Genomic DNA, 121,896 nt, shown 5'->3' with positions numbered 1-121,896 from the left:
TCAACTATGACAGACAAAATGAGGAAAAAAAATCCAGAAAATCACATTGTAGGATTTGTAATGAATTTACAGTGCTGTGGAAAATAACTCCAAATGTACAGTGCTGTGACAAATAACTCCAAATGTACAGTGCTGTGACTAATAACTCCAAATGTACAGTGCTGTGACTAATAACTCCAAATGTACAGTGCTGTGACTAATAACTCCAAATGTACAGTGCTGTGACTAATAACTCCAAATGTACAGTGCTGTGACTAATAACTCCAAATGTACAGTGCTGTGACTAATAACTCCAAATGTACAGTGCAGTGCTGTGACTAATAACTCCAAATGTAGAATGCTGTGACTAATAACTCCAAATGTACAGTGCTGTGACTAATAACTCCAAATGTACAGTGCTGTGAAAAAGTATTTGCCCCCTTTCAAGTGTTCTCTACTTTTGCATATTTTTTTATACTGAATGTTATCAGGTCTTCAAACAAAACCTCATATTAGATAAAGGGAACAAATGAAAAAATAATACAACAATTACATACTTATTTAATTTATTTCATAAACAAAGTCCCTGTGTGAAAAGGTAATTGCCCCCTTCACTCAATAACTGGTTGTGCCGTAGTTGCTGATCAGTCTCCCACGTCATTGTGGAGGAATTTTGGCCCACTCTTCCAGGCAGAACTGCTTTAACTCAGCGACGTTTGTGGGTTTTCAAGCACGAACTGCTCGTTTCAAGTCGTGCCACAACATGTCAATTGGGATTAGGTCTGGACTTTGACTAGGCCATTCCAAAACTTCAAATGAACACATTTTTTGTTGTTGTTGCCATTTTCATGTAGACTTGATTGTGTGTTTTGGATCATTGTCTTGCTGCATGACCCAGCTGCGATTCAGCTTCAGCTCACAGACGGATGGCCTGACATTCTTCTGTAGAATTATCTGATACAGAGCAGAATTCATGGTTCCTTCTATTAAGGCAAGTCGTCCAGGTCTTGAGACAGCAAAGCATCCCCAAACCATCACACTGCCACCACCATGCTTGACCATTGGTATAAGGTTCTTACTGTGGATGCAGTGTTTGTTTTCTGCCAGGCATAATGGGACCCATGTCGTCCAAAAAGTTATACTTTAGACTCATCTGTCCATAGAACATTCTTTCAAGAGTCTTGATGATAATCCAGGTGCTTCCAGGTCCTTTTTGGAAAACTTGAGTCAACTTTTTGGACGAGATGGGTCCCACTATGTCTGGTGAAAACCAAACACTGCATTCCACAGTAAGAACCTTAAACCAACGGTCAAGCATGGTGGTGGTAGTGTTATGGCGGGAAATTACTTTTTCACACAGGGGAATTGTGTGTTGCATATCTTTGTTAATTAAATAAACAAAATAAGTATATAATTTTTGTTTATTTGTAAACTCAGGTTACTTTTATCTAATATTAGGTTTTGGTTGAAGATTTGATAACATTCAGCATCAAAAATATGCAAAAATAGAGTCATCAGAACGGGGGCTAATAATTTTTCACGACACTGTAAATTATTGATGGGCCTAATAGGAAAGAAGTCATTTAATGGTAAAAAAAAACATGTATTAGGCTGATTGTCAAACAAATCACTTCAAAAAGTAGCCTACTCCAAAATAATTCCAATATCCAAACTGATGAATTGAAAGAGACATCTGTTACAAAAGTGTAATGACATTCAGCGATTTTCATTAGGCCTACTACAGCGGTGTGTATTTATATGTGTCAAGGGAAGCCATGCTTTCCCCAACAATGTGAACAATAATAATAAATGAAACCATTTTAAATAATGTTTCATTTTCCTTCAATTCGCAAGTGGCTGAATCTATCTCAGCGGAGAAAGCATACAGTATGAGAGAGCGAATATTTAGAGACCCCCTCCCCAAGTGGCTGAATCTATCTCAGCGGAGAAAGCATACAGTATGAGAGAGTGAAACAGCGCCCCTCTGGCTCAGCATGTGTAACATTTCATACTTTTTTTTGGACAGACCCCATCAGATACATGAGCTACGGAGGAGAGCTGTTTCGCTCGATAGGATGCATTCTCCGGTGAGATTGATGCATCTTGCTGTCCGCACGCGTTCTGGTCAAATTATCAATATTTAGAGACCCCCTCCCCCCAAGTTGGACTTTTGTTGCCTTTAGATGAGCTCATGTCTCTTTCAGGGGAGATTAACGACCCCTGGCTTACCCCATAATTCAGACACCCCTCTCCACAACATTTGATCTATTTCATAGCCAACATACAGTATCTGTTCATAGGTTTTTGGCACTTTGGTTCCTCGACTGGGATGCAATGCTTCCATCTAGAGGTGTACTACTGAACACAATGTAATGATGAGACTACCATCTTGTGTACATCACTACACAATAACACAGAGTCTTTTTTTATAGACCTTTCGCAGGCTGCACCACAGGTGAGTAGAGAATAATGATTAGTGTAGAGTTACAGATTGCAGACTACTGCAGTTTTTACATACTGGAGTCCAATCAAATCTGTGAAGAAGCATCAAGACCAGAATATAATTTTATTTCTTCATTTCAAACTATTACAAGGGTCTCAAAATGAGTACACACATTTATTTCAAATGTTGACACTTCAAACAGAACAATTAAGACACAAAAAATGGGCATGAATTGAGAATCAATCAAGAGCTTCATCAGGAAAGTTACATTTATTATTAACAGATAAGACGTATCCTTTCACGAAACAATAAAACGTAAAACAATTAAAAAGGTGCATCCTCCGGACTCTTTTTACAGGTTTTGGTCATCCGACACAAATTTAGGTTCATACAAATTCTTCCATGTGAAGCAACCCAAGTGCTTTCTTGAAAACAAAAGACCTGGGAATTAAATCAAATTTCTCAATATTTATTTTAAGACGAATAAGGCATAAAATCATTGTCACTCGCTGTGAATGTCACTGTGAGAATGTATTTATCTATAGATTATACATCTCCGAAGAAATACTCTCAGTAGAAATCCATCAGGATTAACTTCAAAACAATTTGCCATGTTCAAATACCATATTAACTTTCCATTTCAGATTGTCTTCAATTGCACTTTCATACAGGCCTTTTCCTACCCTTCCTTGTCCTGGTCTTATAGTGCTCTGTAGACACGGAAGCATTATACTACCACTAAACTTACTTTGGCTCATGTAGACTTGTGTCAAGCCACCGCCATTGCAGCTTCTAAGAAAGAATAGGCAAATGAGTGATGTAACTAACAATTGTTAATATTAAATAAACATTTTTGGAGGAAGGCTTTTTTCTTTTTCTACAAAAGTTGTGTGAAATTCATTCTATAATTTTATCACTGGATAACTTAATTATGCAACAGAAGTGTAATACATCTATTCTAAAATATATTATTTGCACAATGTTAGCCCATACGCAAAACAAAGGACACTGTACCCATATTCTCTCTCAAGGGCCATATAATCTTTGTCATACATGTACTGTAGCTTCATTCTCAAACTGCGAACCAAAATACTGCCCAGTGTAAAAAAATATACTATATTTATTTTGTCCCTTCAAACAAGACAAAACTGCACTGTTTTGTTTCTTGATGATGAAAAACCACATAAAAGCACATGCAGGTAGGATTAATAAAACTTGTGAAAAGCAGAGCACCATAATGATTCTGTGGAGCTTGAGAAATACTGAATGTCTAACAGTGTCCGTGTCCCTCCTTTGTTGTTGTCATTGGCTCGCTAAATAAGCATCACTAACACCTGTTTTCATTTATTGATTGACCATCTGTCTGAGTGTATTGTCATGTAACCAGGTTACATGACTTGAGCTTCAGTGTCCACATTCCCTTCACTGTCATGCTGTTTTCCTCCTGTCCACAAGGTGGCTCTAGTAAGACACAGGGAAATCTTGTTCCAGTCTTCCTCCAGCCTCCTTCAAGAAACCAGCAATGCCACATCATGATTCTTAAAACCAGCTGTCAGTCAGTCAACATGAGGCACATGATTTTAGACCAAAACACAGAGGAGCAGTCAATACAAGTATTTCTGCTGGCCATATAAACTGTCGTCTTCACAGTGCTTGCACTTCTTCAAGTAACGGCAGGTGTCTTAGGTGTCTTTTGTTGTGCCCTTTTTGGCACAAAGGGGAGGATATATTGGAGCGTTTTTCATCTATAGTGGGTCATCACTGTTCATAACAGAAGATCTCTGTTTTGTGGTTGTTGTTCCCCTCACTGTCTCTGACTGTCATACTGTCATGCCCTCCTCCCGTAGTCTAGATTCCTGTGTGATTCCCCTCATGTCTTTTTGGCAATGGACCGCTGGGGTTTCTGCTTACGCAAGTGTGCCTCGATCTCGTGTCGGAAGAAGAGCATGCCCAGCTGGCCGTGTGAGGCTTCGTTCATGGCCTTGGACTGCATGCACATCCTGTACTGCTCCGGGGGCAGCTCGTCAGCACAGCGCTTCTCGTGCCATAGGTGGAAGAGGCCCCGCGATGGGGACCGGACCACCAGGAGGTTGCTGTGCAGGTACTTCCTGTAGAGGTGAACATCCTCACCACCCCAACCTTTGATGTCCACGTCAAAACCACCTGGAAGGAGGGACAACATGAACTCATAAACTCACTTTAATCAAGCTGCTGAATAGCCACCACTAGTCAGCTACCTGCTCCCCCCTCCCCCTGCTACTTCCCCGTGGACATTCTTTCTCCAGATGCCCCCTCCATTCTACTCCCCCTATTGACATTCCGCCCCCCTCCAACGGACTTTACTCTGCCCCCACCCCAACGACATTCATCACTGTTGCAGTTGTAAATATTTACATTGGAACTTATTTTTTGTTGTTTATTTCACTCAATGATCATTCTCCCACAACCCCTCAACAGTCTTTACTCTGCTTCCACCACAACGGAAATGTATCTACAGTTGTTATTATTATATTAGGGCTATTTCTATTGTTGTTTACCATTTTCATTGTTTTATTGCACTTAGTCCTGCATGTTGGAGCCCTTTAGCCTAAGAATTTCACTGTACCCTGCAATCACGCCTACAACCCTGTACATGGGAGCATTAAACACCCTGAATCTATATACACTGAGTCTACAAAATATTAAGGACACCTTCCCCCCCCCCCCCCCCCCCACAGAACAGCCTTAATTCGTCGGGGCGTGGACCCTACCATACTTCATTCAAGGGAACTTCAAACTCTTGTCTTGCCCATTCATCATCCGAATGGCACACACACACACACTCCATGTCTCCGTCGTCTCAAGGCTTTAAAAACCCTTCTTTAACCTGTCTCCTCCACTTCATCTACGCTGATGTGACTTCAACAAGTGACTTCCATCAGGGATCACAGCCTTCACCTGGATTCACCTGGTCTGTCTATGTCATGGAAAGAGCAGGTGTTCTTAATGTTTTGTACACAAAGTGTATTATGTTCTACCAGTTATTTCTACATGCATAATGCATGGAGTCTGATGATATGACAGCAATGGAGTGATGAAATATTGCAATAGAACCTCAGGACATGCCCCAACGTGACTTTCAGAGGAAGTAAGACGCTGACGTCAGTTCTTTCCAACCAACTGGACTACATCCTCTTCATACCCTAGGTGACACGGGTAATCATGTTTTGCTTATTGATGCACGAGTGCGGATTTCTCCCCCCACCTCTCTCTCTTTCTCTCTTTTTAAGATGACTGCAGACTGCTCAGTGCTGAGGGGCTAAACAATGAACCGAACCAGGAAGCTGGGAAATTGTGTATTTGTCTGTGCACCAGGGCCTAAAAATATCCCCTCTGTTTGAAGTCACCCCGTCTTTTCTCTTCACCTCACTGTGAGAAGCACATTGTTTATTTTTATTTTCCTCTCTCTCACTCTCTGCCTCTCTCTCCCTTTCTCTACCTCCCTTCATCTCTCTCTTCTTTGGGTGAAAATCTCACCACAGATAAATTCATTATTCATCACCATTCGCATCACATCACATCTAAATCTCAAATCACTCGCCCTAGAGTTGCATGGAGTATTTGATGTATTATAGGGTCACACTGTAGTGCGATGTGTCTCTCTCCTGAGAGTTTAAGGTCAGACAGATGCTGTACCTCTGTCTCCCTCCACAGTAATATTAAATGTTCTGCCAGTGGCAAATGTAATTACAATGACAAAACAGTCAAATCTCTGTCTATCTCTGTGTGTGTGTGTGTGTATTTCTGGCCTAGACACGTGTGCCCTACGAGCCCTGGTCAAAAGTCGTGCACCATATACGGAATAGGGTGTCATTTGGGACGCAGACACTGTCCAGAAACGACCCTGATTTACAACATAGTTTATAGCCTGTGACTTCATCGAATGGCCTCGACTGGAAAAATGCATTGAGGCAAAACCGGTCCTGAGAGCCAATAATAATAACGCAGATGGTTTGGATATGACAATTTACCAGCGATGAGCACGGTAACATGATATTTACCTATGTTGATGAAATCTGATCTGTACTGGCACGTCATTCCGAAGCCAAAGTCTCTCCATAATCCGGTGTCCTTTTTAATCACCTATTAAAAATAGCAACAACAACAAAAAGGTAAATCTTTAAGGTAAGAAAATGTTGCACATATTTCTGAGGACATCTGCGAAAGCAGATTTCTTACCAGCTGCTGTTCAACTGGCGGGATGTGGTCATGATTGCCATAGATCAGGGTTGGGTTATACTGGCTGAACAGAACAGGATAGAAGACCTTCTTACCTGAGGAAGAAATAAATACATGAAAATGTAACCAAACAAATCTAAGTTTTCCAAAGTATTAATTACCAATGGTTAATACAAAACAACATCTCAACAGTTATTTCATTCAAATCTCAGCTTTGTTAGAAAAGCAAAAGGCCCAGCGGCCCACGCCGAACATAGCACTGATGTGGATTTGTTCCAATGTACTGTAGTACCAGGTTGAGCATTGAGACGGCAGGTGTTCAGGAAGTCGGCGGTAAAGTAGATGTCGACGTCACAGAAGAAGAGGAGGACGTTTCCTCCCTTCCACGCCCTGGCGCCCACATCCAGGCCACGCCCCCTGGAGAACTCCTCATTCAGCTGGAGCAGGGAGAAGTTCTTAAAGTTGATCTCCCTGCAGAGAGAGAAGAAGAATACTTTATTGTCCTTTATACACAAATGTCCAACAGAAATGTGTCTTCTGCTTTAACCCAACCTCTCCGAAAGAAACTCAAATGCAAACAGGTTGAGGTTGGAGGTTGGAGCAGAGAGAGAGAGAGAGATAGAGAGAGGGGTGAGGGGAAGAGAGAATTTGACAGAATTGGAGATGAAATCGGAGTTGATTCAGAGACAGAACCCAACGGATACTAGACAGAGGGAGACAGTGTGGCAAAAGAAATGGACCAAAAATGAATTAGCATCATTGGTTTAAAGTTAATTTAGTAGAGGGAGTGGGACAGGCTTAATTCATCCGTGTCTAATGGGTCTTATGAGCGCAGAGGGTCCAACTGAGTCCGAATACAGACACTGCATACAATATACACAGCTCTGTCTTTGTACTGTACCATTAAACTACAACACACACACACACACACACACACACACACACACACACACACACACACACACACACACACACACACACACACACACACACACACACACACACACACACACACACACACACACACACACTACCCCCGTATGCTGTAGCAAACCTAATTTCCCCTTTGACAACAGCAGAACTAATAAGATCAGGTCTGTAAAGTGGCTACATGATGGCTGGGTCCCAAATGGCACCTACAGTGTATGCCCTACGTAGTTAATGTGCTATTTACTCTGTCAACGTGACAAATGTGTTTTGTGACATCACCGCCTCCTTTAGGCATTATTATCATCCACCCACGGTAAACAACCACTGATTGATGTGCCGTTATCAGTGTGGGATTAGGCCCTTGTGGATAGAGTGGCACGTTGTGGGCTCAACTCAAATACAAGCCTGCTACCGTACAGAGACAGAGAGACAGAGAGACAGACAGAGACAGAGAGACAGACAGAGACAGAGAGACAGACAGACAGACAGACAGGGGACTGCTATGGGAGTTCAAAGACGCACGCACGCACACACACACATACACAGCAGGATCCATGGGGATAAATTCTACATCCATTCCTAACCTTGGGCCTTTTGCACTAGGGGGAAATAGCAAGAAAGCATTGCAATTAATTGTTTGAGATGTGAACACTATAAAGTTGTTAATACATTATTAATGAACGCTCTCACATGATCACATATTCATGCCCAAAATGGTTCATAAATTCATCTTTCCAGTTAAAAAGAGAACATAATTACATTCTGTGACATAAATGATGATGTACTGTGGTGTATTTTATTCACAAGTCTGGTAGCAGAAGATAACCGGATAATATTTCCAGGGACAACCCATAGATTCAACTGTAGCCCACCAGCAGACCAAAGAACATGAGGAACATAATCCGTTTTTTATTATTGAGTTATTATTCAAATATAGTATTGAAACTTGACACATGAGCCTTTTATTACGGGGTTCATAGTCCACTATAGCACTGTGTGATAGTTCTGAATGGTGGCTATAAGATGACAATGTTTGCAGCCTGATCTCTAGCTTTGCACTGCAGGGTTAGACGTTACTCCAAGGTAGTTATACGGCGGGAGGCGACGTGACAGTTGTAGTACAGATGCCGTATCTTAATTTGATCATAATGGAAATGCAAACTTGTAGTGTATTGAAGGTTTAAAAATGCTTCAAATTTCCACTTAAAAATATGAGACTGGATTCGATGTATTGGGATACCCATTAGCCGACGCCAATGGCGACATCTAGTCTTACTTGGGTCCGACAGTTTGTCATAATGAATTTGCACTAATGAAAAATGTATCAACCCCTACAACAACAAAAAATGAACATTCATTATAATCCACATAATAATTCACATTTCCTGTAGCTGCTGGATTATTTTCCTGCTGTGAGAAACTGGGTCAAATCAAGATACGGCATCTGTAGTTCAGCCTGACACTATAGCCTGTAGGCTATTCCCAGTACGGAGTCCTTCTCCCCGTCTCTTATCATCTCTCTATCAGCATCTAGCCAAACTGAACCAGAGGGAAGGGCTCCTTCTCTCCTCCCTGGGGGCTCTGGAATAGATCAACTGTGTATTTGATTTCAGATTAATCTGTATGGAGACCGACTTATGTCTGCTGTCAGAAAGAAAACAGATTTAGGACTAGTGTACATGAGCTTAATCCTGCGTAGACACACACAGATACACCCACGTTTTGGCTGGTGTGATCAAAACCGATACCAGCCAATAGGTGGGTGTGTGGCCAGAACAGAAACCCCCCCCCCATGTTGGTTGGTGTGCCCAGGCATACGGACAGACAGACAGAAACACAGACACCCACAGATACACCCACAAACGCAAAAATGCACACATGCATGCCTACCACATACACATACTAAAACTCATACTAGTGCAGAATGTATGCTTGTAAATGTTGCCACTAGAATTCCCAGCCAGCTGTTGTTTATTGAAGGTGCACAAAATCTTTTAAGTCTCCAGAAATTCTTAGGACATTAAAACATTGTTTGCCAAGCCCCGTGGGAGTTTTTTCCCGCATTTGATAAATACCTTTTAAACCACACATTATATTTAAAAAAACATTAAATATGTATGTGGGCCAGAGTAATTAAAAGCAGGCAAACATGATTTAATTCAAATCACTTTAGTAGGAGTTGGATTAGTTTAGGATTCAGGCTGCTTGTTGGAGTGTTTTCACTGTGATTCAAGCAGCACCAAGCCTCAGGCCAAAACACACTTTGGATATTTCCTTTTGTGATCCTGGTTTGGTATGTCCGTCTGGTGCTGGCCTGGGAACCCCCCCCCCCCCACCCCTCTCCCTCTACATCCTTCTATCCATTTTCCAGCCATCCTCAGTACTGCCATGTCAAACAAGCACAGGAAGGAGCTCCTGTCTGTCTGTCTGCCCTGTCCCGTCTTCTGTCTCCAGGGAGAGGAAATCTTCAACTAGGAGTTCAAGACCCCTCTCTGTCTACTGTTAACACCCTGAGGAGTCTCACTTCCTGCGTGTGTGCGTGTGTGTGTGTGCGTATGTATGTCTGAGGGAGAGCACTCACCGCCCATTTGTCTGACAGCCGGGGCCTCTAGTGTTTTGGAGGACCCTGGAGAGTTAGGAGTCAGTAAAATGTTTTGAAGAAACATCATCAGCACTGGTCATTAAAAATGTAGACGTGTGTAGACGCAGGCCTCAGGCAGGGCCCCATTAAGCAGGGCTGAAGTGGTTTTTAAGTGTGTGTGTCTGTGTGTGTGTGTGTGTGTGAGAAAGACAGAGCATAATGAGAGGCAGATTTAAATGTACTTTACGTGGATAAACATCTACATCAGCTTCCAGTTTCCTGAAAAGCCAAAATATTGCGTCATCCATATGAAATCCTACACTACCCTGTGATGAAGTTTTTTGTTGTTGAAAGGACGCAGTGCTTTGTCTGTCTCCCTGAGGAGCTGGTCCCTCTGTGGAGATGTAGGAATGGTGCATTAGCATTTACTGTGCGCCGTTAGCTGTTGGGCTGGTGTTTATGCTCTGAGGACATCTGTGGTTCACAGGCGCTCAGCTATCACCCTGGGCTCAAAACGCTCTCCTCTTCTGCTCTCTTCTCTTCTCTGCCGTGTCTTTTCTTCGATGCATCTCCTCTCCTCTCCTCGCTCCCTCATGGACACTCATTTATTCATGTCTATGGATTCCCCCCCCTCTTCAAACAGCTCGGTGTGTCTCTGTCCATCTCAAACCGGAGTGACGGACAGTTAGTGGTGGAAGCGTGTTCGACATGATAATCGTGTCTCGTTGTCTGGTGCAGCTCACTAACATAGAGCATAAGGAATTCAAGCTGCTCTGTCGCTCTACTCTGATGATGTGATTTAACTGACTTGGATACAGAGCTTGCCCCTATGATTATGAACACAAATCGGCTTTGATTTAGTCAGGGCAGCAGCAGCAGCAGCAAATGATCCACCCGGTGCCTGCTGTTGGAAACCGACATTGACATCACACAAATCAATAACCATTCAGACCAATTCAGCAGAGAGAAAAAAGGAACAGGGAGAGATTGGAGTTTGGATGTTGTTATCTTTCCCTCTAGGAGATCAGTGCTCGATTACAGTGCCTGATCCAGAGTCCGATGAAGTGTTACGTAACCATGGCGATTGACAACAGAGAGCTGTTTATAAGGTGACAAGAGGACAGACCGTGATTTGCACAGTAGATATGTTTGGCATCATGTGAGCTCCATCCTGAACTGTAGCAGACCGGGTTTCAAATAGTGTTACTCTGAAAGAGCTTGATTGAGTCTGCCTGGGGAGGGCAAGCTCAGAAAACACAGCTAAATCATTCGAAAGTACACAATTACTATTTGAAACCAGGTCTGATGTGAGCTCAATCGTGGGACTGTTATGGTTGCGAAGATACCCGCTATCAGAGCAATTGTGATACAAAAAGCCTAGCAAGAACGAGGGACTGTAGTGCTCAGTTGCCTGTGAACTAGGTGAGCGAGACTGTGCAGATAGCAGGTGTCAACATACGTCTTGTTACACGCAGGTGGTGTCTATCTGGGAACAAAGCAAACACATCCTCCAAGGACCAACACAGCTCTTTCCCTTTGCACAGTGAGACAACACACTAGCAGCGGAGGTCACTGTCTCAGAGACACAAGGACACCGTCTTGCCTTTCCCCCTTTAACTATTTACTCCGTCACAGGCCATTCGCAGAGACATGAGAGCGGTTGAGAATGAGATATCTTTGAGCGAAAGACCTTGGCTCTCATCAGATTTCTCTTTCCAGACAATACTGTCTGCCTCGTTGTCATTGAGAGCAAGAAAGCGAGAGAATGAGAGAGAGAGAGAGAGAGAGAGAGAGAAAGAAAGCTGTAGTGTGACATCTGAAACCGGCTCAAAGCCTAGCATGAGGTGTGCAACTCTTTCTCTCCTTCTTTCTCTTTCTACCCCTGCAAACCATCCGGCCATTGGTGGGCACAGCGTCTCCATGGCAACCTACCAGATAATCAGCACATTACCAGAGTACCACGTGAACTCATTTCACCCACAAGGCGATCTCAAATTGACCCTGGACCTGTAATTGTATCTGCGGGCAATACACTAATTTCACTGCGACCGCTGTCATCCCTGATCCCAGGCCTGTAATATCCGACACTGGCAGAGGTCACTGAGTGCCTCTGGGTGGCCACACTCCTACATTATTCATCAGACGGGGCTGAGGTTTCTGAGTTGCTAAAAAAGAGAGACAGGGAGTGTGTGTGTGTGTGTGTGTTTGGGGGGGGGTTGTACAGTGGGGTCCATAATTATAGGCACCCTAGCAAAAAATACAGTATAAAATAAATTATACAAACACTGAGCTATATTGTATGCTCACATATTTTAAAGTATATTATTTGATATTAATACAATTGTTCAGGGAAAGACATTTTGTTTAATACAAAACATCTGAAAAAGATAGGTTTCAACATGTTGGACACCCCTGTTTTCAATACTCTAGCACTGTCCCCTTACCAAGAACCATTACAAATGAGCCAAAAACCTGGCTGCCTTTCCCAGGAAGCCTCCCGCACATGCTCATCTGTGCATGTGGTTACTAGTCCAACGCTCTAACCACTAGGCTACCCTGCCGCACATGCTCATCTGTGCATGTGGTTACTAGTCCAACTCTCTAACCACTAGGCTACCCTGCCGCACATGCTCATCTGTGCATGTGGTTACTAGTCCAACGCTCTAACCACTAGGCTACCCTGCCGCACATGCTCATCTGTGCATGTGGTTACTAGTCCAACGCTCTAACCACTAGGCTACCCTGCCGCACATGCTCATCTGTGCATGTGGTTACTAGTCCAACGCTCTAACCACTAGGCTACCCTGCCGCACATGCTCATCTGTGCATGTGGTTACTAGTCCAACTCTCTAACCACTAGGCTACCCTGCCGCACATGCTCATCTGTGCATGTGGTTACTAGTCCAACGCTCTAACCACTAGGCTACCCTGCCGCACATGCTCATCTGTGCATGTGGTTACTAGTCCAACGCTCTAACCACTAGGCTACCCTGCCGCACATGCTCATCTGTGCATGTGGTTACTAGTCCAACGCTCTAACCACTAGGCTACCCTGCCGCACATGCTCATCTGTGCATGTGCGAGCACGTGTGGGTGTGTGATTGTGTGGGTGTGTGTTTCCACCCACCTAGACGTGTTCTCCAGAGTGCTCCGGACTTCATTCATCTGGTCCTTCCCAAAATACACCACTGTGAGGTGGACACGCCCATCCTGCCGCACACACACCTCTCTGCAACAAACACAAACACACACACAAACACATTAAGACACAATGAATCAAACAGAGCAGGGGACTTACTATACACAACCCAAGTACAGAGAGGGCCATGGGGCAGGTAGCCTAGGTTGTAATCATTTGTTTTGCTTTCAGGAGACGTTCGCTGCGTTTGAAGCTTTCCTGGCACAACGGAACCGATGGAATCATCGCCAAGGTCCAAACCCTGCACATTTGCACTGAGAACGTGTTTGAAAGAAAAAGCATTTTGTATCAGTAGAAGAGGTCAGTTAAAAATGGGGTTACAGCGAGATCAGAGAGTACCCTCAAGGGTAGGCGCATACCAGAGGAGGCTGGTGGGAGGAGCTATAGGAGGACGGGCTCATTGTAATGGCTGGAATGGAATCAATGGAACTGTATCAAACACACTGCACTTATGGGAAACCACATTTTTGACTCCGTTCCATGGATTCCAATTCCAGCCATTACAATGAGCCCGTCCTCCTATAGCTCCTCCCAACAGCCTCCACTGGTGCATACGGTATATGCACAGGCTACATACAGTATGTTACGTTTTTATATAGGAGTCACACAACGAGGACCTGGCACCAGACAGAAGCCTAGAGCGATCGATCTCCAGCACTAGTGCGACATTCTAGAACTCTAGCAAGCAGACATTCTGATGGAGACACGCCAAATGTATATGCTGTGCTCAGTAAATGAGTCACATGGCTTCTGAAAGACTGTCAGTTCGACCTCACATTCCTCTTCTCTCCACGTGAATGCGCACACACACACACACGCGCGCACACACACACCACCTCCCTTAAATATGGATGAGACCAAAGCATTTGCTCAGCGACTCAGGGAACCTTTGTACAGCATGAACAGCACCACTATATCACAGGTTCCCTCTGAGTCCAGGGGGCAGTTTAACGTGCTGGGTTTAAGACTGCTACTAAGCAGGATTTGCCAGAATAAAAAAAACACCCCCAAAGCCTTGATAAGCAGCTGTGCAGGAGTGTAACAAATTACAGGAATGAAAAGGTCTCTAACAGACAGACATGCCGTGGCTATCAGAGTACAAACAGAACCGTTACCTCCTATACTCTGAATCCTTAATGCCGCGACAAACTAGGAATGTCAAGCATGGATAACTACTGCATATTCTGTTTCTTGTTCCCTTTAACTCGGTTATTGCCTAACATTATGTACCACAACAACCCGGGGAAAGGGGCAAAAGGCCCAATAACACGCATGTGTCTCTCACCTGAAGTTGTGCATGAAGTGTCTGAACTTGTCGGCCCTCTGGGAGAGGGGCACTATGATGTTGATGGGGACGTTAGCCGTGTCCACCCTCTCGTTCTTCACCTTCATCAGGGGCCCAAAGGGACGGAACAGAACCAGCTTCCTGAACTCACGGCTCTGGTCCCCTTTGAAGGTGAGCTCATACAGAGTGCCTTTGTCCTTCTCCGTCCGAGCGATACCTGGGGAAGGGAGAAGAGTGAGCTTACCCATACACGTACACACACCAGGGCTGTCAAATGCAGACAGACACACGCACGCACACACACACACACACACTGCTGAACTACAGTTCAGTTCATTTGATTATTTGTTGTTATAATGTTGATGGCTATCCAGTAGTGCATTGTGGATAATTTGCCTGGGTTTTGTCAACTGGTGAATATTTTCTCCACTTTGCTGCCTGAATCTGAAAGTGTTTTGAAAAGAGAAGGATAGTCCTTGGCTGTGTGGCCATGGGAGAGAGAGACAAACCCAGAGAGACAGGGATAGACAGACAGGGCATTTCAAGCTCAGGGAGAGAGAGAGATACAGGACAGGGAGAGAGGGACAGACAGGGCATTTAAGTGAGAGAGAGTGCAACAGACCAGGCATTTCAGACCTTGGGAGAGAGTGACAGACAGGGTATTTCATTTTTAAGACCAGGGAGAGAGAAATGGCATTTTAAGCCCAGGGAGAGAAAGAAAGGGCATTTTAAGCCCAGGGAGAGAGAGAAAGGGCATTTTAAGCCCAGGGAGAGAGAGAAAGGGCATTTTAAGCCCAGGGAGAGAGAGAAATGGCATTTTAAGCCCAGGGAGAGAGAGAAAGGGCATTTTAAGCCCAGGGAGAGAGAGAAAGGGCATTTTAAGCCCAGGGAGAGAGAGAAAGGGCATTTTAAGCCCAGGGAGAGAGAGAACGGGCATTTTAAGCCCAGGGAGAGAGAGAAATGGCATTTTAAGCCCAGGGAGAGAGAGAAAGGGCATTTTAAGCCCAGGGAGAGAGAGAAAGGGCATTTTAAGACCAGGGAGAGAGAAAGGGCATTTTAAGCCCAGGGAGAGAGAGAAAGGGCATTTTAAGCCCAGGGAGAGAGAGAAAGGGCATTTTAAGACCAGGGAGAGAGAGAAAGGGCATTTTAAGACCAGGGAGAGAGAGAAAGGGCATTTTAAGCCCAGGGAGAGAGAGAAAGGGCATTTTAAGCCCAGGGAGAGAGAAAGGGCATTTTAAGACCAGGGAGAGAGAGAAAGACAAACAGGGCAATTCAGGCCCACGGAATGAGAAAGGGACAGACAGGCAGGCAGGCATATAGACAGACAGACAGAGACACACACAGAGAGAAAGAAATAGTACCTGACCACTGTGACTGACCCAAAATGAAGGAAATCCTTGACTATGTACAGCTGCCGAAGGCAGACCTGGCTCTCAGGAGAAGAAAGGCTATGTGCACACTGCCCACAAAATGAGGTGGAAACTGAGCTGCACTTCTTAACCTCCTGCCAAATGTTTGACCATATTAGAGACACATATTTCCTCAGATTACACAGACCCACAAAGAATTCGAAAACAAATCCAATTTCGATAAGCTCCCATGCCTATTGGGTGAAGTACCACAGTGTTTCATCACAGCAGCACGATTTGTGACCTATTGCCACAAGAAAAGGGCAACCAGTGAAGAACAAACACTATTGTAAATACGACCTATATTTTTGTTTATTTATTTTCCCATTTGTACTTGAACTATTTGCACATCATTAAAACACTTCTGTTAGGTTCTAAATAACAGGGTAAAATGTGAAGGACAACTATGAAAAGCTGTTTTTTTAAAACCTGTCTCCTTTGCTGAGTCTCCTCCTTACACATCTGGACAGCCAATACATCTCGGTTGCTTGGCAGGACGTTAGAACATGCCTCACTTTCTCACTTCATCTGACCTGACCTCGGCCCAAATTCCTCACTCCTCCCCCAACTGACGGCTGTCCTCTTGACTTGTACCAGACTGAGGCCCTTCTCCTTTCCATAGGATACCTGATGTCTAACAATAACATGTTCTGCATTCTCCGCTCTCCCTCCCTTCAACATTTCAAGTTTAAAAGTCAGAACCCATCAGTACATAGACATAATATCACATTTTAAATGTCTTTATTCTTTTGGAACTTTTGTGAGTGTAATGTTAAATTTTTATAGTATATTTGTCACACCCTGACCATAGTTTGCTTTGTATGTTTCTATGTTTTGGTTGGTCAGGGTGTGATCTGAGTGGGCTTTCTATGTTGGATGTCTTGTTTGTCTATTTCTATGTCTGGCCTGATATGGTTCTCAATCAGAGGCAGGTGTTAGTCATTGTCTCTGATTGGGAACCATATTTAGGTAGCCTGGGTTTCACTGTGTGTTTGTGGGTGATTGTTCCTGTCTTTGTGTTTGCACCAGATGGGACTGTTTTAGGTTTTCGCACATTTGTTGTTTTTGTTAGTTATCTCATGTGTAGTGTCTTTATAAATTAAAGAACATGAATAACCACCACGCTGCATTTTGGTCCGCCTCTACTTCACCTAAAGAAAACAGTTACAATATTTCACTTTTGTTTAGTATCTATTTCACTTGCTTTGGTAATGTAAACATGTTTCCCATGCCAATAAAGCCCCTTAAACTGACATTGAATTAGAATTGAGAGGGAGAGAGGAGGGGGGGGGTGAACAAAAGATTAGAATTGGGCTACCTCTCTAAAAGCAGCCATTATCATTCACATTTCCTCTTGCTGCATGATTATTTTCCTGCTGTAGTAAACTGGCTCAAATTAAGATCCTACACCTGTACCACTCCATTTCCACCCAAACCCTCTCTTTTGCTTTCATTTTTTTTCTAGTTTGTCTCTCCCTCTCGTTTCCTTCGCTCTCTCTCCCCTTCTAGTCTGTCCCTCTTATTCCTTGTTGTCTCGTTGTGCCACTCTCATACTTTCTGTGCGACAGCTGAGCAAGAGAGAGAGACTGAAACTGAGAGAGAGACAGGGCATTATGACAGGGCATTTTATGCCCTGAGAGAGATGGGCATTTCAGGCCAATGTAAAGATCCCCGGCCTCTCCTCTCTGCTCCTAGGTGGACTTGGCTGGGGCCCTGGGCCATCTGCCACTATGACAGCTGAAGGAGACTGGTCATGCATAGAGATCCTACTCACACTGGATTTACATCGCCTCACAGTAGTTAACACCCAGACATATCACTCAACAACAATACCGTTTACTCAGTCCCCCCTTCACAGCTGTGCACTGTCTGTCAAAACCTCTTGTTCCAAAGATGACATGACTGGACTGGACAAAAACACAGCAAGAGTGTGAGGTTCGTCATCACGAAAGCAAAACTCTGTCCCGAAATAATTATTTGAATTTCTCTACAGAAAATGCATGTACTTTACTCCCATTTCAACACATTCTACTTTCGATTACTTCAAGAATAAAAATGGGATATGTTAAGTCACGCAACAATGCAGTAGAATCTAGCACAGTATCAAAATCCTCATACTGCAGGCTACTGTATTCTCCCGATTAGAAAACACAGGAAGCTGCAAAAGCCGAGCGGGAATAGCTTGTGATCCCCAGTCCGATAGTGGCAAGACTAACTTCCTGTGATAAGAGCCATCTTCTCTTAACTCTGGGGACAGGGTGGGCTGTGGCTCCTCAGCCCAGACTCCATGTACCACATAAACATGTTTTTCACATTCACACAGCATACAGGATAGGATATTCATTTGATCACCCTGTTGCAGGATAACATTACTGCAAAAAAAATTATCAACCCCTATGAAAATGTCCATTAACTGTAATCCACAGGCAGCCCAATTCTGATATTTTTTCCACTCATTTTGACCAATCACATCAGCTCGTTTAGGGGCTGCAGGTAGCCTAGTGGGTAGCGCGTAAGGGCTAGTAAGCGAAAGGTTGCTGGATCAAATCTCTGAGATGTCATTCCGCCCCTGAACAAGGCAGTTAACCCACTGTTCCCCAGTAGGCAATCATTGTAAATAAGAATTTGTTCTTAACTGACTTGCCTAGTTAAATAAAATAAAATAAAAATTCACATCAGATCTTTTTCAGAGCTGATTTGATTGGTCTAAAGACCAATTAGTGAACAAAAGATTAGAATTGGGCTACCTCTCTAAAAGCAGCCATAATCATTCACATTTCCTCTTGCTGCATGATTATTTTCCTGCTGTAGTAAACTGGCTCAAATTAAGATCCTACACCTGTACCACTCCATTTCCACCCAAACCCTCTCTTGTGCTTTCATTTTTTTCCCCGAGTTTGTCTCTCCCTCTCGTTTCCTTCGCTCTCTCTCCCGTTCTACTCTGTCCCTCTTATTCCTTGTTGTCTCGTTGCACCACTCTCATACTTTCTGTGCGACAGCTGAGCAAACCCACCCGGGGCAGCTCCTGTAAAACACCATTCAGTATTTAGTAGTAGCCAATGGGTGGTGTTCAGTATTTGTGTTCAGTCGCGGCTTGCTAACTGAGAATTGGCAGGGCTCTTAATGCTCCCTTTGTAATCGTCAGCATCTCAACAAGCTTCAAGTTGTCCGGATGAATGAAAAGGTACTTGTCCACTGGTACAACTCATTTAAAAGGACGGGCAAGGAGAACTTCATTGCTAATATAAAGACAGTTCATTAAGTAGCCTACACGGCCACTTTCATTTTTGTTGTTGAACAATGGTTGTTGTTTGCTACTTGCTACACAGCCACGTCCAACTACAGAGTACTCTTTGGATTACTCAGGAACAAATTGGCTAACTACAGGGTCAAAAAACACATTTAAAAGAGTTTATTTCCAAAACGCTACCAATGTTTCACGTGTTTCTTCACCAGAAATGACTGCTTACGGATACCTTCATGTGTGTAAAATATTGCTGTTCTGTGTATTAAAAATGTGATATTTTCTTTTCAAAACGCTAGATATCCATCGTTGAGCTGGATTAGAATGTTCGTATACTCTACGTATATTCGACTGTGATCTGTGGTTGTCTCCATTACCTATCTTAATATGAATGCACTAACTGTAAGTCACTCTGGATAAGAGAATCTGCTAAATGACGGAAATGTCAAATATAAACGTTTTACATACAGATCTCATATTACTGTATTGAGTCATTTTATTTTTTTAATATTGATGTTACAAATGTATCATTTTTCTACATTGTAGAATAATAGTGAAATCCATTTTTATTGGTCACATACACATGTACGTGTAGTGAAATGCTTGTGCTTCTAGTTCCGACCATGCAGTAATATATAACAAGTAATATAACAAATTACAACAAATTCACAACTACTACCTTATACACACAAATGTAAAGGGATTAATAAGAATATGCACGTATAAATATATGGATGAGCGATGGCCGAACGGCATAGGCAAGTTGCAGTAGATGGTATGGAACAGTACATACAGTTGAAGTCGGAGGTTTACATACACCTTAGCCAAATACATTTAAACTCAGTGTTTCACAATTCCTGACATTTAATCCTAGTAAAAAGTCCTTGTCTTCGGTCAGTCAGTCACCACTTTACTTTAAGAATGTGAAATGTCATTAAAAAAAGCAGAGAATTATTTATTTCAGCTTGTATTTCTTTCATCACATTCCCAGTGGGTATGAAGTTTACATATACTAATTGAGTGTTTGGTAGCATTGCCCTTAAATTGTTTATCTTGGGTCAAACGTTTTGGGTAGCCTTCCACAAGATTCCCACAATAAGTTGGGTGAATTTGGCCCATTCCTCCTGACAGAGCTGGTGTAACTGAGTCAGGCTTGTAGGCTTCCTTGCATGTACATGCTTTTTCAGTTCCGCCCACAAATGTTCTATAGGATTGAGGTCAGGGCTTTGTGATAGCCAGTCCAATACCTTGACTTTGTTGTCCTTAAGCCATTTTGCCACAACTTTGGAAGTATGCTTGGGGTCATTGTCCATTTGGAAGACACATTTGCGACCAAGCTTTAACTTCCTGACTGATGTCTTGAGATGTTGCTTTAATATATGCACATAATTTGTCTTCCTCATGACGCCATCTATTTTGTTAAGTGCATCAGTCCCTCCTGCAGCTAAGCACCTCCACAACATGATGCTGCCACCCCCGTGCTTCACTGTTGGGATGGTGTTCTTCGGCTTGCAAGCATCCCCCTTTTTCCTCCAATCATAACGATAGTCATTATGGCCAAACAGTCATATTTTTGTTTCATCAGACCAGAGGACATTTCTCCAAAGAGTACGATCTTTGTCCCGATGTGCAGTTTTTTATGGCGGCTTTGGAGCAGTGGCATCTTCCTTGCTGAGCAGCCTTTCAGATTATGTCGATATAGAACTTGTTTTTACTGTGGATATAGATATTTTTGTACCTGTGTCCTCCAGCATCTTCACAGGGTCCTTAGCTCTTGTTCTGGGCTTAATTTGCACTTTTCACACCAAAGTACATTCATCTCTAGGAGACAGAATGCGTCTCCTTCCTGAGTGGTATGACGGCTGCGTGGTCCCATGGTGTTTATACTTGCGTACTATTGTTTGTACAGATGAACTAGGTATCTTCAAGCATTTGGAAATTGCTCCCAAGGATGAACCAGACTTGCGGAGGTCTACAATTTCCTTTCTGAGGTCTTTGCTGATTTCTTTTGATTTGCCCATGATGTCAAGCAAAGACGCACTGAGTTTGAAGGTATACAAACACCTATACAACCACCTATACAACCACCTATACCATCACCTATACAACCACCTATACAACCACCTATACAACCACCTATACAACCACCTATACCACCACCTATACCATCACCTATACCATCACCTATACAACCACCTATACAACCACCTATACAACCACCTATACAACCACCTATACAACCACCTATACAACCACCTATACAACCACCTATACCATCACCTATACAACCACCTATACAAACCCCTATACAACCACCTATACAAACACCTATACAAACCCCTATACAAACACCTATACAAACACCTATACAAACACCTATACAAACCCCTATACAAACACCTATACAACAATAAAACAACACTGACATAAAACAATCTCTGACAAAGACATGAGGGGAAACAGAGGGTTAAATACACAACAGGTAATGAATGGGATTGACACCAGGTGTGTGGGAAGACAAGACAAAACCAATGGAAAATGAAAAATGGATCAATGATGGCTAGAAGACCGGTGACGTCGACCGCCGAGCACCGCCCGAACAAGAAGAGGCAACGACTTCAGTAGAAGTCGTGACAACATTGTTAAAGTGCCGTTATTTAAAGTGTCTAGTGATACCTTTATTACAGTAAGTCCATTTATTAAAGTGGCCAGATAGTTGAGTCTGTATGTTGGCAGCCACTTTATGTTAGTGATGGCTGTTTAACAGTCTGCTGGCCTTTGAGATAGAAGCTGTTTTTCAGTCTCTCGGTCCCAGCTTTGATGCACCTGTACTGACCTCACCTTCTGGATGATAGCGGGGTGAACAGGCAGTGGCTCGGGTGGTTGTTGTCCTTGATGATCTTTATGGCCTTCCTGTGTATTCGGGTGCTGTAGGTGTTCTGGAGGGCAGGTAGTTTGCCCCCTGTGAAGCGTTGTGCAGACCAAACTACCCTCTGGTAGTGTACCAGCTGTGTACTAGCCGTTGAGGGCGGTGCAGTTGCCGTACCAGGCTGTGATACAGCCGACAGAATGCTCTCGATTGTGCATCTGTAAAAGTTTGTGAATGTTTTAGGTGACAAGCCAAATTTCTTCAGCCTCCTGAGGTTGAAGAGGCTCTGTTACGCCTTCTTCACCACACTGTCTGTATGGGTGGATAATTTCAGTTTGTCCGTGATGTGTACGCCAAGGAACTTTCCACCTTCTCCACTACTGTCCCGTCGATGTGGATGGGGGAGGGGGTGTCTCCCTCTGCTGTGTCCTGAAGTTCACGATAATCTCCTTTGTTTTATTGACGTTGAGTGAGAGATTATTTTCCTGACACCACACTCCGAAGGCCCTTCCTGTAGGCCGTCTCATCGTTGTTGGTAAACAAGCTGTAGTGTCATCTGCAAACTTGATGATTGAGTTGGAAGTGTGCATGGCCTCGCAGACACGGTGAACAGGGAGTACAGGAGAGGGCTGAGAATGCACCCTTGTGGGGCCCCAGTGTTGAGAATCAGCGGGGAGATGTTGTTTCCTACCTTCACCACCTGGGGGCAGCCCGTCAGAAAGTCCAAGACCCAGTTGCACAGTACTATGGTGTTAAATGCTGAGTAGTAGTCAATGAACAGCATTCTTACATAGGTATTCCTCTTGTCCAGATGGGTTAGGGCAGTGTGCAGTGTGGTTGCGATTGCGTCGTCTGTGGACCTATTGGGGCGGTAAGGAAATTGGAGTGGGTCTAGGCTATCAGGTAGGATGGAGGTGATATGATCCTTGACAAGTCTCTCAAAGCACTTCATGATGACAGAAGTGAGTGCAACGGGGTTATAGTCATTTAGTTCAGTTACCATAGCTTTCCTGTGAACAGGAACAATGGTGGCCATCTTGAAGCATGTGGTAAGAACAGACTGGGATAGGGATTGAATGTGTCCATAAACACACCGGCCAGCTGGTCTGCGCATGCTCTGAGGACGCGGCTAGGGTTGCCGTCTGGGCCGGCAGCCTTGGGAGGGTTAACATGTTTAAATGTTTTACTCACGTCAGTCACGGAGAAGGAGAGCCCACAGGTTTTGGTAGCGAGCTGTGTCAATGGCCCTGTATTGTCCTCAAAGCGAGCAAAGAAGTTGTTTAGCTTGTCTGGGAGCAAGATGTCAATGTCCACGACGGGGCTAGTGTTCTTTTTGTAATCTGTGATTGACTATAGACCCTGCCACATACGTCTTGTGTTTGAGCGGTTTGATTCCCAATGGAATAACACATTAGGAATCATGTAGTAACCAAAAAATATATTTTTGATTTTAGATTCTTCAAAGTAGCCACCCTTTGCCTTGATGACAGCTTTGCACTCTTAGCATTTTCTCAACCAGCTTCACCTGGAATGCTTTACCAACAGTCTTGAAGGAGTTCCACATATGCTGATCACTTGTTGGCTGCTTATCCTTCACTCTGTGGACCAACTCATCCCAAACCATTTCAATTGGGTTGAGGTCGGGTGATTGTGGCTAAATCAGATTGTCATCTGATTTAGCACTCCATCACTCTCCTTCTTGGTCAAATAGACCTTACACAGCCTGGAGGTGTGTTGGGTCATTGTCATGTTGAAAAACAAATGATAGTGGGACTAAGTGCAAACCAGATGGGATGGTGTATCGCTGCAGAATGCTGTGGTAGCCATGCTGGGTAAGTGTACCTTGAATTCTAAATAAATCACTGACAGTGTCACCAGCAAAGCACCCCCACACCATCACACCTCCTCCTCCATGCTTCACGGTGGGAACTACACATGTGGAGATCACCCATTCACCTACTCTGCCTCTCACAAAGACACGGTGGTTGGAACAAAAATCTGAAATTTGGACTCATCAGACCAAAGGACAGATTTCCACCGGTCTAATGTCCATTGCTTGTGTTTCTTGGCCCAAGCAAGTCTCTTCTTATTGGTGTCTTTTAATAGTGGTTTCTTTGCAGCAATTAGACTATGAAGACCTGGTTCACGCAGTCTCCTCTGAACAGTAGATTTTGAGATGTGTCTGTTATTTGAACTCTGTGAAGTATTTATTTGGGCTGCAATTTCTGACATGCAGTTAACTCTAATGAACTCTTCAGCAGATGTAACTCTGGTTCTTCCTTTCCTGTGGCGGTCCTCATGAGAGCCAGTTTCCTCATTGCGCTTGATGGTTTTTGCAACTGCTCTTGAAGAAAGTTCTTGCTTATTTGAGCTGTTCTTGCCATAATATGAACTTGGTCTTTTACCAAATAGGGCTATCTTCTGTATACCACCCTGTCACAACACAACTGATTGGCTCAAACGGATTAAGAAGGAAAGAAATTCCACAAATTAACTTTTAACCAGACACACTTGTTAATTGAAGATAATTCCAGGTGAATAACTCATGAAGCTGGTTGAGAGAATGCGAAGAGTGTGCAAAGCTGTCATCAAGGCAAAGGGTGGCTACTTTGAAGAATCTAAAAAACATTTTGATTTGTTTAACACCTTTTTGGTAACTACAATGATTCCATATGTGTTATTTCATAGTTTTGATGTCTTCACTATTATTCTATATCACCTTTTGGAAAGAAACTCTTAATTCCTTATGAGTATGTTTTCAGAGCCGATACCTGAACAAGTACTTCAAGGGAGAGATAGAGGTACATAAACAATTATGTGTTTTCAGTATATTTTTGGTATGTTGACACACACAGACAGACACAGATAGACACCACACGCAAAGGCAGGCACTCACACACACACACACTTTCCCTCTCCCAGGTACACGTAGGAATTAGTCAGACATGGCCCCAGTAAAGATGTTGACCTTTCAGAGGAAGTGGCCCCACCCTCTGAGCTTGTAGAGATGCTACAAACTGAATGGAAAGCAGCTGCACTCATTTCCTACTCCAAATCATGCTAGACTAGCTGGATATCCTGGCTGTGGCTCTTCAGCATCTCTATTATGGCTACCACACAGCAAAGCAAGACAACAACGGAAAAAAACATACACAGTATGTTTATAATTATCGCTGTATACATATGGCTCCGGTATGGAGCTTAGTGACTCACCTTCTATGAAGTCTGATGGGGAGTAGACCTTGGTGGTCCGGCCCTTGTCTGCTCCGTCTCGGGGTGTGTTGAGGCTCCGCAGGGCTGTCTCCAGCGCTTCACTCAGCTCATCCCTCCGGTCCTTCCTCACGGGCTTCTCCTCAGGGTGCCTGGTCAGGCCCATCTCCAGCTGGTACACCCTCTGCAGGGTGAAGCTCTCAAAGGGTACCACGGCATACTCATTGGGTAGTCTGGTCCCCTGGTGGACCTCCGCCCGGCCCAGCTGACTGCGAAGGAACTCCTGGAGATCCGTGTGGCTCCTGTCAGCCCCAGGCCCCTGGCCCCCCTCCCCGAGGGCACCTCCTCCTGGGGACTGTCCGCCCTGGCCTCTCCCTGCCGCCCGTTCCATTGTGTCTTGAACTCCTTTGAGCTGCTCACTACGCTCCTGCAGTGCTTCTTTTAACTGGGCGATCTGCTTCTTCAGACTCGCCATGGTTAGCTTGTGCTGCTCCTCGCGTTCCGCTAGCATGGCCTGGTAGTCCTCCCGCCCCGGGGGTCTGATCTGACCCGCCCCTATGCCCCCTGCTGCCCCTACCCCCAGCCCGGGGCGTGGCAGGGCGTGGCTCACCAGGTTGTCCTCGGAGTGGGGGCTGCAGGTCATGACGTAGAGGAGGGACAGAGAGCAGCACACTAGGACCAATAGCACGCCCACACGGGACACCCAGGCCAGCAGACCCCTCCGCAGCATCCCGCTATCACCAAGAGGATCCAGGGATACACACACACACACACCTTACCCTCCAGCAGTCTCACCGCCCACTAAAATTTGATTGTCTTTGTGATTGATATTAATGTCTGACTAACCAAAGAAGATCCGCCTGAATGATCATTTGGGCCATTATAAGGGACATCTCAACATTGCTCATACCATCCTTATGTTTGCGGTCAAGGGTGAGGCCCATTGGTCACGTCCCCTTCTCCTTCCCCCCTGGCTGGTGCCCAGTAAGGTTTGACGAGGTCCAGAACCTGACTATTTCTATTTCCGATCCGGTCATTGGTAACAGACGCCATTCACCAGTGACTCACATCACATATGGTCCCACTACTTTCTCTGTGCACCCTGCTCTTTCCTTCCTGTCTGATGCTGCTGTTGCATTACAGGCCACTGAGAGAATGTCTGTCTGGGATTCGTTGTTTATTCCACTGGACTCATGTTGAGGGGTGATGACACATGACTAGTCTTCCTGGACCTGATTGAGTAAACTGCATAGAGTGAGAACACAAACCACATCCCTTAAAAGAAAGTGAATGAACATTTTTGGTTGTTCGCAGTTTCTTCATGATGTATATATCTTCCATGAGTTGCCTTCTAGAGAGAGAGAGAGAGAGAGAGAGAGAGAGATAGCAGGAGAGAGAGAGAGAGATAGCAGGAGAGAGAGCGAGATAGCAGGAGAGAGAGCGATAGCAGGAGAGAGAGCGAGAGATAGCAGGAGAGAGAGAGCGAGAGTTAAAACTCAGTTGGTATGAAAGCGCCGTTAAGGTTCATGAGTATATGATGCAATCACTATCATTAACATCTCATAGTCATCAGAATCAATTTCTTCAAATCTCCTTCATCTAGACATATGCCTTGGTATATACGATTGCTTGGCTCTCTGAAAATGAAGAGCTTCACTTTGTGGTAAAAGCTCTCGATATGCTACAGTATAAAACTGTGACATTGTATTTTCAGCGATACATTAAAAACCAATCATAAACCTGGGAGGGCTAGAGGTCTGCATGAGGTCTAATGTCTATTGCATGAGGATGTAGGGAAGGAAAACAGTTTCAATATCTAACTCAAGATTATAAAACATGGCACTCAATTTGAAATGTTCATATACTTTGATGTGACCTGAAAGCATTCTACCTAGCGACACAGCCAAGCCAATGCCAGGCATCTTGCAATCCCTCTAACAATGTTGCCAGTGATGACAGTGTGGCACTATGTGGGCTGTTCTAAAAGCATTAGGGACTGTAGATGTATGTGGGCACTTCTGCCTGCCTGTCCTCTCACTGTGGAACAACTGGATCAGTAGAAGACAAGCACAAGCACAAAACGGCCATTTACACACCCACACAAACGCTCTCTCTTTATCTCGGTCTCTCTGTCTTTCTCTCTCGTCCACAAGAAAATGCCCGTAATCACATGAAGGAAGACTGTATGGACAGAGATAGAAAAAGAATGCTTGCATGTTAGGCCTATGTTTCCAAGCCTGTGGTGCACGTCTTGTGCAGGTTTATTTGTGTGTGCTGTGCAAAATGGAAGCGCGGGTCCACGTGTGTTTGTGAGTGTAGTTACTGTGTAGTTAGTGTGTCTGTACGCGTATCTCCCTGTTGACTCACCACACAATGATCTATTTTATACTGTACCAGTCAAAGGTAGAAACACTCATTCAAGGGTTTTTCTTTATTTTACTATTTAAATTCATTAAAAATCCTACTATGTGATTTTCTGGATTTTATTTCTTCTCATTTTGTCTGTCATAGTTGAACTGTACATATGATGAAAATTACAGGCCTCTCTCATATTTCTAAGTGGGAGAACTTGCACAATTGGTGGCTGACTAAATACTTTTTAGCCCCACTGTATATGGAATCATGTAGTAACCAAAAAAAGTGTAAAAAAAAAATATCTTTGCACACTCTTGGCATTCTCTCAACCAGCTTCACATATGCTGAGCACTTGTTGGCTGCGGTCCAACTCATCCCAAACCATCTCAATTGGGTTGAGGTCGGGTGATTGTGGAGGCCAGGTCATCTGATGCACTCCATCCCTCTCCTTCTTGGTCAAACAGCCCTTACACAGCCTGGAGGTGTGTTGGGTCATTGTCATGTTGAAAAACAAATGATAGTGGGACTAAGTGCAAACCAGATGGGATGGCAGAATGCTGTGGTAGCCATGCTGGTTAAGTGTGCCTTGAATTCTAAATAAATCACAGACAGTGTCACCAGCAAAGCAACCCCACACCATCACACCTCCTCCTCCATGCTTCACGGTGGGAACCACACATGCGGAGATCACCCGTTCACCTACTCTGCATCTCTCAAAGACACGGCGGTTCATGCAAAATCTCTAATCTGGACTTATCAGATTAAAGGACAGATTTCCACCGGTCTAATGTCCATTGCTTGTGTTTTTTTGGCCCAAACAAGTCTCTTCTTCTTATTGGTGTCCTTTGGTAGTGGTTTCTTTGCAGCCATTCGACCATGAAGGCCTGATTCACGCAGTGTCCTCTGAACAGTTGATGTGGAGATGTGTCTGTTACTTGAACTGCTACTTGAAAAAATTGGGGCTGCAATCTGGAGGTGCAGTTAATGAACGTATCCTCTACAGCAGAGGTAACTCTGGGTTTTCCTTTCCTGTGGTGGTCCCCGTGAGAGCCATATAAAATATATTTTGATTTGTTTAACACTTTTTTGGTTACTACATGATTCCATATCTGTTATTTCATAGTTTTGATGTCTTCACTATCATTCTACAATGTAGAAAATAGTCCAAATAAAGAAAAACCCTTGAATGAGTAGGTGGGCCCAAACTTTTGACCGGTAGTGTAGGCTCAATGCAGCCTGCTACTAATGAAAGGCCCAGTTATGTCAGAAAAACACAATGTGGGGGAGCCTGAATGATAGTAATGAACTTTCACCTGCCTGGCTACGTTATAAACTGCAAAGGAGACGAGAGGATGTGACGTTAAGACTATTGAGATGTAGCCTACTCTATGAGTCCATATAGGCTGTAATTACCAGGCATCCTTCTAGCAGCAGAGATTCCCACCCCACAGAGCCAGGGACTGGGTGTTGGGAGGAGAGACTGAATGAATGGTGACTCACAGCCAAACCGCTGACTCTCACTGACTCTCAATGGATAGATCCACTGGTTGTCATTTAACTCCCCAAGGGAATGGACTCATACCACAATATATAACCTCTAAATCATATTACGGGATGACGTGCTCTTCCCTAACATTCATAATTAAATTATGATTTATTATTAAATTACAGCATCCTTATACTGATTCTATCGACATTTAGCACAATGTAACCCTCGTGTGAAACTTGAATAAGATCAGTACGAAAAACATCTAAAGAACGCCTAACATCTACTTCTGGGACCTGGGGTAATTTGTCAACTGAGCTAACCTACAAGACTGAAGTAAAACAAACTGCCATTGTACTGCAGTCAGGAAATGATGTTCCCTCCTCATTTTGGCACGTCTCATCTCAGCAGTGGCCACTGTCCAATCAGAGAGAAGTAACTGTGGTGAGACAGTTTACATGAGTTTACTCACCTCTGATTTGTGCTGCTGTGCATAAATAGTTACATACCACAGTGGGTTCTGTCTTACAGTTACTGCTGTTACTTCTGTTCATGTTTGTGGCTTTCTTCATGAGAGTGATTGGTTTGTTCCTTTGGAGCAGTAAAGCCAGATTCATGTTTATGCAGAATCTTTAATTACACAGTGGCTAAATCCGAGTCATTATATGATCATTACGCAAACAGTGTTTATAAATATTTATAAACGCTTGTATACAAATGTAGAACATGCAGAAGTGCGGTGACCGGAAATAACATTTCCTGATCTGACTGAGCTATGATAAATGGTGTATTTTTCCTCTCGGGGGGACTTGCAATCACTCTGAGAGACAGAAACAGATAGACAGACAGACAGACAGAGGAAAAACTGATTGATAGAGAGCGAGCGAGGGAAAAGAGGGAACGACAGAAAAGAGAGCGAGGTGAGGTGGCGAGTCGGGCGGGCGAAGGTCAGATCAGACTGTCTCTGTGAAGTGTGAAGTATTTGAGGTATGATTCTGTGGCAGTCTCCAAATGTATAAACAGTAGTTCAATGTGTGACTGTGTGTGTGTGACTGTGTGTGTGTGTGTGTGTGTGTGTGTGTGTGTGTGTGTGTGTGTGTGTGTGTGTGTGTGTGTACCCACGTGCGTTAATAAACACATGAAGCTAGAATGTACAAAAATTCACCATAGTGATAATTTCAACAAGGTGCATTCGTTACATTACATCCCCGTAAGGCATAAGCAGTGGGCGGTCTGCAATCACTAAAAACAAGAAAATGAACCACAGAAACACACCACAAGGCTTCTGACCCTATTAAAAATACTCTGTGATCTCTGTATTTCTTATTTTATTTTCCCTTAGGCTTTTTTTTGACATAGGCTTTTTACAGCGAATCGGTCTGAACTGGTCGTGGTTAAAGGAGGATGTTCTACTGTGACATACAGGAAAAGCTCCAGGTGGGGCTGCCCGGGCCGCGCCACCTGGTTTCATGGTTTCACTGCCTTACCATAACCCCATCATCAGGTCCATCCCTGAAAGAAAGGAGGAGAGCACGCAAAACCAGTCCCAGATGTCATTGGAGAGGAGTTCGGGGTGCACGTTCCGGACCAAGTTTGTGGGAAACCTGCTTTAGAGAGAAGGGGAAAAAATGGAGGACAGGGTTTAGAGGAAGAAAGAGAGAGGGGAGAGAAAGAGAGCTAGAGGTAGAGTGATCTATAGAGAGAGGAAGAGAGGGAGGATTAGAGGTAGAGAAGGGGCTTTTTGATGTCCCTCTGGCCCTCAGGTGATTCTCCTTCCCCTTGATTAGGCTTACTGGTAGCTGGTTTCCTCAGTGCCAGACCCAAGCCGTATCCTCGCCTACCCTACCCACCATCTGGCCCACTCAGCTCTTAAAAAACCCCCATCTGTTCTGCTACACACTAAACACATCTCTCAGTTACACACTTCTTCACCTCTCTATCGGTGTACAGGACACACAAAAGCACACATTGACATACAACGAAGTCACAAAGTATTTCAAATGGTAGGCCTATACCCTATACTTAGTAAACACAAAGAGAACATTATACCTGGGTATTGAAACATTCGCTGTGTACTTTCACATGTACTTTCTTCCAGATGCTCACAACTTCTCTCAACTAGGCTACGTCTTTATAGGTACTACAAATAGTGCAATTAGTTCTGCGTGTACATTGCTGTGAAAAAGTAGGTTCCCTTTATTTAATATTAGGTTTTGCTTGAAGATCTGATAACATTCAGTATCATAAAATATGCAAAAGTAGAGAAAATTAGAAAGTGGTCAAATACTTTTCCACGGCAGCGTAAGTACTAATCTATATTTGCCTAAAGCAATGGTACTTCAACCGTAAACACTATAACATTGCCTTTCATAAAACAATGCACAGATGAGGAAAATTAGAGGGCGCATCCTTAGTGCATCACCATAAAAAGTCACAATGTTTTTAATACCGCACAAAATCCATCCCTATAATTACAACTCTTTAAATAATGTGTGAGAAGGGATCGCTGGGCTGGATTTCTGTGTCTCTGGGCTTCAAACCCCACATCCTGCTGTCTTTTGGTTAAACTAGTGTCTTAAAAAGGTATTTACTTCCTTCCTATGTCCTTCAACCAGACAACTATTTTTTGTTTATTAGTGGGTTCTTAGCGTAGCGAGATCATGTGGTTCCTCTAGTCCCCTCAAACTCAACTCGAGGCCTCAAAGCCAGTGCCACCGCGTTTTTTCATTGTTCCCCTCTAATCAGGGACTGATTTAGACCTGGGACCACAGGTGAGTGTTAATTAATGATCAGGTAGAACAGACCGGCTCCGGACCTCGTAGGGTCAGAGTTGAATACCCCTGCCCTAGTCTATATGAACAATTTCCTATCCCATCGTCACAGACACTCAGAGGGGCTGGAGGGTGGGGAGGTGCTTGTGACAGCCTATAGTTTTCAGTGATAATATACGTGTACTGAATGTGTGTGTTCTGCCCTCAGTGCCTTGGCACTCACCACCCATGTCCAATGATTTGCCTGAAAACACATGAGCTCATCCAGCATGACCATCTAGCCTCAGGTCACATCTTATCTGCACAGATGGCATGGCTGTATGACACTCAAAGACATGCACGCAAGATCACACACGCGCGCAACACTGCCATGCACTCCCACACACTTCTTTCCCCTCTGCTTTCCAGCTGTCCGTGAAATACACGATGGACCGGATTTCTGGCAAATTAAAGCGCAGATTCCAGCGACCTTTTCCAAGAAAACGGTGTAATACGTTGGCCAGCGATGCCAGCCTCCATTCACTGATCTTGGAATAGGATCAGTGAATGGAGCCAGTGTGGATACATGTGCACTTGACTGGTAGCCAAGACTACTGGTTACATAACACAAGGAGAGGTGGAGTTAGTGTATGTGGCCAGGGCTGGTGTGTGTGTGTGTGTGTGTGTGTGTGTGTGTGTGTGTGTGTGTGTGTGTGTGGAGCTGGGTCGATGAGGGCGACAAGTTTATTAGGTACACCCATCTAGTTGGACCCCCCTTTGCCTCCAGAACAGCCTGATTTCTACGGGACATGAAAATGTTGCTCAATTGGTGGCAAGGGACCGAACGTGTGTCAGGAAAACATTCCCCACACTGTTACTCCACCGTCACCAGCCTGTACCGTTGACACCAGGCAAGAGGGAGCCATGGACTCATGCTGATTTATGCCAAATCCTGACTCTGTCATCAGCATGACGCAACAGGAACCAGGATGATGCAACAGGAACATTCGAACCAGGCATTGTTTTTCCACTCCTCATATTGTCCAGTGTTGGTGATCACTGGAGACGCTCCTTGTTGTTTTTAGCTGATTGGAGTTGAACCCGGTGTGGTCGCCTGCTGCAATAGCCCATCCGTGACAATGACCAACGAGTTGTGCGTTTCTGAGATGCCGTTCTGCACGCTCCTCTTGTACTGCACCGCTATTTGCCTATTTGGCCCGTTAGCATTGAAAGATTCTTGCCATTCTCCTTCGACCTTTCAGTAGCAAGCTGTTTTCGCCCACAGGACTGCCGCTGACTTTGATTGTCGCACCATCTCAGTAAACCCTAGACACGGTTGTGTGGGAAACGCCCAGGAGGCCGGCCGTTTCTGAGATACTGGAACCACGCTCAAAGTCGCTTAGATTACTCATTTTGCCCAGTCTAACATTCCATCGAACAGTAACTGAATTCCTCGATGCCTGCCTGCCCGCTTTATATAGCAAGCCATGGCTACATGACTTGCTGTCTGTAGGAGTGAATTATATTCTTGAACAGCGTGGTGTACCTAATAAACTGGCGATTGAGTGTATATCAGTGGACTGTACTTCAGAGATGGACTCTACTTCAGAGATGGACTGTACTTCAGAGATGGACTGTACTTCAGAGATGGACTGTACTTCAGAGAGAGGATGACTGACACCTGATCTGTGTAACATGAGCTAAACGTCACATCAGCACCACCAGCAGGCCAGTAGAGGACAAACTAGTGAATATTTCACACAGTAACAACAGAACATCTCTAACAGATGGACATTGGACTCACATACAGATGCAGACATATAATGTATTGTTGTATTAAGCATCTCACTAAGGTAAATCATACCCTCCTAAACAGAAAGTTAAGTGGACAACATACACTACATGGCTCGTTGAACATCTCATTCCAAAATCATGGGCATTAATATAGAGTTGGTCCCCCCTTTGCTACTACAACAGCCTCCACACTTCTGGGAAGGCTTTCCACTAGATGTTGGAACATTGCTGCGGGGACTTGCTTCCATTCAGCCACAAGAACATTAGCGAGGTCGGGCATTGATGTTGGGTGATTAGGCTTGGCTCGCAGTCAGAGTTCCAATTCATTCCAAAAGTGTTCGAATGGGTTGAGGTCAGGGCTCTGTGCAGGCCAGTCGAGTTCTTCCAGACCAATCTCGACAAACCATTTCTGTATGGACTTCACTTTGTGCACGGGGGGGGGGGCATTGCCCTGCTGAAACAGGAAAGGGCCTTCCCCAAACTGTGACACAAGGTTGGAAGCATAGAATTGTCTAGAATGTCATTGTATGCTGTAGCTTTAAGATTTTACCTTCACTCGAATTAAGGAGCCTAGCCCGAACAATGAAAAACAGCCCAAGACCATTATTCCTCCTCCGCCAAAACTTTACAGTTGCCACCGTGCATTCTCCTGGCATCCGCCAAACCCAGATTCGTCCGTTGGCTGCCAGATGGTGAAGCGTGATTCATCACTCCAGAGAACACATTTCCACTGCTCCAGAGTCCAATGGTGATGAGCTTTACGCTATTCCAGCTGACACAGCCAGGAGTGGTGGGTGTGGAGTCAAGCGCAGAGAGCAGAGGATAATGGGGGAAACCAAACTTTATTACGGTATCCAAAAGTAACGCCAAAACCAACAGGCGAAAACAAATATGTCCAACCCAAAGCTGAGCTCCAAACAGTCAGTGAACATAACACGCAAGCAACCTAGACTAACAGAGAACAAGCCCGCACAAAAGCAAACTCAAACAAGAAACGGGTGCAACCAATAAGACATAACAAACAGAAAAGGGGATCGGTGGAAGCTAGTAGACCAGCGACGACGACCGCCGAGCGCCTCCTGAACAGGCAGGGGGGCCACCTTTGGTGGAAGCTAGTAGACCAGCGACGACGACCGCCGAGCGCCTCCTGAACAGGCAGGGGGGCCACCTTTGGTGGAAGCTAGTAGACCAGCGACGACGACCGCCGAGCGCCTCCCGAACAGGCAGGGGGGCCACCTTTGGTGGAAGCTAGTAGACCAGCGACGACGACCGCCGAGAGCCTCCCGAACAGGCAGGGGGGCCACCTTTGGTGGAAGCTAGTAGACCAGCGACGACGACCGCCGAGCGCCTCCTGAACAGGCAGGGGGGCCACCTTTGGTGGAAGCTAGTAGACCAGCGACGACGACCGCCGAGCGCCTCCCGAACAGGCAGGGGGGCCACCTTTGGTGGAAGCTAGTAGACCAGCGACGACGACCGCCGAGAGCCGCCCGAACAGGCAGGGGGGCCACCTTTGGTGGAAGCTAGTAGACCAGCGACGACGACCGCCGAGAGCCGCCCGAACAGGCAGGGGGGCCACCTTTGGTGGAAGCTAGTAGACCAGCGACGACGACCGCCGAGCGCCTCCCGAACAGGCAGGGGGGCCACCTTTGGTGGAAGCTAGTAGACCAGCGACGACGACCGTCGAGCGCCTCCCGAACAGGCAGGGGGGCCACCTTTGGTGGAAGCTAGTAGACCAGCGACGACGACCGCCGAGCGCCTCCCGAACAGGCAGGGGGGCCACCTTTGGTGGAAGTCGTGACACTTGGCATTGCGCATGGGGATCTTAGGCTTGTGTGCGGCTAATCGGCCATGGAAAACCAATTCACGAAGCTCCCGATGAACAGTTTTGTGCTGACGTCCAGAGGCTTCACAATAACAGCAGTTGACCAGGGCTGCTATAGCAGGGCAGAAATCTGTCAAACTGACTTGTTGGAATGGTAACATCCGATGACGGTGCCACATTGAAAGTTGAAAGTGACTGAGGTCTTCAGTACGGACCATTTCACTGCCCATGTCTGTCTATGGAGATTGCATGGCTGTATGCTCGATTTTATACACCTGTCAGCAACAGGTTTGGCTAAAATAGCCAAATCCACAATTATTAAGGGGTGTCCATATACTTTTAGTGTATGTTTGGCAAGTGACTACTAGTCATTTCACTGCTACAGCGTGGGGTCTGACACAACTAAGGAAAATAGAATGGGGCTGATTTTTGACTGCCAGTGCTCATAGTTAAAATATTTGACTAAATCAAATCATAAAAAACTAATGTCAATCAATCCCAGTTGGGTTTTTCATGGTTTAGAAAACAACAGGATTTTTTATGGACAAATATTTTAGCAGTGAGGGATTTAACCCCAACTTTCCTGACTAAAATCAAGAGGTTGAATTGTAAGAGAGCAGAATTGCGGCTATAGGAGATCTGATGTTGTGACGTGGTTAATCTATGGTGAAACAACCCAAATACTGACACTTTAGTCTCTCACGACTTTAATATTTTACTGCTAATCTCCCCAATTGTCATCAGAATTTAGCATGACAAGAGGCGGGTGGGCTGGCTGGATGAGTGTGTATGTACAGTGCCTGTCATGTTACAGCCATATTCTAAAATTATAATTTCTCCCTCAACAATCTACACACAATACCCCATAAAGACAAAGGAAAATCTGTTTTTTAGAAATGCTTGTAAATTTATTAAAAATAAAAAACTGAAATACCTTATTTAGATAAGTATTCAGACCATTTGAAATTGAGCTCAGACGTATCCTGTTCCCATTGATCATCCTTGAGATGTTTCTACAACTTGATTGGAGTCCACCTGTGATTGGACATGATTTGGAAAGGCACACACCTGTCTATATAAGGTCCCACAGTTGACAGTGCATGTCAGAGCAAAAACCAAGCCATGAGGTCGAAGGAATTGTGTGTAGAGCTCAGAAACAAGATTGTGTCAGGGCACAGATTTTGGGAAGGGTACCAAAACATTTATGCAGCATTGAAGGTCCCCAAGAACACAGTGGCCTCCAACATTGTTAAATAGAAGAAGTTTGGAATCACCAAGACTCTTCCTAGAGCTGGCCGCCTGGCCAAACTGAGAAATCGTGGGATAAGGGCCTTGGTCAGGAAAGTGACCAAGAACCTGATGGTCACTCTCAAAGAGCTGCAGAGTTCCTCTGAGGAGATGGGAGAACCTTCCAGAAGGACAACCATCTCTGCAGCACCTCACCAATTAGGCCTTTATGGTAGAGCGGCCAGGCAGAAGCAACTTCTCAGTAAAAGGCACACGACAACCCGCTTGAAGTTTGCTAAAAAGGTACCTAAAGGAGTCTCAGACCATGAGAAACAAGATTCTCTGGTCTGATGAAACCAAGATTGAACTCTTTGGCCTGAATGCCAAGCGTCATGTCTGGAAGAAACCTGGCATCATCCCTACAGTGAAGCATGGTGGTGGCAGCATCATACTGTGGGGATGTTTTTCAGTGGCAGGGACTGGGAGAATAGTCAGGATTGAGGGAAAGATGAACGGAGCAAAGTACAGAGAGATCCTTGATGAAAACCTGCACCAGAGCGGATCTCAGACTGGGGCAAAGGTTCACCTTCCAACAGGACAACGACCCTAAGCACACAGCCAAGACAACGCAGGAGTGGCTTTGGGACAAGTCTCTGAATGTCCTTGAGTGGCCCAGCCAGAGCCTGGACTTAAATATCTCTGGAGAGACCTGAAAATAGCTATGCAGCGACGCTCCCCATCCAACCTGACAAAGTTTGAGAGGATCTGCAGAGAAGAATGGGAGAAACTCTCCAAATACAGGCATGCCAAGCTTCTAGCGTCATACCCAAGAAGACTCAAGGCTGTAATCACTGCCAAAGGTGCATCAACAAAGTACTGAGTAAAAGGTCTGAACACTTATGTAAATGTGATTTTAAAAAAGTTTTTATACATTTGTCAAATTTTAAAACCCTTTTTCCGCTCTGTCATTATGGGGTATTGTGTGTAGAGGATGAGAAAACGAACACAAAAATCTATTTTAGAATGAGGCTGTAACGTAATCTAATGTGGAAATAGTGAAGGGGTCTGAATACTTTCCGAATGCACTGAATGTGTGTGGGTGCATGACTGCGCACAAAACTAATTGAAATCATGACCTCTCCCTGTTCAGTTATTGATTTACACTTCATCACTCTCTCCCCATATGTGTGTGGTGTGTGTGTGTGTGTGTGTGTGTGTGTGTGTGTGTGTGTGTGTGTGTGTGTGTGTGTGTGTGTGTGTGTGTGAGAGAGAGAGAGAGAGAGGGAGAGAGAGAGAACGGGATGGAGAAAGAGAGAACTAATAGGTAACCTGTGGTACCATTGACCGTTTCTAGTCACACACGAAAAGGTAGGAGCGTTGCAACATAATGCCTCTAATTCAGAGTGCCCGTCTGTCTGTCTCTCCCACTGAAGAGAATGTGTCATTATGATGTCTATTAACATGAGAGAACCACCGCTCCTCTTCACTAAACCCCTTCCATTCTATCCCCAATAGCTTACTGCTGAAGAAGTGAGAGTAGGATACTGTCTCATCTCATTCCAACACTACCCTCTTTCATCTCATTAGACACAATCCCATTTCCACTCCAGGCTATCCATATTCTATTAGTCCATTCTCTTCTCAATATTATCTTGCCCTCCCATCGTTTAAAAAAAACATCCCACTATCCTGTCCCAATGAATAAGGCACCATTATTCAAGTCTCCTCTCTTTACACACACACACACACACACACACACACACACACACGCCAAATAATTTTACAAATTGAAATGGCTGAACTGACTAGTTAAAATCGAAACAATTTCCTCACCAAATCTCACACTCAAGTAAAGAGACTCTAAACGTCCTAATGTGAACAGTTAATTGTGTGTACATGGCAACATGTGCTCACATCAACCGCAACTCTCAAACAATAGCCAACCAATGGCAAAGTGTACCCTACTTACCCACAGCATCGCAATCTCACGCTTTAGACAGACAATATTTAACAATAATCCTTGTAATCTCTACGTACCTTTCAATTTCATTCATCCATTTCTCTTAATCGCAGCGGAGGGGTTCGCTGAAGCGCACGGTGCGGTACCCAAACCTGGACCGGTCTTCGAGCTCCTGAGTCCGTGAACACGAGCCTAAAGAGTGTGTGTATGTGTGTGTGTGTGTGTGTGTATGTATGTATACTCTGACAGGAACAGGATCCGCGAGTCCGCCCCGGTGATTCCTCCGCCTCTCCTCTCCAACTCACATAATGGATGTGTTGTTACCTGATTCAGCATGCCATTAGCATAAGAAACACTACTGGCTTTCATACCAGCCTGGTCTCATAGACTAGACTTAACATAGTAAACATAAATCCGGTACACTAAAATTAGCGTGATAAAGTAAGTTTGGTATGGTAACATAAAACAGATTGTTAGAGCAAATGCTAAAGTAGGTTAGTTGGTCCGAGTGGATGGGTAGGCATACAACCTGAATGTCTAGCAACCCAAAGGTTGTGGGTTCAAATGTCATCGCAGACAACTTTAGCATTTTAACAAATTAGCAACTTTTCAACTACTTAGTACTTTTTCTCTATTTTGTATGTTAGCTAACCCTTCCCCTATTGTACGTTTTGCAAATTCGTGACATATAATATGAATTGTAACATATCATGGAACAGCCCAGCCTCACATCCAATTCGCTCATATATGTACAAAATGTATTTCAGCAGATTTTGTGCGTTTTTGGGCATTTTTGTGTGGTTCAATTCGTTCGAAAATACACAAATTAATGTGCTACTTAATTTGTGCGAAAAGACACGAATTTAACCAGTAGGCACACAAGCCTTTGCAACAACCATATACACGACTATACCTTACCCTAACCTTAACCATTCTACTAACTATACCTAACCCTAACCTTAACCCTAACCTTAACCATTCTACTAACTATACCTAACCCTAACTCCAACTGGACCTAACCCTAACCCCTACCCTACGGACAGACGACTCTTTAACCCAACCAATGGGTCAAACTACAAGTGGGCAACCATGGGGCCCACAACTTTGGCCGGCCGCGCCCGGACCCCTCCAGCCTACGCGCATATGTGTGGAGTGCACCCCCTCCCTTCCCCCCTCCGGTTTCCACGTGTCAGAGATGGAAGTGGATCAACCGACTCAAAACTAGAAACCAAACTCCTAGGTTGCACTATGCTTTCCACATCCGTTGACAAGCGGACCTAGACATCATGACCACACCACTCGTTATGGACACATGGCAACCAACCGAGGACCAAACCTGCATAAGGTGCGCAACTCAAGGGATTTTGCCTGATCCTACATCGAGTTTAAGAACAAAAATTAAATATAAACTATCGCGTCTATATGGTTGTTGAAAAGGCTTGTGTGTAGCCTACTGGTTAAATTTGTGTCTTTTCTCACGAATTAAGCCAGAAAAACGCACAAAAACGCACAAAATTTGCTGAAATGCACAAATTGATTGTGAGACTGTGTTGCATGGAAATGGGTGAAAGACATCCACAAATTAAAACATAGGCCAACCACACAAAACGTAACATATCATACTAAATTGAGTATATCGGATATACTTACAGAATAATACGAAATTCTATGAGACCAGGTTGTTCATACACAGACCAGCATGAAAGTAGTCTTATTTGATTGAATCTCTAAATGCATTAGACATGTGGATCTGGATTTGTCTATGCACAATTTGAGTTGCGTAACTTGTGCTGTATTTTATTTGGTCTGGCCCTGAAATAGACATGACAATCCCATGTGAAGAAATCGGGGAGATGAGAGTTGAGATACGCCCCTGACACACAAGCATGCTATAAAGCGCTCCACACTCGATTCTGTCCTTTGATCTAGTATGAACAAGTAAAACTGTGGTGGTGAAATATCAAACGTAGGCCAACTGTTCTTGGCTAACATGCATGTGGAAATAAATCAAGATCAATTTGATGGATAAAAGCCTAATACTTTTTGCTCCCAACATCAGGTCCATTATTTTCGGTAATATGAGTCTCTTGTCAGTTAAGGAAAGGATGTACTGAGGTCCTCCTGTTGCAACTCTGTTCTGTTGACAATGTGGTTTAGAAGAAGAGCTGAGCAGCGGTATGAAAACCACATCCGGTGCTACAAAATAGTGGTTTATTCATCAGGGCTGCACTCACGACTCACACAATCCCACTGGCTGTGTCTCGAAGCACACTGAGAACCGGTCTCAGAGCAGTGGATGCGGTCAGACAGTTCATTTGGATATTTGGGAAGTCTGACTCAAGCAAATCAAATCAAATGTTATTGGTCACATACACATAATTTAGCAGATGTTATTGTGGGTGTAGCGAAATGCTTGTGTTCCTAGATCCAATAGTGCAGTAGTATATAAAATGATTCACAACAATACACACAAATCTAAAAGTAAAATAATGAAATTAAGAAATATATAATATTAGATTGAGCAATGTCGGAGTGACACTGGCTAAAATACAGTAAAATAGAATACAGTATATACATATGAGATGAGTAAAGCAGTAAGTCTATGTATATAGGGCAGCAGCCGGTGCAGGGTTGCGTAACAGTGTGGAAGCTGGGTGGAAGCCGGCTAGCGGTGGCTATTTAACAGTCGGATGGCCTTGAGATAGAAGCTGTTTTTCAGTCTCTCGGTCCCAGCTTTGATGCATCTGTACTGACCTCGCCTTCTGGATGATAGCGTGGTGAACAGGCTGTGGCTCGGGTGGTTGATGTCCATGATGATCTTTTTGGCCTTCCTGTGACATTGGGGCTGTAGGTGTCATGGAGGGCAGGTAGTTTGTCCCCGGTGATGCGTTGGGCAGACTGCACCACCCTTTGGAGAACCCTGCAGTTGCGGGCGGTGCAGTTGCCATACCAGGTGGTGATCCAGCCCGATAGGATGCTCTCAATTGTGCATATATAAAAATCTGTGAGGCTTTTGGGGGCAAGCCAAATTTCTTCAGCCTCCTGAGGTTGAAGAGGCGCTGTCACGCATTCTTCACCACACTGTCTGTGTGGGTGGAACATTTCAGATCGTCAGTGATATGTATGCCGAGGAACTTGAAGCTTTCCACTTTCTTCACTGCGGTCCCGTCAATGTGGATAGGTGCGTGCTCCCTCTGCTGTTTCCTGAAGTTCACGATCAGCTCCTTTGTTTTGTTGATGTTGAGTTAGAGGTTATTTTCGTGGCACCACTCTCCCAGGGTCCTCACCTCCTCCCTGTAGGCTGTCTCGTCATTTTTGGTAATCAGGCCTACTTATGTTGTGTCATCTGCAAACGTCATGATTGAGTTGAAGGTATGCGTGGCCACGCAGTCATGGGTGAACAGGTAGTACAGGAGGGGGCTGAGCACGCACCCTTAGGGGCCCGTGTTGAGGATCAGCGAAATGGAGGTGTTTTTTCTTACTTTCACCACCTGGGGGCGGCCCGCCAGAAAGTCCAGGACCCAGTTTCAGAGGGCCGCGTTCAGGAGGAGCTTAGAGGGTACTATGGTGTTGAATGTTGAGCTATAGTCAATGAAGAGCATACTTACATAGATTCCTCTGGTCCAGATGGGATCGGGCAATGGACAATGTGACTGCGATTACGTTGTCTGTGGATCTATTGGGGGGGGGGGGGGGGGGGGTCTAGGGTGTCAAGTTAGAGGTGATATGATCCTTAACTAGCCTCTCATTGTCAGTAAGAATTTGTTCTTAACTGACTTGCCTACTTAAGTAAAGGTTAAATAAAACACATTAAGAAGCAAAAGAAAGCCTCTCAAACCACTTCATGATGACAGAAGTGAGTGCTACAGGGCAATAGCCATTTAGCTCAGTTACCTTTGCTTTCTTGGGTACAGGAATAATGGTTGACATCTTGAAGCAAGTGGGGACAGCAGACTGGGACAGAGAGAGATTGAATACGTCCGTAAACACTCCAGCCAGCCGGTCTGCGCATACTCTGCATTCAAGCAGTGTAAACTGGTCAAACAGCCGAAGGGGTTTTAGTTTGATCTCTGGGCAAAGTGATATATTATGGTCCCATCAAGAAGAGCTAACCAATATCGTATATTGTCAGTTTTGTCTAGCATCGGAGGGACTCTTTGCCTCATACCTGGTAAGACTATAGCTTCGCGGAAGCCTACATGAGCAAACTATGGCCTCTGCCGAGAGGTCTTGACCTATATGGCACAGGTTTGAGCTAGCCCCGTAATCATACGCTCACTAGTTCAAGCCTCTTTAATGACTAAATTGGCGGCAGCTCGCTACAATTACATAGAGCAGCTGTCAGACCGGTGAACAAGGTTGAAAGGTCGCTCTGATCACCTGTTGCCCACCTTGACAAATGAACAAAACTTTCATCAAAGCCCAAATAGACATTTTCATGGTCAAGACGATGACCTAAAGGCACTTCAGTTGAGTAAGGACGGCACGTTTCTTCCACAGATCAACATAATTCCCCATTATTACATTAGAAGACCGAATGGCCCACTAAGCACTATATAGGCAGTATTTCAGTCAGACCATAATGTAATCGGAGGGGAGGAGCTTACTTAGCAAGGGCTAAAGCCTCATTTACTTCAAAGAGTCAAATTCAGCTTAACATTTGGTCAAATCCCCTTCAAACTATAGTTTCCCCTGTTTGACATACTGCAATAGAAACTCTCTTAAAATGTTATTTTAAAAGGGCATTGTTTCCAATAAATGTTCTCCCAAAATAAGGTTGAAAAACATACAACCTAGGAGGCAATGAGAGGTAGTGCTGCTTCAAACAATCTATAGCTAAGGATGTACTCTCATAGGTGAGTCTATGGTGACATCTTGAGGTTATTAAGTGAACTTGCCATAAAATCCCTGAAATAAAGTGCAAAGATATTAGCATTACCCTGTTTGTTTACAGTCATCAAGAGGACATTTTTCAATTCACGTACATCAACATGATTTGTCATGATAGAATCTCTGGAGCCTGCTTTGCATGATTACAAGAAGGCCCTTAGGCAACCTTAAAAACAATCAAATCTACAGAGACTGGGATGTGTGCTGAGTGACTAGACTATCATAATCAAAGTTGAGGAGCTTGCCAATTAACAAGTAAAACAAAATGATGCTTAAATGCAAAGAGGTGCAAAGGCAATGAGGAGTGACACTCAGGTGTATTAGCCAAGGTGGAAATACTATCCTATGGGCTTTCCTAGAAGCATACTAATGGCACACTGGGGAATGATAGTGACATGAATGTTCCATGCATAACACAACAACACAAGTCTCCACAGTCAACAATAACTACACTGTAAACAGACAGCAAAGGATTTAATTATTGTGCATTTTAAGTCATATAAAACAAAATATAAAAATAGCCGAACACCTCAAAATATGTATTCTGAAAATATAAGCCACTCATGTCTGTTAATTGTTTCTATTGTAAACTGGTATTATAAAAGCCTATTTAAGAAAAAAAAGCCCTATTTTGTTGTAGTGCAGAAGTTTAGTATTGCCACTATTGTTCAAAAATAATTGTTTTTATAAGTCAGAAGAAGGAAGGTGCTCTAGAATGTATAACTATGTACTCTAGAATGTCTATAAAGCTTTAAAGTTCTGGAACACTTCGGCCACCTCCAACCAGCTCCTGAAGCAGGCTAGTCCCTGGTCCCGGATCTGTTTCCTTCCCTTGTCTGTGATCACGTCTCCATTCTCCTTCACAATCACCAGCTTAGGGACCGCTGTGATATTGAATCTCTTCTTTAAATCACTGGAGGGCAAGTGGAAGAGCACAGGGCATAATCATGACTTTATAACTCTATGGATTATACCATACAAAATACAGGTCCCAATCTAGCAGAGGAATACAGTAGGCTAGCCTTGCTGAGCTCCAATCACTTGTCTCATCAGGCAGGTAGAGACATTGCCCTATTTTTAAACCTAATCCCTCCAAAGGGTGACCCATAAACCTCTTACAAAGCCTGTTGCTTACAATCGCTGTACTATGGCTAGACAGTGGAGGTTTGTATATAGGCCTAAAAACCAGTTCAACCATGGTTATCAATACTATCCCTTTCCAATAACTCGAATGGGAATAGGCTACATGAAAGATGAGACAGTCATAATAATTTACTGTTTGTATTGATCCGTCCAAGGCAGGGCCAGCCAATCTCCGTGCATGTCATGATAATACTCCACCATATCATCACTCGACTTGTCAGAAGATATGAAAACGATTTCTAGCTGTGCAGGTGGTTCGCTCTCCTCGACAAGTTCCGTGTAAAAATCGCATAGAATAGGGGTGAAATCTCGACAAGGCGGGCACCATCCGGCAGAAAAATATATTCCCACTACTTTATTCCTGAGAGCTTCTTCTGGGTCTATAAGATCCCCTTCTTTATTGAGGAGAGTTTTCCCAACAAATACCTCCACCATGGTCGGGTCAGTGAACACGCGCAACAGTAACGAACTAGGCAACTGTAGCCAAAACCAGTTCAGGACGGTCACCGTTGCAGCTTTAATCGCCGTGAACCGTTACTTTGAAGCACGACGCTTAATCACTCGTCCAAGTACAACACGGGCATAGTTTTCAGTGTTCAATCACTATTTGAATCACTTTACTCCCTGTTATAACCTGGTCATAACAAACTGTACTCACTGCTGTGTGGCGCATGCTGATGTTGGTTGGCTTAAAAAAAACAACAGTCAATTTGATTGACATCTCGTGAGGCCAATCAGTGTCCTCCGCCCTCTACAGAACTATTTAAAGGTACAATCTGTAATATTAACACAATACAAATAGCCTCATGATTATTACAGACTATCAAGTCTGCCTAGAGTATGACGGTAGTAAACTTCTTTAAAATAAATAACGTCTGTCATCCCTAAAAGGAGAGAAACCACGAAGAGAGAGACCAACATACAACTTCACATAAAGTTTTAATTTGTTCAAATGTTATATGGATACTTACATAATAATTATATATAAAAGTATATGTTTTTAAATGTGTGTATACCTCTACATTCAAATAAAATTAACTATCTACATTCTTCAGAACAATAAAAGATGATGCGGTCAATAGAAGCCAAGTAGACAACAACGAACATGAAGAATCAACTATACATTACATGTATCTGCAACCATCCAATTGCACTGTATTTTACAAAGTTATTAAAGAGCAACATCATCCAAAAGGGCCATTTAAATCATATCGTTTTTATTTTTTTTAAACACAATTAAGTGTAACTGAGAGATGAAAACCCTAATTATATATATTGAACAAAAATATAACGCAACATGTAAAGTGTTGATCCCATGTTTCATGAGCTGAAATAAAAGATCCCAGAAATGTTCTATACGCACAAAAAAGCGTATTCCTATAAAATTGTGTGCACAAATTTGTTTACATCCCTGTTACTGAGCATTTCTCATTTGCCAAGTTAATCCATCCACCTGACAGGTGTGGCATTTCAAGAAGCTGATTAAACAGAATTATCATTACACAGGTGCACCTTGTGCTGGGGACAATAAAAGTCCACTCTAAAATGTGCAGTTTTGTCACACAACACAATGCCACAAATGTCTCAAGTTTAAGGTGGCGTGCAATTGGTAAGCTAACTGCAGGTATGTCCACCAGAGCTGCTGCCAGAAAATGTAATGTCCATTGCTCTACCACTGTCTTTTTAGAAAATTTGGCAGTATATTCAACCTGCCTCACAACCGCAGACTATGTGTAACCACACCAGCCCAGGACCTCCACATCAGGCTTGTTCTTGTCGGATCGTCTGAGGAGTATTTCTGTCTCTAAAAAAAGTCCCTTTGTGGGGGAAAAAAAATCTGATTGGCTGGGCCCTGGCTCCCCAGTTGGTGGGCCTATGCCCTCCCATGGCTGTGCCCCTACCCAGTCATGTGAAATCCATAGATTAGGGCCTAATGAATGTATTCATATTGACTGGTTTCCTTACATGAACAGTAACTCAGTAAAAGCTTTTAAATTGTTGCATGTTGCGTTTATATTTTTTGTTCAGTGTATTCACTACATGCCAGAAAGTATGTGGACACCTGCTCATCGAACATCTCATTCAAAAATCATGGGCATTAATATGAAGTTGGTCCTATAACAGCCTCCACTCTTCTGGGAAGGCTTTCCACTAGACGTTGCATTGCTGTAGGGACTTGCTTCCATTCAGCCACAAGAACATTAGTGCGGTCGTAGTCGGCGTTCCAATTCATCCCAAAGGTGTTCATTAGGGTTGAGGTCAGGGCTCTGTGCAGGCCAGTCAAGTTCTTCCACACGGATCTCGACAAACCATTTCTGTATGAACCTCGCTTTGTGCACGGGGGCATTGCCATGCTGGTACAGGAAAGGGCCTTCCCCAAACTGTTGCCACAAAGTTGGAAGCACAGCATCATCTACAATGTCATTGAATGCTGTACCATTAAGATGTCCCTTTACTGGAACTAATGGGCCTAGCCCAAACCATGACCATTATTCCCCATCCACCAAACTTTACAGTTGGCACTATGCATTCGGGCAGGTTGCGTTGCCAGGTTGCCAGGTTTCTCCGTCAGACTGCCAGATGGTGAAGAGTGATTAGTTTCTACAGAGAATGCGTTTCCACTGAGACCAATGGCGGCAAGCTTTACACCACTCCAGCCAACGCTTGGCATTGCGCATGGTTATCTTAGGCTTGTGTGACGCTGCTCAGCCATGGAAATCCATTTCATGAAGCTTCTAACAAACAGTTATTGTGTTGACCTTGCTTCCAGAGGCAGTTTGGAACTTGGTAGTGAGTGTTGCAACCGAGGACAGACGTTTTTTTATGCGCATCAGCACTCGGCAGTCCCACTCTGTGAGCTTGTCTGGCCTACCACTTCACGGCTGAGCCGTTGTTGCTCCTAAACGTTTCCAATTCACAACAACAGCACTTACAGTTGACCGGGGCAGCTCTTGCATGGCCAGAATTTGACAAACTGACTTAGAAATGTAGTAACACATTTAAAGTCACTGAGCTCTTCAGTATGGGCCATTCTACTGCCAATGTTTGTCTATGGAGATTGCATTGCTTTGGGCTCTATTCTATACACCTGTCAGCAACCTGTGTGGATTAAATAGCTGAATCCACTAATTTGAAGGGGTGTCCACATACTTTTGTAGTGTATTTTTCAAAAAAATGTCTATGTACATAATTTATTCCTTGGATATGTAACTAAGATGTGCTACCTACCTTATACATCCACACACATGCATACACTTACACACCATATATATAGATACTATATTTATATATAAACATTTCCCCACCCCTACCAATTTCATAAGGCCTTTTTCTTTGAGTTCATATTTTCCTTGTGGCACTCAAAAGAGATACATATAAATAATTATTGTGGACAACATCAGTTTTGTATGTGAAAGACATAATCCCTCAAATACTGTGTAACACCACCACCCTGTGGCCATTCTGTTGTCACCACATACAACACATACAGCAGGGTAAAAAATACTCTTGAAAAATGACTGTTTTTCTTTAGAAATGCAAAGAAAAGGGAATGAAAGGGAATGCCACAATAAGAAACACATTGAACATAGAAAAACTTTTAAAAAATGAGAGATACACACATGCATCTCACTTTTCACACTAACTACCACTTACAGTTCTGTTTTCGCTACTCATGCAAAACAAATGGTATTTTTTTTCTATCCCACAATGAACTGACATCAAACACAGTACAACACTACAGTACGCAAGTGTGAAAGGCCAATTCATCAAACCCTTTCAATTGTTTTCTGAAGGAAACATCTTGCATAAAACACAAATCAGTTTGCGGCTTGGAATACAACAGGTTAATAGAAGATATTTACTTGTGTGTAGCTTTTCTGGTATAAAGGGGCTTTATGCTGTATGCGGTCTTAAAATTATAATCTTTATTATAACCGATATACATACTCTCATGTTGTTCTATCCATCCCTAAAGCTACCATTCAGTCATAGTTTGTGTATAACCTAGAGTAAGCATTAGCTACTCCTCTAACAGAGGGACTTCATCTCAAAATCAGTCACAACAGCTCATCTGTTCTGTTACTACGCAGAATACTGTAAAGGACAGTACTACCCCTCTTCGGAGACTGCATCTGAACATACACTGCTTCAGTGTCATGGAGGGCATGGAGAAAGCAGTAAAGGGTGGAGTGTTGGGAGTTACAGTCACATGGAACGTTTACGTTACTAACTAATTAACTAACATCTGTATCTTAGAGGTTCTAGACCACTTAGTTGCCCACTGTTTCTCTGACAACAGGGGTAACGTCCCTAAAGGAGCATACTAAGAGGTAATCTGGTGGAACATGTAGTTTGGTTACACACACACACAGCAAATAAAAATCTCTTTCAGGGCGAGTAACCTTTTCCTCATGTATAATATTTCATGCACTCCATAAAGTGGGTGTTGCATTTAACGTTTTGAATCATTCTTGTGTATTAACAGTTGTGTGAAAATGTTTTCAAAATCACTCTAGTACTGTTACTGCTGAATTTAGAACACTTTTCAGGAGCTGGTATGGAATTCTCACTTCTAAATAATCGTCTTACTTTGCAGTGCTTTTACCATACCGTCTTCAGCTTTTAAAAGGCAAGAGAAAAAAGTTTACTAAAATGTTACTATAACAATTAAACAGAAAGTGTGTTGAACACAGAGGTCAAGAAGAATGTGATGATTAAGTAAAAAAGTTATGAAAATAGATTTTCCCAACAAAACAAACTGTTGTAAACATATGAATACAGGAACAACAATAAACAATTATTATCTGAATAATTATTGCTGTTGTTATGAATGAATAATGAATTATAAGTGTCGAGGGATTTGGCAAGGCATATTAAACAAAATCTTTCTCAGGACAACAGATTAACGCTCTCACTGGTTAACCATTTTTGAATAGTGTTGTTGAGATGATCAAAATATAATTGTCCTTTCAGACAAAAAAAACTGAAACAAACAAGTGCTCTTAAATCCTCTATGTAAGAAGATTTTTTGGAATTAGTGCTGTGATAGAACTAAATCTGTATCAAACTATTATTTTCTATGAATATACATTAAATACAGTATAAAGTAAACAAGTTTTTGGAAAAAAAATAAAACGTTTGAATCAAAGGGATACCTTGGGATTTTGGCAACGACGTTCAGTCATTATGCTAACGCTAGTTAGCGATAGCATTAGCGCTAGTTAGCAACTTCCTTCAAACTGCACGCAGAGACATACACATTGTATCCACGACTTCATCTGACTCTGGGGAAGTAAATGAGGGGCCTCATTGCCAAAAATCCCAAAGCCTCCTTTTAAAACACTGGTCACCTCCCTCTCGTAACTTCCACACATTTCTTTGCTCACTGCATATGTTGTTGCATATCTTTCAACATCACAAAGAAACAAATGTAATCATAGTCAGGGTTTGAATGATTCTACGAGACTGAAACAAACCCAAGTACTGTAGTTACTGACCACTAAGATATGGGGACTCCAGAACTGCATGTACAAAAAGAAATGAACACAAGAGCTCATACACTCACACATATATAGGAGATACATTGCTATGACTGGCTTGGTCATCAAATCACTGAAAAACATTGAATGAGATGCCAACCAACTTTATATGCAGTGTGCAAATATAAGGCTTGATATCTTGTCCCTGTCCCTTCCCTTAGAGATTGATGGGATGTATCCATAGGATCACTCAACTACAGGGGATAGACAGTGGACGAAACAAATTGTGGCAGCTAATTCAGATGCACAGTGCCCCATTTTTCCTTCTCTGACTAGAGCTATCAGAGATGTTTCATGAGTAGAAATCCAAAGGCTTCAGTGAAATATCCAATCCAGCTGTCTGTCTGTCACATCTCAAAGAAGCATTTGCACGAAACGTTGAAGAGATATTTTGGGAAAATTGGTGGATAAGATAAGGTTCCATGTGGTGATGGTGGTGGTTGATCGTCTTTCCTGCATGGTAGAGTTTCCCCACAACCTCCGCATCCATCGTTAACTCCCCAGACAGGCCTCCTGTCCTCTGGGCCCAGCGACCTAGTAGCCTTTTCACACTACCGTGCTGACCCGAACCAGGCTATACTGGCTCGCTATGAAATATTTTCCCCCCACATAGTCCTTTTCAGCAATGGCGAATAGACACGTAAACAGACCATCACTGCTCGATTCGGCTCAGTAGTGTGAAAAGGGGGTCAGAGGTCAAAGGTGGCCCTTAGGAGGTCTTGACCAGGTCGTAGACGTAGATGTGGAAGTCATCGTCGAACTTGATGAAGTAGACGGAGGGTTTGGCCTCCACCTGGTGGATGACCATGCCAGTTCGTTTGGAGCCGTCCTCTTTAGCGTACTCAACCTGTTTCCCCACCAGACTGTCCACCACCTCCCCCGGCTCCCGCTCCGCCGGCGTAGAGTCATCTAAGAGACAAACAACAACACAAGTTTAAGTTCATTTGCCATATGTAACTCATTCATGGGAAATCATTGGAAACTCAAACATGTTCACCTATCTATTTATTCAACCTGGTTCCTCTCTTTTACAAGAGAGACCTGGACAATGAAGAACACAACGCTTTTATCATGAAGAGAGAGTAGCCTGATATCATCATGACAAGCAACCCACCCATCATCAGGCGAGTATAGACATTATAAAGGCTCATGCATGCTTATAAAATGTTCATAAACTCGTACACACATCTTAGCTTTAAGCAGTCTTTACAATCAAGAGAGAGTGGTCTATTGTCATTTTGAAGTGCAGCCTAACTCTAAGGACAGGACTAACTTGAGTCAGGCATGATCCTCAGGTCTCCCTCCTTGTAGTCGTCTAGGAGCTGGTACATGTACAGGACGGGGTCTTTCTCGTAGGTGATAAAGAACCAGGTATTCATGATGGGTGCCCGGGCCAGAACCATGCCCCTCCACTCGTCTTTAGTTCCGTCCTCCGTCTCAAACATGTGCTCCACTGCCTTCCCTATCATCGTGTCAGCCAGGTTGACGTCGCTGATGCGCGTAGAGGCTGCAACAGAGTACATGGTAATATCTAGTTTCAAGGTTATTTGCCACGTTTAACGTATATATTGGAAGACTTAATAACTCGTGAATATCAACGATCAAACTCACAATTCATATTATTAACATTTGAGGAGCATCATGAACGATGTGACACCATTAGAGCACAAACAGAAACTTGTCTGCGACTTTGCGTTAATCAATCAATACCAAATGACAATCAATATAAACAATATGTATACATAGACCAAGGTCTTACATTGACGGTCAGGGAGCACCTCGAGGCCCTGTACCCTCTCATCTTTATGCAGCTCCAGTCCATAGACACAGTCGAAGCCGTCGTACTTGATGAGGTAGAGCGAGGGGTTGACGGGCACCTGGTCCAGCACCGTGCCTTTCCACTGCGACTGAGATGTAGCGCTCCCCTCCTTCCAGATGTGCTGGATACGACAGCCCACGATGTTCCGCCGCGGCGCCGACGACACTGCCTTGTTGGGGCTGTTCTTTTGTTTCCTGAACGATGTTTCAGATAACTTATGAAAAAGGGGAATTTGGGGAACAAACATCCACTTAGCCAATGAAAAGGGTGAAAACCTGATGGCTGTCAGTCCCTTACATTAGCTGCTAATCTAACTAGATCAATTTTATAGTACATCAAATAGACTAAAATATTGAATTGATTAAATATATACAGTGCATTTGGAAAGTATTCAGACTCCTTGACTTTATCCACATTGTTACGTTACAACCTCATTCTAAAATTGATGTACACGTTTTTTCCTCTCATCAATCTACACACAATACCACATATGACAAAGCAAAAACTGAAATATCACATTTCCATAAGTATTCAGACCCTTTACTCAGTACTGAGTACCTTTGGCATTGATTACAACTTTGAGTCTGGGTATGACGCTACAAGCTTGGCACACCTGTATTTGGGGAGTTTCTCCCATTCTTCTCTGCAGATCCTCTCAAGCTCTGTCAGATTGGATGGGGAGAGTCACTGCACAGCTATTTTCAGGTCCCTCCAGAGATGTTTGATCGGGTTCAAGTCCAGGCTCTGGCTGGGCCACTCAAGGGCATTCAGAGACTTGTCCTGAAGCCACTACTGCGTTGTCTTGGTATTCCCGTTGGAAGGTGAACCTTCGCCCCCAGTCTGAGGTACTGAGCGCTCTGGAACAGGTTTTCATCAAGGATCTCTCTGTACTTTGCTCAGTTCATCTTTCCCTCGAACCTGACTAGTCTCAGTCCCTGCCGCTGAAAAACATCCCTATAGCATGATGCTGCCATCACCATGCTTCACTGTAGGGATGCTGCCAGGTTACCTCCAGACGTGACGCTTGGCATTCAGGCCAAAGAGTTCAATCTTGGTTTCATCAGACCAGAGAATCTTGTTTCTCATGGTCTGAAAGACCTTCATGGCTTTGTTTTTGCACTGACATGCACTGTCAACTGTGGGACCTTATATAGGCAGGTATGCGCCTTTCCAAATCATGCCCAATCAATTGAATTTACCACAAGTGGACTCCAATCAAGTTGTAGAAACATCTCAAGGATGACCAATGGAAACAGGATGCACCTGAGCTCAATTTCGAGTCTGAATACTTTTGTAAATAAGTTATTTCTTGTTTTATTTTTAATACATTTGCAAAAATTACACACCTTTATTTGCTTTGTCATAATGGGGTATGGTGCGTAGATTTATAAGGACTTTTGAATAAGACTGTAAGGTAACAATGTGGAAAAAGTCAAGGCGTTTGAATACTTTCCAAAATGCATTGTAGCCCATGGCAATATAATAGTCAAGTGTGTACTCTGATCTGCTTTCATTCCCTGGATCTGTCTATATGAGACCCGTAAAGACTGTGTACTTTGAAGTGTGAATATAGTACTGACCATACCATGGCAGTGTGTCACTGCACAGCTGATACTAGCCCAGTATTCGCTTCAGCAGGCACATAATAGCTAAGGTAAGTAGAGGATTCCTGGCTTACTTGTGGGAGTTCTTTTTCTTCATATTTGCAGAAACACCTGAGTGCCCTTAAAAACAAAAACATTTAAAAATATTATTCTAATGCAAATTAATGTAGTAAATCTATTAAGTAGCTAGGCTACTCTACTCTTATAAGTAGGCTAAATGTACCTGAATATTATCTGAAGATAACAAAAGCAAACCACAAAGTCTGTCCCCTTCAAATGGCACCCTATTCCCTATTATAGGCCTACCGAGTACTATGTTTGATCAAAGCCTCTATGGGCCCTGGTCCAAAGAAGTGCATTATTAAGGAAACAAAAGTAGTGCACTATAAAAGGGTGTCCAGGTGTTTCCAACATCACCAGGCAAGCTGGATCCTGGAACTCACAAGGCTGGCAAAAGGAAAGAAGGCTGTCCAGGTGTTTCCAACATCACCAGGCAAGCTGGATCCTGGAACTCACAAGGCTGGCAAAAGGAAAGAAGGGTGTCCAGGTGTTTCCAACATCACCAGGCAAGCTGGATCCTGGAACCCACAAGGCTGGCAAAAGGAAAGAAGGCTGTCCAGGTGTTTCCAACATCACCAGGCAAGCTGGATCCTGGAACTCACAAGGCTGGCAAAAGGAAAGAAGGCTGTCCAGGTGTTTCCAACATCACCAGGCAAGCTGGATCCTGGAACTCACAAGGCTGGCAAAAGGAAAGAAGGGTGTCCAGGTGTTTCCAACATCACCAGGCAAGCTGGATCCTGGAACTCACAAGGCTGGCAAAAGGAAAGAAGGGTGTCCAGGTGTTTCCAACATCACCAGGCAAGCTGGATCCTGGAACTCACAAGGCTGGCAAAAGGAAAGAAGGGTGTCCAGGTGTTTCCAACATCACCAGGCAAGCTGGATCCTGGAACTCACAAGGCTGGCAAAAGGAAAGAAGGGTGTCCAGGTGTTTCCAACATCACCAGGCAAGCTGGATCCTGGAACTCACAAGGCTGGCAAAAGGAAAGAAGGGAGTCCAGGTGTTTCCAACATCACCAGGCAAGCTGGATCCTGGAACTCACAAGGCTGGCAAAAGGAAAGAAGGGTGTCCAGGTGTTTCCAACATCACCAGGCAAGCTGGATCCTGGAACTCACAAGGCTGGCAAAAGGAAAGAAGGGTGTCCAGGTGTTTCCAACATCACCAGGCAAGCTGGATCCTGGAACTCACAAGGCTGGCAAAAGGAAAGAAGGGTGTCCACCTGTTTCTGGACCCAGGTGTTAGGAACGATCTAGAGATAGATCGGGAAACACCTGGAGGTGGGAGCTTGAGGCAGATACAAAGAGAACCGGCTTAGAGTGGAACGATCTAGAGATAGCAGAAGAAAGAAGGGAGTCGGGAAACACCTGGAGGTGGGAGCTTGAGGCAGATACAAAGAGAACCGGCTTAGAGTGGAACGATCTAGAGATAGCAGAAGAAAGAAGGGAGTCGGGAAACACCTGGAGTTGGGAGCTTGAGGCAGATACAAAGAGAACCGGCTTAGAGTGGAACGATCTAGAGATAGCAGAAGTTTGACTTTGATACCAGGTTAAGTATCATGACACTCAATACCATCACAACACTCGATACCAAAACGATACCACAGCAACAACAAAAACGCCAAAGTGACAGAATGGTACTTGACCCAGACAGATCTTTTGAGGTATAATTACATTTGACATTTTGATGTTCATCTTTTTTCAGAGACAGTCATGTATGCATTAATGAATCAATTATACAACCACTGACTTCCGTTTTTACCAATCTAATTACAGTTGAAATCAGAAGTTTACATACACTTAGGTTGGAGTCATTAAAACTAGTTTTTCAACCAGTCCATAAATTTCTTGTTAACAAACTATAGTTTTGGTAAGTCGGTTGTCAGTGTTCTGCCATGGCCAGCGAAGAGCCCGGATCTCTATCCCATTAAGCACGTCTGGGATCTGTTGGATCGGAGGGTGAGGGCTAGGGCCATTCCCCCCAGAAATGCCCGGGAACTTGCAGGTGCCTTGGTGGAAGAGTGGGGTAATCTCACAGCAAGAATTGGCAAATCTGGTGCAGTCCACGAGGAGGAGATGCACTGCAGTACTTAATGCAGCAGCTGGTGGCCACACCAGATACTGACGGTTACTTATGATTTTATTTTAAACCTCCCCGTTGTTCAGGGACATATTATTCCATTTCTGTTAGACGCATGTCTGTAGAACTTGTTCAGTTTATGTCTCAGTTGTTGAATCTTTTTATGTTCATACAAATATTTACACATGTTAAGTTTGCTGAAAATAAGTGCAGTTGACAGTGAGAGAAAGATAATTTTTTTGCTGAGTTTAGCATTCCTTTAAATGGGCAACTAACCGCACGGTAGTTCATATTTTTAAAGAGTTCCTAAAATTGCCAAACAAAAATATATTAGTAATTTAATTATGTTTTAGAAGTCAACAACGTGTTACAACCTTATATTTTCCCAATTTTATACACAACTAGTACAAACAAATTGTGGTAAATAAGTTTCGGTTTTGCTAATGTTCACCTCCTGGTTTTCAACCATCTTTGAATGCGTGTTTCAAAGTAAGTATAATGAAAACTACATTATCATTTTACTACATGGCATTGGTTGAGATGACAAAATGTACCAAACAAAAATCAAATGTTTAAAACCTTTTCACATGTGAGTTCTAAATATATAAAGGTCGCCCCAAAATGCGCTTGTGACGCAACAGGACAGTGTACACGCGCTGCCTGTTAATTGGCTATAGGCTATGTTTAATGTTAATTATCTATATGTTTCAACTTGTCAATGTTTTTTTAATAGCAACAGTTTGAATTGAGGTGTGTTCCACCTCATTAATTCACATTGAAGTAGCTCATTTCAGTGTTGCGGACAATTTATGTTTGAGGCTATACTGAGCCTCTTCAAGGACAGCCCAAGCACTTCACCAATGCTTCTGCAGATCAAGTATGCAGACATTTGCAGTTTTGTACGAATTGGAACATTTTCTGGCTGGCGCTCGCAATGCCTTACTTGTTATTTTCCTTACGAATAATAACTGGACATGTGTGCGTTCCTTTCAAAGTAAGTGCCTTATTTTCTGTAATTCGTGTTGTTTCTACTGTAGCATACATTATGTACAGTTGAAGTCGGAAGTTTACATACACCTACATTTACTTAGTTTTTCACAATTCCTGACATTTAATCCAAGTAAAAATTCCCTGTCTTAATTCAGTTAGGATCACCACTTTATTTTAAGAATGTGATACACTCAATTAGTATTTGGTAGCATTGCCCTTAAAATTGTTTAACTTGGGTCAAACGTTTTGGGTAGCCTTCCACAAGCTTCCCACAATAAGTTGGGTGAATTATGGCCCATTCCACCTGACACAGCTGGAGTAACTGAGTCAGATTTGTACCCCTGCTTGCTCGCACAAGGCGTTTTCAGTTCCGCCCACACATTTTTGATACGATTGAGGTCAGGGCTTTGTGATGGCCACTCCAACACCTTGACTTTGTTGCCCTTAAGCCATTTTGCCACAACTTTGGAAGTATGCTTGGGGTCATTGTCCATTTGGAAGACACATTTGCGACCAAGCTTTAACTTACAAGCTTTAATGTCTTGAGATGTTGCTTTAATATATCTACATAATCCACATAATTTTCCTACCGCATGATGCCATCTATTTTGTGAAGTGGACCAGTCCGTCTTGCAGCAAAGCACCCCCACAACATGATGCTGCCACACCCGTGCTTCACGGTTGGATGGTGCTCTTCGGCTTGCAAGCCTCCCTCTTTTTCCTTCAATCTTAACAATGGTCATTATGGCCAAACAGTTCTATTTCATCAGACCAGAGGACATTTCTCCAAAAAGTGTTTGTCCCCATGTGCAGTTTCAAACCATAGTCTAGCCTTTTTATGGTGGTTTTGAAGCAGTGGCTTCTTCCTTGCTGAGCAGCCTTTCAGGTTATGTCGATATAGGACTCGCTTTACTGTGGATATAGATACTTTTGTACCTGTGTCCTCCAGCATCTTCACAAGGTCCTTTGCCGTTGTTCTGGGATTGATTTGCACTTTTCACACCAAAGTGCGTTCATCTCTAGGAGACAGAATGCGTCTCCTTCCTGAGCGGTATGACGGCTGCGTGGTCCCATGGTGTTTATTCTTGCGTACTATTGTTTGTACAGATGAACGTGGTACCTTCAGGCGTTTGGAAATTGATCCCAAGGATGAACCGGACTAGTGGAGATCTACAATTTCTTTTCTGAAGTCTTTGCTGATTTCTTTTGATTTTCCCATGATGTCAAGAAGAGGCACTGAGTTTGAAGGTAGGCCTTGAAATACATCCACAGGTACATCTCCAATTGACTCACATGATGTCGATTAGCCTATCAGAAGCTTCTAAAGCAATGACATCATTTTCTATATTTTCCAAGCTGTTTAAATTCCCAGTCAACATAGTGTATGTACACTTCTGACCCATTGGAATTGTGATACAGTGAATTCATTATAAAATAAATAATCTGTCTGTAAATAATTGTTGGAAGAATTACTTGTGTCATACTTAGTCAGTTGTACAACTGCATGCCTTGAAATGTGTCTTCCGCATTTAACCCAACCCCTCTGAATCGGAGAGGTGTTAGGGCTGCCTTAAATTGACATCCACTAATGTAGCCTACATTTTCCGGTTTGGATGATTGTGTATGCTGTCGCTACTGCATCCCAAAATAAACTGGTCACATTCAGGACATAACTTTGTAAGAACTGTGTTTGTAAAAAAACAGTGTGGCTAGCGCAAATCCTGACTGCTGCGTCACCCATGGACTTTTTCCACAGTTTGTGTTAAAGTGGGATTAAAATGTATTTAGCTGTAATTGTTTTGATCTACACAAAATACTCTGTCAAAGTGGAAGAAAAATTCTAACATTTTTAAGAAAATACATAAAAAATAAAACACTAGTATATCTAAATAATAATAAACCACTAGTATATCTAAATAATAATAAACCACTAGTATATCTAAATAATAATAAAACACTAGTATATCTAAATAATAATAATAAACCACTAGTATATCTAAATAATAATAATAAACCACTAGTATATCTAAATAATAATAAACCACTAGTATATCTAAATAATAATAAACCACTAGTATATCTAAATAATAATAAACCACTAGTATATCTAAATAATAATAAACCACTAGTATATCTAAATAATAATAAACCACTAGTATATCTAAATAATAATAAACCACTAGTATATCTAAATATAATAAAACACTAGTATATCTAAATAATAATAAAACACTAGTATATCTAAATAATAATAAAACACTAGTATATCTAAATAATAATAAAACACTAGTATATCTAAATAATAATAAAACACTAGTATATCTAAATAATAATAAAACACTAGTATATCTAAATAATAATAAAACACTAGTATATCTAAATAATAATAAAACACTAGTATATCTAAATAATAATAAACACTAGTATATCTAAATAATAATAAAACACTAGTATATCTAAATAATAATAAAACACTAGTATATCTAAATAATAATAAAACACTAGTATATCTAAATAATAATAAAACACTAGTATATCTAAATAATAATAAAACACTAGTATATCTAAATAATAATAAAACACTAGTATATCTAAATAATAATAAACCACTAGTATATCTAAATAATAATAAACCACTAGTATATCTAAATAATAATAAACCACTAGTATATCTAAATAATAATAAACCACTAGTATATCTAAATAATAATAAACCACTAGTATATCTAAATAATAATAAAACACTAGTATATCTAAATAATAATAAAACACTAGTATATCTAAATAATAATAAAACACTAGTATATCTAAATAATAATAAAACACTAGTATATCTAAATAATAATAAACCACTAGTATATCTAAATAATAATAAACCACTAGTATATCTAAATAATAATAAAACACTAGTATATCTAAATAATAATAAAACACTAGTATATCTAAATAATAATAAAACACTAGTATATCTAAATAATAATAAAACACTAGTATATCTAAATAATAATAAACCACTAGTATATCTAAATAATAATAAAACACTAGTATATCTAAATAATAATAAAACACTAGTATATCTAAATAATAATAAAACACTAGTATATCTAAATAATAATAAAACCACTAGTATATCTAAATAATAATAAACCACTAGTATATCTAAATAATAATAAACCACTAGTATATCTAAATAATAATAAACCACTAGTATATCTAAATAATAATAAACACTAGTATATCTAAATAATAATAAACCACTAGTATATCTAAATAATAATAAACCACTAGTATATCTAAATAATAATAAAACACTAGTATATCTAAATAATAATAAAACACTAGTATATCTAAATAATAATAAAACACTAGTATATCTAAATAATAATAAACCACTAGTATATCTAAATAATAATAAACCACTAGTATATCTAAATAATAATAAACCACTAGTATATCTAAATAATAATAACCACTAGTATATCTAAATATATAAACCACTAGTATACTAAATAATAATAAACCACTAGTATATCTAAATAATAATTAAACCACTAGTATATCTAATAATAATAAACCACTAGTATATCTAAATAATAATAAACCACTAGTATATCTAAATAATAATAAACCACTAGTATATCTAAATAATAATAAACCACTAGTATATCTAAATAATAAAAACCACTAGTATATCTAATTATAAACCACTAGTATATCTAAATAATAATAAACCACTAGTATATCTAAATAATAATAAACCACTAGTATATCTAAATAATAATAAACCACTAGTATATCTAATAATAATAAACCACTAGTATATCTAAATAATAATAAACCACTAGTATATCTAAATAATATAAACCACTAGTATATCTAAATAATAATAAACCACTAGTATATCTAAATAATAATAAACCACTAGTATATCTAAATAATAATAAAACACTAGTATATCTAAATAATAATAAAACACTAGTATATCTAAATAATAATAAAACACTAGTATATCTAAATAATAATAAAACACTAGTATATCTAAATAATAATAAACCACTAGTATATCTAAATAATAATAAACCACTAGTATATCTAAATAATAATAAAACACTAGTATATCTAAATAATAATAAAACACTAGTACATCTAAATAATAATAAACCACTAGTACATCTAAATAATAATAAACCACTAGTATATCTAAATAATAATAAAACACTAGTATATCTAAATAATAATAAAACACTAGTATATCTAAATAATAAAACACTAGTATATCTAAATAAAACACTAGTATATCTAAATAATAATAAAACACTAGTATATCTAAATATAATAAAACACTAGTATTCTAAATAATAATAAAACACTAGTATATCTAATAATAATAAAACACTAGTATATCTAAATAATAATAAAACACTAGTATATCTAAATAATAATAAAACACTAGTATATCTAAATAATATAAAACACTAGTATATCTAAATAATAATAAAACACTAGTATATCTAAATAATAATAAAACACTAGTAATCTAAATAATAATAAAACACTAGTATATCTAAATAATAATAAAACACTAGTATATCTAAATAATAATTAAAACACTAGTATATCTAAATAATAATAAAACACTAGTATATCTAAATAATAATAAACACTAGTATATCTAAATAATAATAAAACACTAGTATATCTAAATAATAATAAAACACTAGTATATCTAAATACTAATAAAACACTAGTATATCTAAATAATAATAAAACACTAGTATATCTAAATAATAATAAAACACTAGTATATCTAAATAATAATAAAACACTAGTATATCTAAATAATAATAAAACACTAGTATATCTAAATAATAATAAACCACTAGTATATCTAAATAATAATAAACCACTAGTATATCTAAATAATAATAAACCACTAGTATATCTAAATAATAAAACCACTAGTATATCTAAATATAATAAACCACTAGTATATCTAAATAATAATAAACCACTAGTATATCTAAATAATAATAAACCACTAGTATATCTAAATAATAATAACCACTAGTATATCTAAATAATAATAAACCACTAGTATATCTAAATAATAATAAAACACTAGTATATCTAAATAATAATAAAACATAGTATATCTAAATAATATAAAACACTAGTATTCTAAATAATAATAAAACACTAGTATATCTAAATAATAATAAAACACTAGTATATCTAAATAATAATAAAAACACTAGTATATTCTAAATAATAATAAAACACTAGTATATCTAAATAATCATAAAACCACTAGTATATCTAAATAAATAAACACTAGTATATCTAAATATAATAACCACTAGTACTATCTAAATAATAATAAACCACTAGTATATCTAAATAATAATAAAACACTAGTATATCTAAATAATAATAAAACACTAGTATTCTAAATAATAATAAAACACTAGTATATCTAAATAATAATAAAACACTAGTAATCTAAATAATAATAAAACACTAGTATATCTAAATAATAATAAAACACTAGTATATCTAAATAATAAAACACTAGTATATCTAAATAATAATAAACCACTAGTATATCTAAATAATAATAAACCACTAGTATATCTAAATAATAATAAAACACTAGTATATCTAAATAATAATAAAACACTAGTACATCTAAATAATAATAAAACACTAGTATATCTAAATAATAATAAACCACTAGTATATCTAAATAATAATAAAACACTAGTATATCTAAATAATAATAAAACACTAGTATATCTAAATAATAATAAAACACTAGTCTATCTAAATAACACACTAGTATATCTAAATAATAATAAACACTAGTATATCTAATAATAATAAACACTAGTATATCTAAATAATAATAAAACACTAGTATATAAATAATAATAAACACTAGTATATCTAAATAATAATAACACTAGTATATCTAATACTAATAAAACACTAGTATATCTAAATAATAAAACACTAGTATATCTAAATAATAATAAAACACTAGTATATCTAAAATAATAATAAAACACTAGTATATCTAAATATATAATAAACACTAGTATATTAAATAATAATAAAACACTAGTATATCTAAATAATAATAAAACACTAGTATCTAAATAATAATAAAACACTAGTATATCTAAATAATAATAAAACACTAGTATATCTAAATAATAATAACACTAGTATATCTAATAATAATAAACCACTAGTATATCTAAATAATAATAAACCACTAGTATATCTAAATAATAATAAAACACTAGTATATCTAAATAATAATAAAACACTAGTTATATCTAAATAATAATAAAACACTAGTATATCTAAATAATAATAAAACACTAGTATATCTAAATAATAATAAAACCACTAGTATATTCTAATAATAATAAACCACTAGTATATCTAAATAATAATAAACCACTAGTATATCTAAATAAATAATAACCACTAGTATATCTAATAATAATAAACCACTAGTATATCTAAATAATAATAAACCACTAGTATATCTAAATAATAATAAACCACTAGTATATCTAAATAATAAACCACTAGTATATCTAAATATAATAAACCCTAGTATATCTAAATAATAATAAACCACTAGTATATCTAAATAATAATAACCACTAGTATATCTAAATAATAATAAACCACTAGTATATCTAAATAATAATAAAACACTAGTATATCTAAATAATAATAAAACACTAGTATATCTAAATAATAATAAACACTGTATATCTAAATAATAATAAACCACTAGTATATCTAAATAATAATAAACCACTAGTATATCTAAATAATAATAAACCACTAGTATATCTAAATAATAATAAAACACTAGTATATCTAATAATATAAACCTAGTCATTTAAATAATAATACTAGCTAGTATATCTAAATAATAATAAAACACTAGTATATCTAATAATAATAAACACTAGTATATCTAAATAATATAAAACCACTAGTATATCTAAATAATAATAAAACACTAGTATATCTAAATAATAATAAACCACTATATATCTAAATAATAATAAAACACTAGTATATCTAAATAATAATAAAACACTAGTATATCTAAATAATAATAAAACACTAGTATATCTAAATAATAATAAACACTAGTATATCTAAATAATAATAAACCATAGTATATCTAAATAATAATACAACCACTAGTATATCTAATAATAATAAACCACTAGTATATCTAACTAATAATAACCACTAGTATATCTAAATAATAATAACCACTAGTATATCTAAATAATAATAACCACTAGTATATCTAATAATAATAAACCACTCGTATATTCAAATAATAATATAACCAACTAGTAGTATATAAATTAATAATAAAACACTAGTATATCTAAATAATAATAAAAACACTAGTATATCTAATAATAATAAAAACCACTAGTATATCTAAATAATAATAAACACATGTATATTGTAAATATAATAAACCACTAGTATATCTAAATAATAATAAACCACTTCATATATCTAATAATAATAAACCACTAGTATATCTACAATAATAATAACCCACTAGTATATCTAATAATAATAAACCATAGTATATATCTAAATAATAATAAACACTAGTATATCTAAATAATAATAAACCACTAGTATATCTAAATAATAATAAACCACTAGTATATCTAAATAATAATAAACACTAGTATATCTAAATAATAATAAAACACTAGTATATCTAAATAATAATAAACCACTAGTATATCTAAATAATAATAAACCACTAGTATATCTAAATAATAATAAACCACTAGTATATCTAAATAATAATAAACCACTAGTATATCTAAATAATAATAAAACACTAGTATATCTAAATAATAATAAAACACTAGTATATCTAAATAATAATAAAACACTAGTATATCTAAATAATAATAAACCACTAGTATATCTAAATAATAATAAACCACTAGTATATCTAAATAATAATAAACCACTAGTATATCTAAATAATAATAAAACACTAGTATATCTAAATAATAATAAACACTAGTATATCTAAATAATAATAAAACACTAGTATAATCTAAATAATAATAAAACACTAGTATATCTAAATAATAATAAAACACTAGTCTAATCTAAATAATAATAAACACTAGTATATCTAAATAATAATAAAACACTAGTATATCTTAAAATAATAATAAACACTAGTATATCTAATAATAATAAACTTAGTATCGAATAAATAACCACCTAGTATATCTAAATAATAATTAAACCACTAGTAGTATAATCTAAATAATAATAAAAACACTAGTATATCTAAATAATAATTAAAACAACTAGTACACTCTAAATAATAATAAACACTAGTATATCTAATAACTAATAAACCACTCGACTATATCTAAATAATAATATAAACACTAGTATATCTAAATATATAATAAAACACTAGTATATCTAATAATAATAAACAACTAGTATATCTAAATAAAACAATAGTTATATCTAAATAATAATTAAACACTAGTATATCTAAATAATAATTAAAACACTAGTATATCTAAATAATAATAAAACACTAGTCTATCTAAATAATAATTAAAACACTAGCTATCTAATCTAATAAATCAATAATAAAACACTAGTATATCTAAATAATAATAAACCACTAGTATATCTAAATAATAATAAAACACTAGTATATCTAAATAATAATAAAACACTAGTATATCTAATAATAATAAAAACACTAGTATATCTAAATATAATTAAAACACTAGTATATCTAAATAATAATTAAACACTAGTATAGCTAAATATAATAAAACACTAGTATATCTAAATAATAATAAAACACTAGTATATCTAAAATAATAATAAAACACTAGTATATCTAAATAATAAACACTAGTATATCTAAATAATAATAAACCACTAGTATATCTAAATTAATAATAAACACTAGTAATCTAAATAAATAAACACTAGTATATCTAAATATAATAAAACACTAGTATATCTAAATAATAATAAAACACTAGTATATCTAAATAATAATAAAACACTAGTATATCTAAATAATAATAAAACACTAGTATATATATAATCTAAATAATAATAAACACTAGTATATCTAAATAATAATAAAACACTAGTATATCTAAATAATAATAAACCACTAGTATATCTAAATAATAATAAACCACTAGTATATCTAAATAATAATAAACCACTAGTATATCTAAATAATAATAACCACTAGTATATCTAAATAATAATAAACCACTAGTATATCTAAATAATAATAAACACTAGTATATCTAAATAATAATAAACCACTAGTATATCTAAATAATAATAAACACTAGTATATCTAAATAATAATAAAACACTCGTATATCTAAATAATAATAAACCACTAGTATCATAAATAATAATAAACACTAGTATATCTAAATAATAATCAACCACTAGTATATCTAAATAATAATAAACCACTAGTATATCTAAATAATATAAAACCACTAGTATATCTAAATAATAATAAAACACTAGTATATCTAAATAATAATAAAACACTAGTATATTCTAAATAATAATAAAACACTAGTATATCTAAATAATAATAAAACACTAGATATCTAAATAATAATAAACCACTAGTATATCTAACTAATAATAAACCATAGTATATCTAAATAATAATATAAAACATAGTATATCTAAATAATAATAAAACATAGTAATTCTAAATAATAATAAACACTAGTATATCTAAATAATAATAAAACACTAGTATATCTAATCTAAACCATAATAAAACACTAGTATATCTAAATAATAATAAACCACTAGTATATCTAAATAATAATAAACCACTAGTATATCTAAATATAATAAACCACTAGTATATCTAAATAATAATAAACACTAGTATATCTAAATAATAATAAAACACTAGTATATCTAAATAATAATAAAACACTAGTATATCTAAATAATAATAAACCACTAGTATATCTAAATAATAATAAACCACTAGTATATCTAAATAATAATAAACCACTAGTATATCTAAATAATAATAAACCACTAGTATATCTAAATAATAATAAACCACTAGTATATCTAAATAATAATAAACCACTAGTATATCTAAATAATAATAAACCACTAGTATATCTAAATAATAATAAACCACTAGTATATCTAAATAATAATAAACCACTAGTATATCTAAATAATAATAAAACACTAGTATATCTAAATAATAATAAAACACTAGTATATCTAAATAATAATAAAACACTAGTATATCTAAATAATAATAAACCACTAGTATATCTAAATAATAATAAACCACTAGTATATCTAAATAATAATAAACCACTAGTATATCTAAATAATAATAAACCACTAGTATATCTAAATAATAATAAACCACTAGTATATCTAAATAATAATAAACCACTAGTATATCTAAATAATAATAAACCACTAGTATATCTAAATAATAATAAAACACTAGTATATCTAAATAATAATAAAACACTAGTATATCTAAATAATAATAAAACACTAGTATATCTAAATAATAATAAAACACTAGTATATCTAAATAATAATAAAACACTAGTATATCTAAATAATAATAAAACACTATATATCTAAATAATAATAAAACACTAGTATATCTAAATAATAATAAAACACTAGTATATCTAAATAATAATAAACCACTAGTATATCTAAATAATATAAACCACTAGTATATCTAAATAATAATAAAACACTAGTATATCTAAATAATAATAAAACACTAGTATATCTAAATAATAATAAAACACTAGTATATCTAAATAATAATAAAACACTAGTATATCTAAATAATAATAAACCACTAGTATATCTAAATAATAATAAACCACTAGTATATCTAAATAATAATAACCACTAGTATATCTAATAATAATATACCACTAGTATATCTAAATAATAATAAACCACTAGTATATCTAAATAATAATAAACACTAGTATATCTAAATAATAATAACCACTAGTATATCTAAATAATAATAAACCACTAGTATATCTAATAATAATAAAACCATTAGTACTATCTTATATATAATAATATAAAAACACTAGTATATCTAGAATAATAATAAAACACTAGTATATCTAATAATAATAAACCACTAGCTATATCTAAATAATAATTAAAACACCTAGTATATTAAATAATAATCAACCACTAGTATATCTAAATAATAATAAACCACTATGTATATCTAAATAATAATTCAAACCACTAGTACTAATCGTAATAACACATAGTATATCTAATAATATAAACACTAGTATATCTAATAATAATAAAACACTAGTATATCTAAATAATAATAAAACACTAGTATATTAAATAATAATAAAACACTAGTATATCTAAATAATAATAAAACACTAGTATATCTAAATAATAATAAACACTAGTATATCTAAATATAATAAAACACTAGTATATCTAAATAATAATAAACACTAGATATCTAAATAATAATAAACCACTAGTATATCTAAATAATAATAAACCACTAGTATATCTAAATAATAATAAACCACTAGTATATCTAAATAATAATAAACACTAGTATATCTAAATAATAATAAACACTAGTATATCTAAATAATAATAAAACACTAGTATATCTAAATAATAATAAAACACTAGTATATCTAAATAATAATAAAACACTAGTATATCTAAATAATAATAAAACACTAGTATATCTAAATAATAATAAAACACTAGTATATCTAAATAATAATAAAACACTAGTATATCTAAATAATAATAAAACACTAGTATATCTAAATAATAATAAAACACTAGTATATCTAAATAATAATAAAACACTAGTATATCTAAATAATAATAAAACACTAGTATATCTAAATAATAATAAACCACTAGTATATCTAAATAATAATAAACCACTAGTATATCTAAATAATAATAAACCACTAGTATATCTAAATAATAATAAACCACTAGTATATCTAAATAATAATAAACCACTAGTATATCTAAATAATAATAAACCACTAGTATATCTAAATAATAATAAACCACTAGTATATCTAAATAATAATAAACCACTAGTATATCTAAATAATAATAAACCACTAGTATATCTAAATAATAATAAACCACTAGTATATCTAAATAATAATAAACCACTAGTATATCTAAATAATAATAAAACACTAGTATATCTAAATAATAATAAAACACTAGTATATCTAAATAATAATAAAACACTAGTATATCTAAATAATAATAAAACACTAGTATATCTAAATAATAATAAAACACTAGTATATCTAAATAATAATAAACACTAGTATATCTAAATAATAATAAAACACTAGTATATCTAAATAATAATAAACACTAGTATATCTAAATAATAATAAACCACTAGTATATCTAAATAATATAAAACACTAGTATATCTAAATAATAATAAACACTAGTATATCTAAATAATAATAAACCACTAGTATATCTAAATAATAATAAAACACTAGTATATCTAAATTACATTCAACCCCAAGTCAATACATGTAAGAATCACCTTTGGCAGCAATTAGCATACCCATAACATGATGCAGCCAGTACCATTCTTGAAAATATGAAGAGTGGTACTAAGTGATCTATTGGATTTGCCCCAAACATAATGCTTTAAATTAAGGACAATTGTCACGCCTTGGTCTTGGTATTTTGTGTTTTCTTTAATTATTTGGTCAGGCCAGGGTGTGACATGGGTTATTGTGGTGTGTTTTTGTCTTAGGGGTTTTGTGGGGTGTCTACGTAGTCTATGGCTGCCTGAGGCGGTTCTCAATCAGAGTCAGGTGATTATCATTGTCTCTGATTGGGAACCATATTTAGGCAGCCATATTCTGTGAGTGTTGTCGTGGGTGATTGTTCCTGTCTTTGTGTTTGCACCAGATAGGGCGGTTTCGGTTTTCACATTACGTTTATTGTTTTTTTTTGTAAGTTCGTGTTTCGTTATTTAATCAACATGGATTGCAATAGCCACGCTGCATTTTGGTCCGATCCTTGCTACACCTCCTCGTCCGAGGAGGAGATAGAAGAAAGCCGTTACAGAATCACCCACCACACCCGGACCAAGTGGCGTGGTAACAGGCAACAGCAGCAGCAGGAGGAGCAGCAGCTGCAGTGGGAGAGGTTGCACCACCTGGAGAAATGGACATGGGAGGAGGAACTGGACGGTAAAGGACCCTGGGCTCAGCCTGGAGAATATCGCCGCCCCAAGGAAGAACTGGAGGCGACGAAAGCCACCAGTCCTCCGGTGTCAGCTCCCCGCACCAGGCTTCCTGTGCGTGTTCTCTATCCAGTTCCACCAGTGCCAGCACCACGCATCAGGCCTACAGTGCGCCTCGCCTCTCCAGCGCTGCCGGAGTCTCCCGCCTGTTCAGCGCTGTGGGAGCCTTTCTCCTCTCCTGCGCTGCCGGAGTCTCCTGCCTGTTCAGCGCAGCCTGAGCTGCCAGTCTGCATGGAGCAGCCAGAGCTGCTAGTCTGCATGGAGCAGCCAGAGCTTCCAGTCTGCATGGAGCAGCCAGAGCTGCTAGTCTGCATGGAGCAGCCAGAGCTGTCAGTCTGCATGGAGCAGCCAGAGCTGTCAGTCTGCATGGAGCAGCCAGAGCTGTCAGTCTGCATGGAGCAGCCAGAGCTGCCAGTCTGCATAGAGCAGACAGAGCTGCCAGTCTGCATGGAGCTGCCAGTCTGCATAGTGCAGCCAGAGATGCCAGTCTGCATGGAGCTGCCAGTCTGCATAGAGCAGCCAGAGATGTCAGTCTGCATAGAGCAGCCAGAGATGCCAGTCTGCATGGAGCAGCCAGAGCTGCCAGTCTGCATGGAGCAGCCAGAGCTGCCAGTCTGCATGGAGCAGCCAGAGCAGCTAGATCCGCCAGTCAGCCAGACTCTTCCAGATCTGCCAGTCAACCAGACTCTTCCAGATCTGCCAGTCAACCAGACTCTTCCAGATCTGCCAGTCAACCAGACTCTTCCAGATCTGCCAGTCAACCAGACTCTTCCAGATCTGCCAGTCAACCAGACTCTTCCAGATCTGCCAGTCAACCAGACTCTTCCAGATCTGCCAGTCAACCAGACTCTTCCAGATCTGCCAGTCAACCAGACTCTTCCAGATCTGCCAGTCAACCAGACTCTTCCAGATCCGCCAGCCAGCCAGGATCTGCCAAAGCCAACTACCTGCCTGAGCTTCCACTCAGTGCTGAGCTTCCTCTCAGTGCTGGGCTTCCCCTCAGTGCTGGGCTTCCCCTCAGTGCTGGGCTTCCCCTCAGTGCTGGGCTTCCCCTCAGTGCTGGGCTTCCCCTCAGTCCCGAGCTTCCCCTCAGTCCCGAGCTTCCCCTCAGTCCCGAGCTTCCCTTCAGTCCCGAGCTACCCCTCAGTCCCGAGCTTCCCTTCAGTCCCGAGCTTCCCTTCAGTCACGAGCTGCCCCTCAGTCACGAGCTGCCCCTCAGTCACGAGCTGCCCCTCAGTCCAGTGGGGTTCTGGGTGAGGACTATTAGGCCATGGTCGGCGGCGAGGGTGGATTATCCCAGGTCGCAAGGGGGAGGAACTATGACATTTATGGAGTGGGGTCCACGTCCCGAGCCGGAACCGCCACCATGGACAGACGCCCACCCGGACCCTCCCTATGGTTTTGAGGTGCGTCCGGGAGTCCGCACCTTAGGGGGGGTGTTCTGTCACGCCTTGGTCTTAGTATTTCGTGTTTTCTTTAATTATTTGGTCAGGCCAGGGTGTGACATGGGTTATTGTGGTGTGTTTTTGTCTTAGGGGTTTTGTGGGGTGTCTACGTAGTCTATGGCTGCCTGAGGCGGTTCTCAATCAGAGTCAGGTGATTATCATTGTCTCTGATTGGGAACCATTGGGATTGGGAACCATATTTAGGCAGCCATAGAGTGTTGTCGTGGGTGATTGTTCCTGTCTTTGTGCTTGCACCAGATAGGGCTGTTTCGGTTTTCACATTACGTTTATTGTTTTTTTTGTAAGTTCGTGTTTCGTTATTTAATAAACATGGATTGCAATAGCCACGCTGCATTTTGGTCCGATCCTTGCTACACCTCCTCGTCCGAGGAGGAGATAGAAGAAAGCCGTTACAACAATGTTTTTATTCTGTAGAGGCTTCCTTCATTTCGCTGTGTCATTTACGTTAGTATTGTGGAGTAACTACAATGTTGTTGATCCATCCGCGGTTTTCTCCTATCACAGGCATTAAACCGAGTAACTGTTTTAAACTCACCATTTGCCTCATGGTGAAATCCCTGAGCGGTTTCCTTCCTCTCCAACAACTGAGTTAAGAAGGACGCCCGCATCTTTGTAGTGAGGGGGTGTGTTGATACACCATCCAGTGTAATGAATAACTTCACCATGCTCAAAGTGATATTCAATTTCTGCTTTTTAGGTGTCCTTCTTTGCGAGGGATTGGAAAACCTCCCTGGTCTTTGTGGTTGAATCTGTGTTTGAAATTACCTGCTCGACTGAGGGACCTTACTGATAATTGTATGTGTGGGGTACGGAGATAGGGTGGTCATTCAACGATAATAGGGTTTAACATGATTTCACACAGAGTGAGTCCATGCAACATATTGACTTGTTAAGCAACGTTTTACTCCTGAACGTATTTAGCCATAACAAAGGGGTTGAATACTTATTGACTCAAGACATTTCAGGTTTAATTTTGTATTAATTTGTAAACATTTCTAAAAACATATGTCCACTTTGACATTATGGGGTATTGTGTGTAGGCCAGTGACACAAAATCTCAATTTAATCCATTTTCACTTCAGGCTGGAACACGACAAAATGTGGAAAAAGTCAAGGGGTGTGAATACTTTCTAAAGACGCTGTATATAGGGCTATAGCCAGATGAGAGATGTGTCTCTGGTAGCTTTCTTTTATTCCGGTAAAACACAATTTTCCAACAGCATTTGACAACAATAACCAATTACAGTGGTTGCCACTCAATTAATAAAGCCTAATATTACGCAACCATTTTACAAGCATTTTGAATGCTGGAGGTGCCAATGCGTAGATGTGCAAGGAATAGGAATAGGCCGCTTACCTCTCGCTTCGCACACTGACCAACAGCGCGCAGTTTGACTAGGCGACTAATATATTGCCTGGGGTTGTTCGGCATACGAAATGACTTGTAAAATCAATGACTGCCAATGCAGTTACATGCTTAGTTCGAGACTGAATGAGACATATATACAAAAGAAAGTAGAAGCAAACCATTTCAGTGAACCGGCAGACCAATGCACTCATATCTTAAACATTTGAACCTACTGATCAACGACATTTGCATACAAGAAGCAATCTCTTTTTTTTTTATAAAAGTGTGCGTTGTCTCTGTAAAGGGTAACTCTCAACCCCAATTTAAGCCTTTGCGCCTTAAAATGTAAAATTAAAAAGTAATACAGGTGAGAATTTGTGGGTTGGGAGAATTGCACATAAATATTCATTTTGGGGGTATTTCATTTTTATGTATTTAACCTTCATTTAACTAGGCAAGTCAGAACAAATTCTTATTTACAATGACGGCCTACCAAGGTAAACCTTCTCAATAATACAATTATGTGCATTGCGAGCAAATACGGCACTGGACAGTTACCACAGCCACAAAGACTTACAGGCCAACTAATTCTACAACCTAATTCTACAACTTATCTTATTAAAATTTGAATTTAAACATAACCACACTGCTAACTTTTCCCTAACACAACCCTAACTTATGCCTCATTTTTGTTTTCATTCATTTTTATGCTATAGCCAACCTGACTTTGTGGCTCTGGTAACTAGTGGAACCCAGTGGTAAGGCGCCAAGTTCCTGAGTTCCCGACACCTATTGCCACTTGCAGTGTAAATTCGAATCCCCCATGGGGCGCACTTTTTTTTGTTGTTGAAATGTGGACTAACATTTATTGTGTTGGAAAGAAAATAACAATCATCCCTTGAAAATTACGATTTAGGGGCTCAAATGGGGGGGGGGGGGTCAGTTCAATCCAACCCGCATTGTAGTGTTTATGCAGTAGCTCTTTTTCCAATGGTCAAATTAACTCACAGATTGGTCGTGGGTACTACATAAAAACTACTACCAGGGCGACCTCTCTCACAGGTATGCTTTCACTTTTCAGAATTCAAAGTATGTGGGCAAGGCATGAATATTGTAAATAAAGGATAAAATATAAGATATCTACCCCATGTGGGGTTAGAACTCGCGACCATAGACGGGTTGGTTGTTTAGCAACAAAACCAAGGCACACGCAACTACTTGGAAAAAAATAGAGGGGGTTAGCTTAGGTTGTTGACATGTATAGTTCGTCTCCAATGTTTATTGACAACATAAATACATTTGCACAAACACATGGTTACAGGTGTTGGTTATCTGGCAAGTGAAATGTAGCCATATTAGCATTGATATGAAATCAGTCAAAACAAGACATCTATATTCGAATACTCATACCAACTACACTAACTGTACTATTTGTGACGTAAATTGAGTATGTAGTATGCTTTTTGGTCATAGTATGGATATAGTTAGTATTCCAAAAGTTCCCGGATGTCATACTAATTTCGCCAAAATACGAAGTATTCAAGCAGTTGACACTATTTCTGTGCTTTTAGGGCTCATAATGAAATTCTTCAGAAAATGGGCGTGGTTTCACAACGTTTTCAGATTTGAAGAAAATGGCGGAAAATATGCAGCTGAAGTTGAAGAGAGCAGATACAAAATTCATTGCTTTGAGCAATGTAATAAAGTAATGACTTTTCAAATAAGTTACGTTACACGTTATGTTGGCTGACAATTTGTTAGTTACGCTATCCTTACGAACCGCATAGCATTACAACAGTATGTATCGGTATGTTAGTTAGTTACTTAACATTAGTTGGTTACTATTCCAATGAATGTGCCAGGCAGTATATTAACTATATGCTAACTAACTACCCCAATATTTATTGATTTGATTATTCACGCCATTCTTAGCTTAGTCGTTGTGAGTTCTCAATGGACATTGTTAATGTTGGCTATCTACTCCAATTTCAGAGCACTCTCGTCTGAGTGTGACAGAGCGCAGAATTACTGAAGGATTTACAAACGCACAACGCCTATTGAATATGGCCAGTGTCAGTAAACTTCTGCAAAAACATGCGTAATTAAATTGTTGCCAGCAGCACAGTTAGTCACCTGGATAACATTAAAACAGCCTAACCTGCTCTGCTAGGGTGAGTAAAATGGTCAGAGTGAGGTGTTCTCTCATTTGTGTCTGGAAGTAGCTAGCAAGCTAGCCAACGTTAGCTTGGGTGCTTGACTACCATTGTGAGGTGAGAACACTCGCTCGGATCAACCCTACACTTCGGCCAGAGCATCCAGTGTACGCTCCAAGAGTGAAACATTCTGAATTTGCAAATAGACAATCTGACAACGCTCTGGATTGAATTTATGAACACACCCGAAACTAGCAATAGGTTGCATAGCAACAGCATCAACTTCAGGTAGACAGCCGAAGCCTAATACATCAACTGAAAGGATACTGTTAGTTTACAGTATACTAAAATGAACTAATAGTATGTAATATATACTCATGAAGTATGTAGTATACAGCATGCTAGTATTGGTATTCGAACACAGCTTTAGTATCAAAAACAAGATGAAACGAGCCACTTATGATTCCCCACATGGCAGTTTCTTGTCATTCTTTCTAGGAATCTGGCCATCCAGAGTCACAACAACATGCTGACTTCTGCCCCATGGAAGCGTGCATAAAGTTTTCGTGACGTTGTCAGCTAACCCATCTATTGAACTATGAGCCAAATGTCCTAGCGGACTGCGCCACCAATCAGTCATAGTAGTTGAGAAAAAATACAAGGAATCGAGATGACTACCATTGTCATCTATTTCTTATTACGATGGATGTAGCTATGAATATAAAAAGGTATAATCCTCATAGCCTACATTTTTTTCTTCTTTGTAAAAGCACATAGATGTGTATGAAAGCGTAAGAAAGAATGTTGAATTTGGTCATATGCGGAAATGTGCCTTACTGCCTTTTGAATTTTGGTTAATGTCAGAAGTCTAGTCAAGGAAGCATCATGCAAAAATATATTTTCACACTCCACTTACAGAGACCATTACCAAATAAGGTGAGCTGTCACCTGCTTTATAGTAAGCCTTGAGGTGGTACATTCACACACAAAGTGAGAGAGACAGGAAAGACGTAACCTAGTGCAGCAGGCGAGGGAGACAAAGTTAATAAAGTTTTGGGCAATGACTGTAGCTATGGTTTGTATTGACAATCAGCTTTGAAATCAGCATATTTTGCATTATGTATGGCATATTATCACAAACTAAGTACTAGGGTCGTGAATTGATGTTAGCTTCAGCTGTAAGCTAGCAAGGGAAGTTAGCCTACAAAGCTGGAAGCTACCGGTATCTTCAATATTGTATTGTAAAGTGCTCTCGCCTGTAATGCCATTGTTAAATACAGTTCGCAAAACAGTTACAACATTTCTAAATGCCGTTTTGCATTATTCAAGTGTGCTAACTTCTGTGCCACATGAGTGTGGAGCTAACATGATGCAGCCCAGACTTCAGTGAGTTCAGTGGTTCCTCAGGATAGGCTAGAGCTAGCAATGAGTACGTGGAGCAGGCACAGTGCTCTCGCGCTATAAGGGCACCTCGATAGACAGACTTGATCCTCTTTCAAATCAGTAGACGCCATGAGACATTTGACAGAATTACCGAAAGTAATACAAATTCTAGTACTGAACCGTTTGTCATATTGTAGTATAAAAAAGTACAGACATTTCAGCTTACCATACAACACTAGAACAGAGTGCGATGGAGAGGAGTCATTGATGGCCTATGCTCCCAAAGTAAGTAATAAAGGGAATGGGATGCCATTTGGGATGCAGGTAAACACATCTATAAAGAGCCTGATTAAAGCCAAACTAACCTGCATCAGCTCTGGATCTCTGGCCCGGCGCGCTCTTCCTGAATGGGGTCTTCATTCATCAGCATATAGGGGAGCAGCCTAGCTGCCAGACTAGGGTGAAAATATCTATGGTACCAAGTCTGGGGTCTAAAAATATGAACGTAATGAAAACATTAATGATTTATGTTATAGCCCAGAGAGATGGACAACAGCCAGGGAATAAATCTTAATAGAATCCAGTGGGTCCAGTCAGAGGAAGTGAGAAAGTGAAAATCTATATGGCAACCAATTCAGAAAATGGAAACTGCCCACTGGGCACAGACGTCAGTTCAACATCTAGTTTTGATTTGCATTTGGTTGAGTTGTCAACGAACATGAAATCAACAAAAAATGTCACCATGTCATTGGATTTAGGTTCAAAGTTGGGTGAAAAAATTACGAAATGCCCTTATGTTGATGACTTTTTTGCAAATCCAATTATTTCTCCACGTTGATTCAACGTCAACATATTGTTTTTTGGGGGTTGAAATGATGAGGAAACAACTTTTATTCAACCATTTTTTTGCCCAGTGGGAGGGAGGGAGTTAAAAAGTAAAGTGTCTATCTATGATACCCAGTGAAAGCTGAAAAAAGGGATAGGGACGGATTATAATATTCAACCCAGATTGCCCAATGATGGTTAAGGACTGACTTCGGAGCAGGCGGATGGCTCTGTTCAGGGATGACGGTCACGTCAGGTCTCTGCGAAGACCTGCAAACCAAAATAAATTATAAAGGTGAATATAAATTGGGTGGTTTGAGCCCTGAATGCTGATTGGCTGACAGCCGTGCTATATCAGACCGTATAGCATGTGTATGACAAAACATGTATTTTTACTGCTCTAATTACGTTGGTAACAGTTTATAATAGCAATAAGGCACCTCGGGGGTTTGTGGTATATGGCCAATATACCACAGCTAAGGGTTGCATTCAGTCACTCTCTGTTGTGCCTAAGACCAACCCTTAGCCATGGTATATTGGCCATATACCACACGCCCTCGTGCCTTATTGCTTAATTCTTGAGTCACTTTTAAAAGACTAATTTTGCACATAATCTCAAAAAAGAGGAGAACATTGTGTTTCATATCCATTACATACCAAAGCAGACACCCCAAATATTGTGGGCTAAATCATCAAGATGTACAGTACCAGTCAAATGTTTGGACACACCTACTCATTCTAGGGCTTTTCTTTATTTGTACCATTTTCTACATTGTAGAATAATAGTGAAGACATCAAAACTATGAAATAACACATAGGAATCATGTAGTAACCAAAAAAGTGTTAAACAAATCAAAATATATTTTATATTTGAGATTCTTCAAAGTAGCCACCCTTTGCCTTGATGACAGCTTTGCACACTCTTGGCATTTTCTCAACCACTCCAGGTGACTATCTCATGAAGCTGGTTGAGAAAATGCCAAGATAATCACCTGGAATGCATTTAAATGAACAGGTGTGCCTTGTTAAATGTAAATTTGTGGAATTTCTTTTCTTCTAAATGCGTTTGGGCCAATCAGTTGTGTTGTGACAAGGTAGGGTTGGTATACAGAAGATAGCCCTATTTGGTAAAAGACCAAGACTGTATTATGGCAAGAAAAGCTCAAATAAGCAAAGAGAAATCCATCATTACTTTTAAGACTTGAAGGTCAGTCAATCTGGAAAATTTCAAGAACGTTGAAAGTTTCTTCAAGTGCAGTCCCAAAAACTATCAAGCACTATGACGAAACTGGCTCTCATGAGGACTGCCACAAGAAATGAAGAGTTACCTCTGCTGCAGAGGATAAGTTCATTATAGCTACTAGCTTCAGAAATTGCAGCCCAAATAAATGCTTCAGAGTTCAAGTAACAGACACATCTCAACATGTTCAGAAGAGACTGCGTGAATCAGGCCAGACTTGACTGCCCTTGACCAGCATGAAAACATCCTGTGGAGTTCTGCATTAGCATCGAATAGACCCCTCGATATGCAACTTTTCAGGGAAGTCAGGAACCAATATACACAGTCAGTTAGGAAAGCTAAGCCTATCTTTTTCAAACATACATTTGCATCCTGTAGCACTAAATCCCAAAAGTTTGGGACACTGTAAAGTCCATGAAGAATAAGAGCACCTCCTCCCTGCTGCCCACTACACTGAGGCTAGGAAACACTGTCACCACCGATAATTCCACGATAATTGATAATTTCAATAAGCATTTTTCTACGGCTGGCCATGCTTTCCACCTGGCTACCCCTACCCCGGCCAACAGCTCTGCACCCCCTGCTTCTCCTTCCCCCAAATCCAGACAGCTGATGTTCCCCCCCCCCAAAGTGGGAGACACTCTAGACCCAAACTGTTATAGACCTATATCCATTCTGCCCTGCCTTTCTAAAATCTTCAAAAGCCAAGTTAACATACAGATCATGCAATCTGGTTTCTATGCAATCTGTGCACTATGCAATCTGGTTTCCGAGCAGGTCGTGGATGCACCTCAGTCACGCTCAAGGTCCCTAAACGATATCATAACCGCCATCAATAAAAAACAGTACTGTGCAGCCGCCTTCATCGACCTGGCCAAGCCTTTCGACTCTGTCAATCACTGCATTCTTATCGGCAGACTTAATAGCCTTGGTTTCTCGCCTGGTTCACCAACTACTTCTCAGATAGAGTTCAGGCCAGAGGGCCTGTTGTCTGGACCTCTGGCAGTCTCTATGGGGGTGCCACAGGGTTCAATTCTAGGGCCGACTCTTTTCTTTGTATATATATCAATGATTTCGCTCTTGCTGCTAGTGATTCTCTGATCTACCTCTACGCAGACGACACCATTTTGTATACATCTGGCCCTTCTTTGGACACTGTGTTAACTAACCTCCAAACAAGCTTCAATGCCAGACAACACTCATTCCATGGCCTCCAACTGCTTTTAAATGCTAGTAAAACAAAATGCTTGCTCTTCAACCGATTTCTGCCCGCACCTGCCCGCCCGACTAGCATCACTACTCTGGACGGTTCTGACTTAGAATATGTGGACAACTACAAATACCTAGGTGTCTGGTTAGACTGTAAACTCTCATTCCAGACTCACATTAAGCATCTCCAATACAAATTAAATCTAGAATCAGATTCTTATTTCGCAAACAAAGCCTCCTTCACTCATGCTGCCAAACATACCCTTGTAAAACTGACTATCCTATTGATCCTTGACTTCGGCGATGTCATTTACAAAATAGCCTCCAACACTCTACTAGTAAACTGGAAGTAGTCTATCACAGTGCCATCCGTTTTGTCACCAAAGCCCCATATACTACCCACCACTGCGACCTGTATGCTCTCGTTGGCTGGCCCTCGCTACATATTCGTCGCCAAACCCACTGGCTCCAGGTCATCTATAAGTCTTTGCTAGATAAAGCCCCGCCTTATTTCAGCTCACTGGTCACCATAGCAACACCCACCCGTAGCACGCGCTCCAGCAGGTATATCTCACTGGTCATCCCCAAAGCCAACACTTCCTTTGGCCGCCTTTCCTTCCAGTTCTCTGCTGCCAATGACTGGAACAAATTGCAAAAATCACTGAAACTGGAGACTTATATCTCCCTCTCTAACTTTAAGCATTAGCTGTCAGAGCAGCTCACAGATCACTGTACACAGCCAATCTGTAAATAGGACACCCAACTACCTCATTCCCATATTGTTATTTATCGTCTTGCTCTTTTGCACCCCAGTATCTCTACTTGCACATCATCATCCATCTGCACATCTATCACTCCAGTGTTAATGCAAATCTGAGATTTTTGGTTCCAACCACCATGTCTTTATGAGACGCAGAGTAGATGATTGGATGATCTCTGCATGTGTGGTTCTCACCATGAAGCATGGAGTAGGTGGTGTGATAGTGTGTGGATGCTTTGGTGGTGACACTGTCAGTGATTTATTTAGAATTCAAGGCACACTTAACCAGCGTGGCTACCACAGCATGCAGGAGCGATACGCCATCCCATCTGGTTTGCGCTTAGTGGGACTATCATTTGTTTTTCAACAGGACAATGACCCAACACACCTCCAGGCTGTGTAATAGATATTTGACCAAGAAGGAGAGTGATGGAGTGCTGCATCAGATCACCTGGCCTCCACAATCACCCAACCTCAACCCAATTGATATAGTTTGGGATGAGTTGGACCACAGAGTGAAGGAAAAGCAGCCAACAAGTGCTCAGTATATGTGGGAACTCCTTCAAGACTATTGGAAAAGCATTCCAGGTGAAGCTATTCGAGAGAATGCCAAGAGTGTGCAAAGCTGTCATCAAGGCAAAGGGTGGCTAATTTGAAGAATCTGATTGGTTTAATGATTGGTTTAACATTTTTTGGTTACTACATGATAGTTTTGTTGTCTTCACTATTATTCTATAATGTAGAAAATAGTAAAAATAAAGAAAATACCTTGAATGAGGAGGTGTGTCCAAACTTTGGACTGGTATTGTAGCTTTAAAAAAAATAAAAAATTCTTCCCACTGGTGTGGGGATGTCATGGCAACAGTGAGAGACCCTGATTTCATGTGTATTATTGGAATGTATCCAAGCCATGTATGTAGTCAGTTACATTGAAATGATGATCACCAAGGTGAAGGAGAAGCCTGTTTTGTTACCATCCACCCTATGTCACTCAAATTTTACCATTAGATACCAGGACTAGGCTAATCAAAACACTAAATTAGCCCTGTTTTACACATATAATTAGAATGATTCATCAAATCAGTCATGAATCATTCAATCATGAAGAGAATTAATGAATAATTTAAATTGTATGGTCCTTCTCCTACCACAGGGGTGCATGCTCAGCCCCCTCCTGTACTACCTGTTCACCCATGCCTGTGTGACCACGCATGTTTCCAGCTCAATCATCACGTTTGCTGACGACACAACAGTGGTAAGCACGATTACCAACAACGATGAGATAGCCTACAGGGAGAAGGTGAGGGCCCTGAGAGAGTGGTGGCAGGAAAATAACCCCTCACTCAACGTCAACAAAACAAAAGAGCTGATCGTGGACAGGAAACAGCAAAGGGAGCACGCACCTATCCACATTGACGGGGCCGCAGTGGAGAAGGTGGAAAGCTTCAAGTTCCACTGCGTACATATCACTGATGATCTGAAATGGTCCATCCACACAGACAGTGTGGTGAAGAATGCGCGACAGCTCCTCTTCAATCTCAGGAGGCTGAAGAAATGTGGCTTGGTCCCGAAAACCATCACAACCTTTTACAGATGCACAATTGAGAGCACCCTGTCGGGCTGTATCACCACCTGGTACGGCAACTGCACCGCCCACAACCGCAGGACTCTCCAGAGGGTGGTGCGGTCTGCCCAATGCATCACCGGGGACAAACTACCTGCCCTCCAGGACACCTACAGCACCCAATGTCACAGGAAGGCCAAATATATCATCAAGGACATCAACCACCCGAGCCACGGCCTGTTCACACATCTATCATCCAGAAGGGCAGGTCAGTACAGGTGCATCAAAGTGGGAACCGAGAGACTGAAAAACAGCTTCTATCTCAAGGCCATCAGACTGTTAAATAGCCATCACTAGCCGGCTTAGCAACCCTGCACCTTAGAGGCTGCTGCACTATATACATAGACTTGGAATCACTGGTCACTTTAATAATGGAACACTACTCTTAATAATGTTTACATACTGCTTTACTCATCTCATATGTATATACTGTATTCTATTCTACTATATTTTAGTAAATGCCTCTCCGACATTAGAAATATATAAACATTAGATTGAGCAAAGTCCATTCTTTTACTTTTAGATGTGTGTATTGTTGTGAATCATTTTAAATATTACTGCACTGCACTGCTAGGAACACAAGCATTTCACTACACCCTCAATAACATCTGCTAAATATGTGTATGTGGCCAATAACATTTGATTTCAAATACTGTCTGCTTGCATAACAGTGTCAATATTACACATTACACACTCATTCACATTTTGTCAAGAGATACTGAAAGAAAAAAAAAATATATATATATATATATATTTCTCCACTCCTGTTCCCAAGACAAAATTAACATTTGTTATATAATTCCTCTGCAAAAATTGGATAAATCAGCAGGAGTTCATGTTATAGTAGGTTACATGTGAGAGGTTATAGGCCAACAGTCAGTGTCCATATATCAGTTACTATTCAATTGAACCCAAATACTTAAATTAGGAAAATTATGTTTATTCATGGAAACAGGGATACTCATGATCAGGATATAATGGGTTAATATAAACAGTATATCAAAGGTTCATGTAAACAGTTTATCCCGAATATGACCTTAAAAGGCTCTGATGGGTCAATCCGACGTCTGTGGCAGTACAGCATTTACTGAGATGCAGCCTCCGCAGATGTCAAGGCTTTCATACTTCTTGCGCTTAGCAGAGCAATTGTGAAGGAAGTTGTCGGGGAAGTTAGTGTTTATACAGGATGTACCGCCCCCACCTACCGTCAACCAATCATGTCGATGCGGTCTTGTACGGAGCCCTCCGCATAGTTCGGAAGGGCAAGGCGATGCGGTACAGAGTTTGTCTTGCCTCTGCATGACTACGCAATTGCGTCACGCACTCCATACTAAGCCTCCGACTACATTTTGGGATCATGCCTAAATTGACTTTAAGCGGGATATGAGCTACTATCAGGAATACTGTGCGCATGTAAACGTGGTCATGGTCTTGAAATGGTAAGACAAATGCAGTCTGCAAACAGCGCATAATTAGCTACACTAGCTAACGTTAGTGGCTGCAGCAGCCAATGTCAGCCATATTGCATTACTATTAACCGCACAGTCGAACAAAGGATGTACTGTACTCTGGCTGACAAGAAACACATTTTCAAATGACAACAAAAATGACTCAAACCAGCCTACTTCCCACTCCAATTTTGAAAACCCATGTTACGCGCGCATAGAGACCTTTTCGAATTCATATTTGTGGTTGGCTTCCTGTCTGACAATAGATGTTTGTCTGTCGGGATATCTTACCCGCTTTATTGTGAAATTATAGCAAGATATGAAGGATATTTTCGTCTCCCGTTTGTCCCCTGTGCCAAGCCAGTCTCCGTTTGATGGCAACACCGATTCTATGGCCAAAAACCTTCCCCTCTTCTTCCGCTGCCAAATAGTGTTACAGCAGGAGAAACAATTGGCGCAGTAAATTCCATCTTCCTGCAAAATAGTGAGTCATTGCGCGTTCTCCGAACCGACAGCTCTGCACCTGCGCATGTGTGACTGCGACAGGGCTCGGAACAACTTGAGGACAAGAAAACTATTTGAGTAAACTATTTAATTGACAACCAGTCTTGTCAATGTCTGAATAAATTAATAATGATCCTTTACCTATAGGCTACTTTTTTGTATTATCTATACCCATGCACCTGCCAGGTTCGCCTAATTTGCCCACATTTAGAATAGAATGGAATATGCCCTAATTATTTAAATGTATTCTCTAAAAAGTGTAATCCTTCAGTGTGGCATTTGAAAGAAAAGGGAACAGAAGGTTTGTTTTATGCAGATATGACAAGACTACAAAGAGTATTGCATTACCTTCCAACATTTTAATGTACATGATTAGGCTACATGAATCAACAACTCAGTTAATTATTCTCCTTCACAACCTATTCCCAAGGCCTATCCATTGGTGGTCTTAGCATGTAAATCTTGGTAGGGCAAACTCATTTATTTGTTTATGCATGCCAGCAAAGCCACTACACTACACAACACAAAACAATTGATTAATTGCACTATAATGGTGGCAAACTGTGCCCGCAAACTGTTTGGGCCTATAGAAAGCTGTCCCAACATTTACTGCCTTTTTAAAAACCATAGCTGATATGGCTGACTTGCTTAAACAAATATGGTTACTACTGACTCCATGTGGATTTGTGTAAGTCGATAAGAACCGCATTCTTCTTCAATAATAATGAACACCAAAATTAGTTTTGACTTTTGAACCATACACAAACATTATTACATTTATGTTCAGTAAATTCATAATGTTTATTCTTATATCATTAACACTTAGCTCTAATTATAAGCAAGTGCAAGCAAACGAGCTGCAATAAGGTAGGCCTATTCGGTCAGCACTTTCAAAATGGACACCGACAGAAATTCCGATAAATGTTAGTTCAGATGAATTCAGAAATATGGCCTTAACTTTACTATTCTTTAAGTCACCACAGAGCGAGAGAGAGACTCTTGGTTAGCCTAGGAAGGAAAATACAATCATGAGGATCCACTTTATATGCAATATACAATATACAGACAGCGCATTGCAAACAAAACAACCCTCACAATATCAACTGGAATTACATGGGTCTGATTACTGATCTTTTTGTTGAAAACATTTTTTGAATGGGAAGAGACTGTCACTTGCAAACATGGTTACAGACCCAACCACATTATACAGTATCTCCTTCTCGTCAAGAAAAGAACAAGCTAATGATAATATACAACGTAAGGAAAACAATTAAATCATTCCAACGTTGCCTAAAATGATGAATAAGATGCTAATGAGATAGACCTACATTATATTAGCAATAGGCTTATAACAATTGAGATGTACAGATTATGGCATAAGAGGAAATCTGTCATTTTGATTAAGATATTAATGAGCGAGCTAAGATAGACGTAGTCAATATAATTATTTGTTCAACTTTTGAAATGTACAGTGACAGAATTCAGAACATGGGCCATTCTTACAGTTTCTCCCTGTACACCAAGTCAGAACCGTAGGATACATTAAAGGGGGCATATAAGCAAACAAAGAAAGCTTGTGAGTGAGAACAGTAGGCTAAGTTCGGAGGGGGAAAGGGACCAAATTACTACCCAACATACACTTAGTATTACATTCTTAGCTACAGTATACATAACTCCCTGGCATATTACATCATATATGCAGCAGCATACAAGACATTTCTGGATTCACCATCGTTGTGCTGACCCCACAGGATGGGGTCCTTCTTGTGGGCAGATTTTGTCATGAAACTTTGTCATCAAAGTCTGTCTTCTTCTGGTTCCCAGTTATCTTGAACTCACTGAAGTCTGAGATTTCCCAGTTCCGATTTTAAAGTTGTTTTGAATGCGGCAGAAGTCATGCTGGATTGACATGGTCAATGTATTCAACCTTTTCTGGCTCATGGTGTTGCGTGTGAATGTTTGTCCTTTTAAGCTTGGAAAAGAGACCCTTTTAGACAGATGTTTTAAATCCTTAAACCCAGACTTGGAGCACACACCCTCTAAACCAAATAGCAGGCAAGGGAAGCAAAATATTGATTGCTTTGCCACGCTTGCAGTTAGCCACTGATTCTTACCAAACCACTCATTGTTGAATTTGCGATTTCCGACTTGTTGTGTAATGTTTACTGTATGTCCAATGGTCGATGAGCACCGAAAAGTTTAATCAATAATTTCTCGTCATATGACAAGGATTGAAAAGGATTTGCCAGTAGATTGTCGACGTGATGCATGATGATGACTGCTAGCTTGCTCAGATTTTGAAAGTGTGATGTTGACATGATCATTCCAATCAAAGCTACGGTAGATATAACGTGATTTGACGTCATTTTATCTGCGGCCAATGACCTTGAGCCTTTATGGATGGGCACTTCTAATGTAAATCTATGGCAGCACCCAAGGTGACTTGAACTGCCTAGCACTCCCTGTAGATTCTGCGGTGACATATTGTCCCCATGAGTGACAGAACACTGATCCAATCAGGGCGCAACTAGAGGACATTACCAACGCCTATGCTCTGTATTTTCCCCTGGCTGCTGCTCCACCTGTCCTGAAGGAGGGGTAGCCACTGGGGAAATTATGATACAGACCTACTTTGAAATGCCCAAATAGGAATTCCAAAGATTTCAACATTATGCCATGAGTGATTTGTTCTTTTGACAAGGTCAAAATAATCCCTTTGTCCCCCATCTCAGCAAAAGTTTCATCTCAGCTACGGGCAAAATGCTAACTATTTAAACACACCAGTGGAAAAAGACAAATGAATGTCACAATTCCTTTTCACAGAGACTTTTGAGTTGACCCCTTTGGTTTTTCATCCTTGGGAAAGTAAACCACACCCACAAACATGGGCAATCTGCTTCCTCCAGGTGGTTGCCATGGAAACACATGTCTTTACATGCCTTTGAACTGTTGCATGATGGATAGGAGCTGATCACTGCATTTCTGGATGTTTCCCTGCTCTTCTTTCAGTTTCTCCTTCTCGTGCACAACTTCCTCCTTGAAAATCAGAAAAGGAAAATTTATTCACGATAGCCCCATGGCTTTTTACAGTACACTTCAGTGCAAAAGCACATTGATGTATTCATAGAAGGACGGCTATCTTTTCTGAACAGGTGGGATTTTCTTGTAGCCCAGTGCTGGAAGGTACGACTGTCACACACTCCCCAAAGACCGATAATGCCGATAATCCACTAGAAATAAAACTGAATAGAATAAATGTTTTCATAATCTGTCTCTTATGTTTCGTACCTAGATTTAGAATGGCCTGGAAATGTTACATGTCTGTTTATGTTTGTACTGCTGGGTGTGAAAGTGGTGTTACCACAAAAACACTGAGTTTACACAGCTCCTTTCTCTCCTCTCTCCATTCTCCTCTGCCTGAGCACATAGCCAGGTCTCGTTCTGGGCTCTGTGTCTCTCAAGCATTTCCTGTAGTTCCTGCACTAAACCACAAACAAAGCTTTTGTCATTCTTCCTGGAATAAAAAAAAATATATATGTTGTACTGTCACCCACTGGATAGGTGCAGTGAACTGTGTTATTTTACAGGGTCAGCCATATTAGTACGGTGCCCCTGTGGCAAATTAGGGTTAAGGGCCTTGCTCAAGGCCCATTGCCAGATTTATCACCTTTAATAAAAAAAATTTTTACTTTTACCCCTTTTTCTCCCCAATTTCGTGGTGTCCAATTGGTAGTTACAGTCTTGTCACATCGGGAGAGGCGAAAGTCGAGAGCCGTGCCAAGCCGCACTGCTTCGGAAGCCAGCCGCACCAATGTGTCACGAGGAAACACCACCTGGTGACCGTGTCAGCGTGCATTGCACCCGGCCCGTTATTCCAGAGAGGGAATAACACAAACATCTTTTAAATTCCCACCAAATATGTACACTGAGTGTACAAAACATTACGAACACCTGCTCTTTCCATGACAGACTAACCAGGTGAATCCAGGTGAAAGCTATGATTTCTTATTGCTGTTACCTATTAAATCCACTTCAATCAAGAAGGGGAGGAGACAGGTTAAAGAAGGATTTTCAAGCCTCGAGACAATTGAGACATGGATTGTGTATGTGTGCCATTCAGAGGGTTAACAAATGATTTAAGTGCCTTTGATTAGGGTATGGCAGTAGATGCCAGTCACACCCGTTTGTGTCAAGAACTGCATCGTTGCTGGATTTTCAAATACAAATACTCCAGTTATTTATACATAAATTCTAGTTGTACTTTATCAAAATCAGCTATGAGTACTAGGCCCGGTTTCCCAATTTGTTCATAGTGTTCTATTGTTTCAAGTACTTGTCTTATATTATCTCCAATGTATCTCCGTGTAAAAAAAACTTGATTAGGATGTATAATCACAACACTGAAGTGTTTTTTTAGGTGGACTGGATCTTTATATGTACCCTCTTGCTGAGTATCAGATAGTCTACAATGGTTAAAACATGCTTAAAACGGACCTCTGAGTTCATGGGGAAATGTTTGATACACCTCAGCTGGTATTCAATCCAGCCCCAGAGTTTTCCCAGAGTGAAAGGCTTTAATTCCTCCTCTGTAATTTTCCTTCAGATGAGGCTTTCTGTACAGCTGTTCATTCTATGTTATTAATAGAAAAATACATCCTTTCAATTAACTTCAGTTAGAGTTAAGGGAATTTTTATCTATAATGACTAATTATGTATACATTTCAATCAGGATGTACTAATCAGAATACTATTATGTTACTGTATATGTACTAATCAGAATACTATTATGTTACTGTATATGTACTAATTATCTTTTTAATCCTATTACTGAGTATAATGTGCGTAAATATAATCAAGAATTAGGACAATGACTGTCTGTTCCTTGGTAGAAATGAATGAATTATATCTCCAGTCTGGCTGTAAGGCTTATCTACACAAGCTGTCTTAAGCTCGGTCGTATATTATCTTCATAGGGAGAGACAATGTGAGAACCATACAGCCTTTATACTGGAACGGAGATGGCACAGGTTGGTGCTGAAACTAATGATGTCATTTTCAGTTTATAACCTGTGGTAAACTGTATCGTGTTCAGTACTCTCGTGAATAAACTCTGCTGATTGACTTTAAGACTGGGCTCTGTCCATTATTATAGAATAAGGGTCTTACAACTCCTTATGAATTGACAGAGTGTTTCATTTTAATTGGGTGTTAAAACAGAGTGTTTGCAAAATGTTATAAAGGAGTTGGATTTAATCAATAATAGGTGCTTGAATATTCTGAACAAATACAATGGGTTTCTACCTTGTGTTTTAACCAAAATCGATAGGAAGGAAACAGGTCTGAAATTGACCTGTGGTAAAGGTGCACTACCATAAATAAACTAGAGCTTAATAAATCCTGGTCTGGCCGGAAGGTTATTAAGTAGAGATATAGTACGCATTGGGGAATTAGGACGCTTGTTCCGTACATATAGGATAGCCATTAATTCAAAAAACATACCTAAATCAAGTTTGAACCTGAGTAGTCTATCTGTATATGGGAAGTAGTCTGACTATGAAGAAGTAGCAGATAGATATATATATAAAACAGGTGAGGATAAATTAGGCTTGGTGAGAAGGCAGGGTAATTCTAGGCGAACAGAATAATTGAACCTGTACAATGCTGAAAGAAATTAATATCTACGGGGAGAAGAGGTTAACTTAGTCTAGAGTAGTGAGATATGAGATATTAACGTTGAAAGTCCCAAGGAGAATATCCTACGGGTGAAATGTAATGTCCGATCAAAAGTCATCTATAGACGTGGTTTCCAGGAAGGAGAAATACATACTGATTATCATTAAAGAGACACACACATAGTCAGACAGAAAAGCAACTAAAGTAACTAAGTAACGGTAAATAGAAATACACTCACATAGGAGGTAAAATTAAATATAGAAAGGCATAGATAAGTGATTAAATACCATAGCTACTAGTAACGGTAAGGATTAAGGATGGGTGGAAATTCCTCAAAGGAAGTGCCGGAACTAACGGGAGACGAGCGTTATATGGAACAGAGAGACAAGAGAAACATTGATTTCGGTCTAAGATGGAGAAAGAAATATGATTTTGTTGGCCGTCTAAATGTAGAAAAGCTGGAATCACTTATAAAACAGATACGTAAGGAATGTGGAAAAAATGTGAAAAAGCAGAATAAACAGGGGTTATACACAGCCGGAGTTTTCAGAAGCAAAAAAGAGAGTGGGGGGAGCAGATAGTAGGAAATCTAAAAAGAGTCAAGATGCGCTGCCCTCCACTCCCGCAGATGAAAAAGTTAACCAATTGGATGGAGGTGAGGGTAACAAACTATATCCTTCTCTATTATACCAAGAATACAGAGGTAGTCCAGTCGATTAAATAGTGGTTGTGAGAATACGGCTGCAGGAGCTACCTGCGAAATTACCACCCATATATGTGAATCCTGCTGAAGCCGAGGGAGGTATAATAGAGCTAGAAAAGGGAATAAAGTCGAGAAAAGTGGATAAGGTGAGTCAAAAGAAAAATATAAAATGTTTTAATTGTAACGAAATTGGACATTTCGCCCGGGAGTGTAACACTCCCTGCAAACGTCACCACCAATGTTGTAATTTAACTGAGGGGAAGGTCAGAGGCGACAATCGGGTTAAAAAAAAGAAGGGTCAGATACAAAGAGAGCGAGATTAATGAGAATCCTAACTGAGGGAAAACTTTGGGTCGTTAAATTAGGGCTATTTTCTGTTGTCCAGAGGCCGAAGTTACAAATACAGGCAACTGTAAAATGGGTCTATTTGCGGAGAATCTCAGTCAGTTCCTTAGTGTTGGTGGTATAGTGGTGAGCGTAGCAGTCTTACAAACTGCAGTCCAGGGTTCGGTTCCCAGCCGAGGCGGTTAACTAAAATTGATTTTAGATTGTAATTCATCTATTTGTATGTTTTGCCTGAAAAAATACGGTCGCTAGTGTTTGTATAAGATATGAACTGAACGTTTAATATGTGGTTTTAGATTGAATTGAAAAAAGAAGTCATTAAAAATAATGGCGAGACAATTTCGATGTAATACTCTATTTTGCCCAAAATGATCTGCTAGAATAATGTATTGAGATGGGAGTCGCATCGAAATAAATGTATTATAGAGGAGAAAGTCACCTAAAGTTAAATGTAGGGAATAACGGAGAGATACAGGATGTTATATTTTTATGAATGGACGGACATACGATAAATTTAAACAGAGAAAATGGGTTGTTGCATTTAGAGGGAAAATGCATTATAGCTTAGAGTTACTTTTCAAAAGTGGCTAAAAGTTCCAAATACATTTTTTTTAAATGGAGCTAAAATATCGTAAGGATAGTCTGAAAAGATGCTACAGCTAGCAACGGAATTGCTAGGCATTCAATGGGGCTATATAGTGCAACCCTTTGGACTATGAAATAGGTAAGAATAGTTTAATCGTAAAAAGTTGTGATTGTTTTCCCGAGTATTGATTTTTGGTTAGGTAACGCCAGTGAATTCGAACAAGAAGTTAACGTATTCTAAAAACACTATCTCAAATCAAATCAAATTTTATTTGTCACATACACATGGTTAGCAGATGTTAATGCGAGTGTAGCGAAATGCTTGTGCTTCTAGTTCCGACAATGCAGTAATAACGAACAAGTAATCTAACTAACAATTCCAAAAAACGACTGTCTTATACACAGTGTAAGGGGATAAAGAATATGTACATAAGGATATATGAATGAGTGATGGTACAGAGCAGCATAGGCAAGATACAGTAGATGATATCGAGTACAGTATAACATATGAGATGAGTATGTAAACAAAGTGGCATAGTTAAAGTGGCTAGTGATACATGTATTACATAAGGATGCAGTCGATGATATAGAGTACAGTATATACGTATGCATATGAGATTAATAATGTAGGGTAAGTAACATTATATAAGGTAGCACTGTTTAAAGTGGCTAGTGATATATTTACATCATTTCCCATCAATTCCCATTATTAAAGTGGCTGGAGTTGAGTCAGTGTCATTGACAGTGTGTTGGCAGCAGCCACTCAATGTTAGTGGTGGCTGTTTAACAGTCTGATGGCCTTGAGATAGAAGCTGTTTTTCAGTCTCTCGGTCCCAGCTTTGATGCACCTGTACTGACCTCGCCTTCTGGATGACAGCGGGGTGAACAGGCAGTGGCTCGGGTGGTTGATGTCCTTGATGATCTTTATGGCCTTCCTGTAGCATCGGGTGGTGTAGGTGTCCTGGAGGGCAGGTAGTTTGCCCCCGGTATTGCGTTGTGCAGACCTCACTACCCTCTGGAGAGCCTTACGGTTGAGGGCGGTGCAGTTGCCATACCAGGCGGTGATACAGCTCGCCAGGATGCTCTCGATTGTGCATCTGTAGAAGTTTGTGAGTGCTTTTGGTGACAAGCCGAATTTCTTCAGCCTCTGAGGTTGAAGAGGCGCTGCTGCGCCTTCTTCACAATGCTGTCTGTGTGAGTGGACCAATTCAGTTTGTCTGTGATGTGTATGCCGAGGAACTTAAAACTTGCTACCCTCTCCACTACTGTTCCATCGATGTGGATAGGGGGGTGTTCCCTCTGCTGTTTCCTGAAGTCCACAATCATCTCCTTAGTTTTGTTGACGTTGAGTGTGAGGTTATTTTCCTGACACCACACTCCGAGGGCCCTCACCTCCTCCCTGTAACCCGTCTCTTCGTTGTTGGTAATCAAGCCTACTACTGTTGTGTCGTCCGCAAACTTGATGATTGAGTTGGAGGCGTGCGTGGCCACGCAGTCGTGGGTGAACAGGGAGTACAGGAGAGGGCTCAGAACGCACCCTTGTGGGGCCCCAGTGTTGAGGATCAGCGGGGAGGAGATGTTGTTGCCTACCCTCACCACCTGGGGGCGGCCCGTCAGGAAGTCCAGTACCCAGTTGCACAGGGCGGGGTCGAGACCCAGGGTCTCGAGCTTGATGACGAGCTTGGAGGGTACTATGGTGTTGAATGCCGAGCTGTAGTCGATGAACAGCATTCTCACATAGGTATTCCTCTTGTCCAGATGGGTTAGGGCAATGTGCAGTGTGGTTGAGATTGCATCGTCTGTGGACCTATTTGGGCGGTAAGCAAATTGGAGTGGGTCTAGGGTGTCAGGTAGGGTGGAGGTGATATGGTCCTTGACTAGTCTCTCAAAGCACTTCATGATGACGGATGTGAGTGCTACGGGGCGGTAGTCGTTTAGCTCAGTTACCTTAGCTTTCTTGGGAACAGGAACAATGGTGGCCCTCTTGAAGCATGTGGGAACAGCAGACTGGTATAGGGATTGATTGAATATGTCCGTAAACACACCGGCCAGCTGGTCTGCGCATGCTCTGAGGGCGCGGCTGGGGATGCCGTCTGGGCCTGCAGCCTTGCGAGGGTTAACACGTTTAAATGTCTTACCCACCTCGGCTGCAGTGAAGGAGAGACCGCATGTTTTCGTTGCAGGCCGTGTCAGTGGCACTGTATTGTCCTCAAAGCGGGCAAAAAAGTTATTTAGTCTGCCTGGGAGCAAGACATCCTGGTCCGTGACTGGGCTGGATTTCTTCCTGTAGTCCGTGATTGACTGTAGACCCTGCCACTTGCCTCTTGTGTCTGAGCCGTTGAATTGAGATTCTACTTTGTCTCTGTACTGGCGCTTAGCTTGTTTGATAGCCTTGCGGAGGGAATAGCTGCACTGTTTGTATTCGGTCATGTTACCAGACACCTTGCCCTGATTAAAAGCAGTGGTTCGCGCTTTCAGTTTCACACGAATGCTGTTTTCATTACGGGGAACAAGTAAATGTCTTATCTTAAAGGGACAGTACACGTTTATCACAGTGGTTTGAGTGTATAAAATATTTTGGGACGACAATTTGAAGATAGACTGAATGAGTTACATGAAACATCGAGGGATTTAAAACGAATGATGTGAAGGGATTATCATAATTATTAGGTTTCGTTGTTGTAGTAACAGTTTGGGTTAAGGGGATTTCCCTGTTCCCAGAGACAAGATATCTTAAAGGGGTACACTCACATATGGATTATTAGGAGTTTTAATTAGACAAGTGAATAACGTATTGGTAATAGAGTCGTAATTAAAATGCTAAGTCAAAGACGAGACAGTTACTTAAATCAAAATGAATTCTAAATAATAACGAAGAGACAATTACGATTTATGCCCATCGAAATGTTTTTATAAAATTAGCGAATTTAGAGATATTGGTTGGTGTTGTAAATTATAATTCAAGATTTGAACAGATGTGATAAATTAGGTTTGGTTTATCGAACCCGTACTACTGTTGCTGCAGACAGCCAACAATTAATTACAATTAATTGAAAGTCGTTGTGGATAGGGTCGAGGTTGATCGCTTGTTGATGACATCACTCGCAAGGCACTTTTGTCACCACGGAAATTATGTTGTGACTGGGGGTAACGGAGAAAATAGTTTGTCTTTTAGATGGAAAATGCGTGCATTATTGTTTTGAGTCACTTTTCAGAAGTTGACAAAAATTTCAAAATACATTTTTAAAAGTAGTTTGTGAGTCGTCAGGAAAGATGCTAAAAACTAGCAGCTGATTCGCTAGGTGGACATCATAGATTTGTGGCGTTTATTTGGACTGTATTAGGCTATGAGAAAGGGAGACTGGATGTCTGAATCGTAAAACATCGTGATAATGGATTCTGATGGTTATTGATTCCTGGTTTGATTGTTTATGTAACACCAGTGAATTTGAGTACTGTTTCCATTATGTGGAACAATGTATTAATGTTAAAAAGCAACCTCTATAGAAAAACATAATTGCATATGTTTCGGGAAATTAGCTAGGTTGAATTTGGTTATTTGAGCTTTTGCCCTGATACGTAGACATCTGTAACAGGGGCAAGTTGTGTTTTTCTTGAGGAACATGCAGATGGTGTTTTGTTTTATTGAGATGTAAGCGTGAGTCTCTGAGTAATTTTGTCATCTGAAGCATTATAGTAGTGAGTTTTTGTATAGTATGTTTTTTTTGCTGATAAAAGTGGTTTGTTTATTTGGTTACTGGTTATGGTCAATTTTAGGGTTTGATTTAACTTAGTTAAACATTGTATTCTGGTGTGTTTAAGTAGGATTCCTTATTCCGGGACGGATGGAAGTTATCTAAAATATCTAAATTGAAGGAGCCATGGGAGAATGCGATTGCATTTTTATTAAATATCTGGGATTAAATTACGGATTTCTTACACTGAGAAATGTACGACATTTGCGGCAGAGGGAAAAAGTAATACATTGGATAATAATGTTATCAGGCTAATTGTATCTAAGGGTAGCATGTTCATTTAAGTAAACATATACATAGACGTTGTTTAAAATGTATGATTAATGATTTGAGTCAAAGGGGAATTATCATTAGGTTTAGTTTATAGTTCACTTTGGAGTTTCTGAATCGAAGTAGCATAGTGAATGCTAGTGAGGCGTGTTGTCTTTTCTGGGAAAATTGAGGTTTAGGTGTCTCACTTTTAGATGATTCCTGGGATTATAATCTTGGGGAGAGTGGGTGAGATAGCGGCCATAAACGACCAAATTGAAAAAGGCCTGGAAGTTTTGATTATCCATTAAGGTTTGCAAATATATACACATAAAACATTTGTTAGGACTATTTGTTTTAGTGCAAAGGTATTTTAGAGAGGCACGCTCACATATGGAACTTTATGAGTTTTTATTTTATGAGTTTTAATTACACAAGGGTGGTTTGACCTATTGACCTTATCATGGCTATCTTTTGGGGTCTGATCAGCCCCGGGGGAGAGCCCGGGGCTGATCAGTTTGAATCACTGAAGAGAAAGTGTTTCAGGATTCTGTTTTACAATACTAGCTGTGAAGTTTTTGAATGGGCTATTATTGATTTGATATTACAACAGAAAAAAATTATATTTATCATTGAGAATAAATAGGGGTGATAAATTACTGTAGATAAGGTATTCCACACTATGCAACATATATTAAATTCATGTTATTGTCAGATAGAATACTGAGGATCTCTGAAGGAAAGAGCTTGTTAGTGTAGGAAGGATTTTGATATGGGTAGCATTTGTTTAGGCTCTGTTTAACTATTAGGAGGTTTTTGAAATAGTATTACATTTAACAGGAATATAGGACATCTGTGATGATTTAGGATTATTGTAAGGATTGATTAAGGAAATGTAAGGACTTTAGAGATTGGCACTTAGTGTTTTTTCTAAAATCAATTATTTTAGATAGTCAAACAGTGAGACGCTTAGTGGCATTTTGAGAGATAGGAGAGAAAGGAATTACTGTTTAAATCGGTAAATATATATACTTAAGAACATATATAAATAGCACAGATACTTCTTAAACTAGATAAGACACTTGACAGAGAATTGATACAGGATTGAGATGAATGGATGCCCAAGGGAGAATTGGACATGCATGATAATGTCAGAAAATAAGGATAATTTACTAATCCTACCTAAGTCATTATTTAGGGTATATAAGGTTGTTACCTGGGCAGAGCCAGGTATCAAAAGGGGGGTGGGTAAGTTAGTGGCGTATTGGATAATAAACAAAAATTTAAAAAAATAATAATAATTTTGCTAACAAATATGCATAGAAGTTAAAGATATAATCAGATAAAACATATGAGAAACTGTTTGTTAACCAAGCCTGTATGTCCAGGATTTTATGCATTACAGGTGAACTACAGGTGAAGTCACTCAATCCAGTCCCAGAGGCTTGTTGGGGGGACCATACCAAGGACTCCTGGTGACAGCTAGCTGAAAGAGCTACCCGGATTCATATCGCACGGCGGGAGGGTAAGACACAATGACCCTGTCGAACAATAAACAGTGTTCGAGAGGAGAACTGGAATTAACAGAATTCCGGGGGCCATCTCTCGAATGAAGTAATCCTTCCTGTCCTTTCACCCCTGTTTTTGTTCATAGAAGTGAAGGTGTGTCTGGCTCTTGCTAGTGATGTGTTCTCGGGGAGAGGGTGGGGCTTCACATGGAAGCTGTTCGTCTGAGCTGTCTTATCGTGGGTGCCATATTCCTGATACAGCACGTCCTACCTGAGTATGCGGAGAGTGGTAATTTGACCCATGGTTTAGACGATGAGGATTTTGTTCCAAAACAAGCATAAGAGATCCCTAGATCTGGGTAGACAGGAAGTTAGAGTAGAGGTTGGGAAGGATCTCTCAATGGAGTTTTATGTAGACCAAATGGGGTCTCTAACTACATGGCAGTCTAGGACTCTGAGCTATTATGGTATATATCGGTGCAGGTCCCCATATTGATCGTGGAATAGGCTAAAGTTTAAAATGTCTTTCTCAAAGTTTAAAAAATAATGAAAATGATCGTAATAACACCTAATATAAAGGCAATTTTTTTAATAATAGCTCATTTGGAGAGAGAGGGCTATATGAATCCACTCACCCAGTATGGAAGGAGGTGGAGTATAGTGAAGGTGAGAGTTTTTGATTGTAATCCGGAGAGAGGGATGTATTGCATAAAGATAACCCTTTAAACAGTAATGAAGGAGGATCTAGGGTTGTGGTATGATGGATATGACCAGTTCTTGGTCGACACCCTAGTACGGTTCCGGGTAGAGGAGGTTAGGCCAGTATGGTAAAGCTGTTCACGAAAGCAGGAATGCCAGATAATGACAGTTGCATTAACTTGCACTATTTATCTCCACAGGTTCCTCCCTTTACAGTGACCGGAGGAGATTATTACCGTTTGGCCCGGTACAGTACTCTTGGGAAATGATGTCAGGGCGAGGTTTTACCGGCAGATTGGACATGATTATGCTCCCTTGTACATTTGGGAATGCCTTTCACACTCATTCAACAGCAAGACATGAAGTTAAGCCAAATGGGAGAAACGAGCTACTCCATCTGGGTCTCTTGATGACAAAGTATACATTGATAACATTGGGGTTCCACGGGGGGTGCCAGATGAGTTCAAAGCAAGAGCTCAGATCCTAGCAGGATTAGAGTTAAGCATTTCTAGGTGATCTACTCTCAATAAGAACGTGGACTGGATTAATTATATTTATTATAATCAACTGCGTTTTACCAATTGTACCAGAGATGCTATTAAAGGTTTTGCAGAACAGACTGAAGCAACCAGCCTGATGGCTTGGCAGAATATAATTGCATTAGATATGTTATTGGCTGAAAAGGGGAAAGTATGCATGATTTTCGGGACCATGTTTGTGCTTACATCCCAAATAACACAGCTAGTGTTAATAACACAGCTCCGGACGAATCAGTGCCTAAAGCCTCAGCTGGTTTGACCACACTGGCTCACGGTTTGGCAGAAAACTCTGGGGTGGATACTTCTCTGACTAATTGGTTTGATAGTATGTTTGGAAAATGGAAAAATATTATGATCACTGTATTATGGGCTACATTCACCTGTGTGACTGTTTTAGTTTTATGGGGCTGTTGTCTAATTCCCTGTGTACGAGGCCTTATTTCCAGGACTCTGGAGAAATCGATGACAATAGATGGTGAGGTACCAGCGAATTCCAGGTTCTGACCCGTGGAGTGCTGAATGCATGTCTACAGAACAAGTGGACGAATCTGGATCCTTCATTTGCGGGGAATTTCTGTTTGAGGAGACCATTTTTGATGTTTAGGGAGGTTAGGTTGTATCCTGTTTCAATATTAGCTACATGGCCCCACACGTACCTCTAGGGGTACCATCCCCCACTGCTCAACTGACACAGTGGCGCACAGAACGCAAAAATATTCTTAGAAATATTTAACCTCCACACATTAACAAGTCCAATAGCTCAAATGAAAGATAAACACCTTGTTCATCTAGCCACCAAGTCAGAATTCTAAATTGTTTTACGGCGAAAACATAGCACATATTTATGTCAAACCACCACCAAAAGAGAGGCTAATTTACATAGCCATTTTGTAGAACAATAGATGCAATCACAAAAGCAGGATTAAAAGAAAAATAATTCACTAACCTTTTGAAAATCTTCATCAGATGACAGGAATAGGACATGTTATACAGTACATTTATGTTTTTTTCAATAATATGCCATTTATATCCATAAATCACGGTTTACATTGAAGGTCATGGTCAAAAAATGCTACAACAATGTCCGGAGAAATTATGATAACTCTGCCAGATAACAGAAATACACATCATAAACGTTGACTAAATATACATGTTCTACATATAGTTAGAAAGATACACTTCTTCTTAATAAAACAGCTGTGTTACATTTATTTTTAACGTTACAGAATTCGTTCACTTGTCAATAATATGAGACGGCGCTCATAGATTAGCAATATGGCTTCGCTATTTCGGAGTCCACAGAAACACATAATAACCACATAAATATTCCCTTACCTTTGCCGTTGTTCGATCAGAAGTCGTGGAAGAAGTCATACTTACCAAACCAGCGTTTGCCTTTCAAATGTGTGTCTTTGGGTTATCAAACGAGACTAATTTCGGCTGAAAAGCACTCAAAAATCTATGGGTTGCGCATCGAAACTTCAAAATTACATATTATATGTCGACTAAACTGGTCAAACTAAGTTCAGATTCGAGCTAAAACATGTTTTAATCATATATAAAATATATAAGCTCGAAAGGAGAAGCCTATATCGTTTGGTGGATCTTGGAACAAAGAGAGAAAAATTGCAGAGGCGCGCGCAGGTATTATTGCGTGACCGGAGGGTTTCGTCCCGCCAAAGGGTGAGGGAGCGCTCAATCTTCACAATGATGCGCCCCATTGAAAGAGGACATCGCGCTGAAGAGATAGAAACTGTTTCCAGATCTGTAGCTGGTTGGGAAGGGTGGGGGCGATGACGTCAAAGTTGGGCCAACTTTTCTGATGACAGAAAGAGTTTGGAAGAATGGCTGCCCTGTGAGTTCTGCTTTACATAGAGACATAATTTGAACGGTTTTAGAAGCTTTAGAGTGTTTTCTATTCAATAATATTTATTATATGCATATATTAGCAATTTTTTACAGATTTTTTTGTCAGTTTACTATGGGCACGCATTTCTCCAACGGGGGCAGTATTCTGCCATAGCCTTATTAAACTGTTTTTTTATGAAGATTGTAACGAAAATCCTGATAAGAAGAGTTATGATTCTGATGTAGGCCTAAGAAACAGTCATGGCGAATGCAAGTAGTGGGTTATGTTTAGGTGATGTTTGATGTCAAGAAATAATAATAAAAATATAAATATAATATTACAATATAACTACATGTGTGATTGGTTGTATAATATTTAATCAAAGGGTGGATATGTTAAGGGAATTTTTATCTATAATGACTAATTATGTATACATTTCAATCAGGACTGACTAATCAGAATACTATTATGTTACTGTACATGTACTAATCTGAATACTATTATGTTACTGTATATGTACTAATCAGAATACTATTATGTTACTGTATATGTACTAATCAGAATACTATTATGTTACTGTATATGTACTAATCAGAATACTATTATGTTACTGTATATGTACTAATCAGAATACTATTATGTTACTGTATATGTACTAATTATCTTTTTAATCCTATTACTGAGTATAATGTGCGTAAATATAATCAAGAATTAGGACAATGACTGTCTGTTCCTTGGTAGAAATGAATGAATTATATCTCCAGTCTGGCTGTAAGGCTTATCTACACAAGCTGTCTTAAGCTCGGTCGTATATTATCTTCATAGGGAGAGACGATGTGAGAACCATACAGCCTTTATACTGGAACGGAGATGGCACGGGTTGGTGCTGAAACTAATGACGCAATTTTCAGTTTATAACCTGTGGTAAACTGTATCGTGTTCAGTACTCTCGTGAATAAACTGTGCTGATTGACTTTAAGACTGGGCTCTGTCCATTATTATAGAATAAGGGTCTTACAACTCCTTATGAATTGACAGAGTGTTTCATTTTAATTGGGTGTTAAAACAGAGCAATTTAATTCCTTTAACAGTTAGTGGCGATGGAGGAGACTGAAATGATAACATATGCTTAAAATATTTTGCTTCCTCTAGTTTTGGCAAATCAGTTAGGACATCTACTTTGTGCATGACACAAGTAATTTTTCCAACAATTGTTTACAGACAGATTATTTCACTTATAATTCACTGTATCACAATTCCAGTGGGTCAGAAGTTTACATACACTATGTTGACTGTGCCCTTAAACAGCTTGGAAAATTCCTGAAAATTATGTCATCAAATCAAATGTATTTATATAGCCCTTCGTACATCAGCTGATATCTCAAAGTGCTGTACAGAAACCCAGCCTAAAACCCCAAACAGCAAGCAATATGCAGGTGTAGAAGCACGGTGGCTAGGAAAAACTCCCTAGAAAGGCCAAAACCTAAGAAGAAACCTAGAGAGGAACCAGGCTATGTGGGGTGGCCAGTCCTCTTCTGGCTGTGCCGGGTGGAGATTATAACAGAACAGGGCCAAGATGTTCAAATGTTCATAAATGACCAGCATGGTCCAATAATGATAAGAAGGAACAGTTGAAACTGGAGCAGCAACACGGCCAGGTGGACTGGGGACAGCAAGGAGTCATCATGTCAGGTAGTCCTGAGGCATGGTCCTAGGGCTCAGGTCCTGGCATGTCATGGCATTAGAAGCTTCTGTAAGGCTAATTGACATAATTTGAGTCAATTGGAGGTGTACCTGTGGATGTATTTCAAGGCCTACCTTCAAACTCAGTGCCTCTTTGCTTGACATCATGGAAAAATCAAAAGAAATCAGCCAAGACCTCAGAAAAACGTTCATCTGTACAAACAATAGTACGCAAGCATAAACACCACGCAGCTGTCATAGGCTTAGGAATAAGACGTGTTCTGTCTCCTAGAGATGAAATGTGCAAATCAATCCCAGAACAATAGCAAAGGACCTTGTGAAGATGCTGGAGGAAACAGGTACAAAAGTATCTATATCCAAAGTAAAACAAGTCCTATATCACCATAACCTGAAGGCCGCTCAGCAAGGAAGAAACCACTGCTCCAAAACTGCCATTTAAAAAGCCAGACTATGTTTTACAACTGCACATGGGGACAAAGATCGTACTTTTGGAGAAATGTCCTCTGGTCTGATGAAACAGAAATAGAACTGTTTAGCCATAATGACTATTGTTATGTTTGGATGAAAAAGGGGGAGGCTTGCAAGCCGAAGAACAACATCCCAACCATGAAGCACGGGGGTGGCAGCATCATGTTGTGGGGGTGCTTTGCTGCAAGACGGACTGGTGCACTTCACAAAATAGATGGCATCATGAGCAAGGGAAATTATGTAGATATATTGAAGCAACATCTCAAGACATCAGTCAGTAAGTTAAAGCTTGGTCGAAAATGGGTCTTCCAAATGGACAATGACCCCAAGCATACTTCCAAAGTTGTGGCAAAATGGCTTGATGACAACAAAGTCAATGGATTGGAGTTGCCATCACAAAGCCCTGACCTCAATCCTATAGAAAATTTGTAGGCAGAACTGAAAACGCGTGTGCGAGCCAGGAGGCCTACAAACCTGACTCAGTTACACCAGCTCTGTCAGAAGGAATGGGCCAAAATTCACCCAACTTATTGTGGGAAGCTACCCGAAGCTACCCGAGGCTACCCGAAACATTTGACCCAAGTTAAACAATTTAAAGGCAATGCTACCAAATACTAATTGAGTGTATGTAAACTTCTGACCCAGTGGGAATGTGATGAAAGAAATAAAAGCTTAAATAAATCATTCTCTCTACTTTTATTCTGACTTTTCACATTCTTAAAATAAAGTGGTGATCCTAACTGACCTAAGACAGGGAATTGGTAGTGGTTCCCTACTCCGGTTCTCGAGTATCCCCAACAGCACACATTTTTGTTGTATCCCTGGACAAACATACCTAATTCAACTCATTGAGGGCCTGATGATTAGTTGACAACTTAAATCAGGTGTGCTTGTCCAGGGCTACAATAAAATGTGTACTGCAGGAGGTACTCAAGGACTGGAGTTGGGTTCCAATTTGAGACTTCAATATTCCCAGGTAAGAAGTTTTAGGTTGTAGTTATTATAGGAATTATAGGACTATTTATCTCTATAACATTTGTATTCCATATACCTTTGACTATTGGATGTTCTTATAGGCAGTTTAGACAACAGCCACATTTGCAGAGCAAGGGGAACAACTACTCCAAGTCTCAGAGCGAGTGACGTTTGAAACGCTATTAGCGCGCACCCCGCTAACTAGCTAGTCATTTCACATCGGTTACACCAGCCTAATCGTGGGAGTTGATAGGCTTGAAGTCATAAACAGCGCAATGCTTGAAGCACAGGGAAGAGCTGCTGGCAAAATGCATGAAAGTGCTGTTTGAATGAATGCTTACGAGCCTGCTGCTGCCTACCACCGCTCAGTCAGACTGCTCTATCAAATATCAAATCATAGACTTAATTATAACATAATAACACACAGAAATACGAGCCTTTGGTCATTAATATGGTAGAATCCGGAAACTATAATTTTGAAAACAAAACGTTTATTATTATCGCATATCCCCTTACTCTGCGTGCATTGAACGCAAGACAAGTGACACAATTTCACCTGGTTAATATGGCCTGCTAACCTGGATTTCTTTTAGCTAAATATGCAGGTTTAAAAACCTTAAAGGCATTGATGTTTATGGTTAGGTACACGTTGGAGCAACGACAGTCCTTTTTCCGCGAATGTGCACCGCATCGATTATATGTTTATATGCGGGACACACGAGATAAACTAGTAATATCATCAACCATGTGTAGTTAACTAGTGATTAGGATTGATTGATTGATTGTTTTTTATAAGATAAGTTTAATGCTAGCTAGCAACTTACCTTGGCTTACTGCATTCAGACAGACATGTAGGCTCCTCGTGGAGTGCATTCTGCCCCTGAACAAGGCAGTTAACCCACCGTTCCTAGGCCATCATTGAAAATAAGAACATGTTCTTAACTGACTTGCCAAGTTAAATAAAGGTGTAAAAATATATATATATATATATTAAAAATAAAATCGGCCAAATCGGTGTCCAAAAATACAGATTTCCGATTGTTATGAAAACTTGAAATCGGTCCTAATTAATCGGCCATTCCGATTAATTGGTCAACCTCTGGTATGTAGTACATCTCAACTGATGTGTCAATGAATGTGTCCGTGATTGATTTGAAGACAGATTGCATACAGTAATAGTATGGTGTGACAATTGTATTTAATTGTCCTCGCATGTGATGAGTGGGTGAAACTACAACACAATACAACTTGTTAAGTGAAGTGAGTAATCATGGGTATAATCATATCACAGTGCATTTTTAAGAAGGCTGGAATTATGATTTAACCAGGCCATCACCATGGGTATTAGTCATAGCCTACATGTGTTTTGTTTAGCTCATAGAGTAGAATTATACTGAAACTGTGAGCATGTAGAAGTTATTCAGATATACTGACAGGTCATCCTACAAAAGACAGGGAAATACATGTTTAGGTTCATTAGCATGTTCTACTGATACCAATTGGTAAAATAAAAGTAGTGGGATTTACTTAATGGAACATGGAGGATACCTCTCCAAACAGGAAAGCTGTATTCCCAGCCACTGCTAGTGCATGGCCTTGCCTGGGGAGACGTGGTAATGGAGAAATCACATGGAAACAACTTTCTCCATCTGCCTCTAACAGTGCTTCCCAACTCCAGTCCTCGAGTACCCCCAGCAGCACACATTTTTGTTGTGGTCCCGGACAAACATAACTCAACTCATTGAGGGCCTGATGATTAGCTGACAAGTTGAATCAGGTGTGCTTGTCCGAGGTTACAATAAAATGTGTACGTTTGGGGGTACATGATCCTCTAGAACAGTGTTTCCCCAAACTCAGTCCTGGGGCAGGGGGAACCTTTGGTTTTTGCAGTAGCGCTATACAGCTGAATAATCCAAGCTTGATGATGGGTTGGTTACTTGAATCAAATGTGTATTGCTAGGGCAAAAAATGAAATGTGCACCCAGGGAAGGCCCCAGGCCCCAGCCTTCGGACCGAGTTTGGGGAAACTCTGTTCTAGAGGATCATGTTCTCTCATGTTTCAGACAGACAGACAGACAGAGTGAGTGAGTGAGTTACTTACCTGGGGCATGGCGGTTCATCTTTGGTTTCCTTGTCAACCCTGTGTCCTCTTGCTAAGGCCATTCTGTCTATAGAAACAGACACAAGTGGGTCGGTCTAAAGATGTTATTTGATTTGATTTGCTTTACCATAAGTATTGTGGAGGGGAAGGAATTTGCCTTAGGATATCCTAGTATAGTTTGTTGGCTAAACCCTAGCAATGACCACAAACAGACCCCATGGAGCAGAAAGTAAAGCCATTTATTTCACATGACTTACCCACCTAGTACACACTTTATGGGCATGGGATATAAATATATCAGAAGAAAAAATGACCTTGTGAATGCAGAATGCTAACTTGATAGCCTAGAATGCAAAAGCTGGAAGAAAAACAGACAATGCATGATTTGTCAATAGAATGCAAGTGGATATAACCTTTTTTTGACAGTGAATGTAAGACTAAAACAATAGAATTCAATGCAGCATATTTCATAGAGTCGTCATATAGCCCCCCAATTATATTATTTTGAATAATTGATCACAGCTCAAGTTCTCAGAATAAGTCGTGTACTTTCAGTTCAATACATTTAACCACAAATTAATGTTTTATTTGTACCAGAGGGAGAATAAACCTTAATAGACAAGTGCCACGTGGTTTCCCGTAGTCTACTGTGGCTGCAGAAAGAAGCGCTGCTTAGCCATAAATCTGATTTCAGACCAGCTTTTCCAACCTTCAGCCTACATCAAGCCGATGCATAAAATGACGCCATTAAACCGCGCACTGATCCACAGTCAGTCCTTCAGCACCTCTCTAAAATTCAATCGCATAGTGCGCTGTCCTAGGCACAGAGAGACATTCGAGAGGACGTGTGCAATATCCATTTTGTACATTTGCCGGTGTTGTCAATTCGGTTTGGGCTACTGGGTTATAAACACGTCATTTAATAACCGCTAGCCTTTCAAGGCTAAATCAGAAGGCATCCTGGACGAAACGGGTGCACCGAAGATCCCTACGCAGCATGGATTCTATGTAACTCCGGTAAAATGTAATGAGGAGATGGCTCCGGGAGAGAAAGATCATCAGGGTACCAGCCGTATAGTGTTGGTCAAGAAAATTATCATGAAAGATGGGCCCACGGTATGTGAATTAATTGTCTTTATTTCGGTATCCTACCAATTGTAACCGGGAATGTGTATGTAACAATGTAACTGATTTTCACATAAACGGCAAAGGATGCAACATCAGCTGTGAGTGCGCCTGCGGTAGCGGCAGGTTATGACATAAACGGACATTATGCGCTCGAGATACTGTACCTTGTGAAACATTTTACGGCTCTGTCAGCGTACAGTGCACCACAGTTTTCCGTAATGCTATTGCCAAACAGCTTTGAAATTTGTATCAATTTGTTAATAGATAGTGATAGGAGATGGGTACATTGCAACCTCTATTGGAAGGACGCGTCCGGTAATATATCGGGGTTGCGTCTTTCAGTCGGCCTAGCTGCAGATAGCGTATTGAATGAAGACTGTATAACATTGTCATGCGGCTGCCATTAGCCTACTGTATTACATAACACCCTCTCAACGCAATCTGTTTGCATGATAATTCCATAATCATATTCATTGACTGGTGCATTATCATGATAATGCCATAAAAATGTTTAAAGCCTATTTGTTTATTTTATGTATAGATAATAGAGTCCAGATCCCTTGCAATAAAAATAAGACACTTTTTTTTATTGCATTAACCTCTATCCTTTCATGAACTGTTGGTGTTGATGATGTTGGAGGTGCTCCAGGCAAGTTGTGTGTCCCACAGTGCCCTCGGATTTAAACCTCCTCATAGGCTAAACACTAGCCAATAGCCAGCTGTGAGGACCATAGAAGGTGTTACCATGGTGTTTCCTTGGAAAGGGGACCTGGACCAAAAACAAAATTACAGATGGCCTAATTTAAAAATAAACAAGATTCTATTCTATTATGTAATCTGAGCTATCACAGCAATGTGGATTGGGACATTCATTTTAGATCAGTGGTTTAATTTGTAGCAAACAACACAAATTAACGTTTAGGCCTAAGTCTATTTTTCACAGCATGGTAAGAAAACAGTGATTCAATCTCCATTAGGCCTGGCTACAATGTACAGTGGGGCAAAAAGTATTTAGTCAGACACCAATTGTGTAAGTTCTCCCACTTAAAAAGATGATAGAGGCCTGTAATTTTCATCATAGGTACACTTCAACTATGACAGACAAAATGAGAAAAAAAATCCTGAAAATCACATTGTAGGATTTTTTATGAATTTATTTGCAAATTATGGTGGAAAATAAGTATTTGGTCAATAACAAAAGTTTCTCAATACTTTGTTATATACCCTTTGTTGGCAATGACAGAGGTCAAACATTTTTTGTAAGTCTTCACAAGATTTTCACACACTGTTGCTGGTATTTTGGCCCATTCCTTCATGCAGATCTCCTCTAGAGCGGTGATGTTTTGGGGCTGTTGCTGGGCAACACGGACTTTCAACTCCCTCCAAAGATTTTCTATGGGGTTGAGATCTGGAGACTGGCTAGGCCACTCCAGGACCTTGAAATACTTCTTACGAAGCCACTCCTTCGTTGCCCGGACGGTGTGTTTGGGATCATTGTCATGCTGAAAGACCCAGCCACGTTTCATCTTCAATGCCCTTGCTGATGGAAGGAGGTTTTCACTCAAAATCTCACGATACATGGCCCCATTCATTCTTTCCTTTACACGGATCAATCGTCCTGGTCCCTTTGAAGAAAAACAGCCCCAAAGCATGATGTTTCCACCCCCATTCTTCACAGTAGGTATGGTGTTCTTTGGATGCAACTCAACATTCTTTGTCCTCCAAACACGACGAGTTGAGTTTTAACCAAAAAGTTCTATTTTGGTTTGATCTGACCATATGACATTCTCCCAATCTTCTTCTGGATCATCCAAATTCTCTCTAGCAAACTTCAGACGGGCCTGGACATGTACAGGCTTAAGCAGGGGGACACGTCTGGCACTGCAGGATTTGAGTCCCTAGCGGCGTAGTGTGTTACTGATGGTAGGCTTTGTTACTTTGGTCCCAGCTCTCTACAGGTCATTCACTAGGTCCCCCCGTGTGGTTCAGGGTTTTTTGCTCACCGTTCTTGTGATCATTTTGACCCCACGGGGTGAGATCTTGCGTGGAGCTCCAGATCGAGGGAGATTATCAGTGATCTTGTATGTCTGGTATCAACTGCTCCCACAGTTGATTTCTTCAACCCAAGCTGCTTACCTATTGCAGATTCTGTCTCCCCAGATTCTGTCATAGTTGAAGTGTACCTATGATGAAAATTACAGGCCTCTCTCATCTTTTTAAGTGGGAGAACTTGCACAATTGGTGATTGACTAAATACTTTTTTGCCCCACTGTATGTCTAATTTCTCAGTTTAGACTAGGTGACGATGACGTGATTTGCTCTTTGCGTGACAGCGAGCTGAGAACACAACCACGTCTCAATCTCCTCCAGTCCTCACTCACGCATACATATTACATACACACAGCAAACTTGGTGCACTCAAGTTGTGAGGACTAGGGAATTGGGGGGCCCATCTCGTCTCCACTGTTATGTAACGGCCATGTCCCAAGCTTCCCAAGCTGCAGGCTGCCTCACGCTGTGCTGTGAAGTAGCTAGGGGCCTGTGCTAATCTATCTATCTTTTCTATGCCACTGCCTTCCTCAAATACCACTGCTGTCTGTCCTTGCTCAGGGGTGTCCTGGGAGACAATGGCCACGTGGATGTCTTCAAATAGCAAAGTGACTGATTCATATTGACAGAGAAGCAGTGGGCTTTTTTTATTGATCATTTCTGTTTGGACTCCTCTTGACCATCCCATTCAGAAGAACGATCTACAGTATAGAGTGGAGATCAATAAATGGTTGCCTTAGTAAATTGTTTTCCTAATAGTACATATTGTATGTCTGCTTCCCAAAAGAATAGACTGCATTTGTCAAAATAAGTCTAGGCACTCAAATACAGCAAAGCGATTTACAGGGTCCCGATAATGATTTATTTGATAAGCTTTGTGATTATGGTGAAATGGTGGATGTTGATCATCTCAAAGTTACCTTTTTGAAAAGCTGTTTACATTTTTCTAACACTGTAAGAGCTGCTCATTTCCATAGTGTATGTTTTAACATGGAATACAATATGTTCCAAAATGGCTGACTTTGTTTACTGTGTGTTGCAGCCGGGCCAGGGTATTGGCAGACCCAGTGTTTCCCATGCTGTGGTGGTCATCTTCCTGGAGTTCTTTGCCTGGGGTCTCCTTACCACTCCAATGCTGACAGTGAGTTCCATCTCTATCTGGCTTGCCTGCCTATCTTTCAAATGGGTATTTTGACCAACCAGATCAGCTTTGAAAAAGAGCTGATGTGAAAAGATCTGATGCGATTGGTCAAAATACAAATTTGTGTAATAAAACGTCAGAGTTAGACTGCCTCTGCCTAATTATGATCTTTTTCCATTTACACATCAGCCTAACTCAGATCTTTTTCCAGTAATTGGTATTTTGATGAATCAGTTAAGCTCTTTTGACTGTAATTTGGCAAAATATCAGAATTGGGCTAGCTAGGTCTCTCCAGGTTTATTTACACCAGGGGTGTCAAACTCATTCCATGGAGGGCCTACTTTCTGCAGCTTTTTTATTTGTCCTTTCACTTAAGACCTAGACAACCAGGTGAGGGGAGTTCATTACTAATTAGTGAATTTAATGAATGAATCAAGTACAAGGGAGGAGTGAAAACCCGCTGACACTCAGCCCTCCTTGGAATGGGTTTGACATGTGATCTGCACTGAAAAAAAATTAAGGTTCTTAAATGTTTCTTCCTCAGCTCTTAAGGTTCCTTTATGAACACTTGTGTGATAAATATCCTTTGAGTTAAGTGTGGGGTGCTTGATGTGGCATCTACGGTTCTTCAGAATTTGGAAAGGTTGTTGAAATATTTTGTATTGATTCAAGAATTCAATGAAGGCTGTAAAGATTTAAATTAACACTTAAAATATCCTCAGTACTGGTGTTAATAACCAGAGTTGAGCCAAAACCATGCTCATCATTATCATATTTCCCAGCATGATCTATACGGTTGATTTAAAAATATATATTTGTTTCAATATCTATGTATTTGCATGTACATTGATTGATTAATTCATATCAAGCTACTCAAATATAAATAACATCAATTGTTCTAAACTATTCCAATCGGTTACTTGGACTTATTGCATATGTTACTAAAATTGTTGTTCCAGTTTAGATGTTTAAGGTAGTCTCATATTTTAGTCTTCCCAACACTGGAAATAGTTCTGGATGCAGGTTGTAGATGGATAAAAAGATCCCACATGTTGGTTAGCCCCACTGTGGCTGGATTCCAATGGGAATTACACATCACTTTGCAAGCCAGAATCACACATCTCTTTCCAAGCCAGCATAATGTAACTTGCAGGCCTAATGTGGCCTGTAAACCAAGAGTTTCAGACCACTGTATTAGGGTAAAACTATGCCCTGAAAAATAAATCCTTATGAAATATGTTTAATTTTTTTAGTAACATTTTATGAAAACATATTCTCTTAGGATCTCAATTGGTAAAAAGGCTGAGGAATGAAATTGGATGAGTACAACAACCATGTCTCTGTCAATAGCAAACACATTCATGGATGCTAACTCAAAAATTCACCTGAAAGGCACTGTGGGAAATATGCAAATAGGCCTTGAAACCCTACAGCAGGTCTATTGAATTCTGGTCCTAGAAGGCTGAAAAATGTCTGGTTTTGCATTTTTGTATGTTTATTCAAAGAACCATCCCATGTATGGTTCATTCAGACACCCTAAAATGGTTCTCCTATTGCACGTTTATTTTTAGGAGTGTAGGGCTCTTTCTAAAACAAAATGGCCTTGATTCCTCGCATCCATCTTTTCATAATATCTTGTGCACAGACGACATAAACATACAGTTGAATCGGAAGTTTACATACACCTTAGCCAAATACATTTAAACTTAGTTTTTCACAATTCCTGACATTTAATCCTTGTAAATATTCCCTGTTTTAGGTCATTTAGGATCACCACTTTATTTGAAGAATGTGGAATGTCAGAATAAGAGGAGAGAGCATGATTTATTTCAGCTTTTATTTCTTTCATCACATTCCCAATGGGTCAGAAGTTTACATACAATCAATTAGTATTTGGTAGCATTGCCTTTAAATTGTTTAACTTGGTTCAAATGTTTCGGGTGGCCTTCTACAAGCTTCCCACAATGTGTTGGGTGAATTATGGCTCATTCCTCCTGACAGAGCTGGTGAAACTGAGTCAGGTTTGTAGGCCTCCTTGCTCGCTCCATAGGATTGAGGTCAGGGCTTTGCGATGGCCACTCCAATACCTTGACTTTGTTGTCCTTAAGCCATTTTGCCACAACTTTGGAAGTATGCTTGGGGTCATTGTCCATTTGGAAGACCCATTTGCGACCAACTGATGTCTTGAGATGTTGCTTCAATATATCCACATAATTTTCCTACCTCATGATGCCATCTATTTTGTGAAGTGTACCAGTCCATCCTGCAGCAAAGCACCACCACAACATGATGCTGCCACCCCCGTACTTCACGGTTGGGATGGGGATCTTCAGCTTGCAAGCCACCCCCTTTTTCCTCCAAACATAACAATGGTCATTATGGCCAAACAGTTCTATTTTTGTTTCATCAGACCAGAGGACATTTCTCCAAAATTAAATCAAATCAAAAATCAAATCAAAAAGTACTATCTTTGTCCCCATGTGCAGTTGCAAACTGTAGTCTGTCTTTTTGATGGCGGCTTTGGAGCAGTGGCTTCTTCCTTGCTGAGCGGCCTTTCGGGTTATGTCGATATAGGACTCATTTTACTGTGAATATAGATACCTTTGTACCTGTTTCCTCCAGCATCTTCACAAGGTCCTTTGCTGTTGTTCTGGGATTGATTTACACATTTCGCACCAAAATACATTCATCTCTAGGAGACAGAATGTGTCTCCTTTCTGAGCGGTATGACGGCTGCATCGTCCCATGGTGTTTATACTTGCGTACTATTGTTTGTACAGATTAACGTGATACCTTCAGGCGTTTGGAAATTGCTCCCAAGGATGAACCAGACTTGTGGAGGTCTACAATTTTTTTTCTGAGGTCTTGGCTGATTTCTTTTGACTTTCCCATGATGTCAAGCAAAGAGGCACTGAGTTTGAAGGTAGGCCTTGAAATACATCCACAGGTACACCTCCAATTAACTAAAATTACGCCAATTAGCCTATCAGAAGCTTCTAAACCATGACATCTTTTTCTGGAAATTTCCAAGCTGTTTAAAGGCACAGTCAACTTAGTGTATGTAAACTTCTAACCCACTGGAATTGTGATACAGTGAATTATAAATTAAATAATCTGTCTGTAAACAATTGTTGGAAGAATGACTTGTGTCATGCACAAAGTAGATGTCCTAACCCGACTTGCCAAAACTATAGTTTGTTAACAATACATTTGTGGAGTGGTTGAAAAATGAGTTTTAAAGACTACAACCTAAGTGTATGTAAACTTCTGACTTCAACTGTAAATGGTACCGGAGGTCTGTCATGATACAAGGGGATGCGTGAGATAATTAGCAGCATTTGTTCTGGTGCTTTGGACAAATCATGACTTCGCAGGTGTTAGCATCTTTTCACATTTTGGAAGTGGAGGGGACATTTGGCCCATAGACTTTCCCTTAACTTGCAAAGAGACAGGGTGGAGATTTTTTCTCCGATTCCGTTCCGATCCTCATTCTATCTCTTCTCTTAACACATATGGACCCAGAGTGTTCTGGGTTAACTGAGATAAATCTTCTCAAAACTCATTGGGACCGAGGGCCCTTGGCCTTTCCCTCCAATACGGTTGAGAAGGAGGGGAGAAAGGAGGTAATGAGGAATTACAGAAATACTAATTGTCTATAGGTCTCTATCGCTCTCTATCTTGTTCTTTCTGACACTGTACAGTCATCCTTCTCTTGCTCTTATTTTCCTCTTCATCTTTATATTCTCACCTTCTCTCTCTGTCTATCTTCCCTCTCTGTCAACCTTCCCTTTTAAATGGTCTAGTAAAACGCACCTGTGTTGTTTTTTAGGGTAGGTTTCTTGTCTTGTTAAAATGCTTGTGTGTGTGTGTGTGTGTGTGTGTGTGTGTGTCTGTGACTGTTATGGTTTCTTGGCAGCCTTTCCATCGAACAGCCCTGTTTAAGATGTGTGTGTGTGTGTGTGTGTGTGTGTCTGTGACTGTTATGGTTTCTTGGCAGCCTTTCCATCGAACTGTTTAAGATGTTTGTGGTTTTTCTGTTCTTTGCAGGTTTTACATGAAACTTTTCCACAGCACACGTTTCTGATGAATGGTCTCATTCAAGGGGTGAAGGTAAGACCTCAGGCTTAGAAATAACTATTTAGCAAAGACTACGAACAGTATATCTCCCCCAAAAATGAACCAACTATGCCATTTATTGATCACCTGTATGCTATAGAGGAACCCCCCCCATAGAGTTGAACAAAAGCAGCACATTCTTTATTCTGTGTACTCTAGCTGATCTTTTTTCAGTATCTTATTATTTCATATCAAGTGCATGTTTATTGTAGGTTTATTATAGGTCATAAAACGAGCCATTTTTGTGCTGCAACATGATTGTAATCAAGCTCGCTCTCATTTCCTTTAAAGATGAATGAGCCTTCTCATTATGGGTTCCCGGTAACCATGGCAATTTTAACAGAGGCACCTACCCTCTTCACCCTCCTCCTCAACAGGGTCTTCTGTCCTTCATGAGCGCCCCTCTGATTGGTGCCTTGTCAGACGTGTGGGGCAGACGGTCCTTCCTATTGGTCACTGTGTTCTTCACCTGCGCCCCCATCCCGCTTATGAGACTCAGTCCCTGGTAAGACCGCCCGTTTTTGCTGGCCAAGAAAAAAATCACTGTTGTGATTTGGTTTAGTATTCATTGTTTATCTGATTAGAATTAAACAATAAGCACATTTAAACATGAAATATACAGTTAGACAAAGAGTCAAAGTAAAACCACATAGGGTTCTTCGGGCTGTCCTCATAGGGAAACCCTTTTTGGTGCTACCTAGTACCCTCTATGTACCCTCTTTGAAGTGTTCTTCCTAGAACCCTCTATTACAGCTTCCATCCCCATAAGGCTGCTGAACAATTCATCAAATGGCCACCCGGACTATTTACATTGCTGTTTATTATCTATGAATAGTCCCTTTACCCCGACCTACATGTACAAATGACCTCAACTAACCTGTACCCCTACCTACATGTACACATGACCTCAACTAACCTGTTTATTATCTATGAATAGTCCCTTTACCCCGACCTACATGTACAAATGACCTCAACTAACCTGTACCCCTACCTACATGTACAAATGACCTCAACTAACCTGTACCCCTACCTACATGTACAAATGACCTCAACTAACCTGTTTATTATCTATGAATAGTCCCTTTACCCCAAATGACCTCAACTAACCTGTACCCCTACCTACATGTACAAATGACCTCAACTAACCTGTACCCCTGCACATTGACTCTGTACCGGTACCCCCTGTATATAGCCTCCACATTGACTCTGTACCGGTACCCCCTGTATATAGCCTCCACATTGACTCTGTACCGGTACCCCCTGTATATAGCCTCCACATTGACTCTGTACCGGTACCCTCTGTATATAGCCTCCACATTGACTCTGTACCGGTACCCCCTCTATATAGCCTCCACATTGACTCTGTACTGGTACCCCCTGTATATAGCCTCCACATTGACTCTGTACCGGTACCCCCTGTATATAGCCTCAATATTGACTCTGTACCGGTACCCCCTGTATATAGCCTCCACATTGACTCTGTACTGGTACCCCCTGTATATAGCCTCCACATTGACTCTGTACCGGTACCCCCTCTATATAGCCTCCACATTGACTCTGTACTGGTACCCCCTGTATATAGCCTCCGCATTGACTCTGTACCGGTACCCCCTGTATATAGCCTCCACATTGACTCTGTACCGGTACCCCCTGTATATAGCCTCCACATTGACTCTGTACCGGTACCCCCTTTATATAGCCTCCACATTGACTCTGAACCGTAATACCCTGTATATAGCCTCCACATTGACTCTGTACCGGTACCCTCTGTATATAGCCTCCACATTGACTCTGTACCGGTACCCCCTGTATATAGCCTCCACATTGACTCTGTACCGGTACCCTCTGTATATAGCCTCCACATTGACTCTGTACCGGTACCCCCTGTATATAGCCTCCACATTGACTCTGTACCGGTACCTCCTGTATAAAGCCTCCACATTGACTCTGTACCGGTACCACCTTGTATATAGCCTCCACACTGACTCTGTACCGGTACCCCCTGTATATAGCCTCCATATTGACTCTGTACCGGTACCCTCTGTATATAGCCTCCACATTGACTCTGTACCGGTACCCCCTGTATAGCCTCCACATTGACTCTGTACCGGTACCCTCTGTATATCCTCCACATTGACTCTGTACCGGTACCCCCTGTATATAGCCTCCACATTGACTCTGTACCGGTACCTCCTGTATAAAGCCTCCACATTGACTCTGTACCGGTACCACCTTGTATATAGCCTCCACACTGACTCTGTACCGGTACCCCCTGTATATAGCCTCCATATTGACTCTGTACCGGTACCCCCTGTATACAGCCTCCACATTGACTCTGTACCGATACCTCCTGTATTTAGCCTCCACATTGACTCTGTACTGGTACCCCCTGTATAGCCTCCACATTGACTCTGTACCGGTACCCTCTGTATATCCTCCACATTGACTCTGTACCGGTACCCCCTGTATATAGCCTCCACACTGACTCTGTACCAGTACCCCCTGTATATAGCCTCCATATTGACTCTGTACCGGTACCCCCTGTATACAGCCTCCACATTGACTCTGTACCGGTACCTCCTGTATATAGCCTCCACATTGACTCTGTACCAGTACCCCCTGTATACAGCCTCCACATTGACTCTGTACCAGTACCCCCTGTATATAGCCTCCACATTGACTCTGTACCAGTACCCCCTGTATACAGCCTCCACATTGACTCTGTACCGGTACCTCCTGTATATAGCCTCCACATTGACTCTGTACCGGTACCCCCTGTATACAGCCTCCACATTGACTCTGTACCAGTACCCCCTGTATATAGCCTCCACATTGACTCTGTACCGGTACCCCCTGTATATAGCCTCCATATTGACTCTGTACCGGTACCCCCTGTATACAGCCTCCACATTGACTCTGTACCGGTACCTCCTGTATATCCTCCACATTGACTCTGTACAGGTACCCCCTGTATATAGCCTCCACATTGACTCTGTACCGGTACCCCCTGTATACAGCCTCCACATTGACTCTGTACCGGTACCTCCTGTATATCCTCCACATTGACTCTGTACCGGTACCTCCTGTATATAGCCTCCATATTGACTCTGTACCGGTACCCCTCTATATAGCCTCCACATTGACTCTGTACCGGTACCCTCTGTATATAGCCTCCACACTGACTCTGTACCAGTACCCCCTGTATATAGCCTCCACATTGACTCTGTACCGGTGCCCCCTGTATATAGCCTCCACACTGACTCTGTACCGGTACCCCCTGTATACAGCCTCCACATTGACTCTGTACCGGTACCCTCTGTATATAGCCTCCACATTGACTCTGTACCGGTACCCCCTGTATATAGCCTCCACATTGACTCTGTACCGGTACCCCCTGTATATAGCCTCCACATTGACTCTGTACCGGTACCTCCTGTATATCCTCCACATTGACTCTGTACCGGTACCTCCTGTATATCCTCCACATTGACTCTGTACCGGTACCCACTGTATATAGCCTCCACATTGACTCTGTACTGGTACCCCCTGTATATAGCCTCCACATTGACTCTGTACCGGTACCCCCTGTATACAGCCTCCACATTGACTCTGTACCGGTACCCCCTGTATACAGCCTCCACATTGACTCTGTACCAGTACCCCCTGTATATAGCCTCCACATTGACTCTGTACCGGTACCCCCTGTATACAGCCTCCACATTGACTCTGTACCGGTACCTCCTGTATACAGCCTCCACATTGACTCTGTACCGGTACCTCCTGTATACAGCCTCCACATTGACTCTGTACCGGTACCCCCTGTATACAGCCTCCACATTGACTCTGTACCGGTACCTCCTGTATACAGCCTCCACATTGACTCTGTACCGGTACCTCCTGTATACAGCCTCCACATTGACTCTGTACCGGTACCTCCTGTATACAGCCTCCACATTGACTCTGTACCGGTACCTCCTGTATACAGCCTCCACATTGACTCTGTACCGGTACCTCCTGTATATAGCCTCCACATTGACTCTGTACCGGTACCCTCTGTATATAGCCTCCACATTGACTCTGTACCGGTACCCCCTGTATATAGCCTCCACATTGACTCTGTACCAGTACCCCCTGTATATAGCCTCCACATTGACTCTGTACCGGTACCCTCTGTATATAGCCTCCACATTGACTCTGTACCGGTACCTCCTGTATATAGCCTCCACATTGACTCTGTACCGGTACCCTCTGTATATAGCCTCCACATTGACTCTGTACCGGTACCTCCTCTATGTAGCCTCCACATTGACTCTGTACCGGTACCTCCTGTATACAGCCTCCACATTGACTCTGTACCGGTACCTCCTGTATATAGCCTCCACATTGACTCTGTACCGGTACCCTCTGTATATAGCCTCCACATTGACTCTGTACCGGTACCCCCTGTATATAGCCTCCACATTGACTCTGTACCAGTACCCCCTGTATATAGCCTCCACATTGACTCTGTACCGGTACCCTCTGTATATAGCCTCCACATTGACTCTGTACCGGTACCTCCTGTATATAGCCTCCACATTGACTCTGTACCGGTACCCTCTGTATATAGCCTCCACATTGACTCTGTACCGGTACCTCCTCTATGTAGCCTCCACATTGACTCTGTACCGGTACCTCCTGTATACAGCCTCCACATTGACTCTGTACCGGTACCCCCTGTATATAGCCTCCACATTGACTCTGTACCGGTACCTCCTGTATACAGCCTCCACATTGACTCTGTACCGGTACCTCCTGTATACAGCCTCCACATTGACTCTGTACCGGTACCCCCTGTATACAGCCTCCACATTGACTCTGTACCGGTACCTCCTGTATACAGCCTCCACATTGACTCTGTACCGGTACCCCCTGTGTACAGCCTCCACATTGACTCTGTACCGGTACCTCCTGTATATAGCCTCCACATTGACTCTGTACCGGTACCCCCTGTATACAGCCTCCACATTGACTCTGTACCAGTACCCCCTGTATATAGCCTCCACATTGACTCTGTACCGGTACCCCCTGTATACAGCCTCCACATTGACTCTGTACCGGTACCTCCTGTATACAGCCTCCACATTGACTCTGTACCGGTACCTCCTGTATACAGCCTCCACATTGACTCTGTACCGGTACCCCCTGTATACAGCCTCCACATTGACTCTGTACCGGTACCTCCTGTATACAGCCTCCACATTGACTCTGTACCGGTACCTCCTGTATACAGCCTCCACATTGACTCTGTACCGGTACCTCCTGTATACAGCCTCCACATTGACTCTGTACCGGTACCTCCTGTATACAGCCTCCACATTGACTCTGTACCGGTACCTCCTGTATACAGCCTCCACATTGACTCTGTACCGGTACCTCCTGTATATAGCCTCCACATTGACTCTGTACCGGTACCCTCTGTATATAGCCTCCACATTGACTCTGTACCGGTACCCCCTGTATATAGCCTCCACATTGACTCTGTACCAGTACCCCCTGTATATAGCCTCCACATTGACTCTGTACCGGTACCCTCTGTATATAGCCTCCACATTGACTCTGTACCGGTACCTCCTGTATATAGCCTCCACATTGACTCTGTACCGGTACCCTCTGTATATAGCCTCCACATTGACTCTGTACCGGTACCTCCTCTATGTAGCCTCCACATTGACTCTGTACCGGTACCTCCTGTATACAGCCTCCACATTGACTCTGTACCGGTACCCCCTGTATATAGCCTCCACATTGACTCTGTACCGGTACCTCCTGTATACAGCCTCCACATTGACTCTGTACCGGTACCTCCTGTATACAGCCTCCACATTGACTCTGTACCGGTACCCCCTGTATATAGCCTCCACATTGACTCTGTACCGTAATACCCTGTATATAACCTCCACATTGACTCTGTACTGTAACACCCTGTATATAGTCTCCACATTGACTCTGTACCGGTACCCCCTGTATACAGCCTCCACATTGACTCTGTACCAGTACCCCCTGTATATAGCCTCCACACTGACTCTGTACCGGTACCCCCTGTATACAGCCTCCACATTGACTCTGTACCGGTACCCCCTGTATATAGCCTCCACATTGACTCTGTACTGTAATACCCTGTATAGAACCTCCACATTGGACTCTGTACTGTAACACCCTGTATATAGTCTCCACATTGACTCTGTACCGCGTACCCCCTGTATACAGCCTCCAGATTGACTCTGTACCAGTACCACTGTATATAGCCTCCACATTGACTCTGTACCGGTACCCCCTGTATACAGCCTCCACATTGACTCTGTACCGGTACCCCCTGTATATAGCCTCCACATTGACTCTGTACTGTAATATCCTGTATAGAACCTCCAGCATTGACTTCTGTACTGTAACACCCCTGTATATAGTCTCCACATTGACTCTGTACCGGTACCCCCTGTATACAGCCTCCAGATTGACTCTGTACCAGTACCCCATGTATATAGCCTCCACATTGACTCTGTACCGTACCCCCTGTATACAGCCTCCACATTGACCTCTGTACCAGTACCCCGGTATAGAGCCTCCACACTGACTCTGTACCGGTACCCCCTAGTATTAGCCTCCAGCATTGACTCTGTACCGGTACCCCTGTATACAGCCTCCACACTGACTCTGTACGGTCAGTACCCCTGTATATAGCCGTCCACATTGACTCTGTACCGGTACCAGCCTGTAATACAGCCTCCACATTGCCACATTGACTCTGTACCGTACCCTCCTGTATATAGCCTCCACACTGACTCTGTAACGGTACCCCTGTATATAGTCCTCACATTGACTCTGTACCGGTAACCCCCTGTATATAGCCTCCACATTGAACTCTGTACCGGTACCCCTGTATATAGCCTCCACATTGACTCTGTACCGGTACCACCCTGTATACAGCCTCCACATTGACTCTGTACCGGTACCTCCTGTATACAGCCTCCACATTGACTCTGTACCGGTACCGCCTGTATACAGCTCCACATTGACTCTGTACCGGATACCCATCTTGTATATAGCCTCCACATTGACTCTGTACCGGTACCTCTGTATATAGCCTCCACATTGACTCTGTACCGGTACCCCTGTATATAGCCTCCACATTGACTCTTGTACCGGTACCCCTGTATATAGCCTCCACATTGACTCTGTACTGGTACCCCCTGTATATAGCCTCCACATTGACTCTGTACCGGTACCCCTGTATATAGCCTCCACATTGACTCTGTACCGGTACCCCCTGTATATAGCCTCACATTGACTCTGTACCGGTACCCCCTGTATATAGCCTCCACATTGACTCTGTACCGGTACCCCCTGTATATAGCCTCCACATTGACTCTGTACCGGTACCCCCTGTATATAGCCTCCACATTGACTACCTGTACCGGTACCACCCCTGTATATAGCCTCCACATGACTCTGTACCGGTACCCCCTGTATATAGCCTCCACATTGACTCTGTACCGGTACCCCCTGTATATAGCCTCCCACATTTACTCTGTACCGGTACCCCCTGTATATAGCCTCCACATTTACTCTGTACCGGTACCCCCTGTATTTCACCTCCACATTTACTCTGTACCGGTACCCCCTGTATTCACCTCACATTTACTCTGGACCGGTAGCCCCTGTATTTCACCTCCACATTACTCTGTACCGGTACCCCCGTATTACCTCCACATTGACTCTGTACCGGTACCCCTGTATTTCACCTCCACATTGACTCTGTACCGGTACCCCTGTATTCACTCCACATTGACTCTGTACCGGTACCCCTGTATATAGCCTCCACTGACTCTGTACCGGTACCCCCTGTATATAGCCTCCACATGACTCTGTACGGTACCCCCTGTATATAGCCCATTGACTCTGTACCGGTACCCCCTGTATATAGCCTCCACATTGACTCTGTACTGGTACCCCCTGTATTTCACCTCCACATTGACTCTGTACGGTACCCCCTGTATATAGCCTCCACATTGACTCTGTACCGG

The 121,896-nt window shown here is 40.7% G+C and overlaps 4 protein-coding genes across 7 annotated transcripts in view; 1 reads left to right on the top strand and 3 right to left on the bottom strand.

Moving 5' to 3' along the window:
* Positions 1–2,516: 2,516 nt before the first annotated feature.
* LOC109868588 (chondroitin sulfate N-acetylgalactosaminyltransferase 1) lies at positions 2,517–39,239 on the bottom strand. 3 transcript variants are annotated; one of them, XM_020458258.2, is made up of 9 exons: positions 38,839–39,239; positions 30,696–30,815; positions 25,371–26,718; positions 14,636–14,852; positions 13,279–13,380; positions 6,933–7,111; positions 6,641–6,735; positions 6,463–6,544; positions 2,517–4,585 (listed from the first exon to the last, which is right to left on the bottom strand). In XM_020458258.2, the coding sequence occupies exons 3-9, from the start codon at positions 26,095–26,097 to the stop codon at positions 4,293–4,295; spliced, it is 1,695 nt and encodes a 564-aa protein (XP_020313847.1). In that variant the 5' UTR covers positions 26,098–26,718; positions 30,696–30,815; positions 38,839–39,239; the 3' UTR covers positions 2,517–4,292. The 3 variants fall into 3 exon arrangements, with proteins under 3 accessions (XP_020313847.1, XP_020313846.1, XP_020313848.1); XM_020458257.2 differs by having other exon boundaries at positions 30,696–30,812; XM_020458259.2 differs by lacking the exon at positions 30,696–30,815.
* A 4,868-nt stretch (positions 39,240–44,107) lies between these two features.
* LOC109868438 (nucleoredoxin-like protein 2) lies at positions 44,108–45,479 on the bottom strand. The gene is made up of 2 exons (XM_020458007.2): positions 44,928–45,479; positions 44,108–44,564 (listed from the first exon to the last, which is right to left on the bottom strand). The coding sequence occupies exons 1-2, from the start codon at positions 45,227–45,229 to the stop codon at positions 44,393–44,395; spliced, it is 474 nt and encodes a 157-aa protein (XP_020313596.1). The 5' UTR covers positions 45,230–45,479; the 3' UTR covers positions 44,108–44,392.
* Positions 45,480–45,990: 511 nt separating this feature from the next.
* Positions 45,991–84,217, bottom strand: LOC109868645 (spindlin-Z-like). Of its 2 annotated transcripts, XM_020458350.2 has the most exons (7): positions 84,034–84,217; positions 77,672–77,731; positions 77,002–77,127; positions 53,832–53,877; positions 52,094–52,347; positions 51,608–51,841; positions 45,991–51,243 (listed from the first exon to the last, which is right to left on the bottom strand). In XM_020458350.2, exons 3-7 carry the CDS (start codon positions 77,054–77,056, stop codon positions 51,044–51,046), a joined length of 789 nt encoding a protein of 262 aa, XP_020313939.1. In that variant the 5' UTR covers positions 77,057–77,127; positions 77,672–77,731; positions 84,034–84,217; the 3' UTR covers positions 45,991–51,043. The 2 variants fall into 2 exon arrangements, with proteins under 2 accessions (XP_020313939.1, XP_031658849.1); XM_031802989.1 differs by having other exon boundaries at positions 77,002–77,731.
* Positions 84,218–106,157: 21,940 nt separating this feature from the next.
* LOC109867875 (hippocampus abundant transcript 1 protein) overlaps positions 106,158–121,896 on the top strand; it is a 50,514-nt gene continuing 34,775 nt past the window's right edge. The window contains exons 1-4 of the mRNA XM_020457178.2: positions 106,158–106,515; positions 109,619–109,717; positions 113,765–113,827; positions 114,211–114,338. Of these exons, the coding sequence (XP_020312767.1) occupies positions 106,435–106,515; positions 109,619–109,717; positions 113,765–113,827; positions 114,211–114,338 (371 nt within the window). The 5' untranslated portion in view covers positions 106,158–106,434. The remainder of the gene's footprint in view (positions 106,516–109,618; positions 109,718–113,764; positions 113,828–114,210; positions 114,339–121,896) is intronic.

Source organism: Oncorhynchus kisutch, linkage group LG23 (genome assembly GCF_002021735.2).
Source record: "Oncorhynchus kisutch isolate 150728-3 linkage group LG23, Okis_V2, whole genome shotgun sequence".
NCBI lineage: Eukaryota > Metazoa > Chordata > Actinopteri > Salmoniformes > Salmonidae > Oncorhynchus > Oncorhynchus kisutch.
This window is presented reverse-complemented; position numbering and strand designations above follow the sequence as displayed.

Coding starts and splice junctions, on each gene's coding strand:
- LOC109868645 (XM_031802989.1), bottom strand. CDS start 77,056: ATGAAGACCCCATTCAGGAAGAGCGCGCCGGGCCAGAGATCCAGAGCT. Junction 52,348..53,831: donor AAGAAAAAGAACTCCCACAA/GTAAGCCAGGAA, acceptor AACATCGTTCAG/GAAACAAAAGAACAGCCCCA. Junction 51,842..52,093: donor GGTGCTCCCTGACCGTCAAT/GTAAGACCTTGG, acceptor ACTCTGTTGCAG/CCTCTACGCGCATCAGCGAC.
- LOC109868588 (XM_020458258.2), bottom strand. CDS start 26,097: ATGCTGCGGAGGGGTCTGCTGGCCTGGGTGTCCCGTGTGGGCGTGCTA. Junction 13,381..14,635: donor CACTTCATGCACAACTTCAG/GTGAGAGACACA, acceptor TGTTTGTTGCAG/AGAGGTGTGTGTGCGGCAGG. Junction 7,112..13,278: donor ACTCTGGAGAACACGTCTAG/GTGGGTGGAAAC, acceptor CTCTCTCTGCAG/GGAGATCAACTTTAAGAACT.
- LOC109868438 (XM_020458007.2), bottom strand. CDS start 45,229: ATGGTGGAGGTATTTGTTGGGAAAACTCTCCTCAATAAAGAAGGGGAT. Junction 44,565..44,927: donor TGGACGGATCAATACAAACA/GTAAATTATTAT, acceptor CTTGCCCTCCAG/TGATTTAAAGAAGAGATTCA.